General features: G+C 38.0%; 4 protein-coding genes and 1 non-coding gene across 11 annotated transcripts; 3 read left to right on the forward strand and 2 right to left on the reverse strand.

Annotated features, from left to right (window-relative positions):
• Positions 1-21,294: 21,294 nt before the first annotated feature.
• LOC132101897 (metallophosphoesterase MPPED2-like) lies at positions 21,295-82,999 on the forward strand. 2 transcript variants are annotated; one of them, XM_059507125.1, is made up of 7 exons: positions 21,295-21,436; positions 23,620-23,880; positions 36,191-36,372; positions 48,474-48,699; positions 73,262-73,377; positions 74,210-74,323; positions 81,759-82,999. In XM_059507125.1, the coding sequence occupies exons 2-7, from the start codon at positions 23,753-23,755 to the stop codon at positions 81,875-81,877; spliced, it is 885 nt and encodes a 294-aa protein (XP_059363108.1). In that variant the 5' UTR covers positions 21,295-21,436; positions 23,620-23,752; the 3' UTR covers positions 81,878-82,999. The 2 variants fall into 2 exon arrangements, with proteins under 2 accessions (XP_059363108.1, XP_059363115.1); XM_059507132.1 differs by lacking the exon at positions 21,295-21,436 and adding an exon at positions 21,783-21,902.
• A 24,715-nt stretch (positions 83,000-107,714) lies between these two features.
• LOC132101885 (putative palmitoyltransferase ZDHHC13) lies at positions 107,715-120,066 on the forward strand. The gene is made up of 17 exons (XM_059507115.1): positions 107,715-107,872; positions 108,845-109,056; positions 109,629-109,751; positions 110,359-110,436; positions 110,626-110,770; positions 110,871-110,935; positions 111,669-111,831; positions 112,656-112,781; positions 114,128-114,261; positions 115,119-115,224; positions 115,359-115,478; positions 116,989-117,051; positions 117,298-117,391; positions 117,462-117,545; positions 117,926-118,083; positions 118,638-118,735; positions 119,114-120,066. Exons 1-17 carry the CDS (start codon positions 107,849-107,851, stop codon positions 119,253-119,255), a joined length of 1,935 nt encoding a protein of 644 aa, XP_059363098.1. The 5' UTR covers positions 107,715-107,848; the 3' UTR covers positions 119,256-120,066.
• Positions 120,067-120,828: 762 nt separating this feature from the next.
• On the reverse strand, positions 120,829-129,242 carry LOC132101935 (cysteine and glycine-rich protein 3-like). 2 transcript variants are annotated; one of them, XM_059507151.1, is made up of 6 exons: positions 129,113-129,242; positions 127,723-127,907; positions 125,314-125,482; positions 124,453-124,585; positions 124,136-124,229; positions 120,829-121,074 (listed from the first exon to the last, which is right to left on the reverse strand). In XM_059507151.1, exons 2-6 carry the CDS (start codon positions 127,832-127,834, stop codon positions 121,001-121,003), a joined length of 582 nt encoding a protein of 193 aa, XP_059363134.1. In that variant the 5' UTR covers positions 127,835-127,907; positions 129,113-129,242; the 3' UTR covers positions 120,829-121,000. The 2 variants fall into 2 exon arrangements, with proteins under 2 accessions (XP_059363134.1, XP_059363140.1); XM_059507157.1 differs by having other exon boundaries at positions 127,723-127,854; positions 129,113-129,239.
• Positions 129,243-129,941: 699 nt separating this feature from the next.
• trnar-ucg (transfer RNA arginine (anticodon UCG)) lies at positions 129,942-130,014 on the forward strand. The gene has a single exon. It is a non-coding gene; the product is annotated as a tRNA-Arg (tRNA).
• A 539-nt stretch (positions 130,015-130,553) lies between these two features.
• On the reverse strand, positions 130,554-140,753 carry LOC132101856 (transcription factor E2F8-like). Of its 5 annotated transcripts, XM_059507100.1 has the most exons (15): positions 139,767-139,909; positions 139,593-139,683; positions 138,137-138,382; positions 137,891-138,047; positions 137,500-137,811; positions 136,950-137,111; positions 136,554-136,697; positions 136,240-136,443; positions 135,882-135,966; positions 135,099-135,244; positions 134,788-134,996; positions 134,279-134,596; positions 134,001-134,136; positions 132,115-132,437; positions 130,554-131,329 (listed from the first exon to the last, which is right to left on the reverse strand). In XM_059507100.1, exons 1-15 carry the CDS (start codon positions 139,802-139,804, stop codon positions 131,180-131,182), a joined length of 2,721 nt encoding a protein of 906 aa, XP_059363083.1. In that variant the 5' UTR covers positions 139,805-139,909; the 3' UTR covers positions 130,554-131,179. The 5 variants fall into 5 exon arrangements, with proteins under 5 accessions (XP_059363083.1, XP_059363075.1, XP_059363062.1 ...); XM_059507092.1 differs by lacking the exon at positions 139,767-139,909 and adding an exon at positions 140,477-140,753 and having other exon boundaries at positions 134,788-135,244; XM_059507079.1 differs by having other exon boundaries at positions 134,788-135,244.
• Positions 140,754-144,179: the final 3,426 nt, after the last annotated feature.

Genomic DNA, 144,179 nt, shown 5'->3' on the forward strand with positions numbered 1-144,179 from the left:
CATTAATCAGACCAAAGCATGAGCGAAAATGGGAAATCTGAATGAAACAGTTGTACAAACAACCGGTGTAAACAATTCACAACCTGTGTAAACAGCTTAATCAGTGTGTCGGCATATTCACAGTAAACACAGAATACGCAAACAGCGAGTTGTGAGTCAAAACGGAGACATTTATTAAAAAATAGTGCTGCTGATCCTGTGAAACATTTTTATAATAATACTAACAATAATAATAATTTGACTTGTCAAAATTTATATTAAGGCAATTTTCCAACAGACTAAAGGCTGTAGTTAAACCAAAAGGTGGTTCAACTAAATCTCAAGGTGCCATTGAGATGACTGGGAATGCTGACGGATAGCTCTCTCCAGGTTTAGCATTGTTTTTTAATTACACTTTTTGAGTATGTATCTATACATCACTATCACTATCTATACTTCTTTTGTAGCCTGTCCAGTTTCCAGATAGTCACTCTCTTTTTTATTTTGCTCTTCATTCAGTATGTTCTGTGTCCTGCTGTGATTTGTTTCAGAAGGTGTCCAGGAATGCTGTGAGTCTGTAAGAGGGGTCACCCTCACGCCCCCTGCCTGACACCCCTCCACAATACTCTACCAGACCGCACAATCAACCCATTGTTCACACTGTCAATATTGCAAAGGAAAAGGTAAGGTGTGTGTGTGTGAACTAAAAAAAAACAAGAATAAGTTTTTTTTAATGAAATTGAAAAGTTTATATCTTATAATTATGTTTTTTTCTTGCATAATTGATCAGTTTCCCTCATACCTGATGTTTTATTTGTCTGAATCTGTGTGTGTGTGTGTGTGTGTGTGTGTGTGTGTGTGTATTCATTCAGCAGCTCCATCCGAAGTTTAGCACAGCAGAAGTCGTGACTCGTAAGGCTCACACACACTCCTGTATATACATATGATGTAAATGCTGGTCTCAGTATAATGACCCCTTGTGTATACACATCTGGACGTAAATACACACACTTAGCTTCCTCTGTACATACTAATATTCAGACTCCCCTGCTTGTGCTGCAAAAACAAGCAGCTCCCGTCAGAGGCCTGGAATAATGGTTCCATTTTTCTCTCTTACTCTCCCTCCCTCTCTTTCTTTTTTTTCGGACACAGGCCATTCTTTACATCCTATGAATACTGCATAAAGCTAGCCACGTGCCTACTAGTCCTCCGGGGCCTTCCCCAGACACAGGTGGGCAGGCCAAGGCCCGCTCAAAGAGCTCACTCGCCTTTATTCTTGTGTAAAGCGTTCACACACAGCCTGGACTGCTCAGAGTCTAAACCGGCAGAGCTAAGTTCACAACATACAGTGACGCGCAGGACAGGTTTGGCCAATTCTGTGTAGGTTTGTCTGAAGGCCACACATACATATTTATGCCCCCACAGTGCACATGAATGAAAACGGACTTATTGAAGCTACTAAACTGCTTACAATATCATCTAAATCTTCTGCATGAAACACTGCATATGGTCAATTGAAATCCACAGAAAATTGTCATTGGGGCAGTACCCTGAGGTTAAAAAGCTAAAAGGTATATCTTTGTAGCATATTTGCACCTAAATAGTACATATCAGTATCATAAAGATACGTGTTAGTACTTTAAAGCAAATAACAGACATCCCACCTCTCCTGGAAGGTCAGAGATTCTCCTGAATATTGAAAGCGGCTGATGGTACCATCTCCTGGAAATGGGTGGGATGTCTGAAAATATTACTTAAAGTGTAGATATTAATACCCTTGGAAAATACAGTAAAAGGTAAATATGACTTTTTATCCCAGAGTTTGGGCTTTATTTCTTGGAATTCTGAGGGGGAGAAAATCATAAATGTGAGATATAAACATGCAAGAACCCCCCCCCCACACACACACACACACACACCTAACCAGATTTGTGATATATGAACACAAAATTCTGACTTTTTTTTCTTTCTGTCCTAGTTTATAATCTTGTATGTATCTTGCAATTCAGTTTTTTTTTTCTCAGATTTCTTAGTATGTATCTTGCAATTCAGATTTTTTTTCTCGGATTGGAAAGAATGTGAGAAACTCATCTGGGTTTACATCATAATTCTGATTTTTGTTTATAAAAAAAAAAGATAATCGTGACTATTTTTTTTTATCTCACTATTGTCACTTTGTTTCTCACATTTCTGAGAAGGAAAAAAGTCACAATTGCGAGGTATGAACTGAGAATTCTGCCCTGTTTCTTGGAATTCTGAGTTTACATTTTCTGGTTCTGTTTTTTGTTTCTGCCATGGAATAAAAAAAAAAAAAAATAAAAAAAAATTTTTTTTATATATATATATATATATATATATATATATATATATATATATATAAATTCACAATTCTGACTTCTTTTCTTGTAATTATGAACTTATATCTCATAATTCAGACTTGTCTTCTCAAAATGTTGAGATTTAAGCTTAGAAAAAGTCAGATAAAAGATGCAATTAACTTAATTATATATATATATATATCAAAAGTGAAATCTGAAAGTTTTTTTGTTGTTGTTTTTTTTTTGTTAGATGTGTGTAGTTTCAACCGGTGCAACACTCTTGTAAAATTAAGTTCTCACCAGATAAACTACATTTGTGTTAAGACAGTCGCAGTTTGCAGGCCATGGTTTGAATGAGCAGGTCTTTTTTGATTCAGAGAGGTCTGGTAGGACTTTGACATGAAACCGATTTTAATTTAGAATTCACAAAGTGTTAAATACTTTAGTCTGTATCACTATGCATCTTGCTTCAGTTTGCTTTTATTTCTGTTTCACTCTTAAATAAAAAAATATTGATTGAAGCGTTTCAATGGTTCTTTTCAGCAACTAACAAGAAAAGGGTTTTTCACTTGATTATTACTGAGACTTCAAAATGTATTTGGACACTTTTATAATGAATGTCTGAATTTCATGAACTAACTACACTTTTCTGAAACATTTTTCTGACTTTTCACTCATGGTGTAGAGGAAATACTGTAATGAAGTCACTTCTCCTGGACACAGGTGTATAAATACATTTTATCTGCATTTTGAACAGTCTATCTATTGTTTTAAAATTGCAAACCTAGTATTAATTCCCCAAATATTTTAGGAGCCACTGTATATAGTTCTTTGGAGAACAACATTGATAATAATAATAAATGTTTTACAATATTGCTGTTTTTACTGTATTTTTGAACAGTAGTATTTATGTATCAACACAATGTCATGGCAATTTCTAACATTTATATATATATATATATATATATATATATGAATTTTTTTTACTAATTCATATGAATTCAAACAATGTAATTCAGATCTTTGCGGACGATCTGCTTACACTCCATTGCTGGTTATTTTTAGGAGTGGACCATCATGCTTACTCTTTTGCTAAAAATTGGAAGTTTTTGTTCACACTGTGCAATTCATATAATATCGCCACCTCTTAAAATAGTTACATTTTCCTGTCAGGATATATATAATATATTCTCATATGTATACAGTGTGTGTGTGTGTGTGTGTGTGTGTGTGTGTGTGTGTGTGTGTGTGTATGTGTCTGTGTCTGTGTCTGTGTGTGTTTGTGTGTGTGTGTGTGTGTGTGTATAAAAATATACATTCATACTTATTCATATATACCTTCCCATTTGTTTTTTTCCCTTCTGAACTGAAACTCTTAAGTAGGGATGAAAAAAAAAAGAAAAAAGCTACAGCCTCCCACATCAAGGTAAACATTGAACTATTGTAAGAACTCCTGCTGAGTGAATGATTGGAAACATGAACTGCAGCTACATTACAAGGTAAATCATATTGTAAACTATATACACACATGCATATATTTCTTTGCTTGCCTTTGCGATTCTTTCATGTCACCTGTATTTATTTTGACTGTTTGAACAGACAGAGTAGAGAGAGGCAGAGAGCACCCAGATGTAGCACATCAGTGAGCGGAAGATTTGATTGTGTCTGATGGCCCTGAGGTTGTGAGACGCTTCAGTATAGAGACTCATGTGCCACAGATACATGAGGTCCTCAATTTAACAGACAGACTCTATTTTGTCTGTTCCTTTTTCTTCCCTCTCTCAGTTTTTGCCCAAGCACATAAACACACGACACAAACACCTCATCAGTGAACAGACTTTATATATATATATATATATATATATATATATATATATATATATATATATCAGTGATCTGCTTCTCAGGGTCCAAGATTTAATTGGACCTAACCGATGAGGAGGATCATTCCTTCTGGACATATTTTCATATCTTCAGTAAATTTGTCTTAATTTTTAAAGATGAAAATCATATTCATTTATTTTCATCGCTTCGGTTGTAGTGGGTGTAGCATTCCTGAAGCTCACATTCAATCATGGTGTTAGCAATGCCACTGTCATGGGTTCGTTATTTTAAATTGTAATAGTATTTCCAAATATAACTATTTTTGATGTATTATTGATTAAATAAATTCAGCCTTTATAAGAGATTTATTTTGAAAATATTTTGAAAATTTTACAAATCCTAAACTTCAGAACAGTATTTAATTTTTAGATTTAGCAATTTATATATATATATATATTTATATATATATATATATATATATATATATATATATATATAAACAAGTTGACATCTTTATGTAGGCTAATTTCAATCCCTAATTTATCATTGGCTAACTTTAGCACTTTATTTCAGTCCTCGTAGACATTTATTCATTTTCTTGCTATTGTGTAAGTAATCAATTTATAAAAAAACAAAACAAAAAAATGTCCCTCAAGTCTGAATACCCTTTATTAGAAACACATACTTAAAATACAAACATATCCAGTTTTTACACTTCAAAAGGTAGAGCATAGCAGGAATGACCCAGGAATGCTTCTATGAAAGTGCTACAAACACCCATCTAGCTGCAAAAGATGACAGACAGAGTGAGAAAGAGAAAGAGAGATGAATTTGAAGCAGGCAGAGAGGGGCGGGAAACAGCTCTTTCATTTTCTGCAGTGGGGACTTGACTAAAACAGGGTAAATCACGGCCACGGGACAGAATGCCATCGACAGGATATAAAACACTGCATATACTCGGTTGGCTCTCACTCATTCCTCACGCACACACACAATCACGCTGTCTGTGCTCCACATAATGAAGAGACCATCTACCATCTCCTCTCGAGATGGAATAGAGAGTTAAATGGAAGTGGGCAGAGAGGAAGGATGGGGGAAGGGAAGGAGAGATAGAGACAGATGTGTAGAGATGGAGCGATTGGTAAATGGACTCATACAAGATGCAGAGGTATGGGTGAGTATCCCACGGAGGAAGTAGTTCTGTTCTGCATTCTACAACCCAATAAACTCTGAAACATTCAGGTAATGGAAACAATGTTACAATTAAATCCACATTGAGCGTGAACAACCAAACTAAACTGTTTTGGATTTTGGAATGACAACTGTATTTAAATGCAGGAGTGAATTATATTATCATTCTGTGTGGAATGACCATACATTTTTGGCGTCTCACAACTATAGACAAGACACATGGATGTTAAAGGGATACTCCACCCCAAAATAAAAAGTTTGTCATTAATCACTTACCCCCATGTCGTTCCAAACCGTAAAAACTTTGTTCATCTTCAGAACACAATTTAAGATATTTTGGATGAAAACCAGGAGGCTTATGACTGTCCAATTGACTGCCTATTTGTAAATTACACTGTAAAAGCCCAGAAAAGTATGAAAACTATCGTCAGAATGTCCATCTGCCATCAGTGGTTCAACCATAATGTTATGAAGCGATAAGAATACTTTCTGTACACCAAGAAAACAAAACAAAAAAAACACTTTATTCAACAATTGGTCTCTCCACATCACCGTAGCGCCATTTTGTAGATTATCCACTGAACGCAAAGTGCGTAGGCTATTCTGTGTCAGCCACGACAAGGATACGGTTTCTATCAGTATTTACTCTTTAATCGAAAACAGCGCTGTAATGCATTAAGACTTCCTAATCATCGGGAAGAAGGAGGCGGGAACCGGCGGACAATCAAATGAAACTTTAATAATCACAAATAAACACAAAACAGCGCACCAGCCCCTCACGGACGACTGATGCGCACAAAATAAAACCAAAACCTAAAATAAAGTCCAGGCCTGGTCCTCTCTCGTCCTTCACTGTCGTCGCTCCAGTTTTATATCCTTCCATCTCCTACTTGGGACTCGAGACCGGCGGTGGGTCGCAGGTGTCACTGTTTTGCCCAATCATTGCCGGCCTCACTCCTTGTTCCCACGTCCCTCGGCCCCGCCCCTCTCGCCACATACCCCCATCGCCCCTCGCAGGCCGGGGAGTACCCTCGAGACTGCGCTCTACTCCCCCCCCCGCTCACGGGAACCTGCGGGAACCTGGGGGTAGGACAGACGAGGCGAGAGAAAAGGAGATGGAAGGAGGAGCGACAGAGACGAGAGAAAAAAAATAAATCAATAAATAAATTCCGGTTCCCAGACGCACAGCTGCTCGGCCCTCCACCGGCTGGGCGATCTCCTCCGCTGTGCCTGGCGGTGGCACTGGACGGCCCTCGGTGGACGGCGACGGCTCCTCCGGTTTTGGGCAGCCGGCAGGAGTCCCCCGTTCCCTGCTCCTCCGGATACCTTCACGGAGGCAGCAGGCTCCGGCCCCCTGGCGAACGGCGCCGACTCCTCCGCTCCCTCACGGACGGCAGCCGTCCCTCCACATCGCGGGCGGTCGGCAGCGAGTTCGCCCATCCCAGGCAGCTCACTCCAGTCCACCGCCTCGAGCGTCCATGGCGGCATCCTCCTCGCCAGCTCCATGGCACCGCGGATTTACCATAGCGGCGAGGGATCTTCAGCAGCGCGTCCCTCCTTCTCCCGGGTTTCGGCACCACTGTAATGAATTAAACCTTAATAATCATCGGGAAGAAGGAGGCGGGAACCGGCGGACAATCAAATGAAACTTTAATAATCACAAAATAAACAAAACAGCGCACCAGCCCCTCACGGACGACTGATGCGCTCAAAATAAAACCAAAACACAACTAAAAGCCCAGGCCTGGTCCTCTCTCGTCCTTCACTGTCGTCGCTCCAGTTTTATAACCTTCCATCTCCTACGTGGGACTCGAGACCGGCGGTGGGTCGCAGGTGTCACTGATTTGCCCAATCATTGCTGGCCTCACTCCTTGTTCCCACGTCCCTCGGCCCCGCCCCACTCGCCACAAGCGCATCCGTGCAGAACATGTTCCGAAGACAAACAAAGCTTTATGGGTTTGGAATGACATGGGGGTAAGTGATTAATGACAAAACTTTCATTTTGGGGTGGAGTATCCCTTCAACAGTTTAATCTATTGTGCGTTAGCTATTTTTGACCTAACAAATGTTAGAGACTGGCAAACGTTAGTATTATTTTGTCTTTTAAGTGCTGCTTCAAGGCAATGCAGACAAACTGTAATAAACTGAATTGGGTAAGGAACTATGCTACTGAAGTCACTGCCGAAATATAGAAATATTCATATGATCCTTCAGAAAGCAATATGCTGATTTGCTGCATAATATTTTTTGGAAACCTTGATATATTTTTTTCAGGAGTCTTTGATAAATATGTATATATATATATATATATACATATTTGCATTATAAATGTTTTTACTGTTATTTTTGATTAATTTAACGCTGCCATAAATAATAAATTAAATTAAATTGCTTTAAATGTAATTTAATTTTGAATGGTATTATTTTAAATATAAATTATTTTGCAATAAAGTAATAGTTTTTTTTATTATGCATTGTAATTTTCTACTAATAATTGTAAAGTCAATTTTATACTGTGCAGTTTCTGATTTGATTATGTCCTGCTTTATGAGACAAGTATACATCAGTGACTTATAATTTTAGATTTCTTTTCAAATCAGAGATCACAAATGTGGAGTTTTAGTTTATGGATTATGGTTGGGTCATGGTTTGGTATAGTGTGGAAAATAGTGTGGTAAAAGTTAAAATGACTTATTAGCAGAAATTATTCAATCATTTTAAATGTACACTGAAAAAAAAAGGTACAAAACTGTCACTGTGGTGATGCTCATAATTATATGTACACTTGTACTTTAGGTGGATTCCCATGCTAAACATATAGTTTAAAAAAATGAGTTGGATGTATGAAAAGTATTTACGTGCCAAATGTTTAGGCCACAAAATCAGCAGTCACCAAAGAAGTGTGTTCTCTTACGAGAGCTCTCTCGTACTGCGTCTTAGCTAAGATGCTACGGGAAAAGTCTCTTTTCACGAAATACTGAAGCAAAAAATTATCCTTAATTTTGTATTTTTGTAAAGCGCATTTGCAGCAGTACACAGCCATAGGCGAGACGGCTCGTTCGCTCATTGGCTTGTTCTGCGGCAACTGCACAGCCTATCGAGCGCGGGCTGATGCAACATCAGACCAATAAGGGCGCTTCGCGCCCTCCTTGCCACTTCCCGCCGAAACAGGTGTGGCCCAACCTATAAAAGGAGCTCGAAAAGGCTGACTCACCTGATTTTTCATCTCTTCAGCGAAGCTCACGCATCGCTGGATCACGGAGGAAGCAAGCGCCGTCTGAGAAAGCATATCAGCAGGACGAGCCATTCTGAAGCTGCTGGCATCGCCGCCTTCCACTGCCGTTCCTGCTGCGCTATCCGGCGCCTATATCCTTTCAATTCTGTTATATCCAGCTGTTCTTATGTGTGTGTGTGTTCGCCCTACGACACACACTCGTAAAAGAGCTCGCGTCTTTTTTAAGATGCCTTCCTGCGGTTGTCAGAGCCCCACTCAGCGAGGGAGACCGGTACGTCATCTGTGTCTCCTGCCTGGGTGAAGATCATGCAGCGCTCGCGCTCGCTGACGGCGGATGCCCCCACTGCGAGCTGTTGCCATGGTGACTCTGAGGACTCGCCTGACCTTTTTCTCTGAGCCTGCATTCTCCACTGCGCTGAGGTGCCGTAAAAGCATCGCTTCCAGCGGATTCCGGAACCGTCTTCAGCTCAACCGAGCTCGCCGGTTCGCCCTGCTTCACCGGCCCCCCCTGCATCGCTTCCCGGTGGGCAGTGCCCGCTGTTTGCCGGCGCGTCGTCCGAGGAAGTCGATCTCAGGGCCGCGTCGGGGGAAGAGGACACGCGCTCTCTGCTAGCTTCGGGCAGTGAGGGCTGGGCGAGTTCCGAGGATCTCGCACCTTCTGCTCAGAAGCCCAGCAGACAAGCTGACATCGAGGAAGGAGCCGGGGCGAATGCTCGCGTTGGCCACGACGAGTCTCGGCCGCGAGTGGTCTGCACCAGCGCCCCCCCTCTCGTTCCCGGCTGGATGGTATTTCCCTTTCGGATGAGCGTACTTCTCAAAGCCCGCCTCATTTCTTCCTGAGCTTCACGAAGAGGTGGCGAAGGCTTGGAACGCTCCATATTCAGCGCAAACTCGTTCGTCTGTCTCACTAGCATTCTCCACACTGATGATGCTAAAAACAGGAACTACCAGTCACTTCCGCCGGTGGAACAGGCGATAGCGATGCACCTTTGTCCGCCCTCTGCTGGACGGCGTCAAAAGCGGTATTGCCATCTAAAGCTTTGTGACGCTGCGGCTGCACTACTCACGATGGCTCTTCATCGAAGCGCAGGTGTACGAGCTCCGCTGTGGCCGAGCTCTCACTCAAGCGCGCTGCTGTTTCAGTTCCAGGAATTGTGACTGTCTCAGCGTTTTCTGCAACGCGCAAGCCTGCACAGTTGCCCGCTTGCCTGCACACAAAAGCCGTTATCACAACAGCTTCAGCAACGCAGATCGAGACCCCCGTTCTCGCTCTACCGGCCGTCGCCCCGCTCCGTGGGGACCGCGGCAGAGGATTACGGTGAGGCCGGGAGCCCCGAAGCCATCCTAGGAAAGCCATCTATGCTGCATGACGCTGCGTCGGCACTACAGACGATGGCTGCTTCATCGAAGCGCCGGTGTACGAGTTCCGCTGTGGCCGGGCTCTCACCTAAGCGCGCCGCTGTTTCAGCGTGGTCTACTGGGATCTCCTTGCAGGATATATGTATGGCGGCAGGTTGGGCCTCGCCGTCTACATTTATAAGGTTCTATAACCTGGAGGTTCCCGCCTTGCAAGCAAGGCTGCTGTCGGTATAGTCGAATCAGGGCCCTGAGGGGAATTCTGAGTTCATGAGCGCTATGCGCTGCCGACTGTTATATGGGCAGTATTGAGTAAAGACCCGCATTGCCACATTGGTCAGGCTTTGCCTCGGCTGTGTGATGTCATATTGCCGCATCTACGGATGCTGCTAGATATGGGACGGAGGGCTTTCCCCCTTTTCTGTCCTGGACTCTCTGTGAGTCCCTCAGGTGACTGTGCACTGTAAATCCTGGGCGTTGCTTCAGGTTTATTGGTGTGTGATCCCTGCGCGCACGGCGTTTTGCATTGGGTTCCCGTAGCGTCTTAGCTAAGACGCAGTATGAGAGAGCTCTCATAAGAGAACGTACTCAGTTATTAAACGTAACCTCGGTTCTCTCTAGAAGAGCGAATGAGTACTGCGTTCTCTGCCGTGCGCACGATTCGCGAAGCACCCTTATTGGTCTGATGTTGCATCAGCCCGCGCTCGATAGGCTGTGCAGTTGCCGCAGAACAAGCCAATGAGCGAACGAGCCGTCTCGCCTATGGCTGTGTACTGCTGCAAATGCGCTTTACAAAAATACAAAATTAAGGATAATTTTTTGCTTCAGTATTTCGTGAAAAGAGACTTTTCCCGTAGCGTCTTAGCTAAGACGCAGTACTCGTTCGCTCTTCTAGAGAGAACCGAGGTTATGTTTAGTAACCGAGTACGTTTTTGGTTGTGAGGGAAAGCTAACCTAAGTCAATAAAGTTTTTGTTGCTGTTTTATGTCGATGTCACATCTTGCAGACATTCCCTCTTTGCTCTTTAGCTCCACTCACGGCATGTCTCCAGGAGCTTGACTGTTTTCGGAGAGAAGCGGTACAGCTGTGTCTGTCTTTTATAAATCTGATAAAACTAAAGACTCTTCGGAGATATGAAGATCGCAATACTAGGTACTCAAGATTAACATGAGATCGGCAGAAACCGTGTGTGTTATGTCCCATTTAAGGTATAATGCATACCATTTCGGGGTATATAAATGTCAAATATATAAATACGGTACTAAGATGTTCCATTTAGTTTTTGTACCTTAGAGTAGTGTCCCAGTGACAGCTTTGTACCTTGTTTTCAGTGAGTATAGTCATTATTTATATTGAAATTAATAATAGAAATGGTCATGTAAAATGTTTTTTTCTTGCTTGAATAAATTCTGTTCATTTCAATGTTTTCACACGAAGCACATTGTTTTAGGTTACATGACAAAACATTCATAATTTAGGGGATTCTCTCCAGTTATCACTCCCAAACCTTGGCAACGCAGTGTGCATTTGAACAAATACTTATAACATGCATCCAAACAACCAAGAACTTTGGGCTTTCAAGAAATTAAACAGTGCGGTTTGTTTGCTTTCATTCCAAATGAGTCTGAAATTTCATTAGAACCGAGAGCCCGAGAATATCAAGCCTCTCAATAGGCTTAACGACACCCATGATTTCTCTTTTCCTGTTGAATATGGAGAGACTTAAAAAATGTAATCAATACATTCTTAATCAAATTGGTTTTCATATTTGTTCCTTTCAAAATATAATATGCAATAATGGAGTACATAGGCCTGCAGTCAGATTGGGACAAAGAAGACGTAAGCCTTGTGTTTCATTGCAGGTCTGTTGAGTGATCGAGCGGGATGAGAATAAATGTTTGACAAAGAGTGAAATAAAGACGCTACAGAGACAAACATCACCTGCCACACACATACAAACGCACACAATTCTCAAAGCAAACCACCATCAACGACCACTGCAGGGTGGAAAGCAATGAAATTGTGATATCGTTTGAGACGAGTGCAAGCGCTAATGCACAGACTTCATGGTCCAGATATATCACACACTTCTATCTAAAGCTAAACAATATATACATATATTCATGATTCACATGCATTATTCACATGATAGACTGGTTTATGTGGTATATCTGAGGCCATAAAGTATAAATGCATTATTGCAAGCGTATATATGACCATCATGTAGTAAAAGTGTAATTGGTTCACCGCTGACTAAAATGAATGTTTACACCCAGATGGCAGCATGATTACACTTAAGCTTTTATACACATTTGTCAAGGACACTTATATTTCATGCCAAAATAAAAAAAGTTATTTTGCATGAAGAAAATTCTATAAAATTAAAAGTCTATTTTAAGACTATTAAGATATTTAATATTCTTCTTCTTCATCTTCTTCTTTTTAATTTATTTTTACAATAAATATAATTATATAAATATATCTGACACACAGACATACATATACATATATATATATATATATATATATATATATATATATATATATATATATATATATATATATATACAGGTGCTTCTCAATAAATTAGAATCAATAATCAAAATAAATCAATAATATATTCAACTCAAATTGTGAAACTCATGTATTAAATTTATTTAAATTCAGTGCACACAGACTGAAGTAGTCCAAGTCTTTGGTTATTGTAATTGTGATGATTTTGGCTCACATTTAACGAAAACCCACCAATTCATGATCTCAACAAATTAGAACATGATGACATGCCAATCAGCTAATCAACTCAAAACACCTGCAAATGTTTCCTGAGCCTTCAAAATGGTCTCTGACAATCATTGACACCCTTCACAAGGAGTGTAAGTCAAAAAAATTAATTGCCAATAAGCTGGCTGTTCACAGAGTGCTATATCCAAGCATGTTAAAGGAACACTCCACCTTTTTGGGACTTTAGCTTATTCACAGTATCCCCCAGAGTTAGATAAGTCCATACATACCTTTTTCATTTCTGTGCGTTCTGTAAGTGTTATTTGACGCACCCACCGCTAGCCTAGCTTAGCACAAAGACTGGGTGTAAATGGATACTGGTAGCATAGTAATCCCAATAAGTGACAAAATAATGCAAACATTTTCCTATTTACATGTTGTGATCTGTATAGTCACAGCGTGTACAAATAACAAGGCTATATGAGACAGAGACCATTTTTAATCGTATAAATACTGGGAACTATATTCTCACTAGGCGTAGGAGCACAGCTAACGTTACTTGGGCGGAGTGATTAGCGCAGCACCCGAGATGCCCTGTTGATAGTTCCGTAAACAAAACAAATGTGACAAACTAGCTAGACGTGCCTAATGGTCTGCTATCCACCAAGTAAGTGATTTTGTTATAATGATCATTCATAGTTCAATGAAATTGTAGTATAGCCATTGCATACAGTGTGTCACAATAATAACAATAAAGGGGATACACGGATACACGGAGCCCCTATTCACGTAATAGTGTCACTACTAAGGTTATATTACATTAGCATGGCACTGTTACAGTATGGCTAATGTTAGTCATCTAAAAACATAACGGAACACTTACCGCAGTAACAGGTGATCCAATTTGTCCTGTCTTTATTATCGATGGGATGGCTGTATCCTTTAGCACACGTTTCATGGTCCGTGTGGCAACTTGCATTTTTTAAAAATAGTCGTCTACAGTAAAATGTTCAGAGCAAACGAAATACTTCGTGATGGTGTTTACAGGTGTGTTTGGATCTATGTCGTTTATGAGCGTTTTTGGTTGGAATTCTATGAAACATCATGGTATTACCTGGTCTCCCCTGTTTATTGTCGCAGTTCTTTACAATACAGCGAACACCCATGATTGTAAACTATAAATTTACTATCTAGTAATTGCTGACTCTATTACTCCAACTCTGAGCGAACTCTCTTCTCCTCACCACGGCGCGTCTCGGGTGCTGCGCTAATCACTCCGCCCAAGTAGCCACTCCGCCCAAGTAACGTTAGCTGTGCTCTTACGCCTAGTGAGAATATAGTTCCCAGTATTTATACGATTAAAAATGGTCTCTCTCTCATATAGCCTTGTTATTTGTACACGCTGTGACTATACAGATCACAAAATGTAAATAGGAAAATGTTTGCATTATTTTGTCACTTATTGGGATTACTATGCAACCAGTATCCATTTACATCCAGTCTTTGTGCTAAACTAGGCTAGCGGTGGGTGCGTCAAATAACACTTACAGAACGCACAGAAATGAAAAAGGTATGAATGGACTTATCTAACTCTGAGGGATACTGTGAATAAGCTAAAGTCCCAAAAAGTCGGAGTGTTCCTTTAACAGAAAGTTGAGTGGAACGAAAAAGTGTGGAAGAAAAAGATGCACAACCAACCGAGAGAACCACAGCCTTATGAGGATTGTCAAGCAGAATCGATTCAAGAATTTGATTGAACTTCACAAGGAATGGACTGAGGCTGGGGTCAAGGCATACAGAGGTGTCAAGGAATTTGGCTACAGTTGTCGTATTCCTCGTTAAGCCACTCCTGAACCACAGACAACATCATAGGAATCTTACCTGGGCTAAGGAGAGAAAGAACTGGACTGTTGCTCAGTGGTTCAAAGTCCTCATTTCAGATGAGAGCAAGTTTTGTATTTCATTTGGAAACCAAGGTCCTAGGGTCTGGTGGAAGGGTGGAGAAGATCATAGCCCAAGTGTGATGTTCGTGTACCCAGAGAGACCCAGGGAGATAGCAAGATCCAATTGCAGGTATTTATTCATCAAGGGTAATCCAAATCGTAATCAGAACAAGCAAAGGTCAATACCAAAAGACAGTCCAAAATAAACAAACAAAAGGGAAGGAACAGGAAAGGGAACTCGGGAAATGAGAGGACTCGGAGGACGAGCAGACTGGGATGAATCTCGGGGAACGAGAAGGCTGGATACATGAAGGGTAAGGACTCCATACAAACAACAGGAAAAGACTGGTATTTATAGGGAGGCTAGTGACAATAAAGTGAACCTGGTGCAATTAACAGGAGTGCAATTACTGTGATGACAGGACAAGACTAGAGGAATTCTAGTGCCTACGGTGAAGTGTCTAAGGGGAAGTGAGCCCACTAGTGGACACCCAGGGAAACAGAGACTAGACAGCGTGACACCAAGTTGCTTGAAGTCCAGTGTTATGTTTCCACAGTCTGTGATGATTTGGGGTGCAATGTCATCTGCTGGTATTGGTCCACTGTGTTTTTTGAAAACCAAAGTCACTGCACCAATTTACCAAGAAATATTGGAGCACTTCATGCTTCCTTCTGCTGACCAGCTTTTTGAAGATGCTGATTTCATTTTCCAGCAGGATTTGGCTCCTGCCCACACTGCCAAAAGCACCAAAGGTTGGTTAAATGACCATGGTGTTGGTGTGCTTGACTGGCCAGCAAACTGTGAGCTTTATAGAGAATCTATGGGCTATTGTCAAGAGGAAAATAAGAAAAAAGAGACCAAACAATGCAGATGAGCTGAAGGCCACTGTGAAAGAAACCTGGGCTTCCAGACCACCTCAGCAGTGCCACAAACTGATCACCTCCATGCCATGCTGAATTGAGGCAGTAATTAAAGCAAAGGGAGCCCCTACCCAGTATTGAGTACATGTACAGTAATTTAACATACTTTCCAGAAGGCCAACAATTCACTTAAAATGTTTTTTTTTTATTATTATTATTGGTTTTATGAAGTATTATAATTTGTTGAGAGAGTGAAATGTGAGCCAAAATCATCACAATTATAAGTACTAAAGACCTTAACTATTTCAGTCTATGTGCAATTAATTTAATACATGAGTTTCACAATTTGAGTTGAATTACTGAAATAAATGAACTTTTTCTTGACATTCTATTGAGAAGCACCTGTATATGCACCATGTTATTTTCATCACAAGTATTGTAATACAAAGATTTTAAAAAATATATATTATATTAGATTTGTAATTACATTTATAATTTTTTATGTTTTAAATATTATATATATAAAATCTATAACATTTTTATTACACTCACTCTCTCTCTCTCTCACACACACACACACATTATATATATATAATTTGAAGTCTTAAGCACCCTAAACTTCCTCTTGCTGCACTGCCATGTGACCGTCACAAACACATTGAGCAGTCGTTGTTTCACACTGCAGTTGCTGTCCCATCTCTACAATGAGTGGGGAAGTCGTGGCCTGGTGGTTAGAGAGTCAGGACTCCCAATCGAAAGGTTGTGAGTTTGAGTCCCGGGCCGGCAGGAATTGTGGGTGGGGGGGAGTGCATGTACAGTTCTCTCTCCACCCTCAATACCATGACTTAGGTGCCCTTGAGCAAGGCACCGAACCCCCAACTGCTCCCCGGGCGCCGCAGCATAAATGGCTGCCCACTGCTCCGGGTGTGTGCTCACAGTGTGTGTGTATGTTCACTGCTCTGTGTGTGTGCACTTCGGATGGGTTAAATGCAGAGCACAAATTCTGAGTATGGGTCACCATACTTGGCTGAATGTCACTTCACTTCACTTTTCACTTTAAAGTTCTTCTTCCTTCTTTTATTGTCACACTTTCAGAGCTTTCCTGTGGTTTATCTATCTATCTATCTATCTATCTATCTATCTATCCTTCTGTCATTTTATTGTGTGTATGGGATGAGGTGTTCTGGTCGAATGGCAGTTGCACCTTAGCTGTCTCTCAGCAGATGATTGAGCTGTCTCTATGAGATGTGCTGTTAAAGAACAACAGACCTTTCTAAACCCTGTCAAAACATGACAAGAGACCGTTCCACATTTTGTAGAAGCAGCATTGTGGCACAGCGAGTTCTCACCCGGATCAGTGCTCCAGTTCTCCATGACTTCCGAAAGGTAATACGTGTAGCGCACACCCTTGGACCCACAGGCGCTGAGCTGTCAAAGTGACAATAAACAAAACAATGGGTTAAACGTTACAAATGCAAGCTGATATGTTACAGATGCACTCTACTGCTCAAATGTTTTGAAAGAAGTCTTATGTTTACCAAGGCTGCATTTATTTGATCAAAATAAAAACAGTAAAAAATTAGTGAGACATTAAAAATGTCAAGGTGTGAATTTGGGCCCGTAAAATTGGACGGATATCAGACAGGTTCAGTATCTGGTTGCTTAGAATTGTCAGTCAGCCTCTGTTGCTTTGTTTCTCTATCGACAGCCATTCAAGATTAGATGTGTTTTCTGAAGAAGTCGTTTTTTGCAAGCCACATAAACATTGCAAATATTTTGCTATATTATAGTAGATGTTTGCACGGCTATTTTTGAAGGTTTTTAAAAACGTGAAATATATTTTTCGCTTTAGGCAGGCTTCGACGTCACATCTCATGATAGTCACTATTGACACTATTTGTGTGCATTCTGACATAAGTCAATCGGCATCATCATGATGTCATTTTTGAGGTGATTGGCTCAACAACAACAAAAAATTAGCATGACCAAAGATGCACGGTTGTGTATTTTAATGGCCATAGTGGTGAATAGGAATGTTCTCCGATCACTCTTTTCCCAGGAATTACAAACCTACTTGTTTAAAATTATTTATAAAATAAATCCTTTTAATATTAATTCAGTCTGTCATGCAATGCAATATTATATGAAATCCAATTATATTTTTCTCTTCTACTCTAAATCCATCTAGTCTTCATTTCCTAATCCAAAGGGTGACAATATATGCGATCAACATAAATCTGTGTGTGTTTCTATCTATCTGAGAGCCCTTTTTGCCCCTGCTGCCAGATTTGGGTTAAGTGAAAATCACCCACCACTCTTCACAGAATCTATCCCAACCTCCCGGTTAATATGGCTTTTATTCCAGTGCCATTTTCATAGAGTCATTTTGTCCCTCTTTTATAGAAGGTCATAAAATATATAGTGAATTTTTTAAGCATTCTGCATAACATTTACATTTTCTATTGTATAGATGTGATCAGGGGAAGAAGATTGAATAAAACATTCATGTCAGAGGCCATTCCTTCAGTGACATTTGAAGCTGTATCCATCATCGCTCTCTCTCTCTCGCAAGCACAGGCAGGGGGACAAATGATGGTGTGGTGTTTAACGGCGGTCTCTGTGAAGAAAATTCCTACTCTGCCTTCACATTATTGCCTGCTGGTTAGTCGATGAAAACACATTTTCCAGAGATAAGAGAAAAGTCATATAGAAATGTCGCTCCGTTGTGTGTGGTTTGTGTATTTGTGTGTGTGGGTTTCTGTAAATTGAAACATGTCAGTGAAAAATCCACTATTCAACGATTCACCGTCTTGCTTGCAACACGTAACTAATGCACAGCAGATAGAGTCCAATGCTGCCATTTCAAAAAGCAAAGATTTCAGTGGTAAAAATTTACACTTTTCAATTAGCCCATGCAGTCATGATTTTTACAGCTTAGTATAAGTCACAACATTTATGATCCATATATTTTATAAGGCATTCAGATCTGAATTTAACATCTGCCACAATACTTGACATGAATACTGATTTGATTGGTTTGAGTAAGCACAATTTCTTGTCATGCTAATTGCAACAAATGTTCAATTAGAAGGTTTATATATTTACAAAACACTACTAAAACACTGCTTTGATGCACTGACATTCTAATTGCATCAAAGCATAAATAATAATGCCATTAAATCAATTCCTTGTCATGCTAATTGCAAAAAATATATTTGTATATATATATATATATATATATATATATACAACCCGAATTCCGGAAAAGTTGGGACGTTTTTAAAATTTTTATAAAATGAAAACTAAAGGAATTTCAAATCACATGAGCCAATATTTTATTCACAATAGAACATAGATAACGTAGCAAATGTTTAAACTGAGATATTTTACACTTTTATCCACTTAATTAGCTCATTTAAAATTTAATGCCTGCTACAGGTCTCAAAAAAGTTGGCACGGGGGCAACAAATGGCTAAAAAAGCAAGCAGTTTTGAAAAGATTCAGCTGGGAGAACATCTAGTGATTAATTAAGTTAATTGATATCAGGTCTGTAACATGATTAGCTATAAAAGCTTTGTCTTAGAGAAGCAGAGTCTCTCAGAAGTAAAGATGGGCAGAGGCTCTCCAATCTGTGAAAGACTGCGTAAAAAAATTGTGGAAAACTTTAAAAACAATGTTCCTCAACGTCAAATTGCAAAGGCTTTGCAAATCTCATCATCTACAGTGCATAACATCATCAAAAGATTCAGAGAAACTGGAGAAATCTCTGTGCGTAAGGGACAAGGCCGGAGACTTTTATTGGATGCCCGTGGTCTTCGGGCTCTCAGACGACACTGCATCACTCATCGGCATGATTGTGTCAATGACATTACTAAATGGGCCCAGGAATACTTTCAGAAACCACTGTCGGTAAACACAATCCGCCGTGCCATCAGCAGATGCCAACTAAAGCTCTATCATGCAAAAAGGAAGCCATATGTGAACATGGTCCAGAAGCGCCGTCGTGTCCTGTGGGCCAAGGCTCATTTAAAATTGACTATTTCAAAGTGGAATAGTGTTTTATGGTCAGACGAGTCCAAATTTGACATTCTTGTTGGAAATCACGGACGCCGTGTCCTCCGGGCTAAAGAGGAGGGAGACCTTCCAGCATATTATCAGCGTTCAGCTCAAAAGCCAGCATCTCTGATGGTATGGGGGTGCATAAGTGCATACGGTATGGACAGCTTGCATGTTTTGGAAGGCTCTGTGAATGCTGAAAGGTATATAAAGGTTTTAGAGCAACATATGCTTCCCTCCAAACAACGTCTATTTCAGGGAAGGCCTTGTTTATTTCAACAGGACAATGCAAAACCACATACTGCAGCTATAACAACAGCATGGCTTCGTCGTAGAAGAGTCCGGGTGCTAACCTGGCCTGCCTGCAGTCCAGATCTTTCACCTATAGAGAACATTTGGCGCATCATTAAACGAGAAATACGTCAAAGACGACCACGAACTCTTCAGCAGCTGGAAATCTATATAAGGCAAGAATGGGACCAAATTCCAACAGCAAAACTCCAGCAACTCATAGCCTCAATGCCCAGACGTCTTCAAACTGTTTTGAAAAGAAAAGGAGATGCTACACCATGGTAAACATGCCCCGTCCCAACTATTTTGAGACCTGTAGCAGAAATCAAAATTGAAATGAGCTCATTTTGTGCATAAAATTGTAAACTTTCTCAGTTTAAACATTTGCTATGTTATCTATGTTCTATTGTGAATAAAATATTGGCTCATGTGATTTGAAAGTCTTTTAGTTTTCATTTTATTAAAATTTAAAAAACGTCCCAACTTTTCCGGAATTCGGGTTGTATATATATATATATATATATATATATATATATATAAATAACATTAAACTTGTGTTTATTTGGTTATCAAATTCTGAATCGGCACAACTGCATATAAAATTACAATAAACAGCTGTTTATGTTCTTTAGAGCTTTTACACTAATTTGTTTCTCTCTCTTACACACACATCTATACACACTATGTGGTTCAGATGAGTTTTAGTAGGAAGAGTTGCTTTTTATTGTTATATTTGTTGTATATTATTCTTATTTTGACACCCGCATGTGAAACGCAGTAAGTCTGAACTGAACCTATCGCACATAATTTTGAAACATTAAACTGGAATGTCAATGCATTTCTTATAACGGCATCATACAAGATTAAATCAGCAATAGTTAAATACAACAACAACAGCATTTGATTTTGTTGTAGATTTTGTCTCATTTTACCATGAAACACAGTAGCTGGGAGTCCTGATAGTGTAATAGCTCTTGTTTTTGGTAACATATTTTAACATAAAATGATAGAAGAGACCTGACTTAACACACAAAGACCAGTGTGGAAATTTCAGCTTTGAGAATCACCAAAAAGTGGCCCATTTTACCTGCTTTTACCATATGAAATGAATGCAGAACCTTTTCACTCAGTCCTACATGGAAAAACTTTGTACATCATAGTGTCTCCTTGAAAATGTAAGCTAAAAATGCACTTCCTCAAGGTACTTAAGGTCATCTCAGGTTTGATCAATGCTATAAAATGTAAACCCCAAAAACAAAGGACAATGCAGAAAGCCTCAGAAGAGAGTCTCTCCTCTCCACGTGTGAACGCATCTCATGGCAGACTCTTCTGAGAGAGGGGAGGAGTAACCACATACACACACACACTCTCTCGCTCCGCCATGCTAGTACGGAGGCTATGCTCTCGTCGCTGCTCTCGTCGCTGCTCTCTGACCCCAGTGGCAGTCCTTTCTTCCTCTGCCGCGGTCTAGACTCGCTCCACCTCTCCGCCAGTCAGAGCGAGGCTCGCCGCCTGCCTGCGCCGCTTCTCCCGCGTCTCGCCGCCAGCTCGCCGGAGGGTCTCCCAGGGTCGAGGGTCCTGCCCCTGCCCGGCTCCGAGTGCCACCTCCTCGGCTACCGACATCTGCATTCCCCGGCGTGTATGGAGCAACATCTTTAGAGGTGGGCGAGAGAGAAAGAGGGTCGTTCAGCCTCTTTTGCTGTGTTATGCAGCCTGAAAATGTACGCTTAGACAGGGAGCGAGAGAAAAAAAAAACACACAAAAGGGTTAGAGGTGGCTTGTCATTGAGCGGCGGTGTCAGCGCGGCCACTCACCCGGGGAACGATCACCCTTCGCGGCGGGCGCGTTGGACACACTTACGCGCGACTTTACGTGTTTTTAACCCGAAATGTCGGTGATATTTTAGTCGGGGGTGATGTAGGTTCAAGCTGATCTCTTTTGCACTCTCTGAAGAGTGGAGTCCGCACTTGAAACATTATTTGCAGCCTTTATTTTGATCGTTACCTCGCATTGTTCAGCCGGAAGCAGTCGAGTTGAGCGCAAATAAATATCACGCGGTTATATATTTAACGCAATGGCAGGTTTTGGTTTTTACGCAGCTAAGCTAGTGGTTGCTAGCTAGAAAAGGTGAGGAAAGCGATTTTTTTGCAGAATACGTGCAGTAATGAAGATTAATATTGTTTCATGCAAAAAAAAAAAAAGAAAAAAAGAAAAAAGTGCATTTTCAAAAAACTTTGATTTACGTTAAAAAAACTAGCACTTCACCTGTAAGTTAGCGTTATTTGTAATTTACTGAAAAAGTTTAAAATCAAAAGATAACTTAATGACAGATACGTGTATTTCGTTTTTAAAAACTCTAGTGAATTTACACCATATCAGCATGACACCTTTAGATTAAATTAAAATGAATTTAGTTATAATTATGGTTGTTATTTATGTCATTTGTAATACCATACTTTTGCAAAATTGCATGGTATGAAGTAGAGCTACATAAAAATTGAACAGGAGAGAGGGAAAACAAGATTCATAAATAATTCATCATTTAAAAAACAACAACAACAACATTTAATTGATTGACAGAATACTACTGACTAATGCTTGCATGTCTAACACTACAGAACAAAATGCAACAACTCAGAATTAATTTGCATCACATTTTAAATGCCTTCAGCCTCGTATATAGTAAACTTGTGTTGAAAAATTTGATTTTTACACACTACTGCAGTAGATAACATGGAGAGAGCAGTGCCACACTTCACTCATTTTTTTAGGATGTGCGATAATGAGTTTCCTCATTTAATGATATCTAAAATCTAGTGTGATTAACGTACTTTGTGGAGGATGTTATATGTGCAAAAATGAGTGATTATTGCTGCATTCATAAATAGTAAATAGTATTATTTATTTTATTTTATTTTAAAATAGTATTATTTTATTTACAGTAAATAGTGGTCAATGTGATTGTTTTCCCATATAAGTATTATTTTGTTTTGTTACTTGTATTATATTTATATATCTTTTAAAGAGTAAAGTGTAAACTGACGGCAACATGCTATACAATATTTATACTAAATATGTTATAACATCTTTTAAAGTAAGTGAGTGAAAGTTGTTTTGAGAGGGTTAGACGAAGTAGTTAAGTGTTCGGTCATTAGGCCTTTTTGAATCATGTTTTTTTTTCAACACTCTTGCTTAGATTTTGTTTTCAGCTTGATAAATCAGATTAAGGTTTAAATCATGGTACTGTTATATTGTTCAGTCATTGATCTGTCATTAGTTTTGGTTAAATGTGTAACTGGAGTTTGTGTTGTTGAGTTTGGAGTAGATTAGTGAGCAGCATGAAAGTTGTTTTTATCATACATTTAAAGTGGAAATGAAAATGATTATAATTATTAGATGTTTGCCAGAAAAACGTTAAATATTTAAGATGTATTCTAGAAAAAAAAATGTATATGCACTGTAAAAAATGTAACTTAAGTTTGAATCTAAATTAACAGTTTTTTTTTTTGCTCTACAATTCAAAAATATACTTCAATATGACTAAATACACCTTAAAAAAACATGCAAAAGTCATTTTAGGTATAAATGTAATGATTGCTCTTTTACTCTATTACTCTATATATTTATATAAAGAATATACAACATTTCAGTAAGGTAAAGACTTTCTACAAAGAACATATATTATACATAAGATATATTTTTTAGCAATACAACTTTAGTTATTTAGACATTTCCATATTTTACCATTTATTTTATTATTATTATTTTTCTGTATTACTCTTACGGTCATTTTATGCAATTGATTTCACATCATGATCTTTATTCTGTCACTCTTTCTTCACAGATAGTATCTCGTCCTCCTTCTCGGCACTGTCAAGGGTTCTTTTCTGTGTTTAAGTGGAGGTTCTGAAGGATGCTGACTTCGTGGGTCGCTCCAGGGTCCTGGTGAAGTGTCTCATGTGTCACGTGGACAAAGAATGGCTCACGGAATGCCGACACAAGGCAAAGTGACCATCTCGGTGGACGAGTACAGCTCCAACCCCACGCAGGCCTTCACCCACTACAACATTAACCAGAGCCGCTTTCAACCGCCACACGTGCACATGTGAGTAACAAGGGACAATGCACAGAAATACAGTTCAGGTTCGGTTTAGTTTTTAGCTGTTCTGTTTTGTGCTCACTTTGAAATTAAGTAATGCATCAATTCATACGTTTTTTTTTTCCTGGTCTGTCAGGCTCGCAGTATCTCAAAGCCTTATATGTCTAACATGGTGTTTGTTCCTAAATGAGCAAACTTTGTACTAGGTTTGGACTGCATCCTAAACAAGATACCTTTATTAGCATTAGGGATGGGACGGTATGAAAATTTAATATCACGATTATAGTGACTAAAATTATCACGATTATCAATATTATCACGGTTTTGTTGAAACGAGATGAAAGTGTTCAAAAATAGTTGATGCTCACACTGAAAACATTTCAGCAAGTTTTATATTTAATAATCAACAAACAACTAATAAAACAAGCAACTCTATGCACTTAATTTAAAGAAAGATTAAATTCTGTGGCATTTCCTTCCTTACAATGAAAAGTGTAGAAGCATAGAAAAGCATAGAAAAGTCACTGACTTTCGCCATTCCTTCTCGAAAAAAAACAAAAAAAACATTGTGCGCTGCGCTTGCGTCAGACTGTTGCTGGCTGGACATGATTTAATAGTGAGTTATTAAAACCGCGATAATCAAACACGGTTTTAATGATAATTCATTTTTAAACGATATTACTAACCTTCAGCACATTTTATCACGGTTATCAATAAAACCGGTTATCGTCCCATCCCTAATTAGCATAATGGTCTATGCAGGTCAGACAGAAATAGATAGTTACTATTACATTTTTCAAGCATTTGGTTTTTATATCAACCTCAGCTGTGGCACAATATTACATATTTCAGGTGAAACGTACACCAAGCTTTTTGTCAACTACATTTTCATGCACTGCATTATGTGCAATTTAAAACCGGATCGTTCACTCTACGTGTAGTGGTTTGTGGTTTGAAGGAAAAAGTCTTTGCAACAGACATGCTGTTTTTAAGCATTATTAATTTTTGGGTAGAGTTTTCCAGACTGTTCAATATGATGAAAAAATTACTATTGTAGCATGCCGGTGTTATTACGAAAGCTTTTACATCATTCCAATTCTTATAGTCCATTTTCTTTTGGCAGATAATTTTTTGCACAAAAGTATAAACTGATCCGTTTTTTGAACTGTAATATGAGGAAGATTAAAAAGGCTGCATCATTATTTAAAGTCATTGGTGTTTGCATCGTCGCGAGGCCTCTGATTCCTCTCTAGTTGCAGCCCTGCTTCATCCACTGCTTTCTCCTTAATCACCTCCTTGGTTATAGAGCAGTGTGTTCTGGGAAAGCAAAGGCTTGTTTAGATTGGGGAAATAATGATTGTGTTTACCAGAGGCTACCGTTGCTGGACATAAACACACATAACTCGACATTCGCGTGAAGAAAAGGGGGACCTTAATTTTTGTTTTTGGCTTTTTGTAAGCATGCACTGGGATTTGCTTTACTTCAAAGCTGCATCTGTCTGATCTGGTCCTACGTCAGCCTGAAAAAAATTAAATAAATAAAAATACAAATAAAAAGACAGCAGCTGTGGTTGCCTGAACTTTACTGTAAAAGTAAATATGGTAGCAGTATTCGCTGATTGAAATACAATTTGCAGTAAACAATGTATATTTCATTAACTGAAATAATGTAAATGTATACCAAATTTCTAAAATCTGTTTTTACCTTTATAATATACTGACAACCACCTTAAAAGATTTAACGTAAAACCCTTATGCACATGACTAATAAGGAAAAACAAAGAATCCATAATTTCATTGAAAACCCATCAAACGTGAGTGTATGTTTTTTTACTGTAAATTTTAAGATGACTTGTTCTTTTGCACTTTTAAAAATGGTACATTTAACAGTATTTTACTGTAAATTACATGAAATGCCATTAGAGCTATTACGATATTTCACTATACTGTAAGGGAACTTTTTATCATTAAAATTATGATCATTTTGTTAGTTAACCTAAAGGTTACATTTCTAGATTACCTGGAAAACGTTTTTTTTTTACACACTGAACTGACATGCGGACCCTTTTTATATCAGTTACATATTTCTTTGTGAACGGATACAACAAGAAAAATATTTAGGATAGGATTTGTTTTTATCCACTGGGAGTTGGTCTTTGTGGCAGTTCCATACTAGAGTTTACAGTAACTTTTATAAGACTAGCTACTGTAGTTGGTTGTTGTCAGCTAAAAAGGAAAGATGCTTTAGAGAAAGATTATAAATATTTATTTTACTTTGGAATCATGTATATAGGCTAGATTAATTGTGCACCACACTAGGAACAAATAGGCTCAGTTTGGATTCCAACTTGACTTCATGCGATCTTCATGTAGGTGGTTTAGCAGGGAATTTCGTTACACTACACAGTAGATGGTGTGTGTTCAGACGATCATGGTCATGACCCAGTTATGCACATGGCCCCTGTGCATCGACAGCAATTACCCTCGTTAAAGCTCACCAACATGACCTCAGGAGTCAGAGGAAGACTTAGGAAGAAAGGTTTTTCTCTTTAAGAACTAGCACATTTGTCAGTTCTGGTTCCCTCCACTTTTTTTAGGCACCTATTTTTTTTTTTTTTTTTTCTGCTCTTGTTTGCATGGAGCAAATTCATAGCAACAGAAAGCATATGCTCCTCTTGTATTAGTCATGTCATGTCAACTATTGAAGCTTGTGTGATATTTGAGAAGCTGATTTGTGGAAAGGAAATGCTGAGCACATTGTTTAACAATATCTGAAGCTGATGTGATTTCTGTGTAGTTTTTTCTTTTTCTTTACTTTTTACTGTGCTTAAAAGGCAGCACTTGGTTTAAACGCTTCTTCTCATTCACAAAGTTCTACTATTATTTTTTTTTTTTTTTATCAAACTAGTATTACATTTTTGTGTAGATAATTTCAGCCTCAGATTTGCATTATTGGAGAAATATAATATGTCAATTTTGAAAATGTTTCAGAATCTAATATACTGCATTGTGATTTAATCTGTCTTACATTTATTTGCATACTAAATTGGTTGTTGCCTTTTTTCTTCTCAACCTGATCTAACAGAAATAACTGAGCTCGGCCCGACAGCTCCTGTGCCTTTATTTCTTCAGCCCTCTTTAATAAGAGTGTAATTGATCTTTGGCTCCATTGCCTTGCTCTTTAATATTCATGTGTTCAGACCTGAACGAATGCCAGCATAAAAATAATCGGCTGTTCAATACAAAGTAGACTGGTTATGAAATCACAAAGAGAACACTGAGAAAAAACAAAACAAAACAATATTCCTATTTTTCATAGATTCATCAGTGGGATAATGCTTTAAGTTGTGAATGTGAATTTGCAATTAGGGATGGGACGGTATGAAAATTTAATATCACGATTATAGTGACTAAAATTATCACGATTATCAATATTATCACGGTTTTGTTGAAACGAGATGAAAGTGTTCAAAAATAGTTGATGCTCACACTGAAAACATTTCAGCAAGTTTTATATTTAATAATCAACAAACAACTAATAAAACAAGCAACTCTATGCACTTAATTTAAAGAAAGATTAAATTCTGTGGCATTTCCTTCCTTACAATGAAAAGTGTAGAAGCATAGAAAAGTCACTGACTTTCGCCATTCCTTCTCGAAAAAAAACAAAAAAAACATTGTGCGCTGCGCTTGCGTCAGACTGTTGCTGGCTGGACATGGTTGAATAGTGAGTTATTAAAACCGCGATAATCAAACACGGTTTTAATGATAATTCATTTTTAAACGATATTACTAACCTTCATCACATTTTATCACGGTTATCAATAAAACCGGTTATCGTCCCATCCCTATTTGCAATCATTCAAAAAGAGTTAGCTGTTTGGAATCAGTCTGTCAAATTGTTTACTTGCTTACTGAACTTCACATTATGATTAATTTTAATGTCTTTCTCAAACTGAAGCGGATTTAGTGTACTTTAGATCATTACGAACTTGATTATCTGTATGGCAATTAGGGGTGCACGATAAATATCGGCCGATAATTAATGCGCATCTCGTAAAGCTGGTTCTCTAATCAGCGGTAAATTCCATCAGGTGTGTGATTTCCCAGTGGTGATAATGAACATGGATTTGCGCAGCTTGTCAGTTAACAACGGCTCTCTGTAGTAACAGCTGCTCTATGGGAAATCATGCACCTGATGGAATTTACCGCTGATTAGAGAACCGGCTTTACTGACGAGATGCGCATTAATTATCGGCCGATATTTATCATGCACCCCTAATGGCAATGTGTAGTTAAGGATAATTATTTGCAACAGATAATAAATATATAATTCATTACAAAATAGAATTCTGTAGGAAACATTACAATGTTGTGCACTACTTTTAATTATCCCTCTCTTTTCCTCTCTTTCTTTTATTTTTCATATTTTCATATTTTTTATGCGGCTATGATTGGCTTTATTCAACCCTGTTAATTTCTCAACCTTTGAATAATTAAAACGTTCATGAAAGTGTGAAGCATTTAAGAATTTCAACCCAATGTTCAATTCATCTCAGCCGGGGGAGAAGAGGGTGTACGTATCGAGCTAAACGAATGCAGCACAGTTTCCTAGTGCACAAACAAACCACAGCACAGAAAGACTTTTGTGTTGTTTGAATTACGTCATGTATTTATCTTCTTGTTGGACAGAAGAAAGAAGAATACTGTTGCTTCATGAAGCCTGTTTCTCTTCTAATTTGAGAAAATCATTGTTTTTTGTGTTTTTTTTTATGAATGTCGTGCACAAAATTCTTCTTCTAAAAGAGGATATGGTGACTAGGCTATTTTTTTTTTTTTGCATTGACGTGCTGTGTACAAGCAGGTTTCGCCACACCTGTCTTAATAGATTTATGTTAGGAACATTTACATTGTCTTTCTGAAGCACATGAGTGACAAACGTCAGGAATTGAGTGCAGTACGTACGTTCGTGTGCGTATCCGTGTGCGATGCGTGTAATGGAAGTGCATGAGATTGAAAATATTGGAACTAGCGAGGCTTTACATGGACTGTAATTGCAGTAAGTAGCCCTCTAGCTGGCCTCCGTAATGCAGATGTCCTGCAGAATTAAATCAGAACTCTCTCTCGTCCCATCGGTTCCTCCGAAAGGCCTGAACTCCTTCTTTCAGGGGGATCTGTTTTAGCCTATATGTGTGTGTGTGTGTGTGTGTGTGTGCGAGAGGGTCACACAGAACTTCAAGAGGCCTTTGAAATGAGAGAACCCTTGATTAAACTCGCACAGCTTCTGTCCGCTGAGGCAGCCACTGCACAAGGTCATGGGGGTCAAGTGACAATTGACATTGGGCAGGTCTGGGAACTGTACGTTTGAAGTTTTTTTTTTTTACATTTCAGCACATGCAACCATGCACTTCCCTTCCAGACAAACAGCTCTGTGGCCGGTACAGATGTGAAGATCCTGCTAAATTGATTGGCCAAAATTTCCCACTTGTGTGGCAGATAAAGGACGTTTGATTTGCTAGTTCTGAATAGATTATTCGTTAAGATTAGATTGGCCTTGTACTCTGCTTTAGATGTCACGGTGGACTGCGTTGCATGCTCTGTAACTTTTCCTTCAATTGGTTTCCATACGATTGAAAGAATCTGTTTTATAACAGCCACTTCAGGATTACCTCTTTCAGGTAAAAATAAAAATTCTGAATCACAAAAAGTTTAGCTCACCAAGGCTGCATTTATTTGATCTGTAAAAACAGGAATATTGTGAAATAATAATATTGCAAGATAAAATAACTTTTTTTCACCATTTTCTATGTGGATATATTTTAAAATGAAATTTATTAATATGATGCAAAGCTGAATTTTCAAAAAGAAAGTTCAAAGTAACAGTTTTTATTTGAAATATAAATAAATATTAAATATTTTTACCCATTATAAATGTCATTTTTGTTCAATTGAATGCTTTTTATCTGAATAAAGGTATTAATTGGTTTATGGAAGTAATTAATGATTAATATAAATAAATATTTTTTTACTTTAATCAATATATACTATTTCAGTAAGTATAATTGATAAGTATAATCCAATGGAAGCTGTGCAATACAGTAATTTTACTTTACACACTTCACATCATGCCTAATAACATAATTTGGCTTACTGTTTTATTTTACACATTAATTTTGTATCCTTGTCAGTGTGAATTATATTTTTTGGCAGAGGGCTGAAAATGATATCAAAACAGGAATCCTACTTGATTAGGAGAGAGGTAATACAACAGATTTTTGAGTAAGAACACAATGTGTGGAGATACAGAGTGGTTTCTAAAAGGGCTGCAAATCGTCAGTTGTTCTAATTGAAATGTCTGTTCATGAAGTGCTTCCTCATTCATCCTCATCCTCCATTCTTTTTTTCCACCCTCTCTCTCTTCCTCTCTCTCTCGTTTTTTTGCTTTCTGTGTTGCTCTACAGTTTATTGAATTAGCGCCGACAGCTGAGAAGCACAAGATAAGATAGAAATGCTGTGTCTCTCTGTCTGAAATGGATTTCATTGCTATGTATGAAGGAAGGTGCTTTACTGCACGTACAGCTTGATGTTTCTTCACCAAAGTAGTATAAGCAGACCTGCACAAGTGGAAAAGCCAGTAAATATGTGACTCTTCTTGATGATTATCATTATCATTTTTATTCTTTGGCCCTGGTTCACGGAGCTTCCTGCCCCTGCTTGTCTTACACACACACACACACACACGTGGCCCTGAGTGAGGCAGATAAGCCTGAAAGTCCATTTCCTGCTACAGTTCAGTGCAGTGGCGGTGCTATCCGCATCAAAGGCTTGACTGCAGGGCACTCTTTTCACATCCCTGTGCCCCACATCTACAAAACCTGGCCCTCTGAAATATTCATCCTGTACACAGAGGGTTCACTCTCTCACACCGGCTCTTTCTCTCCGTCACTCTCTCACCAAATTCCTACATTAAAGAAGGAATCTTTTTCCATGGGGGGAGAGAAATGCAAAATATTTCCTAGTAGTCTGTGCAGAGCTCTGATTTATCCTTCTATGAAGAAATTGCATGTCATCTTTTAATGGCTGTAACTTAAAAAAAAAAAAAAAATCTGTTTGTCCGTCTCTCTGTTTATCTGTCTTTGATGTTTGTGATGTTGTCATATTTGTTGAATTAAATCAATAAACACTATTCCAGTGAGTATAATTAATAACATAGGGATAACTAGGGATGTCCAGGTCCGATCACGTGATCGGAAATCGGGCCCGATCGCGTGGTTTCAGACTTGATCGTAATCGGACGTTACCTCCCGATCAGGACTCGGATATATATATTCTCATTAATTTTTAACACATCTTTTGTTATGCGGTGGCACAGAGTTAGACCCATTTGACTCCACACAGAAACAGCAACGCGTGCGGCTTGACATCACTTTGTTTTTAAGAGCTGGTGTGAATAAATATAGATTCAATCTCAAAGAGACATGATAGTTTGCGCATGACCTGATATTTCATTCGGACTCAGGATACAGCGAGATGAACATCACAGAGCGCTAAACTCTCATGCAGTGTGTGTCTCATTCATACTCGAAGCCGGAGCGCGCTCTCGCGCTGATATCAGGAAATTCCTAATATGGACAAAAGCGTCCAGCTATGCTGTGGTGCGCACAGGAAAACAGAAACTTATGCAAACACGAAGACGTTAATATACGATCACGACAATAAATTGTTCTTCAAGTCATCTCCAGCAGGTGATAAATAAAGTATGAACAATGCAGTGCTCATTGACATAGTATTTATTACAGTATAGAAACTATTCTGAATTATTATGTGATAAACAGTGTTTGTAGTATATAAACAAATCATTATTATTTGTTATTGTCCAGCATTTATAGATTTCTAAGCCAATTAAAAGCTAGAAATTAGAAAAAAAAAATAAAGTTGCCTATACTACCAGTCAGAAGTTTTTGAACAGTAAGCTTGTTAAGGTTGTTTTTTTTTTTTTTTTTTTTTTTTTTTTTTAAGAAGTCCCTTCTATTCACCAAGCCTGCATTTATTTGATCCAAAGTACAGCAAAACAGTAAGATATTGAAATATTTTTACTAGCCTATTTAAAATAGCTGTTTTATATTTGAATATATTTCAAAATGTAATTTATTGAACATCCTGGATCTGTTTTTTCGCTCTTCTTTATTCTTTTTTTATGTATTATAGAAGTATCGGATCGGGACTCGGTATCGGCAGAAACTCAAAATCAAATGACTCGGACTCGGACTCGAGGACAAAAAAACCTGATCGGGACATCCCTACTTCAAACCTAAGAAAGCAGATAATGGGCGTCTGATATTAATTAGCAGTCGGAGCACTGCCTTTAAACCCGCAGACCAGAGGTCGGGCTCTAAATTAACCGCCTATTGACCGGACAATCATTATGTCATAATGAGTGCTGGTGGGGGGTGGGGGGGGGGGTGTGCTAAAGTAATCATTCCTTTCTTCTCATTGGACAGCAGGTGTCTCTGTGCTGTAAAGCTTAATTCTGAGAGAAGTGGATTTTGAACCCATTTTGCTCTGATAATGGATGCAATGTTCACTTATAGGCTGTTGAAAAAAATCTGGAAAGTTTAAAGTGTAACGTGTTTGATGCAACACTGCCAATCAGAACATAATCGATGTTTAATATACTGTTATGCGCAGCAGGATTTGCAACCAATGAGACTGTGCAGTGGGCGGAGCTACCCAGCACAGCATACAGAAATAGAAACCAAGCCACCAACAAAATGTCACTCATTTTAAGCTCTGATTGTGACTTGACTGACAGGAAAACTCAGATTTGCATGGCAGATATACCTTTTATTGGATATCTTTAATCACTTGTCACTTTATTTCTTCCCATGAGGACTGAGGGCATTATGTTAACAGTGCTATAAAGGGAAAAAAAGTCTAAATAGAAACCAGCTAATTGTTCCCTACCTCAGTTTTGACCTTACAATCAATTGTGGCTGCTATTTACAAATTTTAGGTTATTTCTTATAACAAAAGCCAAAGGAAGGAAGAGTGATCCACAAATAGCATGCGTGTTTTCGGTTCTCTGAAGTAGATGAACTGAGTCTGGTTTTGAAGCTTTGATACAGTTCAATCACTTGTTGTTCCTGAAGGCTAAAGAATCAAGTGAGCGCTGTCAAATAGAGTATCTTTGAACAAAAATCAAAACGCTTTCCTGTGCAATATGACACATGTATCCAGTAAAAGAGCCGCGGTGCATCCGGAGTCTAAGCGTTTTATAAAGGTCTTTTCTTGACATGAGGAAGTGTGTTCTTCTCATAGCTAAGTGTTGCTTTTACCATACCTTTACTGTGGATTTGAACAACGGTGTCTTCATCCACTCAGTTTCCCATTCTTTCCAGATATATCTTGCCTTTTTCAGTGTCACACACACTCACTCTTTCTCTCTCTCTCTCTCTCTCTCTCTCTCTCTCTCTCTCTCTCTCTCTCTCTCTCTCTCTCTCTCAGAGACACACACACACACATTCTAGTTTTGCTCTAATGCAGTTTCAGTGGCTCTATAAGCCCCTGGTCCAAATAATCCTTTCTTTTCTCCCCCCACCTAATGAATATTTAAAAGACTGTTTGAACATTTAAAACAATGAGCAAATATTCAAAAGGCTCGATCCGGTCATGGCTATATTTGTGGCTATGGTGAAATATATATATATAATTTTTTTTTTTAGAGAGCACCTTGAACAAATGTTTTGTCAGGTAACCTGAAGAAATGTGCTTAGTGTTTAAACATCCAAATAAATTGGTTTCATTCATGTAAAAATGTCATTAATAATCAATGAATCAATCAGTTTTTAAGGGTCAGAAATACAGTTCCTCCGGCATCACGCTTGCACCACCAAACCGTTTGATTTCCAGGTAAAAGAAAGTTTTAAAACAATTTTACATTAAGATAGTACATGGTTTCCATTTTTCAGTTGATTTTGGCGTTAAAATGTTGGTTTACTTGTGAAACAAATCCTGTGAGTTGCGTGTTCAGGTACCGACAGATACGCAGCTCTGCTTCTATGTAGAAAAACCTTGTTGACTCTAATAGATTCATGTGACTGTGTGTGTGTGTGTGTGTGTGTGTGTGTGTGTGTGTGTGTGTGTGTGTGTGTGTGTGTGTGTGTGTGTGTGTAGCCCACAGAGTTCAGCACGCCAGCCACTGCCATTACTCTGTCGAGTCTTTTATATCTCTGTGGTTGGCCTGACCACCACAGACCTCATTTAATCAATAAGTGCGTGTGTGTGTCTCTGTGTGTGTGTGTGCGGACATGCTTTTATTTACTGCATTGTGATCAATAACAAATATTATTTTCTGTCTGTCTGTTTCTCTATCTCCTGTTTAAAGTCTGAGGATTTTCTGTGCAGGTGGTTCATTTCAGATATGACTCAGTCATATTAATGTATTCACAGTTTAGACCAATACTGTTTTTCTTTTACTCATCCATTCATTTTCCTTTACTGTGTCTGTTCTTCCTTATGTGTATGTGTATATTTCCTCCTTTTCTATCGGTCTTCTCCTTTTTGTTGTCATTCTGCACTCATTTTCTTTTCTTTCATTTGAGTCTATTCTCTTTTATGTACAACTGCTTAACATACTTGTTTTCCTTAATGGAATTGTGTGTGTGTGTGTGTGTGTGTGTGTGTGTGTGTACTGTGCACAACCGCCCACCTCCCTTCTTAAGGTCCTTTATATTTTTAGTCGGACAGGAGAGGTAAGTGTTAATTAGAGAGCCAAGGGCTTTTTGTCGACTGACAACCCTTTTAGTAATGAAATAATAGTGTGGGGAAAAAGTGCGGCTTATTGCACGTTTCTGACTTCAATTACAGCCAAGATCCTTTTTTCATTCCTTTTGAGTTATAGAGGAGAATTTCTTCCACCCGCATCCTCCCCCCAAACTATCTTTGGGAAAATAAATAAAAGGATGTTCAGACAAGAAGAGAGTGATTCTCTTAAATGGACATCAAATGCGAGAATTTCTGAAGGCTGCCTCCATTTTCAGAGCTTCTGCAACAAAAGATTTTGCTGTAGTTTTCACTTTTCTACAAAAGCTGTGAATGCAAATGTGAAAATGTTTCTGCAACAACAGTTTTTTTTTTTTTTTGCATTCCATTTACAAAATATCTATCTGTCCATCTGTATGTCGGTCTATCCAACTATCCATCTATTCTTTGTTCTGTTTGTCTGTCTACAAAAAAACATTTGGAACAAATGTCTTTGAAACAAAAAATGATCTGCAATCTGGGTTAAGGCTAGATGGCATACAGCAAAAAACTACTGAGCATGCGTACATCAATATCGCGTAATTTTTCTCACACTGTACAACAATTTCTATTTTTTTGCATTATTGTAAGGGGTAGGTTTAGGGTTGGGCTGGGTGTAGACATGAATAAAACACAATCTAAATTAAATGTATTGTTAGCTTCCAGTTTTTGCTGTATCCCTTTGCTGTATCTGCTGTTAGTTGCTCACCTGCAGGTGGCGCAAGCGGCTGTTGATGAAGACCTAAGCAACAGGTAGAGCAAGTCATTAATTCACAAAAACTGATTTATAGAAATGGAGCAAGCGGTAGAAGTTATGATTATCAGGGTCAGCATGTATTTGTGGAAAAGCTGATTAAGACTCAAAAGCTGTGTTTACGTTTAATTCAGCATCTTAGCTGTTGCTTGTTTCCCCGTCAAGCCACATGTAAGCAGCTTTCTCTACCAAATGAGATTATAATGCTACTCTTTTTTTCTTCTTCTTGTTTTTGTGTGTGTATTGTATTGTATAATGTGTACTGATGTGAATTAATTTTAGACAGTAAACTCTATGGGATGCAAAACAATTTTTGGAAGAAATTTCAGCAATAAAGTGAAATAAATAATATAAATGCATAACATAAATGCAGCCTTGATGCACATAAGAAACTCCTTCAAAAGCATAAAAAAATCTTACCATCCCCAAACTTTAATGGTAGTGTATAATAAGAAATGTGATTCAATTTCAATGTCACATAATGGATCCTGTTTCTTAATGTTTCAGTCACACATGATTCTGTTATAGATAAAACTTCATTCACTTTTTTTGGGGGTTTGTTTTATCTTGTTCATTTGATTTGTTTTATCATGCATGGCATTGACAGACTGATTTAAACATGTCGCTAAGCTCATGTACTTAATGTAACTAGCCAGCTAACAGTTGCGTACAGTTATTTCTGCTGATTTTCATGCTTATAAAATAAGCTTCTTCTCTTTCTCTCCCTCCATCTGTTTCTCTGTCACTTATTCTCGCTCTCAGGGTGGACCCCATCTCATACGACGCTCCCAAGCCGAGTGGCCACACGCGTTTTGTGTGTGTGTCTGACACACACTCACGGACAGATGGCATCCAGATGCCTTACGGGGACGTTCTCCTGCACACGGGGGATTTCACCGAGCTGGGCCTGCCCTCGGAGGTCAAGAAGTTTAACGACTGGTTAGGTAAGGAGCTGCGATTAACCACAGTTTAACCTCTTGCATCACAGCTGACCCTCTCACACACGCAGCGTTTAGAGACGTGTGAAGTGGTGGTGACAGGTTTTAGTGACTGAAGCTAATGGTCAGGAGAGGCTGAGGTTCTCCATCCGTCACAATAACAGAAAGTGTTTAGTGAGCTGTGTGTGTCATTACTGAAAGGTTTTTTCTGTTCAGTGAGGAATTCTGGGTGCGATAAGTCATTTCGTTAGATCTTTTTGCTGTTTTGTGATTTGTCAAATTAGAATTTGATTTTCCTCAGACTTTTAACTTTGTATTTTGAAGTTGGAAGTATTTCTACGGTAAAAAAAGAAAAAAAGAAAAAGTTGGTTATCTAGTCATTGTACAGTACCTGTAAGTTTAGCTTTTTTTTTTTCAGTGATCGATTATTTTGTTCTTTTGTTCAGCAAGGAAACATTAAAAGTTAGAGTAAAGATTTCACTAAAAACAATTCAAATAGATGCAGTTTTTTTTTTCTAATGAATTTTCTGTTGATCCAAAAATTACATTTAAATGTATTCATTTGGCAGATGCTTTTATCCAAAGTGACTTACAGTTGAGTTGAGTCATCATTTAAAACATTAAAAGCTAGAACAGGAAGATATTATGGGAAAAGGTGAAAGAAATAGAACTATATAAGGTGCACAGCTGTTTTCAAAATTGATAATAATAAACACAATTATTGGTGTGTGTGTGTGTGTGTGTGTGTGTGTGTGTGTGTGCAGCAGATTAGCATAATTAGCATAAAAGTAAGGATTATGTGACAATGATAGACTTTTAGAAAATTCAGCTTTGCATTACAGGAATAAATTACATTAAAATATATATATTACCATAGAAAACTGTGATAATATTTTTTGTAAACAATATTACAGTTTTTACTGTATTTTTGAAATTGTATTTGTAAATTCAGCAGTGGTTAATGTAATTTACTTCTTTTAAAAACATTTTGTCAAACTTAAACCCAAACTTTTGAATGGTAGTGTATCTGTAGCTCATATTGATCGATTAATACGTTTTGATAGATCCAGAATCCTTTGATTTGATATTTGCATTTATGTAATTTTTATTCTGTGTCTATAGTAGAAGTTTCCAGTATTGCATCAGTTTTTCAGACTGTTTAGCCACACTTAAGCCATAGTAAAATGAAGAAAAAGTCCATTGACAAACATTCTATATTTAATTTTATCAACTAAAGTTCAGAAATATTAAAATTAACATTTACTACAGTAGGTTGTTATGGAATTAAATATTTTTCACAAAATGTAAAATTTACACACAACTGTATATAAATATGATCGGAAACCAAACATTTAAATTAAAAAGCAAGAAACCTGCAACATCTAAATGTGGCTTTGATTTAACAGTAAGAAGTTGTTTAAATGCACAAATAAAACAAAATATATTTGTATTTGTACATAAATTCAATTTATTTCATATGGACTAGGACAATAAAGTGGCAGGAGAATTTTTGTTCAGTAGACAGCTCTGCTTATTATAATCTGTGAGATCTGTTTTTATCTGGTGTAGACATGAGTATTTTCTACAAGACATTCTAATTACAGATTCATAGCAGAGAGCAATGGGTCCTTCATTAGCAACTAATTATGCCTATTTTTGTAAGGTTAAATTCATCATGGTTTAATGTGTAAGAACAATCCTCTGAGAAAAATATGTAGAATACAGAAAAGGCAAAAAAATGGTGAGATTGAAACATCAGTCCTGACTTCCATTACTCTTGTTAATATATCTGTTTGGAAGCCTTTGATGCATGGCGTTATCTCATTAGTTTGAGCTGTAGTACACTGTGTGTATAACACACACACACACACACACACACACACACACACACACACACACACACACACACACTCTGTCTGTAGTGTGTGTTCGCATGCATGGAGTTTATAATTTGCATAAGTTTCAGCTTTTGTAATGCACTCTGTTTAAACCCAATCTTATTGTATTCTTTGAAATTCTTCTTTTAACGTGTTTTCATTTTATTTCGAAAGTCATAAAGTTCTTGGTATTTGAACTGTGGGTTTTTGGGGGTTTATATTTAGCTTTGATGGAAGTTTCTTTCATATGGTATTTTGTTCATTGATCATGACTGAAAGAAATGAATAAAAAATATATAAAACTTTACCACTCACAAAATATTCTCTTCATGTCCAAACATTTTTGTTAGTGACGTTTCTTAAGTTGGTTTCTTTAAGAACTCTGTTCATAAAAATGTAGTTTAGGAAGTTTCTGTATTGTTTTTTTCACCTGTGTAGTAAATCCTGCACCTCAAGTCCTTTTGGATCCTGTGCTTTGGTTGAGGTGTAGATCAAAACACTTGCGATTAAATCAAATAGTTGCCGGCTCTGACATCCAGAGCTCTGTTGGTGCCAGGGAGTCCAGGCCTGAGGGTTTGGGATGTTTGCACCTGACTCAGCCTTAAAGAGATCACGTTGACCCATGAAGCCTCTCTCATCTCTGACCTTCAGATCAGTGAATCCGGTGTATTATCAAACTGGATGTGTATTCATGTGTCCTCTATACATGAGCATGCGTCACAAGCAACATTCAGAGTTAGGAAGCAAATAAATACAAGTAAAATGTACTACACTAAAATTGCAATGGTTTATCTAAGTTCTTCTTATTATAATTTTCATCATACTAAAGTATATCTTTAATGAAATGCTAATCAACAAAGCCTTGCTTAGAATATAATGAAATATTGTGTGCCTTAATTATTCTGTTTAAGAAGCCACATCATCTTACAGAAGGATTTATTTTAAACACTCGAATGACGTTATGAAGTGAATTTGGAGTTAAAACATGTTGTTTTCATGTACTCTCAGATGGAGCAGCATTTGTTACACAGTCATAGTTCACTGAGAAGATACACAAACAGCTGTCATAATTGAGAACGATTTTGTCAATTTCATAGTCCTACAATTATATCATCTGCGATTACGAACATGATTTTGCATAGCTTGTCAGAGAACTACAGCTCTGTGTAGTAAATGCTGTTTCACCTGAGATTTACTGCTAATCACAGAACCAACTTTACTGACTAAATGCGCCTGGCAATCACGATTAATCGTGCAGCCCTAATCACTCATATAGTGTTTGCAAAATTTAATGCCATTGTACAACCCGAATTCCGGAAAAGTTGGGACGTTTTTTAAATTTTAATAAAATGAAAACTAAAGGAATTCCAAATCACATGAGCCAATATTTTATTCACAATAGAACATAGATAACGTAGCAAATGTTTAAACTGAGAAATTTTACACGTTTATCCACTTAATTAGCTCATTTAAAATTTAATGCCTGCTACAGGTCTCAAAAAAGTTGGCACGGGGGCAACAAATGGCTAAAAAAGCAAGCAGTTTTGAAAAGATTCAGCTGGGAGAACATCTAGTGATTAATTAAGTTAATTGATATCAGGTCTGTAACATGATTAGCTATAAAAGCTTTGTCTTAGAGAAGCAGAGTCTCTCAGAAGTAAAGATGGGCAGAGGTTCTCCAATCTGTGAAAGACTGCATAAAAAAATTGTGGAAAACTTTAAAAACAATGTTCCTCAACGTCAAATTGCAAAGGCTTTGCAAATCTCATCATCTACAGTGCATAACATCATCAAAAGATTCAGAGAAACTGGAGAAATCTCTGTGCGTAAGGGACAAGGCCGGAGACCTTTATTGGATGCCCGTGGTCTTCGGGCTCTCAGACGACACTGCATCACTCATCGGCATGATTGTGTCAATGACATTACTAAATGGGCCCAGGAATACTTTCAGAAACCACTGTCGGTAAACACAATCCGCCGTGCCATCAGCAGATGCCAACTAAAGCTCTATCATGCAAAAAGGAAGCCATATGTGAACATGGTCCAGAAGCGCCGTCGTGTCCTGTGGGCCAAGGCTCATTTAAAATGGACTATTTCAAAGTGGAATAGTGTTTTATGGTCAGACGAGTCCAAATTTGACATTCTTGTTGGAAATCACGGACGCCGTGTCCTCCGGGCTAAAGAGGAGGGAGACCTTCCAGCATGTTATCAGCGTTCAGTTCAAAAGCCAGCATCTCTGATGGTATGGGGGTGCATAAGTGCATACGGTATGGACAGCTTGCATGTTTTGGAAGGCTCTGTGAATGCTGAAAGGTATATAAAGGTTTTAGAGCAACATATGCTTCCCTCCAAACAACGTCTATTTCAGGGAAGGCCTTGTTTATTTCAGCAGGACAATGCAAAACCACATACTGCAGCTATAACAACAGCATGGCTTCGTCGTAGAAGAGTCCGGGTGCTAACCTGGCCTGCCTGCAGTCCAGATCTTTCACCTATAGAGAACATTTGGCGCATCATTAAACGAAAAATACGTCAAAGACGACCACGAACTCTTCAGCAGCTGGAAATCTATATAAGGCAAGAATGGGACCAAATTCCAACAGCAAAACTTCAGCAACTCATAGCCTCAATGCCCAGACGTCTTCAAACTGTTTTGAAAAGAAAAGGAGATGCTACACCATGGTAAACATGCCCCGTCCCAACTATTTTGAGACCTGTAGCAGAAATCAAAATTGAAATGAGCTCATTTTGTGCATAAAATTGTAAACTTTCTCAGTTTAAACATTTGCTATGTTATCTATGTTCTATTGTGAATAAAATATTGGCTCATGTGATTTGAAAGTCTTTTAGTTTTCATTTTATAAAAATTTTAAAAACGTCCCAACTTTTCCGGAATTCGGGTTGTATTATTCCACCCAAATATTTCGTAAAATATTGTTTGTCATTGTTTTCACTGCAGTTTTTAGGTTTTTATGTATTCATATCCTCATTTTGAGCCCCCAAAACAATTACTGCTCTTATTGGTTTTGTTTTTACAATTGTATAAGAAGTTTCTACAAGATATTGTCTATATAGACATCTTCAGTATAGTAAGATACTTGTGTCTGTAGCTTGTAGAATAGATAACTACTTTTTACTATAGTTTGGTCACTAAGATAATAAAAGTTGCAATTTCAAAGTAAAGCTTCTGTGACACTCGTATTTGCAGGAGCCAGATTTTTTGACATCACAGGCTCTTGGTTTGTCCTTCGCGCCGTCATTCCATCCATGCATACTCCCGTGTCACACAAGGATGAAAAAGTGCATCAGAAGGGAGGAAACTGAGAGAGCTGTCAGCAATCTTTCCATCCCTCCATCTATCAACATACTCGACGCCACCTGGCATGTGACACCTGGCAGCTTTTGAAGTGAAGAATTCTCCGACTTTCTTATTATTCACGTCTCAAAGGAAACCTGACGATGAAATTATTTTTCACATCGTCGCTTTTTGTTGTAAACACTCAGCCGGGCGCTGATAGATAATCTCATGATGGCTGAAAGCTGTCTTCTGTCAAAAACCGTGTTTGGAGAGAAGAGTTTAGTCAGTTTGAAACAAATCGTGACATGATGATAGAGAAGTTTATATAAGCCTTTTGACAAACTCAAAGAAAGTTGTTCAGACGAGCCTGAAGTGGATCCTCAGGAAAAAGGATCTTTGTGTTTTCATTGTCCAAGCCAAAGCATTCCGGTTATACTTTCTGGAGAGTTCTGTAACATAAATGCTTGCGTTTCTTTCCAAGGTCGCTCCTTTGTTCTTTAGCAGTAGGGGCTAAATGATACAGGAGGGGGGAAAAAACATAAAAGGCCTTTATAAATTAAACTTGCAAGGGGTAATTGGTGTTTGTTATTTTAGACCTTTTAAATACTGCCACTTTTGCCATTCCTCTCTCTCTCTCTCTTTTGCATTTTCCTCATTCAACATGCATTTTTGTGAAGCGTAGCTCACTTTCGTTGGTTTTTCTGCCACAGAAAGCCCAGCTGCGAATCGTTGTCATTGATCATGGTGTTTGTTGATACATGGGATCGATTCTCAGGAATCTTTCGGGGGGAATGAGGTTTCTTTGCTAAAGTTCAGTTCTGCTCATTATCTTGCCCGTGCGATCTGACCTGTACTTCTCCGGATGCAAACATGGGTCTGTGCACCTTAAATAAGGAGCTAGGTCTTGACTTTGTTTTTCTAAGTTCACTGCTTATTTCTTTGATCAGTGCAGGACATCCGATAGATGCAATGTCAAATAGACCAGCTTTGTTTCTAAGTTTTACAATGTTGTAAGGATGGGAAAATAAAGTGTTCATGTTTGTTAACAGTCAATAATGAGATATAAGGATAGTTTGCCTTAAAATGACAGTTCTGTTATTGTTCACTCACTCTCATGTCATTGCAAACCTGTATGACTTTTGTTCTTGTATTAAACAGGAAAGGTATATTTTTGAAGAATATCCTGCCTGCTCTTTACAATAGGCTTCCCAAAGCACACAAACGAATTATAAACTTTTTTTAAATTAGTCCATATGATTCATGAAAATTGGTATAATTTGAGATCTTAATTGCTAAAAAATCATCCTCTCCAGTGACCTTATAACTGCAGTGACCTGAACCCTGAGTTGAACTCGAGAACCAAATCAGTCAGATTCATGAACGAATCAGTCAGACAGGTATTGTGAACTAAATAGACTGATTCATTGAGAATATTTGACTCAAAAGAAAGTTTCATTCAAACCAAGTGTCGATAATTCTTGCTAGAGCAAATGTCAAGACTTTTAATACAACCCGAATTCCGGAAAAGTGGGGCGTTTTTTAAATTTTAATAAAATGAAAACTAAAAGACTTTCAAATCACATGAGCCAATATTTTATTCACAATAGAACATAGATAACATAGCAAATGTTTAAACTGAGAAAGTTTACAATTTTATGCACAAAATGAGCTCATTTCAATTTTGATTTCTGCTACAGGTCTCAAAATAGTTGGGACGGGGCATGTTTACCATGGTGAAGCATCTCCTTTTCTTTTCAAAACAGTTTGAAGACGTCTGGGCATTGAGGCTATGAGTTGCTGGAGTTTTGCTGTTGGAATTTGGTCCCATTCTTGCCTTATATAGATTTCCAGCTGCTGAAGAGTTCGTGGTCGTCTTTGACGTATTTTTCGTTTAATGATGCGCCAAATGTTCTCTATAGGTGAAAGATCTGGACTGCAGGCAGGCCAGGTTAGCACCCGGACTCTTCTACGACGAAGCCATGCTGTTGTTATAGCTGCAGTATGTGGTTTTGCATTGTCCTGCTAAAATAAACAAGGCCTTCTCTGAAATAGACGTTGTTTGGAGGGAAGCATATGTTGCTCTAAAACCTTTATATACCTTTCAGCATTCACAGAGCCTTCCAAAACATGCAAGCTGCCCATACCGTATGCACTTATGCACCCCCATACCATCAGAGATGCTGGCTTTTGAACTGAACGCTGATAACATGCTGGAAGGTCTCCCTCCTCTTTAGCCCGGAGGACACGGCGTCCGTGATTTCCAACAAGAATGTCAAATTTGGACTCGTCTGACCATAAAACACTATTCCACTTTGAAATAGTCCATTTTAAATGAGCCTTGGCCCACAGGACACGACGGCGCTTCTGGACCATGTTCACATATGGCTTCCTTTTTGCATGATAGAGCTTTAGTTGGCATCTGCTGATGGCACGGCGGATTGTGTTTACCGACAGTGGTTTCTGAAAGTATTCCTGGGCCCATTTAGTAATGTCATTGACACAATCATGCCGATGAGTGATGCAGTGTCGTCTGAGAGCCCGAAGACCACGGGCATCCAATAAAGGTCTCCGGCCTTGTCCCTTACGCACAGAGATTTCTCCAGTTTCTCTCAATCTTTTGATGATGTTATGCACTGTAGATGATGAGATTTGCAAAGCCTTTGCAATTTGATGTTGAGGAACATTGTTTTTAAAGTTTTCCACAATTTTTTTTACGCAGTCTTTCACAGATTGGAGAGCCTCTGCCCATCTTTACTTCTGAGAGACTCTGCTTCTCTAAGACAAAGCTTTTATAGCTAATCATGTTACAGACCTGATATCAATTAACTTAATTAATCACTAGATGTTCTCCCAGCTGAATCTTTTCAAAACGGCTTGCTTTTTTAGCCATTTGTTGCCCCCGTGCCAACTTTTTTGAGACCTGTAGCAGGCATTAAATTTTAAATGAGCTAATTAAGTGGATTAAAGCGTAAAATTTCTCAGTTTAAACATTTGCTACGTTATCTATGTTCTATTGTGAATAAAATATTGGCTCATGTGATTTGGAATTCCTTTAGTTTTCATTTTATTAAAATTTAAAAAACGTCCCAACTTTTCCGGAATTTGGGTTGTAAATAACAACTTATATTTTGCTCTCTTCATCACAAAACTATTGTATGGTTCCAGAAGACATAGAAGATTGTCGTGTGGACTATTTTAATGATACTTTTATGATGCTATTTTACCTTTTTTGGAGCTTGACAGTTCATTTCCTTTCATTATACCAAAAGAGTGACCAGGATATTCTTTAAAAATGAATCTTTTGTGTTAAAATGAAAGAAGACGTCATACTAATTTGAAAAGCATGATGAAGAGTAAATAATGAGTTTTCATTTTAGGGTGAACTGTTGCTTTAATTTATTATTGAACGTTTGGTGATTTGTGCTGTTGGGTTTTCTGGTGCCATGTGCTCTTTGTTTTTAATTCAATTCATCAAATCCCATGTTTTCTTTTTTTTTTGCGCAGCTGTCCGAAAAACTTAACGAATATGATTGCGCCGCTCTGTTTTCAACAAAATACACATGTTCCCTACCAGCCATCCTTTAGTTTCAGACGTTTACGGTGTGTAGTTTATTTTCACTAATTTTATTTACATTCATCACGCACAGCGATTGCCTAACTGTACCCGCGCCGGTCCTCTGATGTAAATCAGACTGAGGCTAAACCCAAATCCCTTTGCCAAACGCCACATACCTTCCCATATGTTCCTCCGTAGCTTCTTCAAAGTAATAAACTGACTTAATATCTGCAGTCCTTTTCGAAAAATACATTTTGATGGCAATAAAATGTTGTAAAAATCCCTGCGGGGACACAGAAGATGCAGTCTGTGGGGGGGTAATTGCATTCAAGGCCTTTTTCCGCCATGGAGCGGCTGGCATGAAGCTCGTCCGCCGGGGGTTCCTGATTTGGTTTTGTGCGATGGGAAAGCTCCATGTAAATGGATCCGTGATGACGTTTGGCTGACTGTGGACCGCTGAGCTGAGAGATGGGCTCCTGGTATTAGATTAGACTGGGATTTATGATGTATCCCAGTCTATATAGTGCCGAGCTCATGGAAGGAGCAAGAAAGTAAATTAAACTGCTGGGAAAGTGTTTACTTATAAATCAGGTTATCTTTTGATTTTCTTTATGATTTCGGTCAAGCGTTTTGCTCCTTTCTGATGCCTTTACAGTTCAAGATTTAATTGGTTTGTATTGTTTTCCAAATGAGAGACACTTCCCATTCACATCGTGAAAAGCCATTATTAAACTGGCTATTTCATACTGTTCTCTTTTATAAAAGAGAACAAATAATGGGCTGCGAAGAACCCCTTCAGGCATATTTTATGAAGCTTCTGATTTTGACTTATTATGTCTTTGCGTTTGCATTTTCAGTCCCATTTTGCTTTTGAAAATTGCATTGTTTCATCTGTGTTTTGGTAGGTGAAATTTTGCGATTTGTTCTCAAACTCGCTCCTCATTTGAAGCGTTCCATACGTGTTACGCAATCCACTGACAGACGGTCTGTGTGTTTTCCTGACTGAGGATTTAGCATTTTAGAGATAGAGACATTCGTTTTTGTTTGAGTTCTGTGAAGCACAACTTCCCCTGTTGCATTATCCTGATGTGCCAGCACAAAAGAGCTTTGCTTTGACGATGGAGGCTGAAGTGAGGACAAGAAAAGGAAAATGAGGCAGCTGTGACTTTAATAAATAGGGATGCAGTATCGAAATTGGACCCAATACTGCACTCCTGTACTTGTACTTGTTAAAATGCACCAATACAAAACAGCATGTGAACAGTGCTGTGTTCAGACAAAGATGTAGTGTGCGAATTGTCCGACCACACATGGCCTCACGCCTGCCCATCATTGTATGTGGCTTACGTCTAATTTTTTATTAATGTTTTTCCACCCAGCATCGATAGAATACAGTTCTTCCTCTATCTCAACTATATAATCAAGACCACATGGAAAAGAAAATCTGAAAATTACTATTTTTCGAATTTCAATATTACGTTCTGAAATTTTTTTTATAAAAACTAGCGGCTGTGAAAATGCAATTATTGTGACTACAATCATCAAAACCTACACTATCACTGAAGCAAAGAAGAAGGTAAAGGTGAGGAATACAGTAAGTTTAAGTCACCGGGGTGATGTTTGTGACATTTTAGTTAAATTGAACCACACAATCAGTTGATTTACTTTTACAAACCAGATCGCATGGTTTATTTGTGTATTATTTGGGGCCACCTCTTGCGACGGCCCTACTATAAAGTTTGTAGTTTGGTTGGATATGTCAAAAGAAATTATGCAAAATAATGCACAAGTTACTAAAGTTATTTGACGATCAATGTGTGCAAATGTGTGCGTGCATTGGGCATGTTTTGCTTGTTGATATTAATTGCATTATATGAATCGCTTTGGAATACAAGTTGCAGCATGTTTCATATGATTAAAAAAACATGACTTGTTTGAAGAAGATATGTTCATCACTGTTACAAGATTTATGTATATAGGCTAACGAGTGATTCCTTATGTTATTAGAGGAAAACGCCATGTGATTACAGTACTGTGCAACCACAATGGAGCAGCTCTAATGCTGTTAAATTAAAGATCAAGTACCACAGAGAAAAAAAAAATGAACAGAGAAAGCTTGTAGAATACCTTTTAATTGGCATAATTAAGTGTGAAAATAATTGAATAAACTATATATTTTCTAAATGAACTAAACCAACTAGCATTATACATATTCTTTTGGTTTCTGTACCCAGTACCCAGTATTAAAAATACAAATGCAATGAAAATACAGGTATTGGTACTCTGTATTGGCAAGTACCAAAAATAAAATTATCCGTATTTGCTAAGTTCTGTAAAAAGTGGCATTGTTGCAATGTTTGGTGCTTGTTGTATTTTAATGCACTTTCTGTAGATAGAAAAAAACCCATAGTTGCCTGGAAGACACAGACAGTACCTTTTATGTTATGTTTCAGCTTTTGTTTTGTTTTTTCCCTAAAGGAAATTATCCAACCATAGTTGTTACAGAGAAAGCAAACTTAACAATACATTTGATGTTGTATGAGAATAGACAGTAGCCTTAATAGAGAGGTTAAGAAAGATGCTTTGGTGTATGTTTTGTTGTAATAGCCTGTTTCTACTTGCAGGGTCCTGTTTTTCATTATCTGACTTTTCCTCTGGATCATAGTAACCTCACATGAACTTCAACGGAGCATTTTTTTTTTTTTTTGATAAATTCAGATGTGACCAAATGCGAGTTCCATTGACAAGAAATCTGTCTATCAATGGTGAATGCAAAACAGTGTCCAGTCAGAAGATGATGTTAAAGGGATATGAGGAGTTGATGTTTATCTTCTTACCACCAGGGCATCCAAGATGTAGGCAACTTTGTTTCTTCAGTCTTCAGTTACTCAAACTATTGCAGTCTATCAGTCATATAATGTAAGTGAATGGGAATCAAGGCTTTGAGAGTCCAAAAAACATACACAAACAAAACCAAATTAAACCCTGTGGCTCGTGACGATACATTGATTTGTAAAGAAACTGAACAGTATTTATATAATTTTTTACCTGTGATTTTCATAGCAATGTCCAAACTGTCATGAGCACAAACTGAGCGCATTCACAACAGCCGGTGCCTGATGCATCTTCCTCTTCTTCTTGCTTTACGGCGGATCGCAGACATTTAATTGCATTACTGCCACCTATCCCTCAAATGGACCTTTGACATTCTATCTACAGTCTCAGTTAGGAGTGTCAATGGTCTTTTATCATGGGGTGAAATATCTCTTCTGAATAATTTAGTTGCCAAAATTAGTTATGTGTTAAATATGAAAATTAATTATGGGGAAAGGGTTAATGTTCTGTTTTAACATGTTTGTTTTTTATGGTGTTGCAGGTGGACTGCCGTATGAGTTTAAAGTGGTGATCGCGGGGAATCATGAGCTGACCTTTGATAAGGATTTCATGGCGGAGCTGGTCAAGCAGGATTACTATCGCTTTCCCTCCGTGTCAAAGTTGAAACCCGAGGACTTTGACAGTGTTCAGTCTCTCCTGACAAACTGTGTTTACCTGCAGGACTCGGACATCACCGTCAAGGGCTTTCGAATATATGGCGCGCCATGGTAAGTTCCTCATGCATTTCTTGTGTTTTTACTTTTACAGTAAATACATTTTAAGAACAATTACTTTAATCAAAATTGCTAATTGTTGACAGTCATTCGATGGTCAGAATTCTCTTTCCTTTGGTTTCTTCTGTATTAGTGTTGGGCGATATGGTCATTATTCAATGAAATGCGGTGCTGAAGTGAAATAGTTGGACAGTTTGATAGCCGAATTATAATAGGTCGGCCAATAAAAATAAAAATTATTATTATTATTATTATTATTACAATTTAATTAATTTAATACATTAATAGGATCATGAGCCTAATATCGTCTTGACTATCGACCGAGACATCTGCCATCGTCGATATCTCTGACTATTGGCGATACACGATACTATCGTCTATCGGCACAACCCTATTCTGTATATATCATCATCATCTTGTACGTTTTTAAAGATTTATGTTTCCTCAACACCTTTAACTTCTGTAACATGACCTATTTCTCAGTGGGCAGCAATAATTATAATTAAAGCTGCAAGCAGCGAAGAACGGGCCCTCGCACCCGGGCTCACCGCCATCGTGTGGCTTTAGTAAAAAGGTGAACGGTGAGAAATATGCATTAAAAGTCGTAAATATAAGTGGAATATGTCTAAGTCATTTATATGTGCCAATCTTCCTGTTGCCAGCAGGTGGCGCTATTATTATAATGGAATATTGGCCTTCATATGTGTTCAGGCCAAGACTCTTATCACACATGTGAAGTTTGGGGAAGATCGGACAATTTATGCCTCAGTTATAACATCTTTTATTCCCATGGCAAGACATCGAAATTCGTTACGGCGCCATGGACACGCCTTTTAACTAAAACTCAAGATCTTCACAACTGAACTTCACACAGGCCTTTAGATTAGACTGACCACAAAAAAGACATTGATGTCATAAACATTCTAGGAGTAGTTTGTCGCAGTGTAAAATATGTTACTTCCTGTTGCCAATAGGTGGCGCTATGACTATAACTGAATATGGGCATGACAATCTGTTCAGGTTCAGAGTCTTATCAAACATGTGAAGTTTGGGGCAGATTGGACATTGTATGTCTGAGTTATAACAACTTCATTTTTCATGGCGAATCATCGAAATTCGCCAGGACACGCACGGACACGCCCTTCGACGAAAACTCAAGATCTTCGCAATTTAACATCTTATCAATTTAACAACAATTTAACACCTTTAGATTAGGCCTACCAAATTTCGTGTTGATCTGAATAAATTTCTAGGAGGAGTTCGTTAAAATACAACGCATGGAAAAGACAAAAATTACACAAAATTTGCTCCTAATATTAAAAATAACCGACTTCCTGTTGGGTTTAGAATTTTGCTCCAAGAGTCTTTTTTGTAGGTATTGGTGTGTTACATATGTGTGCCAATTTTTGTGCATATACGTGAAACCTAGCTGGAAGGCTGTTGATTTTCTTAGTATAGGTGGCGCTGTCAAGCCATTTTGCCACACCCTCTTCTGAATCCTATATCAGACGAAAATTTTCACCAGGTTTGACGCGTGTGCAAAGTTTCATGACTTTTTGAGCATGTTTAAGCCCTCAAAAATGTGATTCATTTTGGAGAAGCGGAAGAATAATAATAAGAAACAGAGCAGATACAATAGGGTCCTCACACCATCTGTGCTCAGGCCCTAATAATTTTGTAACATTACAAATGTCTTTACTGTTAAAGTTTCAGGAATTCTTTAGAAATTCTATTGACGTACTAAGAAAGTTAATTGTTAAAGTACTGTAAATATGACATTTTGAATTCATTTGAACTTCAAAAGCTCTTGTGAGGTCATTTCTGTGATGGTGCCACTCTGGTAAACAAGCAGCCTGAGAAAGAAGCTCCGTGTCATTCCCATACATGTGTTTGAATGTCCTCGGATGCTCTGATCCTCGGAACCTGTTTGTTTTTCTAGCGCTTTGGGAATCGCTCATCTCTATTGGCCAGCCCATTTAGCTGTACCTCTGCTCTACTTCCTGTTTTCTTAGCATCCATCTAAAACGATAAAATGGCCCTGAACTATAATTATCTTTAATGCTTCCTGGCATTTTCTATTTTTACGTCTTGCCCCTCAGACTTTGTTTTCCTGTGTGTTTTTTCTCTCTTAAGAGCCATTGTGAGATTCACCTCTTGCGCTGTCTTGTTTTTCTCTATAATTAGCTGTGAAATGAAGTTAAAAAGGGTGTTGTACAGGGCATCCTGCAAAATGTAGTGAAACAGACAGTGGGGAAGCGGAAAACAGAGGGAGGAAGTGGAGAAGGAAGGAAGGAAAAAAGCCCCCCGTGGCCCTTTAGCGTGAAAGCTGCTAAATGTCTGTTGTGACAGTGTGGGGTCTTGTGGGAAATGGGGAGGAGGGGGCCAGGGGGTGGATACTGATAACTCTCTCTCTCACACACACACACACACAGATGGCCGTGAGGTGGTCAGTCGGACCGGCAGCGTTAGGTCTCTCTATGAAAGTGTTTGGGTGGCCCTTGTGCAGCATGTGCCTCATCTGGTCGAGAAATTTGAGAAGCCGTCTAATTTGTATTAGCATATTGTCACACCATTGAATGTGTAATATAAGTCAGATGGTCACTGAATATCATGACGGAAGACCAGCCGTTCACCTCGATCACTGCTGACTCATTCCCAAGAGTGAAAACCGAGAGAAACCGGTCTAAAAGAAAAGAGAGATATCCATAAAGCTATCTTGATGGACAGATGGAGACCATAATGGCATAGTTTGAGACACAGAGACAAACTGTGACAGAGGAAGGACTGGAAAGAGGACAGGTGTCAGAAAAAAGTGAGAAATGCATAAAGAAATCAGAAAGTACTGATGCAGAGACATTGCGGTGGCTGTACTGATGGAAACACATCATGCACTCTGGGAATCTAATATATCTGTACACCAGGATCTTTTTCTTGAAATTGTCCCAGAGAAGAAGAAAAAAGATGATTTTATATTGTAGTTTTGCATGAACCGAGTCTGTTGATCATAACGTGAAAATCAGATGTTAAATATCTTTTCCTCTTGTTTATTTAATAGAAGTGCATTGTTTATTTTTATTAAAGTAATACCATTTAGTAATTTCGCATTAAGTTTAAATGAATATTTCACCTGGAACAAATAATGTAATCAACTTTTTCCTGGAATTTTTTTATTTTTATTTTGACCATGGTGTTTTTAGTGAATCAGTTTTGTTTTAGTATTAGTTTAATGTATATTTAAATATGGTATTTAATGATATACTGACATAGCTTTCCTTTTTACATTTTAAGATTTTATTTTAATTTTATTAAGTATTAGTAATTTTTTTTATTTTTGTTATTTGTTAATATATCTCTATATAGATTCAATAAATTTTTATTCAAATTTTAGTCATTTTTACTGTAACTGAATCCTATAGTATAAAATAGAATACTTTGAATCTACTGTTTCCAGACATCTTTCAGGAAGTGATCTTTTGTTCAGGAACATCCTGGTGCTTTTGTCTGCTCTGTGAGATCAGACCCTGGCCGGACCTCAGAGAGCAACTTCCACAAATAAACCCTTTAAATTTAAAGGACAAGACAATATGAACTGAGATAAAAGCAATAGTCAAATTATACATGCACTTTGATAGACTTAAGATCCTCATGTTGAACCTAGGAATGCAGCACACTGAGTGAAAGCTGTATGAGGTGTCGTGGTACACAGGTTTGTGTATTAAGGAGAAGGGTGGGGGTGTCTGTCTGACTTTTTAAAGCTGCATGCTCGCAGTAATCTCCCTGAAGGCCTGACCCGTCTGCCAGTGTGGTTTCTGTAATGGTCACGTGATGCAGTTCATATGGGGTGAGTCCTTCTGCTAGTCAATCTGGGCATATGACCAGCGCCACTCCCCAGGGGTTAAGACTACTCTTATATTCTCTGATGAGATTCAATCCCTTTGAACTTCAGAAGAATATTTCAAGCATGCTTTCATGGGCACAATAAATATTTGCCTGAAAGATGCCAAGCTATGACTCGTTTTGCAATTGAAAAAGAAACAAAAACAGTATTTAAAACAATGTTAATGACTTTTTCTATATATATCATTACCTATGAAAATTTGAAGAAAATTTTCAGTACTTTCCTTGGTTAATTCAAAATCATAATGGTAATAATGCTATAATTTATTATTATAGAAATACTATATTTGATACATACACACACTCCCATGTATATTTATACTTTATTATTTATATAATAATAACACTTCTCTATAATATATATTTTTTTTTTCATTTATATACAGCAAGAGAGTGAAATTGCAAGTTGACAGATCTTAAATTTAGGGTATTTCAAAATAATTTTTAATGCCTGTTCATATTTCAGAAAGTTATCTTTTTTTATTTTAAAGTTTAGATATTAATTTATTTACTTACAATAATGACTTAAAATTAAAATTTTCCCTAGTTAATTGACATATCCTGTTTTTGTTTTATTGTTGTGAATAAAATTAGATAAACTTTTATAAAAAAATAAATCTTATAGATTTTACACACACACACACACACACACATATATATATATTTATATATAATTGACATGGCAAGTTATATCCAAATAAAATATTTTTAATGTGTGATCACATTTTGAAAGTTTTCTGTTTTTTAGTATCTAGTTTATTCACTTATTTATAATTTTATAAACGAATATTATGACTTAAAAATATTTGAAAAATACTGAAACTTTATTAGTGAAGCCAACATAATTAGAAGTACAGCAATACCAAGTTTCCAAAATAGACAAAAAAGATCCCGATCTTGAATGGTTTTGCTCGAGTGTGTTCAGCGCTCGTCTGGATGCTGTGAGAGTTTGGCTGTGTCGGGTAAATGTTTCTCTGTGGCTCAAACAGGCTGGTGGTGCAGGCGCCAGGCTCTTCTCTCGTTTGTGTTGGCCCAGCGCCCTCAGCCCACGTCCAGTTCTGTACGATAATGTGAAAATCCCCCTCCGTCCACAGGCACTTGCTCCGGCGCTCTCTGGTACACGCACACAAGGACGCTTATCCTCTTCCACTGTTCTTATATGCTGTGAGAGTAATCCTGAGCTGTATAATATCTGTCTCCCTCAGTCCTTATCTGAGCACAGAGTGATTGATAGTGTGTGGAAAAAGACCTCACAGAACCAGAGAGAGAAACGATCGCTTCTCACTACCACCTCCAGATTATTGCATACATATGATAACTGCTGGGAAATACTGAATTCGAGACATCCAGTCCCATTATTTTAAGCACTGACATTCCATGCATTTTGTAGCTTCATCGTAATTTCACAAACTGACAGTTGAGCAGGCCCTTAACCCTTCTAAAAATTTATCATGATAACTTTCCACCAGAATCATCCTACACTCTTAAAAATGAAGGTTCTTTTTTGGCTTCTATGGTTCCATGTTCTTTGTGTTAAGTAATTAAGAAAGGCTTTTATTATTATTGTCATTTAAAAGGTACTATAAAATAAAATAATAATAATAATAATATTTCTAACTTATTTTTTACTTTTATGAATATAAAAAAAAATTCTGAGAGCACTTAATTCCAATATACACATATACACAGAATTACAGTATTTCAGAGTATCTTTCTTGGCGAGTATTCACGCAAACATAATCTGTTATGTCTTAAGTGAACTGTTGGGGAAAAATATCTGATGTGTAATATTATATTAGATCCGTGGATTACAGTAGGTCTTAATATATAGGCTGTCTGTCTCACTAATATTAATCTAACAATAGAATAAAACAGTGAATAACTCAGTGCTCTCGATTGAACTGCATTCGTGTGAATACAGTGATTTTTACATTTGATTTAGCCTATTTGTTTTTCTTACTAGAATGCTTCTGTTTAGATTTAAGATGAAAATATTTGGTCTACTGTTTATTTGCATCTTTGTTCTAATATTTAAAAGCAAGATAAAGTAAAAAATGGCTATATTGTGATTTATTAATATAGTAATTATTATTAAGAAAAGAATTGGAGGGAAAGCTGCAACATTGCTAGGTAAGTTTACTTCAGAACCTTCAGAAAACTTTAACTCGGTTTTTCTCTAAATTGGATATTGAATGGAGATTGTGAAAATAAAAATAACTCATTTTGTTTTCATTTTAACTCAAAATTTGCTCATTGCCACTCTTTTTGCCAGCACAGGTCCCAGTTGTTATTTTTATCTGAAAAGGCACAATTCGATTGCCCCCTAGAGCAGGTTGACTGGCTTTGTGTTCAGATTTTGACTCCTACTGAGAGACCTGTTCAAATGAGAAGGTGTGAGTGTTATGTGTCCCTAGTGATTTGGTCATTTTAGTTTGGGGAACTTTGAAATGGTGGCACCAGGTGTTGGACTTACAGTCCCAGCGCTCTGCAGTTCCCCGACTGAGGCGCAGGCTTGAAGCGGGGCTCATAATGTAGTCAGGTTACTGATACTGGGGGATTTAAGCAGTCAGACTTCATACAGACTTTATGGAGCCTACAGGCTGAGGGGGAGGGTTTCTATATCTGTGCGTGTGTGTGTGTGTGTGCGTGTGAATGGCTTTCCCAGGCCGAGTCACTCAGTTGACTGAGTGCGTTTTAAATGGCGCATTTGTCATCACCTTTGCCCCACGGAGTGTGACGGGACGCAGAGCTCCTCCTCAAAAACCTCCCGTAGCCCTTCTCACGTATACACTTACATACTCCGTCCTTCCATCATTGGCTCATCATCCAACCCCCACTACCCCACTGCGGTTACTCCTCCGCCACATTCTCTCCATCAGGCGAAGGGTCAGTGACAGCAGCTACTGTTTGAGATCCTCCCGACACATGCAAAACACACATACACACATTTAGACTATAGTTTAAGAGAAAAAAAAAAAATATATATATATATATTGTTGAACCACCTTTCGCTTTATTTACAGCCTTTAGTCTGTTGGGATGTGTCTGTACTAACTTTGCACATCTAGACTTTGCAATGTTTGCCCACTGTTCTTTGCAGAACGGCTCAAGTTAAGTTCAGTCTGATGGTGAGTGTTTGTGGACTGCAGTCTTCAAGTCACTCACGCCACAGATTTTCAGTGGGGTTTTAGGTCTGGGCTTTTTTGACTATAACATGCAAAGACATTCACCTTTTTCTCCTTCAACTACTCTGTGCTCAGTTTTGCTGTTGGAACGTAAACCTTCTTCCCATTGACAACTTTCTGCCAGAGGGCAGCAGATTTTGCTCAAGAATTTGACTATTTTGTCCTATCCATTTTTTCTTCTATCCTGACAAGTGCTTCAGTCCCTGCTGCAGAGAAACTCCCTCATAACAGGATCTTACCTCATCCATGCTTTACTAGAGGAATGCTGTTATTTGTATTGTGTGCAGTATTGGATTTCCACCAGACATATGATTTGGTGTTGAGACCGAATAATTATAAAGCTAAAAACTAAAGTTTTAGTCTGATATGCCTCAGAATCTTCAATGTGTGTTATTGTAAAGCTCAGTCTGGCTGCATGAGGCCTTTATCGAGGAGTGACTTTTTTTCTTACAACCCTCTCATGCCCTATTGGTCGCTTCTATGACCAGTTTCCTGATCAAGGGAGGGTCTGTGTTGAGCCAGATCCTTTATCGTCATTCTGGTTTTTAATTTAATTGAATTAAATTTTACATTTTTTTCAGACATGTTGGTGTTAAATCTTTCATTTGGATGTTATAAGTTGCACTGAGTAAATACAGCTTGATGAAACATTCTTTTCTGTACCCGCTGATAAACCACAAACAACAGGGAAAGTTTGAGGAAACGGCCTTTCAGCATCGAACTTAGCATTTGTTTGTTTGTTTTTCCTCATGCATTAATTATTTAGCCTTCAGTAAATGGATCTCAGTTTGGTTTTCTTTAGGGTTAATTAGGATTTGCTAGAAATGTGCTTGAGTTTTTTTTTTTTTTTTTGTGACAAATTATAATCTTTATTAATTCTGTGTTGGGTTGGTTGTTTTCCATTGGGTCTCCCGCTCTCTCACTCCCTTTAAACGCTTGCAAAACCAATGTGCATGCTATTGAATAATACTATTTCCGAATTGTTTTATTCATCATCATATTTCATACTTTTTTTTTTCTTTTCGTAAATTAATTTTCACATGTATCACAACAACCCTGTTTTATATTTATTTCATAGATAGATAGATAGATAGATAGATAGATAGATAGATAGATAGATAGATCGTTAATATGTAGAAATATTTCAAATTAATACATTCATATAGATGTATAGAAAGAGATTTAATGGTCAGTTGTGTAATGAAAAAAAATCTTATCTAAATGATATATAAACGGTGCATCATATAAAAGTAATATATTTCATGTAGTATATAAATGTAATATAATTCTATGTTTACACAATTAAGTGTGTGTGTGTGTGTGTGTGTGTGTGTGTGTATATATATACATGTAGCGTATAGTGCATGAATGGGATTGAGTCTGCTTTGCTTGTTAAAGATGCAGAGTGAAAGAACAAAAACACTTTGCCCTCTTTTGAATGAGGAGGTGGGGGGCGGTTATGGGGGTCGAAATCACTGCTAGTGCTGGAGGAGGGGGGAGGAGCGGCACAACAGGAGAGGGAGGGTCGGAGGAGGTCGTCTGGGAACCATTGTGTCGTCTTTCCAGGGGCAGACACTACCTGCACTTGTCAGTGATTGCAAGGTGACCCTTGACCGGGAGGAGTGGCAGCTTGTCAACATTAATTAGCAGCCCATGTCTGGGTATGTTGCACAGACCCTCGGCCATGACCGTCAGACAGACAGACCCACAGCGCCAGGCGGTGTGACAGAGGGGTAGCGGCCCCCTCTCGGCTTTGAATGACTCTTTTCTCCTTTCGTGTCAAAGGTCATTGTGTAGCCGTGCTTTGCTAATTGTGCTTAAAAACCTGTTTCTTCATCTCCTGCATTCTTTTTTCAAGTTTAAACCGCATAGATGTAGCAAAAAACTGCTTAGGATCATTCTGAAAAGGTGAAGGGAAACATATGGCAGACATCGATGATCTGATTAGAAAGACAGAGGTCTGTGCTGACAGGACGTCAAATGGAGCTGGTGTTTGTTTACGTGTACGCACATATGTTAAGCGCTAAGCTTCCCCGCACCGGGCCACGAGTTACATACCGCACCGCGGCCCACTCAATCCATCTTGGAACCAAGCAGCCAGAGAAAGAGAGAGAGAGAAAGAGAGCTATAATGAGAACTAGGACAGTTGCATGAATCTAATTACCCATGAAATGAGCAACATAGAGGTTCTGCTATTGGCCAGGCCTGTGTTTGTCATACATGCCAGGGATTTTACAAGCACAATGCAAACACAAGGCGCCATGCACTGTCATGACCTCATGTGACTCCACCATTCATTACATTTATTAGATTTCAGTGGCATTTATTTTAATGACAAAGGTCCTGAGTTTAGTTCATGGATTTAGGTTTAGGTAGTTCATGTTATAACCTTAAAGGGTTAGTTCACCCAAAAATGAAAATTATGTAATTTATGACTCACCCTCATGTTGTTCCAAACCCGTAAGACCTCTGTTCATCTTCGGAACACAGTTTAAGATATTTTAGATTTAGTCCGAGAGCTCTCAGTCCCTCCATTGAAACTGTGTGTACGGTATACTGTCCATGTCCAGAAAGGTAAGTAGTCCATGTGACATCAGAGGGTCAGTTAGAATTTTTTGAAGCATCGAAAATACATTTTGGTTCAAAAATAGCAAAAACTACGACTTTGTTCAGCATTGTATTCTCTTCTGGGTCTGTTGTGAGAGAGTTCAGGTGTAGTAATATCCGGTTTGTGAACGAATCATTCAATGTAACCGGATCTTCTTGAACCAGTTCACCAAATCGAACTGAATCGTTTTAAACTGTTCGCGTCTCCAATACGCATTAATCCACAAATGACTTAAGCTGTTAACTTTTTTAATGTGGCTGACACTCCACAAACCAATATCCCGGAGTAATGCATGTACTCAAACAGTACACTGACTGAACTGATGTGAAGAGAGAACTGAAGATGAACATCGAGCCGAGCCAGATAATGAACGAAAGATTGACTCGTTCTTCTCGTTTGATGATGTTTTTCTCGGACTAAATCTGAAACTATCTTAAACTGTGTTCCAAGATGAACGGAGGTCTCACTGGTTTGGAACGACATGAGGGTGAGTCATTAATGACATAATTTTAATATTTGGCTGAACTAACCCTTTAAGGTAGGTACATCATAATAATATACTGTATACTAAGTAAAATGTCAAATGATATGTTTTTTTGTTTTGTTTTTTTTTTTTTTTACTTTTGGTATAATTTATCTTACTTACATTCTCTCATGATATTACATTCTCCTGTGTGGAACAAAACCACATTTGCATGAATAAAAACATACTGACAAATTTCCCAGGAATGAGACAATAAAGTATATTGTGTTTGATTCTATATATATAAATTGGAATAGATAGATAGATAGATAGATAGATAGATAGATAGATAGATAGATAGATAGATAGATAGATAGAAAGAAAATATTGTATTAATGTATTATATTAAAAAAAATGTGTATAAAAGGAAATGGAAGTAACTGTTTAATTTTTTTTTCTTTCTTTTTTTTCTTTTATTGATAGCAAAAGCATTTCAGACATTTTGATAGCAAAAGTCTTTTGAGACCTGGAGCAAAAGTAATTAATTGTGAACTTAAAACTGTAAATCAAATTATGTTTTCCAGCCTTTCAAATATTTGAAAACAACACAATATGGCTTCATTTACTCACAAAGTGAAAAAACAATTTTTTTATACATATATATTTACTAACAACTGGCCATTTATATGACATCCTGTCCATTGTAAGTGCCTATTCTCTCTGACCCTAGCAACACTCAATACAGAAAGGTTAAGACAATAGCCTTTATCACATAGGCATTTATTCACTTACCCCCTTTTTCTGTTGACTACTAAAACCTTTGCCCTAGACTCCTTACAAGCAATAATAAGGTGCACGGCTCAGTGGATCGTAGTGTCGCCCGCCCTCCTCCCAGACTGCACATTCTAATCTCTTCCCTCCCACCAGCCACTTCTTCTGGCAGACTGAATGGAGACCTGTGTGAATAATGCTGCCTTCCTTCAAGTTCCTACTTACCAGTTCAGGAGTAATTTTTGTCAGGAAAAAAAAAAGCAATTTTGTATTTCTTTCTTTCTTTCTCTTTTTCACTTCCTGACAGGAAGCTTTTAGCGCTAGCTTTTAGTGGTAGCGCTAATACAACAGAATGAAGAGCAAAAGATGCTCATTAGGCTTTTAATTGACACTTTTTTGTTGGTGTGTTCAAGCCATGTAGGAATAATCATTGAGTGCACATCAACATCGCTGTGAAGAAACTTTAATAGGAAACTTTCTTTAAGCCAGACTTTCCAAAGAGCATGCGTATCAATTAAAGAATCACAGAGGAAGCAGATTTATTGATCATAATAAGTAGTTGTGAATGTTGACCATTTAGTTTATATGCATTTTGTGTACTTTTGATAAATAAATGATAAAGAATAAATTACTCATTTAGCTGGTCTATTACAAGACAGACTTGTACAATGAAACTACATTTGCCATCATTCCCTGTGAAAGCATAATAATGAAAAAGCACATAGATATGGCATCAGTTACACAGCTAATGCACATCTTTCATCCAGTGAGTCTGTTTTACTCCAAACAAAATTATATTATGATAAATATAGTTATGTCTCCGCCATGAATTTCCCTTTTGCCACAAAAGTCTACAGTTTTCTTTTTGTTTTAAAGACACTCATGCATATATTACTTTAGACAAGGCACGCACACATATACACACACACACACACATACTATAAATAGATAATAATTGGAGGATTTCAAATCATCACGTATTGAAAATTGTACATCCCTTGCATGCAACAGAATTTTTTAATTTTTTAAACACATAATTTAATATGAATATTTACAATACCATACAAATGTTGTGGTCTGTAAGGCTTTTGTTTTTTAAAAAGCTTTCTTATGCTTACCAAGCTGCATTTATTTGATCAGAAATACAATAAAAACAGTAGTGACTGACCGATAATTGGTTTTACCGATATTTTGCCCATATTTAAGCATTTTTCCATAATCTATTATAATATATAGTTAGAATACTAACTTTCAACACCTTTTTGTTTTTAAAATGACTGAGAGATGACTGAAAATTTTATAAATCTGTTAAAAAATTTGTTGGTATCGGTTATTAAAAACGCAATATCGGTCAATCTCTCTGTAATATATTCATGTGATGGCATGTTGTGAAAACCATGATGCGGTTTTATTTTATTTTTTCAGGATTTGTTGGCATACATTTTGAACTTTTGTAACATTATAAGTGTCTTTACTGTCGTCCTTGATGTGTTCTTTCTGAATCAAAGTATTAATTACTTAAAAAAATGCACTGAAGCTATTGAGTGGAAGTGAATGTGCGTCCTTTTAGCAACTAATACATGTAAGCAAATTTAGATTCAGTAGCTCTGTTTGTCTCTTTCTCTCTTTGAGTTGTAATGCTCTTTGTAAGCATTATAAATAGCGCTACATTTCCATTATAACAGCAGTTGCATTTAAGCTACTTGAACAAATATGGCCTCTGTTGTCTTTTCTCTCTTGTTCTCTCAGTCTTTGATTTGACACTCTGAACTTTCTTAGAAAAATATATTACTTTCTATGCTGTTTTTCAGCGGTGTAGGTTTGTTCGCTTCTCATTTGTGTGTTTCTGAATCTGCTCTGAATAGTAACTCGCGCTGGTATGGTGAAGGAGGTAGAGTACACAAGCTCAGGTCGATAAAGGGAAGCAGATGCCAAAACGCTAATTGGTACAGCCTGTGAGCTGCTCTCTTTCTCATCTTCCTCTGTAATCTTTTTACTTCCGCCTCTTTTTGATCTTTGGCTTACAGTAGGAGAATGAAAATAGGGATTTTTATTGGTCTCTTTCCAAAGTCTTCCTGAAACATTTCCACGATTGGAACAATGCATTCAGAGACCTTGTCTGCTTCTGAAGATTTATGTTAACATCAGATTTAAGTTATTCGATAAAACATCAATATTTTATAACCGAGCCTGATCCTTTTGGGTGGGTTCCAGTGTTGCACATCTTTATTACATATCTCTTTTCTCTTTGAAGGACAAGTGAATGTTTTTCTTTTGAATATTTGAAATAGGTACATAGAAAAAAAATCACTGTGAAAAGCATCACGCTTAAGCTTCACTCTGGAAAGAATCAGACAGTAGTTATGGTTTCTTTCATGCTGTTGATTTAACATCTACAGTCTATAAAATGTTATGGCCTGGGGTTGCAAGTTTCAACCCTGCAACCAATGAAACACCAATGTGCTACTGACCCGTACAACATTTAGCAAAGTAACCGCAGTTTTCGTACCGTAGCTCTGTTAGTACACATACACAGAACAGGCGTCTGTTCAATGTGCGTGTAACGGAAAAAATGTTGGAAAATATTTGCAATATGCCTCTTAAAACATTCCCTGTTGAATGTTAGAACAACATTCAGCAAATGTTTTTGTGACATTTATAAATGTAAGTTAATTAGGGTTGCATTGTGTACTACTCTATTAAAAGGTACTGAAAGTACATTACACTTATTCAGTTTCTTTATTTCAGGATTTATGTACAGGTTAGAGAACATGATTATTATATTTTGTATAAAATTATTTGTATTAAATTATGCACTTCAAAAGTTTGTTTAGATTTTAATTGTTCTTTAGAAATGTGTCTTATGCTCACAAAGGCTGCATTAAAAAATGTACATTAAAAACAGTAATATATTGAAATAGTTTTTTCAATTTTAAATGTTAAATTTTCTATTTAAATGTATTTTAAAATTTAATTCATACCTGTGATTTAAAGCTGAATATTCAGTATCATTACTCCAGTCTTCAGTGTCACAGGATCCTTCAGAAATCAATGTATTATGCTGATTTGGTGCTCAAGAAACATTTCTTATTATCATCGATGTAGAAAACAGTTGTGTTACTTAGTATTTTTTGTGGAAACTGTTACCTTTTTTTCATCAGAATTTTTTGATGAATAGAAAGTTTAAAAGAACACATTATTTTAGTGAAAAAAAAAAATAATTATAATTTGAAACAGGAATCATTTTTAACGTTGTAAATTTCTTTATTTGTCAATTTAATGTGTCCTTTTCGAATAAAAATATGTTTGTTTGTTTTTGTTTTCAAAAAAAATACACAGTGTGTGTGTGTGTGTGTATATATATATATATATATATATATATATATATATATATATATATATATATTTATATATATATATAAATATATATATAATTTGTTGCATTATTTATTTATTTGACAGTCCGATTTAGAAAGCAGAGCTTTTCAGATCATGTGTTATTTAAAAGACATCATGGGATGTGATAAATTTTTTGTAAAAGGAGCATGACACTTGACCCCAGAGTGCTCCAGGGTGTTTGTCCTTGTATTGTAAGTATACTGTAAGTTACTCAGATAAAAGGTTCACATTGTAAACTAACCATGATCAGCATCAAGTTTGTAAAAACCTCCAGATCTCCACCTTTTTCTGTGGATCATGTGTGGTGGGTCAGGTAACCTTACCGCACCTCTGGCCCTCCTTTAGTTAAACAGAGCGTAGTCCGGGCTCTCTGTGGCTCTTTTGTGTGTGTGAAAGGGCTTTAGTGTGTGAATAGGGTTGAGGTGGGTGAATGGGGCTAGCTGTGTCTCTCCATCTGTCTATCAGAGAGGGCTCTCATTACTCTTTAGCTTCCTGAAATGATCCATATTTCAAAGTCACGTCATCCTGTGTTGAAGTGTGAATGCACAGGTCTTCATTTTCTTTTCCTTGAGGCTTTTTATACCTGCCAAGAGGGAAGAAAAAGGAGCGAGAGGGAAGCGTACAAGCTTGGAAAGAGCACACTTGCTCTTTGTTATGTGCAGAGGTGGGTAGTTACGAGTTACATTTACTTCATTACATTTACTTGAGTAAATGTTTTGGGTAACTAATACTTTAAAGATGGGTACTTTTACTCTTACTTGAGTAATTATTTTGGGAAAAATCTGTACTTTTACTTCGTTACTGTGGGCCATGCTCCTCTCGTTACTTTATCTTAATGCAATAAATGTTATAAATGCTTCAGTTTGATCCAAACGCCCTGTCTACTTTTCTCTGGGAAATGAGCGATGCCCATTCGCGAATGATTCATTCTTTTGAGTCAATTCTGTTCAAAGGTTTGATCAAACCATTTGACTAACCATTGAATTGGTTCGTGAATCAGTTTGAATGAATCGTTCAGTATCCTGCCGCGCGTGCTGAGCATTTGAAACTGTTCACTCAGAGTTGTAACGTTTAAGAACAGAAAGAGCGTTGAAGACGTGGCTTGATCTGCACTGAATTGAAAGCAAATCTGCAAAGGCTATTATTTGCTTGTGATGAAGATCTGTATTGGATGAACACCACGTGCGCTGTCGACGGTTCAACAGGTATAACTTGGGCTACACTCGATTACAGTACACAATACCACTGTGACATTAGTTGTTGTACGTGTGACTTATAACAGAAGGGAGTCAATTTGAATGCAGCTTCCAAAAGACAAAAAATAGCCGATTAATATTTTCTATATTTGATACAATCACACCGGCGTGAGAACTCATATCATCAGCTGCTAAATTCAGATCTGTGTTTGCTGGCTGGCGGTGAGCCAGAGACAGACGCGTTTTTACAGCAGTGCGCATTATAACCAATCACACAAGATTCTGTTGAGCTTATTAAAGCATTGGCAAATCAGAGGTGTTCCGATGAGTCATCGCTGAAATGCCGGTGCTTCCTGCACTCGCTCACTGACAGAATACCTCTTTCTGGCGAATTCTCTCAATTCGTATTAAAAATATGTTATGGCATGACACCTATATTACTTACGTAAACAGACAGGTTTTTATAATAAATTACATAATTAGGCTACTTTGACCATCGCATATTATAATTATTAACAATTTATGAAAAGTGAGAATCCAGATATTTCATTATATAGTTCATGCTTCTGGGAATGTTTCTAAAAATAATAATAATAATAATAATAATAATGCTTAATAATAATTTGCCAATATGCTGTGGCTGCTGTGTGCCACATGACGACCCCCTATGCCTAGACACAATTAATAATGATATTTCCACAATATTTACGCTTGCAGAAATATACATTTGTTTACATTTTGCAGAACAGATGAAAGAAGATCCGTCAATGTGCATTTGGTTCGTTATGTTCAGATGTTCAGTAACTTAGCGGTTATGTTTGGAGTTTTCACTCTTCATTGTGTCAGAGGTTATTTATACATATATAATACATACTTGTATAATTTATTTTGTGATGCAAATCAGAATTTTCATCAGCTGTTACTCCAGTTTTCAGAGTTATGATCCTTCAAAATATAAATATAATATATTGATTTATTACCAGTGCTGGAAACCGTTTTGCTGCTTAATATTTTTTTGGAACCTGTGAGATTTTGTTTAGGATTATCTGATGAATAGAAAGATAAAAAGAGCATCATTGATAGTAAATCAACATATTGGAGTGATTTCTGAAGGATTATGTGACATTGAAGACTGGAGTAAAGGCTGATGAAATATATATATATATATATAATTATACACACACACACATACATTACATACATTTTAGCTATATATCTAAATAAAAATAGACTCAGTATATATGACCCAAAGTAACTAGTAACTAACTACTTGAGTAGATTTTTTATCCGATACTTTTTTACTCTTACTCAAGTAACTATTTAGACTAGTACTTTTACTTGAGTAAATATTTCTATAAGTACTTTTACTTTTACAGTCTGTGTATTCACACGCACACACACATGTTCTCTCTGGCGCTTTTAGACATTTATCTACCCGTGTGCTCTTGAACTGTTCTTTATATTGCACTGAACAATATGTTTCCCTCCTTGTATAAAAATTGGTTACTCAAATAACTCTGTAGATGTGGTAAATATTTTGTGTCCTGGTGAATTTTGATATTAGCAGTGTTTCTTACTCACTAAACCTGTATTTCAACCCAAAAGCAAAAGTGCCACTGCAAATTTTTTGCGTTTTGACATTGTTTTTCATGAAGTTAAATCACATTCTCCTTTCAAATTGTCATTACCTTAATAAAAAAAAATATGGTGGTATTTCATGAACTGCCTCTAAATGATGCTGATTCAAAAATAAATTAAAGAAAGTTAATAGTAATAATTGAGATTTGTATGGCTTTAATGTAAAAACATATACATTTTAAATGATTATTTTATATTTTAAATAAAATGTCCTTATGGTTATGGGAATTTAGGTGGAAAATATTGTCATGATATTTGTCAGTCCAAATAATATACATGGCCTATATTGGAGCATCGTTTCTATATATAATTCCTTGTTTTCTCTCATATTAAATCAAATAGGGAAATATATATCTCTGTTGATTGCAAAACTTTATTGCAAAAACTTTACATATAAAATAAAAAATGGCATTTCTTTGATATTGGAAAAACAAGTACATTTGGCAAAATATTGCAGCCTACTGGAGTGTGCTGGACTTTTTTGGCTATTGTTTTGTTTTAAAAAAATTTGAAATGTGACATTTGATGAGGTTCACTTAGAAATTATTCACTGCATGTTTTTGAGCTGTTTTTATTTATTTATCTTTTATTTTATGCTCAGCACAGACTGTTTTCCCTCCTGAATGATTATTAATTACTCCAATAACTCCAATAACTGTAGATCGTAGACCTTTTTATCTCGTGAGCTTTTTCTTCATTTTTTTTTTTTTTTTTTTTTTGCGTCTCTCACTTCAGCTGTGGAGTTCATATGCGTAGTGTGAAGTCTTTCCAGCGCTGTTGAGCTAGTTAAATATTTAATATGTGCCTGACACTTTCTCTGTACAGGGTTCGGGTACTGAATCCCTCAGCTTTGACGTTTGTGTGCGTGTTCAAGACACACATGCACCAGAGCTCCCACTTCCCACAGAGACTGCTGAATATTTCACTGGTGCACTGTGCCCTTTGATGCCTGCTTTAATCCTTCAAGGGGCTCTGCAGGAGGAGCTCTCGGGTGTGTGTGTGTGTGTGTGTCGTATGTATGTGTCGGATGTGTTTTAATGAGCCATATTTTTTTTTTAATGAAAACTACAGTTGGGTCATGTCTGATGCTGTTTTTACTTTCACCTCTCCTGAAAACCCACAACCGGTATTTTTGGAGTAAAAATGCATGTTTTTTTCTTGTTCAGTTCTTGTATTGTTCACTATCATCTTTAGACATTGTTTTTTATAGACCCTCTATAAATTGCTGTTTTAATTTTATTGTAAACAAAATAGCAATTTAATTTTGTTAGGATTTATGTTTAGGGTTTATTATTTAGTGTCCCGCTCTCTCCCTGAGGACTGCGCCGTCTTAGTGCCCCACGGTTAAACATCTATCCCTCTTCTCTGTCGTTCCCTCGCCCTCTGCCCGCATCCATCTATTACAGTCCTACACAGGTCATTATCAGCATCCCAAACAGAGAAAGACCCCACTATTAGCGCCCCACGTCTCCTCCCCTAGGTTAACCTGCGAGTGGCCTTGGGCCGAGGAGTCATTTATCAGGGGGCAGCGCATTGGGTATCATTACAGCGGGACTCTGGGTGCTTGATAAAATGAAGATGAGTGCTTTGAAACTGGGCATTACACGTGTGTGGGGATAGATACATATACTGTCCTGTGGCAGTCGGGTCGCCACATCCCCCCCCCCCCCCTCGGGACCAATAAAACCCCTTTTAACATCCAACCCTTCATTGGATTTGACAGGAGAATCAATTAGTTGAGCTGTATGCTGCAGTGACAGTGAGGTGGGGGAGCAGATGAATGGAGCTCTCTCTGGGGACTGCTGCACACTGCTCTGTGCTGGATCACTGTCACATGACCCGTCTTTCACTTCCTCACACTTCCTGCAGCTGCTCTCATGCTTTCCCACCTTTTTCTTTTCCTTCCTTCCCTGCTTCCTTCCTTTCTTCCCATTTCCTCTCCCCCATTTCACTCTGCTTCCTTCTATGATTTCTGTTCCTTCCTTCCTTCCTCTTTCTTTTCTTTCTCTTTTCTGTTATTTTTTCCTTCCTTAGTTTTGGTTTTCTATCCTATGTTCATCCTTTCTTCCTCTCCTTACTCTTCTTTTCTTCAGTTTTTTTCTTTCTAGATTACTCCAGTATCTCTGCTCTTTCTTTCTTTCTTTCTTTCTTTCTTTCTTTCTTTCTTTCTTCTGTCCTTCCTCTCCTTCTATCTTCTTTCTTTTTGTTTTTTATTCCTGTTCCTGACACTTTTTCCACCTTCTCTTCGTTTTTCTTCCTTCCCACCTATCGTTAATTTTATACTTCCTTGACTTTGTCTTGTTCTTAATCTCTTATTCATTTCTCTCTTCCTTCCTTGTTTTTCCTCCCTCTCTTTTCCTCCTTTGATCCTTTCTTTCTTTCATCTTCCTTTTGTTTTCTTTCTTTCGCACCTTTCCTATCACCTTTTTTCAACCCCACTACCTTCCTTCTTTCCTTATTTCCTTCCTTCCTTTGTCCCTTCCTTTTTCATTCTTTTCTTCTTTCTCTTGGTCCTTCCATCCCTCCTTACTACTTCTTCTTCTGTATACTTTCTGCTTTCCTTTCTCTCTTCCGTCTTTCTTGTTTTTGTTTTCCTCCTTGTTCATTCTTCCTCCTCCCTTCTTCTGTTCTTTCTCTTCCTCTTTTTTTCCTTTGCTCCTTTTCGACATTCTCTTCCATTTTTTGTCATTTTTCCTCTTTCCTTTCTTTCTCCAACCTTTTCCATGCTCTCACCCTTTTTTCTTTTATCTTTCTTCCTACTTTCATTCCATTATTAATCTACCTCTTCTTCCTTGCTTCCTTCTTGCTTTAGTTGCCTCTTCCCTTTTGCCGACCTCCATTACTCCAGCTCATTCTATCTTCTGCACACATTCCCCTTCTTTCTTTCTCTTCTTTCTTCTTTCCCTTCCCGAAGCTCTTCCATTGTTTGTCATATAAAGCAGATTAATGGTGTGTCAGATGTATATCACACTTAGGTTTCTGATCTTAATGCAGTGCTCCACACAGCCGAACAAAAGCCACATGAACCTGTGTGCATCGTGTGAATACAAGCTCCCACATTCACCTCCGAGTCTATTAAACACAGATTCTCTGAATAACATCAGATTCTTTTACCAGAGAATAACATCAGATTCTTTCTCCCCTGACCTGAACTCTACCCTTTCATAACACGCTGTAATCCATAACACGAGCGACCCAACCTGCACGCTCTCAAGCGCGGGAATCAAAAAGCATTGTACCTTCAATTCACTGATGCACTGAGGAGAAAGACTCTTTTCCCATTCTGCCGGCAGTTTCTTAGGCCATGGCTGGGTCAGACCACAAAGTCTGGTGCACTTTTTAATAGTGTAAACGGTTCAAGCAGGAGCTCGTGCTGAGTGTGGGTGGAAGGTTTGTGTTCATAAGCTCTATGGACTTTCCTCTGTAATGGTGGAGGAGGTAAACCTTCAGGAAGACGTGGTGCTGTGGCGTGGGTCAGAGGAGCGCTGTGTATTGAGAGTTTAATTTTATCTCTCACTCTGTTTGTTTTGTCTGTTTTATTCGCAGGCCTCTGACCTTTGCATTGCTCGGTGTGTAATGTCCTGCTGCCTGACAGCTGGAGCTAGTAATACTCCATCCGTTCTTCACACATGAACAGAGAGCAGTATATGAGGAGACAGAGAGGCTGTGTGTGATGATCATACTCACTGGGGTTGACATAGAAGGCCATCTGAGGACAAACAATGATCAATATATATATAATATTTAATGACAATAATATTTAATTTTTGAAGAACATTGAAGAACATACTGACGGTATTCACTTCTGTAAGCTATTGTGTAAACAGGGTAGTTTGAGAGTCACACCTGTTCCAAAAATGCTGTGTATTTGTTGTCAGTTGTCAGTCTCTGTGTAAATGTAGCCTAAATGGCATAAATAATATTACATACTATAAGACCGTTAGCGTAAATGTAATTATCCATTCAAGTTGGCATATAAATATTTTTTTGCACTACAAAATCATTTTATAGTATGCTAATGAATTCTTCATTGAACGCTGTACTGAACCTTGAAACTTTTAAAAGTTTTGAATTATTATTAATGTGTCATAGTACTAATAATTATTCTGTAGAAACTAGGAAATAGGACTGTGCAGGAACAGTTTATCCAGTATTTGCTTTTCTTTTCCTAATCATATTATATGGACCCTTATTATTAATTATTTGTATCAATTAAAAAGTAATATTTTTTATCAGTATTCAACATTTTGTAGCGAGACCTGCTTGATCTTAATGCTATCATTTTAATATTATATTTATACATTTTTTTATAGATAATAAAAGCTCTTAAAAGAACAACTACAACTATTATTATTATTATTATTATTGGGAGCTTTAAGATAATAATAATTTTGTATTTATTTTTTATTATTTTAATCAATTAAATATTTTTATCAATGTTCAAAATGTTGTAGTAAGACCTATATTATATCATCGAGTATAGTATATTGTATTAATTTGTATTTTTTTAATACTTTAAATATAAAGCTCTTAAAACCACACACACACACACATATTTATATATATCGGGTTTTTTATATGGTTTTATAACAAAATGATTTATCCCGAGTACATAATCTTACTTCATAGTGATATGAGACTTTTCATAGTTGAAACTTCTCTCAATCTTAATTTCTTTTTTCTTTTTTTTTCTTTTCTTTTCTTTTTGATGTACAGGCATTATTAGATGTGGACTTTAATTTTCAAGTTCAAAAATTAATGATATTTTGAGCACAGTGATGAAAAAACAATCATTGCCATTATTCATCTGTATGCATCAAAACTGTACACATGGTTCTTTCTGACATTGTGCAGATGGTGGACCAGTGAGAGTACTATCTAATCTGGTGCACCGGTGTAGCCGGATCACATCCCGTCCTCAGATCTCCCCCTCAAAACACACACACATACTCGCACCTCTGTACAGTATAATAAGACCTATGTGCTTGGGTCCAGTGAGGAACAAGCATTCCTTTATATGACCGGGATGTCATTAATCTTTATGGAGGTTAACAAATGCACTCGCATGGAAGGTGTATTTGATTCACAGACACTAACAATAGGGCCATTGTGCAGTCTGGTCTTCCAGCGTCCACACCATGTACTACACAGTATGAATGAATGTTGTGTTTTATATTTATTTGAGAAGATTATTTGAAATGTGTTCAGGTCATGAGATATAGGTTAGATTTACGCTAAACTATCTTTGTTCCTCGCTGTGCCCTCATCTTTTTTTTTTTTTAAGTCAATTTTGCAGGATTTTTCCATGTAAGCTCCATTTTGTGCAGTGTCTGTGACAAATTGCTGCCGCAGCGCAGAATGGTCTTGTTCACTATGAGTTATGTCAGATTGTACTCCCCCCAAGACACATTTCTGCTTGTTCTCACCACAGGGATGTAACGCAATACAGCCTTGTCAGCTTAACATACTCATTTTCCTACACATTTGTTTGACAATTTTGTATAAATCTGTTCACTTTCTTGCAGAGTTTGGTTCCTTGTTAAAGAAACAACACCTTAAGACCTCTGTAAAATCCCTTTTTACTCGTCGAGATCGAGATTGAACGACTGCAGGAAGCGTTTTATATGTGTCAGGTCTCCCCTCCGCCCAACCGCTGTACAATAATCATTCGTGTCTGTCGCTGTGGCGGCCTCTGACTGTAACAAACCTTATCGATGTTTCAGAGCCCGGTTAAATTCAATACAAAAAAAAATGCTAGAGGTAAATAAGTCAAAAATAGCACCTACTACAACCTTCCTGCTTCTCTCTCTTTCTGTTTAACTCTATTATAAAATGTACAACTGTTTGGTAACAACTTGCTTAATTTTATCATGCTACTTATGGAAATTGTTTAATTAATATAAATTTACAGCATGCATCATGGGATAATATAATATCTATTAATAAAAAAAACTAATATATTAAATATATTGACATAGATAGATACTGTTATTGTGACATAAACTTGTACTTATTTTACTAGTTGACTAGTTTCCCAAACTGTAATGCCAGATTAAAATATGTGAAATCGAGTGCAACATTTTGAAACATGAAATGTAACTTCTATTAGCACCCCTCCAACCATTAGTTTGCTATGAGCGAGAGACAAGAGCTCAAACATAAAACCATGCCCTATAATCAATATTCCCTTTCAGATGGAAATATGTCACTACACTGAAATAAAGTCGGAAACAACTTCCGGTTCACATGGACTTTGATTTAAAATATGACTTTGTAATTTTTCCCATAATCACGAAGTTCTTTTTTTATTGCAGAACAACTACACAAAACTACAATTGCAATGTAAACATTAACAACATTTTTCCCACATTTTCCCGAGAAGTCTCTGGTGTAAAGGCATAACAGCAGTATACTTTGCGGAAAAGCGGAAGTTAGCTGACGTCATAGTGAAAAGGGTGTATTTTATTAACATTAGTAACTGTAATAAAATTTATTCATTTAAAATGTAACGCATTACTGCGTTATCAGGAAAAGTAATTAGAATACAGTAATGTGTTACTGTATAATGCGTTATACCCAACTCTGATTATAATGTTTTCATTGAATATATAAATATTTTACATTTGTTTATATAAATACGATTTATTTTCAGTAAAATATTTCTCACATTGCTCCATGTTTTTTTTTTCTATCACGTGTAAATAACATGAAACTGCCTACTATTACAGCACCTACACAAATAGATCTATTATGATAAAAAAACAACAACAACAAAAAACACTGCACAATCTCTATCCGTTTACTTATATCCATCATCATACTGCAAGCCCAAATATGCAGCGCTGTTGGGCTTTGCTAAAAGCTTTTCATCTGTAATTTTCTATAAAGAGTGCTAGACTTCCTTTTCTGATGATTTCCACAGACGGTGATTAGTGTTTTTCACCAGACCTGGGACAAATGGACGCTCAATTTATCATCGCTATCAGACCCTCAGCTTGACACAAACATATAGATGTATAAATACGCACACATACAAGCACGGGCTCATTTTTCACATTATTTCATTTGGGCGCCGTACCTACATTAACCCCGTGGCTTTATTTGAGCTATCAATCCATAGCAGTCATGGGAGAGGGGGCTGCTTGCTCTCTGCGGCTGCGTCTCCCGTAGAATTTGCATTTATTATGGCAGCCTGCAGTGAAGCCCTTCTTATTTCACACTTTGAAGCCTCCTCCAGGGATGGATGGAGGAAAGAAGATCACTTTGACAGGTTGAGATTGTTTCTCCACATCTGCCGTCAGCTGTCATTTTAAACGGCGCGTGTACGTCTCTGTCCCGCTGCATGGACGGATGCATGTGCAGTGCTTTTATAAATGTGTTTTTCTGTGTCTCCCCGCAGGACGCCGTGGTTTAATGGCTGGGGTTTTAACCTGCCCAGGGGACAGTCCCTGCTCGATAAGTGGAACCTCATCCCAGAGGGCATCGATATTCTCATGACCCATGGGCCGCCCCTCGGTGAGTTCAATTAACCAATCCTAATGGAGTTCCATCCAATTATTCAAATGCTTGAGAAAACATTAAATGGCTTTCGCATGAAGCCTGATGTCATGCTTGTCAAGAAACCCGTCAAATGAAGTTATAGGATAAGGAAAGAGTGACAATTTTTACATAAAGTAATATCTATCGTCAGCATTTTATTAAAACTTTAACCATTAAAACACATTTTTAATTACTTAAAATAAGCATTACCTGAAATAAAATAAAACATTAAAAGGCATATTTTATTTCAGGTATTTTTCAAAGCAATATTTCTTTTTTTCTGTAGTATTAGTTGCTCAAATTTAAACTTAAAAAAAAAAAAGACAAAACAATACAACAAAATTACCAAAACTTTAACTTAAGTCTGTCCTCAGAGCAGGTTTATTATTGGTCATTAAAACAAAAACAAAAAAACATAACCATAAAAAACTAAACATTTAATTACTTGAAATTTTAATAATTATTATTATTATTATTATTCACTTAAAGTACAAACTTTAAAACTTAATAAAAACACATTTAAAAAAAAAAAAAAAAAAAGAGAACCACCAACAAAATGACTACAGTTTTAACTCAAAACGATAACAGAAGATATATAAAAATATAATTTCATTCAAAATATCAACTAAAACAATAATGGTATATCAATGATAGTAAAATAACACCTTAGAGTTGTTTTCTTACTGATTGACTTATTTTTGAAGCTTTAGGTTAAAAGCGCAAATGACTGTACATGAGTCACAATGTGAGCTGTTTTTCCTCTGAGATTAGAAACTGATTTAGTGTGTGTGTGTGTGTGTGTGTGTAGGTTTTAGGGACTGGGTACCGAAGGAGCTGCAAAGAGTTGGGTGTGTTGAGCTGTTAAACACAGTCCAGAGGAGAGTCCGGCCCAAACTCCACGTCTTCGGAGGAATTCATGAAGGTCAGTAACCACAAAAACAAACTGCCACTGCTATATATATAAAAAAAAACATGAGTCATCATGCACTCCTGAGATTTCCATGGTTGAAGGATGTCACAATAAAGACTACAGAAAGGAGGCTAGAAATATTGCAGTGGGACTTTAATGTAACAGTTACACAGGTCACTTTTGGTTACCAATATCCCTATATTTTATATTTTTGAGCCTACCAGTATCCCTGTATGATAAACTAGAGCACAGCTGATGAATCTTTGAAAAAGATATCTAAAGCAGGCTTAAAATATACTCTACTATTCAAAAGTTGTGATTTATGAAAATGTAATTTATTTCTGTGATGTAAAGCTGTATTTTCAGCATCATTCCTCCAGTCTTCAGTGTCACATGATCCTTCAGAAATCATGAAAATATGCTGATTTGCTGCTCAAGAAACATTTCTTATTAATAATAATGTTGAAAACAGTTGTGCTGCTTAATATTTTATTGTGGAAACTGTGATACATTTTTTCAGGATTCTTTAAATAGAAAGTTAAAAAGAATTATCTGAAACCAAACTCGTTTGAGAAATAGTACTGTAGTACAGTATATTATGTTGTATATTTGTAACAAATAATTTGATCTTTCCTTTAGAGATTCAGAGTCTCAGAACAGCATTATCTGCATCGGCACAAACATAAACCCCATAAGCAGTCTAGAATATAAATATATATGGATATGAGTTGCATTTTAACACCAGATTTGGCTAAAAGTTCAACCCAGTATTGAGGAAAAAGGAGATCTGCCTTTGGGTTCATCTTCAGACTGTTCACCAGATGTGCTGCATCCCCTCACTTCCTCCCTCCAGCTTTTGAGGCTTTTTATTATGATACTGACATGTTGAAGACCGAGAAGGGTTTCTAGTGCTCCACTTGAAGAAAGACCTTGTACTGTTTATTGTGTTTCCTTAATGTGTTTGTAGGTGCAGGCAAACTCATAATTCCCTTTTCTGAAGACGTTATTTAAAATGCTCATACTGACACGTCTGAAGAATATTTTGATTTATATTGTTTCAATTTGTTTCTTTTTGATATTTTTAAATACAAAATATAAAACTCATTTAAGTCTTGAATCGCTCCAGTTTCATTTCATATAAGTTTGAGCAGCAAGTTTTTTTTTTGTCACTCAGACCTATGAAACTACTTAAATAAATTGCATTACATATATCATATAATAATAGTTTATCAGTATTGTTACCAAAAGTGTGTCATTAAATGTTCAGTAATGGAAAATACACTGCCGTTCAAAGGTGTTGTTGTCAGTAAGATATGTTTTGGAAGAAATTAATACTTTTATTCAGCAAGGACACTTTAGATTGACCCAAAGACACTAATTATTTTACACAAGATTTTGTTTCGCAAATTAATGCTGCTCTTTTGACCTTTCTATTCATCAGAGAATCCTGTCATGGTTTCCACAAACGTATTAAACAGCACAACTGTTTTCAACATGGATATTAATAAGAAATGTTTCTTGAGCAGCAATTCAGCATATTAGAATGATTTCTGAAGGATCATGTGTAGGGCTGGGTATTGTTCAAAATCTTTTGATCCGGTACCAATTTCGATACCTCAGTTTCGAAACCGGTTCCTAACGATACTTTTTCCGATATCATATGTTTTAAAATCCATTTCAACATCAACACAAATACATTAAACACAAAACTTTTATTTTTCACCTTAATTAAAACAAATTCTGGTAACACTTCACATTCAGGATAACATTATTAATACAACTGGTTGTGCTTTTTGGATAGGGGTGTGCCAGCAGACACTTAGGATTGGTATCAATCCTAACTTGGCCAAAATTAACAAAAACCACAACATGAACATATTATAAATAAATAAATAAACAAATTATATTGTGTACAGGCTAATATTGAACCAACTAAAATGCAAAGGAATGTAAAAAAAAAAAAACATTTTTAGTGCAAAATCAAACTGCATTTGTGGGTTAAAGAACATTTCATGACTTCTCAGACAAATGTACATTTGTGGCTACTGTGGGTTAATTATAAACGCTATCGTTAACTCATATTTACCATAGTAAAAACATGGTACATTTTCTTTAGTTTATAATTAACCCACAGTAGCCACAAATGTACAGTTGTCTGAGAAGTCATGAAATGTTCTTTAACATCATGAACCATAAAATGTAGTCATCGTTCTGCTATGGTTTATTTTCATAATAGGTAAACACAGTTCACAAGTTAACACCGTCACATTTCCTTGATTCAGCCGCTGTACGATGCAATGCTGAGAGTCCTGTCTTGAATCCAGAGACCTGGAGCTGATTCGGTGTAGATCGGTAGCTCGGTGGTTCGTGACTGTTGTCTCGCGGCGCGCTGTCTTTTAGCGCGTGTTCGAAACCCGCGCGAACACAGACGTACTTTATTTTATTTTTTTTTGTTTATCCTACTTCAGCCGCGAAACGGGCGATCATACTAATAACTTGTAATCTTTACAAGAATATTAGAGTCATGCAATGAGCATGTCTGCGTTTATTAGACACTTAATATCACGTCAGTTGGTGCTTTCAGAATCGCCGAATCTGCTGCCGTCGTTCTAGCACATCTGCAGCGGAGACCTAAACCAGGAAGTTGGTCACCAGATAACACGGTAACCAGTTAAACCGTAACACCGGCTTTGGTTGCAATACTCTTCAGACCTCTTTGGCATTGTAAAACGGAAACGTTTTGAGAAAAAACAACTACACTTGTGTAGTGTGACTGCGAGTATCTTCAGAAATCGTCCCCGTCACGTGGTGGTGGACAGCCAATCACGGCGAAGTTAGGTCCTTACATGCACGTAGGCTATGCTACAAGCTCACACAGACACAGCCGCTTGGCAAAAAAAGAAAACTGCCGCTTGGCTTTTGGAACCGAAATTTGGCACCGAAAGATAAATAATTTTTCGATACTCATAGTATCGAAGTTTTTCGTTCGATACCATAAAGGCATCGAAGTTCGGTACCCAGCCCTAATCATGTGACACTGAAGACTGGAGCAATAATGCTGAAAATACTGTTTTACATCTCACAAATTACATATTAAATTATATATTAACAGAGGAAGCAGCTACTTTTAAACCGTAATAAAGTTTCACAATAGTGGTGCTTTTACTGTAATTTAGTGTAGTTCTGGTCAGTTTAAGAGCCTTAAAAATCTTTAAAAAGAGAAGTCATGAGTTTGAAACATTTACATTACATTTAAAATTTACATTTACATTTAATCATTTAGCAGACGCTTTTATCCAAAGCGACTTACAAATGAGAACAATAGAAGCAGTCAGGTCAACAAGAGAACAACAACAGTATACAAGTGCCATGACAAGTCTCAATTAGTCTAGTATAGAACGCATAGGTAGGTTTTTTTTTTTTTTTTTTTTTTTATTAAAAGACAAGAAAAGGAAAAGTGCTAGTGTTAGTTGGTTAAGTGCAGGCGAAAAAGATGAGTCTTTAGCTGTTTCTTGAAAATGAGTAAAGACTCAGCTGTACGAATTGAGATTGGGAGGTCATTCCACCAGCTGGGCACAGTCCAGGAAAAGGTCCGTGAGAGTGATTTTGAACTTCTTTGGGATGGTACCACAAGGCGTCGATCACTTGCAGAGCGCAAACTTCTGGAGGGCACATAAGATTTAACCAATGAGTTTAGGTAATTTGGTGCCGTGCCAGTGGTCGTCTTGTAGGCTAGCATCAGTACCTTGAATTTGATGCGAGCAGCTAATGGTAGCCAGTGTAACCTGATGAGGAGAGGAGTAACGTGAGCTTTTTTTGGCTCATTGAAGACAACCCTCGCTGCTGCATTCTGGATCAATTGCAGAGGCTTGACAGTACATGCAGGAAGGCCCGCCAGGAGAGCATTACAATAGTCTAGTCTGGAGAGAACAAGAGCTTTGACAAGAAGTTGGGTTGCTTGCTCTGAGAGGAAGGGTCTAATCTTCCTAATGTTGTATAAGGCAAACCTGCAGGACCGGGTAGTTGTAGCAATGTGGTCTGTGAAGCTTAACTGATGATCCATCACAACTCCTAGGTTTCTAGCTGTCCTCGAAGGAGTAATGGTTGATGAACCCAGCTGTATAGAGAAGTTGTGATGAAGCAATGGGTTAGCTGGAATCACCAGGAGTTCTGTCTTCGTAAGGTTAAGCTGAAGGTGATGGTCATTCATCCAGCTAGAGATGTCACTCAGACAGGCTGAAATGCGAGCAGCTACCGTCGGGTCATCTGGTTGGAATGAGAGGTAGAGTTGGGTGTCATCAGCGTAGCAGTGATAAGAAAAGCCATGCTTCTGAATGACAGATCCTAATGATGTCATGTAGATTGAGAAGAGAAGTGGTCCAAGTACTGAGCCTTGAGAAACCCCAGTAGCAAGGTGGTGTGACTTTGAAACATCACCCCTCCAAGACACACTGAAGGATCTGTCAGAGAGGTAGGACTTAACCCACAGGAGTGCTGTTCCAGAGATGCCCATCTTTCTGAGGGTGGACAGGAGAATCTGGTGATTAACAGTGTCAAAAGCAGCAGACAGGTCCAGTAAGATGAGTACTGAGGATTTTGAAGCTGCTCTTGCTAGTCGCAGGGCTTCAGTAACCGAGAGCAGAGCAGTCTCAGTTGAGTGGCCACTTTTGAAGCCAGATTGGTTGCTGTCCAGGAGGTTGTTCTGTACAAGGAACATAGAAAGCTGGTTGAACACAGCTCACTCAAGTGTCTTTGCAATGAATGGAAGAAGGGATACCGGTCTGTAGTTTTCAAGAAGCGCTGGATTTAGAGATGGTTTCTTGAGCAGTGGGCTTACCCGAGCCTGCTTGAATGCTGAGGGAAATGTTCCAGAGTGAAGAGAGGAGTTGATAACGTGAGTAAGCGAAGGTATGACTGAAGAAGAGATCGCTTGAAGGAGGTGAGTGGGGATCGGATCAAGTGGACAAGTAGTAGGATGATTGGACAGGAGAAGTTTGGAGACGTCCATCTCTGAGAGTGGGGAGAAGGAGGAGAAAGAGTGTGCGTCGGTCATTGTGAAGTTGTCCTCAGTCTGCGGTGTGGAGAATTGGTCGCTGATGGATCTTGTCTTATTTGTGAAGAAAACTGCAAAGTCGTCCGCTGTAAGGAGTCGATGGAGGAGGTGGTGGCGGCGGATTAAGAAGAGAAGAGAAAGTCTTGAAGAGTGTCCGAGCGTCACAACAGCTGTCAATTTTGTTGTGGTAGTAGGATGTTTTAGCCGTGAAGACATTTGCAGAGAAGGAAGATAGGAGAGACTGATACACACTGAGGTCTGTAGAGTTTCTTGATTTCTGCCATTTCCTCTTTGCAGCCCTGAGTTTAGAGCGATGTTCACGGAGAACCTCAGACAGCCAGGGGGCAGATGGGGCAGTGCGTGTTGGTCTAGACAACAGTGGGCAAAAGTTGTCCAAGCAAGATGTTAAAGTGGAGCAAAGAGTGTCCGTAGCGCAGTTCATGTCCAGAGCAGAGAACTGAGAGAGTGCAGGAAGCGAGGATGAAACCACAGAAGATAGGTGCGATGGAGAGAGTGAGCGTAGGTTCCGTCGAAAGGTGACCTGCGTTGGAGTGTGAGGCACTTCAGGAGTAAGTGCTAGGTTAGCAGTAATGAGGAAGTGGTCTGAGGTGTGCAGTGGAGCAACTGAAGAATTGTCCACAGAGCAACAGCGTGTGTAGATGAGGTCCAGTTGGTTGCCTGATTTGTGAGTCGCTGTAGTAGACACTAGCTTGAGATCAAATGAGGAGAGCAGAGTTTTGAAGTCACCAGCCTGGGGTTTATCTAGGTGGATGTTGAAGTCACCAAGCAGTACCAGAGGAGTACCATCTTCAGGAAAGTTTGATAGCAGCACATCCAACTCCTCCAAGAAGTTTCCCAATTGACCTGAGGGACGATAAATGACCACAAAGTGGATTTTAACAGGGTGGGTTACAGTAATGGCATGTGATTCAAATGCACCAGTACCTGTAGGTGATGGCTGAAGATCAAATTTCCATTCTTTTGATATAAGGAGACCTGTCCCTCCACCCCTCCCAGTGGTACGAGGAGTGTGGGAACAAGTGAAATTAGTGGAGAGGGCTGCAGGGGTGGCAGTGTCTTCAGGTTTGATCCAAGTCTCTGTCAGTGCCATGAGGTTGAGACCGGAATGAGTAGCAAGAGAAGAAATGAAGTCTGCTTTGTTAACTGCAGACTGGCAGTTCCAGAGACCAACTGAAATAGAGAGCGTAGTAGTAGAGGTCAGAGGGACAGGCCGTAGGTTTGTCAGACAGGCCTTCCTGCGACGTATATAGTGTGCTCTCCGAGTGTTAGTAGTGATAGTAGAGATCTGAAAGCACATAGTGACTTCAAGTGTAAGATATTTGAGAACAAGGTATACAAAAATTGAAGAAAGAGGGAAAAAAAGCAATACTCAAGTGCCCTGTCGGTGTCCTTGCTCGGTGGAGTCGCACAGGTTGAGTCGATTGTCTTTACACTCGTCCGTCTTCACACGAGGGCTGCCACGACCGCTGCCGCGGTGAAACTTAGCGCTTTTGTTTTAGCCTGATTATCTGTGATTGAAGTCAGCTGGCCACGCCTCACTACAGTATTTAGCAGATCGAAACCAGGCAGTCCCGCGATAGGCAAACGCAAAACCAAGCGCCACTTTCAGCACATATTAACCAGGGTAAGACACACACAATTTAAACCAAAAACTTTCCTAGCAATGACGATCACACACTAGTCTGATGAGAAAACAAGGCAAAACACTCACAAGCTGCTGTCCTTCTCTGTAGCTCGACTGTTTCTTCTGACAAGTGCTTTCTAAACAGCTAATTAAGTACTTTCACTGGCTTTGGCCACGCCTCACTATTTAGCAGATCGAAACCAGGCAGTCCCGCGATAGGCAAACGCAAAACCAAGCGCCACTTTCAGCACGTATTAACCAGGGTAAGACACACACAATTTAAACCAAAAACTTTCCTAGCAATGACGATCACACACTAGTCTGATGAGAAAACAAGGCAAAACACTCACAAACGGTTTCATTTTTGGATAGATTTTCCCTGTAAAGGGATAGTTCACCCAAAAATGAAAATGACCGCATGATTTACTCACCCTCAAGCTATCCTAGGTGTATATGACTTTCTTCTTTCAGACGAATGCAATAGGAGTAATATTAAAAAATGTCTTGGCGCTTTCAAGCTTTATAATGACAGTGAATGGGTGTTGAGATTTTTAAGCAAAATAAAGTGCCTCCATCCATCATAAAAAGTGCCAGGACGTTTTTTAATATAACTCTGATTGCATCAGTCATTCATCTACACGTAGGATGCCTTAAAGTAGAGTAAATCAAGGGGTAATTTTCCTTTTTGGATGAACTATCTCTAAGTTTGGCATATGAATGTTGACTCCTCCGTCTCTCATTTCCTGTAGGTTACGGCATTATGACAGACGGGTACACGACATTCATCAACGCCTCGACCTGTACCGTCAGCTTTCAACCCACCAACCCTCCCATCGTGTTCGACCTCCCGGACCCCCCCAGCTCTTGAGACGCCCGCAAGCATCACCATATTTTCCTTTTCTCCTTACGTTTTCTAACAATACTTTTGGAAAAAAAAAATAGTTGAATGTTTCTTTTAAAATCGCCAGTCTTTTGCTAAAAGATTCAGTGGAAGATTTCTGATGACGGACGGGATCATGCAGGTGTCGCGTACAGAAGTGCTGAACAATCTTATGAATAGATCTGATTACATCTGTATGATAATAAGCTTTGTGAATTTGTAAAATTGTCTGTTTTTTTGGTCAATATTCAAAGTTGGTACGGGATGCCATTGTTCATTTTGTATATTCTTTTTCAGGATAATTAAGCTTTCTTTTAGCTGACAGGGATAATGCCTTAAACTAGCTTTAAGTTCCCCCAGCTGGAGCCCCTTCTTTCTGCTAGCGAAGAGAAAGCGTCATATTTATTGTTTTTATCCAAAACTAACGGGATTTTATCTTTTTTTTTGCATTCAAAGAACACTTTCTTACAAGTGCAGAGAAGACATGGATGCATTTTAACTCATTTATATTCTGGAACGCCTCATTCTGCATAGAAATTGGAAAATGTCTTAAAATATAAGTATATCTATATGTATGTGTGTAAGCTGTAAAATCTCTAAGTATATTGTCTTTGTTCTAAGCCTCTTGAAGAATATCATTTTGCCTGTAAGTGATTACTTAAAGTGCGTAAAGCGCACACATGCTCTTTTCTGTTTTCATGAAATGTTCCTCTGAAGCTCATTCAGTGTTGCCTACTTTACAGCGTATTGTTCCATACAGTGAACGAGTACTCGAGTTGAAATTATTTTCATGTACAATCTCAAAGGTTGTTTTTTTATTTATATATTTTTTTTCTTTCATTGAACCTTCCAAAATCAGATTTAGTTCTCCTTTGATATCTGCATATGATAGTTTTTGCACTGTGTAAATGCAGTCTTGCTAGCACAAAAAAAAATGTTGCCAATAGTTGTTTCAACTCTTGCCATTGTAAATGCTTCTCAGCTTTTCTTTCAGCTACAGTCTCATTCCTGAGAAAGGTTTTTTTTCTTCTTTTTTTTTCTCCAGATTTCATTGTGATATATTTAGCTGCCTTTATATGCAAATAAAATTGCAAGATTTTTACTTCTAAAGGTTTTGTTTGGTTCATTGTGTTCCCAAATCAAACATTGCACAGTCAAAACCTGCAGGTTCTCTTACGAGAGCTCTCTCGTACTGCGTCTTAGCTAAGACGCTACGGGAAAAGTCTCTTTTCACGAAATACTGATGCAAAAAATTATCCTTAATTTTGTATTTTTGTAAAGCGCATTTGCAGCAGTACACAGCCATAGGCGAGATGGCTCGTTCGCGCATTGGCTTGTTCTGCGACAACTGCACAGCCTATCGAGCGCAGGCTGATGCAACATCAGACCTTCGCGCCCTTCTTGCCACTTCCCGCCGAAACGGGTGTGGCCCAACCTATAAAAGGAGCTCGAAAAGGCTGACTCACCTGATTTTTCATCTCTTCAGCGAAGCTCACGCATCGCTGGATCACGGAGGAAGCAAGCGCCGTCTGAGAGGCATATCAGCGGGACGAGCCATTCTGAAGCTGCTGGCCTTCGCCGCCTTCCACTGCCGTTCCTGCTGCGCTGTCCGGCGCCTATATCCTTTCAATTCTGTTATATCCAACTGTTCTTTATGTGTGTGTGTGTTCGCCCTGCGACACACACTCGTAAAAGAGCTCGCGTCTTTTTTAAGATGCCTTCCTGTGGCTCGTCAGAGCCCCACTCAGCGAGGGAGACCGGTACGTCATCTGTGTCTCCTGCCTGGGTGAAGATCATGCAGCGCTCGCGCTCGCTGACGGCGGATGCCCTCACTGCGAGCTGTTGCCATGGTGACTCTGAGGACTCGCCTGGCCTTTTTCTCTGAGCCTGCATTCTCCGCTGCGCTGAGGCGCCGTAAAAGCGTCGCTTCCAGCGGATCCCGGAACCGTCTTCAGCTCAACCGGCCCCCCCTGCATCGCTTCCCGGTGGGCAGCGCCCGCTGTTTGCCGGCGCGTCGTCCGAGGAAGTCGATCTCAGGGCCGCATCAGGGGAAGAGGACACGCGCTCTCTGCTAGCTTCGGGCAGTGAGGGCTGGGCGAGCTCCGAGGATCTCGCGCCTTCTGCTCAGAAGCCCAGCAGACGAGCTGACATCGAGAAGGAGCCGGGGCGAGTGCTCGCGTTGGCTGCGACGAGTCTCGGCCGCGAGTGGTCTGCACCAGCGCCCCCCCTCTCGTTCCCGGCTGGATGGTTTTTTCCTTTCGGATGAGCGTACTTCTCAAAGCCCGCCTCATTTCTTCCTGAGCTTCACGAAGAGGTGGCGAAGGCTTGGTACGCTCCATATTCAGCGCAAACTCGTTCGTCTGTCTCACTAGCATTCTCCACACCGGATGATGCTAAAAACAGGAACTACCAGTCACTTCCGCCGGTGGAACAGACGATAGCGACGCACCTTTGTCCACCCTCTGCTGGACGGCGGCAAAAGCGGTGTTGCCATCTAAAGCCTGCTGTGTGACGCTGCGGCTGCACTACTCGCGATGGCTGCTTCATCGAAGCGCAGGTGTACGAGTTCCGCTGTGGCCGAGCTCTCACCCAAGCGCGCCGCTGTTTCAGTTCCAGGAATTGTGACTGTCTCAGTGTTTTCTGCAACGCGCAAGCCTGCACAGTTGCCCGCTTGCCTGCACACAAAAGCCGTTATCACAACAGCTTCAGCAACGCAGATCGAGACCCCCGTTCTCGCTCTACGGGCCGTCGCCCCGCGCCGCGGGGACCGCGGCAGAGGATTACGGTGAGGCCGGGAGCCCCGAAGCCATCCTAGGAAAGCCATCTATGCATGCTGCATGACGCTGCGTCTGCACTACACACGATGGCTGCTTCATCGAAGCGCCGGTGTACGAGTTCCGCTGTGGCCGGGCTCTCACCTAAGCGCGCCGCTGTTTCAGTTCCAGAGATTGTGACTGTTTCAGCGTCTTTTGCAATGCGCAAGCCTGTACAGTTGCCCGCTTGCCTGCACACAAAACCGTTATCACGGCTACCCAGATATTTCCCGAAAAAGGTGTAATTTCTGGTGTCCCGGCCACGGGCAATGGTGCTATAAATGTAGTGATGATGCCCACTGCTCAGTGCCCATCTCCACATATAAGCACAGCCCTTCACACAGGGCTCGCGCCCATAAAAGCGACTCAAGTCGATCACGCGCACTACATAGTAAACGTGCCCACTCCTCAGTGCCCACAATCACTATGTCACACGCGTCATGTGGTTTCTGTAAAAACGAATCCCGTGCACGTTCGTCCGGCCACGGCCGATGGTGCTATAAATGTAGTGATGATGCCCACTCCTCAGTGCCCATCTCCACATGTAAGCACAGCCCTGCACGCAGGGCCCGCGCCCATAAAAGCGACTCAAGTCGATCACGCGCACTACATAGTAAACGTGCCCACTCCTCAGTGCCCACAATCACTATGTCACACGTGTCATGTGGTTTCTGTAAAAACGAAACCCGTGCACGTTCGTCCGGCCACGGCCGATGGTGCTATAAATGCAGTGACGATGCCCACTCCTCAGTGCCCATCTCCACATGTAAGCACAGCCCTGCACACAGGGCCTGCGCCCATAAAAGCGACTCAAGTCGATCGCGCACACTGCATAGTAAGCGTGCCCACCCCTCAGTGCCAACAATTACTATGTCACACGCGTCATGTGGTTTCTGTAAAAACGAAACCTGTGCACGCTCGTCTGGCCACGGCCGATGGTGCTATAAATGCGGGACGATGCCCACTCCTCATAGCCCATCTCCACATGTAAGCACAGCCCTGCACACAGGGCTCGCGCACATAAGATCGACACAGATCGGTCGAGCGCGCCGCATAGTAAACGTGCCCACTCCCCAGTGCCCACATACACTATGTCACATACGGCGCGTGGCTTCTGTAAAAACGAGGCCCGTGCACGTACGCTCTGCACAGGCAGAAAGCGAGTTGAAAGTGGTAAATGTGCACATATGCAGCCCACAGTTACTCGCAGACATATCGAGTCCCACGGGACCTGCTCAGCCTTCCCCCAGTCGGTTAAGCGCCGGGACGGGGTCAAGGAGGAGCGATCTGCCCGCTGTGATCAGCGCGCTCCCCGCCTCAAATGCGCAGCACACCCGAGCGCCGCCGTTGCCCAGTCAACAGAGCGCGCTTCGCATCCAGCCCTTAGCCATTCATGCAGATGCATGGTCAGTGCTTCCAGGGGTTTCGGATTGGGTGCTAGGCATTATAAAGAGAGGCTACTTGCTACAGTTTTTTCGACGCCCTCCGAGCTTTTCAGCGCGCGTCGAAACTATGGTCAAAACGGAAGTAGCGCACATACTTCGGGCCAAAATATATAAACTGTTGAGCAAAGGGGCTGTAGAGCCTGTGTCTCAAGCTCAAAGCGAGGGGGGGCTGTACAGCAGATACTTTCTGGTGCCCAAGAGAGACGGGGGTCTCAGGCCCATACTGGATCTAAGACAGCTGAACAAGGCATTGATGAAACGCAGTTTCAAAATGCTTACGACCAGGAAGCTCCTCGCGCAGATTCGCAGAGGGGACTGGTTCATGTCAATAGATCTGAAGGATGCGTATTTTCAAATACAGATAGCACAGGCGATATTTGAGATTCGCCTTCGAGGGCCAGGCATACCAGTTTACAGTCCTGCCGTTCGGCTTGTCCGTGGCTCCTCGTACGTTTACGAGGTGCATGGATGCAGCGCTCGCTCCTCTCAGACTCAGAGGCATGCGAGTGCTGAATTATTTGGACGACTGGCTGGTTCTGGCCCGATCACGAGCGGAGCTCGTGGACCACAGGGCCGTTTTACTCGATCACCTCGAGAAGCTCGGCCTCAGTGTCAATTGGGTGGAGAGTTCGCTGAACCCCAGTCAGACGATTCTGTTTCTAGGTATAGTTCTGAACTCGTGTTCCATGACGGCGCGGCTGTCACCACAGCGCGTGATGGGCATTCAGCGCGCAGCGTGTTCTTTCCGCTGTGGCGCGACCGTGTCGCTCAAACACTGTCAGAAGATGCTGGGACTCATGGCCTCAGCATCTCCGGCTCTGCAGCTGGGCCTGCTCCGCGTGGGCCCCCGCAGTTCTGGCTGAAGACGCGGGTGCCGCGCAGAGCGTGGGCGTCTGGCCGGCTGCATCTCAAGGTCAATCAGAGCTGTGTCACAGCTCTGGCACCTTGGACAGCGAACGGCTGGTACCGATCAGGTGTAAGCCTGGGGACTTCCCCGAATGTGAAGATGTTGTCGACGGACGCCTCCACCTCGGGATGGGGAGCACTGCTCGAGGGCAGACTTTCCTTTGGCCTATGGTCAGAACGGGAAAAGCTCCATCATATCAACTGTCTGGAAATGCTGGCAGTGGAGAACGCGCTGATGCGCTTTTGTCCCCAAATCAAGGATCACCGCGTCTTAGTCCGTTCGGACAACATGTCTGTGGTGTCCTACATAAATCGCCAGGGCGGTCTCGGGTCCCGAAACCTGTACAGGCTAGCGGAACGCCTCCTGGTTTGGGCTCAGCGCAACGTGCGTTCGCTGAGGGCAGTGCATGTGCCTGGGCTACAGAATCTGGGTCCAGACAGGCTGTCCAGAGGCAATGTTCCTACGGGCGAATGGTCTCTACACCCGCAAACAGTCCGGCTGTTGTGGGAGAGATTTGACAGGGCAGAGGTGGACCTCTTCGCGTCCCACGAAAACGCTCACTGCCCTGCGTTCTTTTCCAAGAACGAAAGCGCGCTGTCACGGGAATGGCCGTGCTGCCCGCTTTATGCTTTCCCTCCCGTCTCCCTCCTTCCGCAGGTGATAGAACGGGTGAGAGAAACGAGATGTTCAATACTGCTTGTAGCACCTCTTTGGAAGAACCAACCATGGTTCCCAGATTTGATGCAGTTAGCAGATGTCGCCCAGTGGCCAGTACCGTTGAGGAGGGACCTCCTCTCGCAGGCCAGGGGCTCGATTTGGCACCCTCAACCGGAGTTGTGGTCCCTCCATGTGTGGGCGCTCAACGGTTACCCGCTGATCTCGCAGTGGGAGTGCTGAATACCATCACTCAGGCTAGAGCTCTGTCGACACGACGTCTGTATGCCTCGAAGTGGTCGGTGTTCTCCAGCTGGTGCACAGCTCGAGGATATTCACCCCCTAGTTGTGAGGTGACGGAGGTTCTCTCCTTCCTACAGGAGCTGTTGGATAAGGGCAGAGCCCCATCCGCACTCAAAGTTTATGTGGCGGCCATCGCAGCGTTTTCTGAAACAGCGCTCGGTCAGTCAATAGGAAGGAATGATTTGGTCATCTGGTTCCTCAGAGGAGCTAGGAGGCTGAATCCTCCCAGACCTCCGTCAGTCCCTATGTGGGACCTCGCGGTGGTTTTGGAGGCCATGAAGGGTCCCCCTTTTGAGCCTATCCAATCGGTTAGCCTTCAGCATCTGTCGTTCAAGACAGTATTCTTGTAGGCTCTCGCTTCGGTGAAGCGTGTGGGTTATTTGCACGCGCTCTCGGTGAGCCAGTCGTGCTTGGAGTTTGGGCCTAATGACTCAAGGGTCATACTCAAACCTAGGCACGGTTATGTGCCGAAATCCCTCAACACGCCGTTTCTTGTCTTGTGTCTTGTAAACTATACATATCATCTAGATCAGAATTTATATTTTTAAATCTAAATGGATGCAACTGAAAGAATTTTAATGTCCTTTTAATGCATTTTGTATTTTCATCTCTTTATCTCTACGAACTGCCATTTGCATCTTTTTTTCAATTGAGGTCAGAAGTTAATGTCATCTGATGTCTCCAAGATATCATTCAACCACATTCCTCAATACGAAACCTCAAAAAATCTTTTACTTCCTCCAAGCAGTCAAGTGATCGAAAGTTTTCACACCCACAGAAACCTCATTCACATTTATCTCTTTGTAATCCAATTTGAGATACACATGAGCCAGCGGTATGCTGTGAGAGAAAGAAAGCCAGCATTACTCTGGCCTTGGAGTCAAAGTGGGATCTCTTTTCATCAATCTGAATCCCTCCAAGGCCACAAAACAGAAACACACTTTTCCGCAGTCTCACATTCACCCTCCCCCATCCGGCTTAACAGCAGTCACATCAAACGCTCCAAACCAATTAACACTTCCCCCAAACGAGAGCATGAAATATAGCCCTGGACCAGCTCGTTGGCATAATCCACATAATCATATTAGTGTAACCCTGTGAGCTGGCAATGACTCTTTTGTTTTCTCAAATCCCATTTAAAGAAGCATCTACACTTTCTGTTCTTTAAATGAACAATTCTAATATACTACTTTTTACATTATTGTCATGACACATGCCAGAGGGTTGCTATCAGATTGCAAAGGTCTTCTGAATGATTTTTTAGCAAGTCTTCTGAGAGGATTTTGGCATATATTGTTACTAAAACACCTAGAGTTATTGGTATATGAGATTAAATAATCAAATAAATACCCTCAAACATAGCCCGAGGGTAAATTAACTAAAACTAGTGATTTTTTTGGAGTGTGATAGTACATTAGCTATATTTAAAAAAAAGTGTAGCCTTTCCAGTATTACTATTTTTTCCTAGCCATGATGGTGACAAGCAAAAACTACAGGTGCATCCCAAATTGTGTACTTATGTACTATTCTATGACATTTTGTAGTATAATACTTTAATACTCATATGATGCACTTAACCAAAAACAGTGTGGAAGGATGGACACTTCATGCACTCAGCTTTTGTAGCTTTAATTACGCAGTGAATGACACATGACATTGGCATTTTGCATCCGCCGCTAAGAAGTGACGAACGCGGAAGTGCAGGGGAAAGATCAAATTAAAAAAAACGGTCACAAATTAGAAGTACAAAACGAGGATTTGTAAAGAATAATGTCAGAGGATTTCAATATAAGCCAAGAAGTGACTGGTTTTCCTTTGCTAAAGTAAGGAAACTTGGCTTCCTTTGAGCCATGTGAGGCACTTTTTATTATGGATGGAATGCTTTTTATTTCACTTTTTTTCCGACTGATGAACTGAAACACCCGCTGACTGCCATTAAAAAGCTTGGAAGATCATAGTCAATTTTCAATATAACTCTGATTTGATTCATCTGAAATAAGGAAGTCATATATGCCTAGGATGGCTAGAGAGTGAGTACATAATGGGTAATTTTCATTTTTGAGTGAACTATCCCTTTATATCCACACAGCTTGAGTGGCCGTTGGCTGCTACGAATTCAAAGTAACTTCCTAGACACACTGAAGCATGACGTTTCTCTCTCTCCCTGTTCCTGCTTTAAATGAAGGGGAAAGTGTGTATGTCAATCTAAATTGTGTTGGGAGCATGTGTGAGTGTATTAATTACCTCGTCCTGCAGCAGGGGCCAGGCATCAATAGGTGCCTGTGACAGGGACTGCTATTACCCTACGACGCCCCCACAGCTTCTATTAATATTGGAAATTTGTCAACTTAGCCTTCGTGCTGCTGTGATGGATGACACGCAACTCTGAAGGCTAATACCCACAGTCTCTATTTGAGAGATTGTGTGTCAGTGTGTGTGTGTGTGTACACACACTGCTACACAGAATATAATGTAAGGTTTAGAAAGTGGTTATTTTTTCATAATTGTGTTTAAAATATAGACTACATGTTTACAGGAAGTACCTTTGGTGAAGAAAGCAGTCCCATGATCAAGGTGTTTGTGTCCATTATGTGTTTGAGGTAACTTTTAGGCCCAAATAGAATCTGAGTGATATTTTAGCATTGTAGCTGTGGCTTGTGGAGGGAAATCTGTGTGTGTGTGTGTGTGTGTGTGTGTGTGTGTGTGTGTGTGTGTGTGTGCGTGCGTGCGTGCGTGCGTGCGTGTGTGTGTGTGTGTGTGTGTGTGTGTGTGTGTGTGTGTGTGTGTGTGTGTGTGTGTGTGTGTGTGTGTGTGTGTGTGTGTAAACGTGTATAAAACAGCCTTCAGAAGTCTGACTGTGCTGCCAGGAGCTCAGTATGGAGTGTTTACGCTCTCCTAATTGAACCCAGCCCTACCGTTATTGTAATCTGGATTTCATTTGGGCCCGGCTCGACCCAAGGAATAATGAAGTAAAAAATCTGGGGTAAAAAGAGAAGTGCTGGGTCCCTTTGTTACCCATTTCCTCTTTGCCCATGTGTTGTGAATTATCAAAGAAATCACTGCAGTATTATTTTATTGTTTCAATTACGATTAAAAGATTAGCCATATCTGGGCTAGAAAAATGAAAACACCACCAGCTCATGACTGTCCTGTTCACTTACAAACGCACATCCTCTCTAAGGCTAAGAGACATTGCATGGCCTCATTCCATTATAAAAATGACTCTCCAAGGATTTCCATGATAAATGTTTCACTATTTTGAGCGACAGTATATTTTTCTCTTGGTGTGTCAAGATGAACTATTCACCCTTTTTTCCTCATACACTCATCCACACACAACAAAGAGCTGAATGGCATTTACTCTTACATTAGAAACCCAAGCAGTGACTATGACATCAATGTTCTTTGTTTTCCTTATTGTTTAACTAACTTCTTTTTTTCTTCTTGTTTTATATATATATATATATATATATATATATATTTGGTTTGTATAAATGTTTTTTTATTTCAGATATATTTTTATTTCAAATATATATATATACATTATATATGTGCATGTAAATGTGTGTGTGTGTGTGTGTGTGTCTTACATTTCAGCTATTATATCACACATATATTAGGTTTATTGCAGTTCAGATGATCGCCGTGATTTTGCCAAGTTAGACATGTTCATGGATGTTTTGATGATCTTGGATCAACATTATTGTCCAAAAATATAGACTTAACCCAACCCCTATCCCGAAACCTAAACTTACCCATACTTTATTCCTAAAATCAGTGGGAAATGACAGCTAATTAACAAGGGTGTTGAAGCACCTAAACCTGATTGCAAGCCTAAAACAGATATTTCCTAAAAAGTTATATCTGTATTCTGATTGGTTGATTGGATTCAAGGAACAAGGATGTTGATCCAGGAACATGTTCTACTCGGTGAAATCACGCTTGCCCAGTTGATATATGTAGAAAGAAAACCTTTTTACATATTTTACATATGCAACGTTTTTTCATAGTTCACATGTAATTCCATTTAACACAGAAATGCTGCATGATTGGTGATTTGATGAGTCTTATATTTGTTTTCATTGAAGCTGTAATTACAAACATCACATGAAAACCTGTGATGCAGCAACAATAGCACAATCTGACATTACAGGTTGATTATGAGACGACAGGCTGAAATCCAGGACTGTGTGGAGATTAAGATGAGGGATAATCACAACTTCTTTGGAATTCTGGAACATGTGTGAATCTAATTTGAATTCATCATGTTGGTTTGTACAGATTGGATGATAACTGGCACTTATTCAACTGACATTAATTTCCAACCCACTAAAAAAATCTGAAACAAATGGTCTTGATTATGAACATCTTACATCACACCGCCTTGTTGTTAGATTGAATAAACCCTTAATTGATCAATTAATATGAAAAAAGCTCAGTTTGAACTGGTGTGTCAACAAGTACAGATAACAGCTAAATAAATATTAGCTTTTCAAGTGATCTTATGTGCAAAAATATTCACTCAACATAAAACATCTGTAATTTGAAAAACTAAAATTATTTTGTTGTCTCAAGACCCTGCCTTGATTATATATTATATAAATGTATATATATATATATGTATTTTATATATATATTTTGTATAAAATATATACAAGTAATTGTATGACGTTTATTTTAACGTACATAACCAATGCTGAGCATGTTAATAGTTACTTGATAGGAAAAGTTACATTATATGAGGATTGAAAGATAGAAGGATTGAGAAAAAAAACAAACATGTTTTCTTTCCAGAGATGTTAATGTCTCAGATTGTGTTGGGTAAAATCAATAGACACTTTGGCCTCGTTTACACCTGGTATTATCATCCATCTCAAACGCGTCTCCTGTGACCTCCTGTGATTAGATTTTGTCAAGAGGATGGTCTCTGATTTCGTGACTACACTGTGTCAGTGAGTTAATCCATGTTTTCATGCACAAAGAATTAAATAAAAAGTCTTTGTTGAACCCAAATGCACCTTTTCTGCACGATCGGTTTTATACTGTCCACCTGTGATCTGATTGAGAGATACATAAATAGGTAAAAATAGGCCATTAGCATCAGTATAAAACATTTTTTACCTTTTTTAGCAGAAGTTCAAACCATATCAGTGTTACTGACGCATTTTAAACTATTGTACGCTTCCAGAATGCAAAATCCTGTATTATCTGCAACACTTGTGTGGTATAAATCACGGCACTTGCATCTCACAGCAGAACACAAGTGCAAATCAGTTGATTTAATAGCTGCTGTTGATTTGCGAATGAGTGCCTAGCATATGACGATTAAGTGGCGCCACGACAACATCGCATCCTCTGGTTTCCCATCCCCACAGCTGCTGTAGTTGGCACCATCCACGGAGATAATCGAGATGTCCAAATGAAATACATTCACTGTGGAGAATGCGTTGTGTGCATCAGGAGAATATACAGAAGTGTTGCAAAACTTTTCTATTGAGCTATTGCTGCTGCTGGTATTGCACCATTGTGTACATAGTAGATCACACAAATTTGCATTCTCACAAAATCAACTTTCAGAGATCATGCAAAATATTTTAAACTTTGTGAGCATAATAAGAGTTGAAATGCATTTATTCCTGAACCCAAAATTAAGTTACTAAAAATGTTATTTTAATTAATAAATCTATTTAAAATGTTAGGTCATAGTGAATTAGAAAGGTACATGAATTGCATTTTGATGCTTTTACACTGTCTGCTCTCATCTGCCTTTGTCTTTCCTTTTCTGTTAATGGATGAAGGTCCATTTGCTTAATTAGTATTCATTTATTATCAGCATAAATGGGGCCTTATTTTATTGACTGAAACTTACTGTAATTGTAGTTATCATGAACGTAAAGTGACAGCACAGCGTCTTTTCTTTCTTGCTCCTCATCTTTGTCCTCTAAAAGGGGTATGTGGGTAATTGTCAGTGGTGTTTGCAAAATCCTCACTATTACTAATGATCATATGTAGGGTTAGCAATTTGAACAAACCCAATCCACCTTTTCGTACTACCAAAATTGTGCGTATCATGGGAGAAACTTCCGTTATACTGTAAACAATCAGCAAAAGGTTCTCTCTATGAATGCAATAAGAAGCATTTTTAAAAAATGGATACAATGATGTGAAATTATTCTACTCACTCTTCAACCATCGATAATTTAAAGGAAATTTAAAGGTGTAAGCATTAACAGGTTACATTCAAAATACCACGAATAACCCCAAAAGCTTGATTAATTATGCAACAATATCATGAAATATCACCATTCTTTCTGAATGCAATGATACTATGGGGTGTACTACCTGCCTGTCAACCCATGCATTTTTTGTGTGCACTCCGAGCAGCCAATAGTGAGAGTTTGGGGCGTGGCCACTGTAGCAGGCTCAGCCAGAGGGTGTTTTGCCCACGTGGACAAAGAAATTCAGATTCCATTACAGAAGTGCAAGCCAAAATTTGAAGGCTTGCCAAAATACACAGAGACAGACAACAGGAATGGGGTAAAACAAGAGTAAACAATGGCAGCCTTTAACACGATGGAGGAATTTGATGGAATGTTTGGGTTTTGATCAACATGACAAACTTGGTGAGTTTCTTCTCGACAGGTTGCTGAATTTTAAAGTACCGCTAAATGTTGGGCACTTTATTGAAAGTCGTCTACTTTTACTTTTTGAGACATGCCTCCACTTATATAGACCCATGAGTATGGAAGGCAAATGAGGCCAAAATCCTTTAAATGGAACGTGTTAGTGTGATAACACCAATAGAATTGCTGTATTTGAAACTATATTTGCATATGTGATGCGATGGTATGTTGGCATACATGCATATATACATCAGACATCCTTTTGATTCATGAGGGATGTTGTAATTGAACAATTGTATGCAAACATCAGGCATTATATCTGTTCATGAGGGAGGGATATGGCATCATTACATTGTTATGTCATGATTTGTCATGTCCTTTTTACTGTGACATTCCCCACATTTCCATTGGGATTCTGACTGTTCGAAGAAGACAGCCAGGAATCTTCACAAGCACTACATTTGCATGGTTTGCACAGCTCAAGTACACCTTTGAATTTATTCAAATAGTCGTTCTTTTCCTTGGACACAAATCTCTTTTAGTCTTTTAGAAGATTTTAGTCAAGGATTTTTGAGATGTAGACAGGGATAGTTCACCCGAAAAGGTTCATTCTGTCATCAATTTGCTCACCCTCCTGTCATTCCAAACCCATTAGATGTAGGTTTGGTTTGAGTTGACTTTCTGGTCGTTGAAGCACAAATCAGGTCATTTTTTATTAAATCTGACAGGTTTCTGTCCCTCTGTAAACAGTCCATCTAACCAAAACTTTAAAAATCTGCTTAATGCACCTTTATGTGATGGTGGGGTGAAGAAAGGACTGGAAACAATAGCGAGTTAGACAATTTAATAAAAGTAAATAAACAAGAGTACAAAGATGAGGCTGGGAAGACAACACTCCAAGATGGTGGTGAGGTGGAGAGGAATCCGGATGGTGACGGTGAGAAGGCAGCAGGAGAGGATGGCACAGGAACTGCGGGGAATAGAGCCAAAGGTAAGTCTTTGTGGCTGAGTGAAAGTGCGGAGAGTGGATGAGGTTCCGGGGAAAACACGCAAACAACACTAAAGCCAACAAACAGGGGACGCGACATTAAACAACGTTCACACAAACACAAGACATGAGGCAAACCAATATATAGGGAATGAGTAATGAGTGACAGCTGCTGCTGATGACAATTAACGGAGACGCCCACAAACTAATCAGTGCAGACGCAAAACACACAGACTTCCCCACAAAGTGCAAAACCCAGAGATCATGGTTTACCAACCGTGACAGTACCCCCCCCCCCCCCCTAAGAACTCCTCTTGGAGTTCCCAGAAGGGCCTACCTGCTGATTGTAGTCATCAATAAGGGAGTGATCCAGTATGTCCCTAGCAGGTACCCAACTCCTCTCCTCCGGACCGTAACCTTCCCAGTCCACCAGGTACTGGAATCCTCGCCCCCTCCGTCTCGAGTCCAGAATACGATTTACCGAATAAGTCGGTTCCCCATCTACGAGACGCGGCGGCAGGGGAACCGGAGTAGGCAGATTAATATGTGCATAAAACACGGGTTTAATCTTGGACACATGAAAGGCGGGGTGTAGCCTCCTGTACGCTGGAGGTAGATAAATGCCACTTTGGTTTCTTCGGTGGCGAAGGTGCAGGGCTGCAAAGCGAAGTGCATAGAACATTTATTCAAAAAAGTTCTGCAAAAAGCTGGCTCACCGGAGTAGCTTTCTGGCGCCGGAAGTCGCGGCTCTGGCCGGAAGTGATCCTGGGGGGTCTCCCGGGGGACGGGCGGCGCAGGCGGTGCGATGGGCGCAGTGGGAGGGGTGAGCTGATGGATCTGCTGGGTGAGCTCGGACACCTGTGCCACCAGCGCTTGGACAGCGCGTCCGGTGTTCGAGATACTCTCCTGCTGCTGATCCATACGTTTCACACTGTGGTGCATGAAGTCCGTGAGGGTGTTGGTGCTCGCTGCTTCCATGGTGGGTGAGAACGTTCTGTGACGGTGGGGTGAAGGAAGGACTGGAAACAATAGTGAGTTAGACAATTTAATAAAAGTAAATAAACAAACAACAGTACAAAGACGAGGCTGGGAAGACAACACTCCAAGATGGTGGTGAGGTGGTGAGTAATCCGGATGGTGACGGTGAGAAGGCAGCAGGAGAGGATGGAACATGGAACTGCGGGGAATAGAGCCGAAGGTAAGTCTTTGTGGCTGAGTGAAAGTGCGGAGAGTGGATGAGGTTCCGGGGAAAACACGGACATCCAAACGCAAACAACACTAAAGCCAATCAAATTTGATTTGTCAATCAAAGTTTTTTTTTCTTTTCATCTTTACTTAATGTTTTTAGAACAGCTTAGTTGATAATTTTAAGGAAATCTGTTTCCTAATATTTTCCAAGTAATATGAACACTAATAAGTACGGAGCAAAGCAAATCAAGGGAACGCAATAGTAATCGTGCACATTTTAGTACATTGGGGGAACGAATAAGTAAATTGTGCACACAATTTTTTCTTGCATGTCATGTGCGGGGCTCTATAAGAAGTAAACATAACTATTTATTTTGAATCAACAGTGGCCTACTCAAGTATACCTTATTAACAAGTTTTCTGTACAAACTTAAAATCATTAAGGCAAAAATTGAAACCTTAACATGGCCATAATGTTCTTGTCTACACATACAAATGAAATGCATTAAAAATTGTGTTAACATGGATAGTCAGTGCGTGTTGGTGGTCAAATTTCACATGCTCTGTTAAAAAGATAGTGGCCCTGTCTGCCTTCCATACATAAGAGCTGTGTTTGTTTAAATGGTGACATGCGTAAAGGGCTTTTGCAAAGGTTGTTTGAAAACATGCTTAATTTTTCTAGTTCAGCTAGACTTTAACTTCCTTTAGCTGTTCACATTTGAAGAAAAAAAAATATATTTTCATGCTATAGATGAACCTGTTATAAATACAGTAAGACATGCTTTGAGATCCTCAAACCCTCTCTGGTGTATTGTGTATTGAGCAAGTTTGATGATTAACATGTTGGTGTTTCAGTGTTGTTGTGTAGGGTTTATGTTAACACTGATTTCTGCGGTTCGTTGGATGTCAAGGTTTCTGCTGGTATGGAGAAGGGGGTGATGGGGGATCACTCCACAGATGGGTATCCCGTTCCTTTTGTTCTCAGTCTAATTAAAGCACTGCTAATCAAGGCTGTTGATGAGGGGAGAGAGAGGGGGCAAAACAGCAGGAGATGCTTTCCTTCATTTGTAAGAGTTGCTCATCATGCACATGCGATTAAAGTTATACCAAGAGTTCTCTCCCTCATTCTCACTCCCTTCCCCTCTCTCTTTCATCTCTGTGGTAGTAAAGTGACATTTGTATTGAACTACATTTCCTCTGTATTAATCTTTTACACTAGAATCATTGCAGGGGATCCAGGAAGCATTGAGATGAGACTCTTTGATTTGCCAGCTGCTCACCTCAGCCCAACTTCAAAACAAGTTTGTAGAAATACTAAAATCTCTTTAACAATTTAACCCTCTGGAATGCTACCTCTAACTGCATTAATGTGAATTTTTATCATGGTAATGCATTTTACAGTTCTAAATCTCATGAAAATAAGTACAAATAACTTCACTGCAATATATAAAAGATCTGTTGCATTAGTCATTTATAATATTCATAAATATTTATAATATTTTCATTGATTGATCTGCATTATCGCAATTTTCCATGACAATTAAACACAATTTCTCCCCAAATTCACATTATTTTGATGCATCTGACATTTTACTTTTTTTTTTTTGCTTTTCTTCTTCTTTTTTTCTTTTTTTTTTTTTTGTAATTCCCAACCTATGGTTCTCATTAAATTCTTCTTATTCCGTCTTGTACTGTAATTTTTGTAAAAAAAATAAATAAATAAATAAAGATTTTAAAGGAGCATTTCACCCGTGGGAACATTGATCTTCATTGAAAGTGGGTCATATATGTAGTCGAAGTCTATTAAAACTTTCGAATTTGGTGCCTTTTTGACCGAGTTATTACAGAAAGTAACTTTAGGGCTCATTTGTATGTAAAACCACAACTCCCACAATGCAACACATTTGCACAGCTCCACAAGCCACTCCCACTAATCCAGAACACTGCTGTTAGGCTGTTAGGCGATATTGTCTACAAGACATTGAGGACACAGTTAGCGATGTATGGTATTTACGTGCCACAGTAGTAAACAATGCCACAGTAAGCTTTTTGTGCATTAAAAAAGGTACTGCACAAACAGTTTACAGTTGACGTTAAGTATCTTATTAAACGGGAATCATTTCGTGATAATAATGCTTGAAGAAATTGTGTACATTTAACGAAATGAATAATAAATAAAATTGAAACACTTATTTTACAGTTAGACGTCCATTTGTCCCTGCAGGCTTCGGCTGGCGTTTCCTATGTCTCCAGGACGCCTCTGTCCATATGCGGGGCGAAACTAGGATGGTTCACAACGCAAACATCCGTGTCCTTGTCTGCCTCAGACATTTCTTCGAGGAGAAATTGGCATCTTTCAAATTCTTGCAGCAGACGGACTCGAGCTCTGCGCACAACGAGAGCACAGGCACCACCAGTCCGCACCAGCTAGAGCACGCCCGGGCTCCTCGGACGCGACAGGCAGGTCTCCGGCCTCGGCTGCAGCCGCCGCCTCCTGTTCCTCCATCAGCCTCAGCTGCTCTGCGCTATATTGTGGCTCGTATAGATAGCCACGAACATCTGTTTCGAGCAACAGACTTTGAAAATCCTCTTCTTCTGTATCATGAGTTGTTCCTCCAGCCATTCTCGTAAATCTGACTCCATAAGCGCTTGTTAGCTTAGCTACATAGCTTCCAAACAAGATGGCAGATTTTCATTTTCGTTTCTGATAGTTTAGTCCCACCCACTGATCTGTAATAGGCCTGTAGGGTGAGTGGGTCCCACCCCCTGGAATAATAATAAGCTAGTGTGTGTAGTCTCTACACTTTTCAATGAATTTTGACTTCCTGCTTATGACGCAAAATGACGATTTTTACGTCATAATAAGCAGGAAGTAAAACACTTAAATCCTTATTTCTCCCATCTCAGGGAAAAACAAAGGAAAAATCCATGATCATTATAATATATGACTGGGTTTCTAACAATACAAAGCTAAATGCAAATGGGTGAAGTGATCCTTTAAAATCAGATATTCAGAAAATATATATTATCTGGGCATCTTTTTGCTGTAATGAGCTAAAATTGTGTTTTTATTATTTATTCGAGAAAACATGCATTGGAACATTTTTGTATATATGATTTCTTTATTTAGATTTTTGAGTGAAACAAGTTTTCCATACCCATTTTAATATGCAGAGACAATTATAATCAAGGGTTAATCTCTTCAACGGTTAACAATGTGGCTCTCTGACACATTCAGTGTGTTCAATCTGCCCTAAACTGCTACATTGCCTCAAAAAAAAAAAAAAAAAACACTATCTGAGACTATCTAGTTGCTTAACCGATGTTGTAGACAACAGGAAACCAGTTTGAAAACAGTAATTTTTGCAATTGCATTCTATACCATACACACTTGAGCTTTAATGACTGCATGTTCTGGCTTTGACATGTGAATCAGAGATTCTGCTTCTAGAATCTAAGCCCCCACAGTCCTTTTGCCCACAGTTCCTCAGCAGACCTCTTTACTTTTGAACACTGAGTGCATATGAAGACACTCAGGGTCGGATGTTTTTCTCACACTGACACATCTCTCCCCTCCTCCCTCTCTCTTCATCCCTGCAGCTATCTCTCCGTTCCACTGGATCACTATAATCAGAGGAAGACAGCCGCATATATCGTCTGATTCCAGAGACTGGGAGGGAGCAAATACATGTATACATTTTGGAAGGTGGCAGAAAATCAGAAATGCTTGAGCCACAGAAAGGCAGTAAAAAAGGGTTGGCACATCTCAAAGCTGTAATCCAGTGTCCACAGACCTGTATGACTGATAAAAGATACGGGGTGAAACACACTCACACTCCAGACTGAGAGAAAGAGCTAGGCACACTTGAATATCTTACATTGTACGCACATCTGCACTTCATTGTGTCTGATGAGAGAATTCGCCAGAGAGCAGAATTCAGTCAGTTGCATTTGTAGTAAATGAGAGCGCTTTAGGTAAAACAATCAGTTAGATAGAAAATAAACAATTGTCATAATTTTGTATACTGATGTAGTTATCTGGGTTATTGTTCAACAATATATTTCTTGTTCTTCGTTAAGGCTACTTCCGGGTTACCAGATGTGTGTAAAGTTACCCAGATAAGCGTAATGATAAATAGTGATGCCATGACACTGAATATAAAGAAATATCAAACCACTAAATGGCACAATTCGGCACAATCAGAATCAAGTATTCTAGCTAGACAAAGGTGGCATCCAAATATACTTCTCTAGTAGTATGAGTAGTATGTCCAAATCCAAAGTTTTCATAAAACAGTAGGCAAAGACTCTCTGGATGACTACTACTACTACTTCTGGCAAGACTGTGAAGTGTGCATCCAATGGATACTTTACTGTCCCATGAGGTCACTGGAGAGGATTAGTTAATAGCGGTGAAACGACGCAGCTGACACTGGTGGGTCACATGGCAATGACATTCATTCTACACGCATCCTTACTATAGGATATAATATAGGAGCAATAAAATGGCATATATAAGGTAGGTTTTTTAAAAAGCAAGAAAATATAGAAAATAAATAGATTCATGAAAGCCTGAGAGGAGAGTTCACTTGCTCAGAAGAGGAGAGGTGAGTTTTGAATAGATGAATCTCTGAGAGTGCAAGGTTCTTTGGCGGCACTGTTGTCAGGAGGCAGGTTCTTTTAATGCATCCAGGGTATTGATTCTTTCCCACTCTAAATGTAGGGGACCTGCCTTTTTATTAAAGTAAGCAGCTGGTCAATGTGCCTAACCAGTAATGGGAATTGACTTTCTGCTAATTACCCAAACGCAGAGCATTAATGCAGCTTCATAATGGAAAAGAAGCACTTTAAACCTCGAGATGCTGTGTAAAACTCGAAAGATCATTACTCTTTCTTTCTTCCCCAGTCTTTGTGGCTCTGGCTTCTGCCAATGGTAAAATCTAGCTATCTATAACCTGCCATTCAAAAGTTTGGAATCAGTAAGATTTCTTTAATATACAGTATTCATCAAAGATGCATTAACTTGATCAAAAGTGACAGTAATGACATTTATAGTGTTACAAAAGATTTCTGTTTTACATAAATGCTGTTTTTTGGATTTTTATAAAAAAAAATATGAATCACTTTCCACAAAAATATGAAGCAGGACAGCTGTTTTTAACATTGATATATAATCGGAAGTCACTGAAAGTTCAGCTTTGCATCACAGAAATAAACTACATTTTAAGAAATATTATGTTATTTTAAACTGTAATGATTTTTTTGTATAAAACATGCTAAAACACTCTTTAAGAAGTTGCCTCTCTCAGTTATTTAAGAATTGTGGCTTATTTAAAACATTAAACCTGAAAACAGAAAGATTAAGGTTAATTATAAATCTGGTCAGTTTAACATTCCACTTGTGCATTCAGTTGAAAGATATACAGGCAAGTATTTTAAGTCTTTAGCTTGAAGAAAATGGCAGTTTGTAGCCTCGTGTGTGCATGATTTGCTCAGTTATTATAACTGTTCAAAAACAATGTTCTAATAAAAGGCCTGTATCTCAAGCTAAATCAAGCGTTTTGCAAAATTCATAAATTAGTCAAATTGAACTTTTTTTGTCTAGTATACTGAATGCATAAGATGAGTTTCTTAATATTCTGTGCTGAAATAACAGGAGAAGAGCATCAGTAAAGATGTGTGAACGTTTTACTTGCATTGGCTTCTGTGCACACATAGCCCTACACTTAAAAAAGATTGCATGTGATATCCACTTTAAAAAAATTATGTTAACAATACGTAATGTTTTGAGTAGTTTTTAAGGCTTGATTTATTTAATGGAACATACCAGAATGAATCATGTAAAATCTATAGATCGAAATTCAACATAACAGAAACTCTTTCAAATGTCAAACATAACTGAACATTAAATATTAACAGATATTTGAGTTAATTCCCTGAAAATAAATAGGTATAGGCACCTTTCCTACATTTTATCAGCTTAATCAGTTTCTCAATTCAAGCCTCAAAACTGCTTAAGTTTCCTTTAAAAAAAATTGCATAACATATCTCTTGGTTTTATTAGTGAAATGTTCTCAATATTTTCTATACAACACTGAACCACAACTTTTTTAAATTATCACCTTAATTTTATTAATGAAAATTACAAGACTCATGATTCATTTTTACAGTGGACAGTACGTACCCTTGGCCAGAGAAGAATGAGAAGAAGAAATTCAGTGTGTAAACCTTAAACTTTCTGTCTGCAGTCCTCAAGGAGATTACATACGCATTAGCCATTATTTATTATTCAAACAGGTGTCTGAATCCAGCGAGTGTGTCCTGTGGTTTAGCAGGCTAACTTCTCATAGCCATTCCTTATTAGCATGCATGAAAGCCTGTTAGCTTTGGCAAAGATACTTGCTTTAACCTCATGCAAGTGTACTTTACTGTAGGCATGTTTTCATTTGGTTAAAGGGTTTAGATCTATTGGGAATCAAAGTGCCACTGAATAAGTAAATACATTCGCCACTTCTATCATAAATATTTTCCTGAATATTCACAATTGTAAAAGTTACAAAAGAACAAGGACTCAAAATCAAGTCAAATCACAAAATAGCATTCATCCAAAAGTCTTTCTTAATTTATTCCAAACCCATATGATGTTCTTTCTTATATTGAGTTCATGTGATGTCTCTCATCTGCTAAATGACTAAATGTAATTTCTGTTTCCACCAAATCAAAGCCTGTATATCCATTCAAACTTTATCTTATATGCTTTGCCCTGAAATTTCAAAAACTGTTAAAGTGACATTTCACCCAAATATCAACGTTGCTTTTTTTTCCATCTTAGCTAACATCTCTCCCACCGAGAGGTCTCATAGCAGACTATTTGCATGTCTGGCTAAGGTTTTCTTTCTCCAAAAAAAGCTCAGAAAACACTCTCACTTGTACTTCAAATCAATATGGAGATAAGGTTTCTTTTCTTTCTTTTAGCTTCAATAATCTGATCCTTTTGACAAATTTTTATAATGTTGACTTGATCATAAATGGTGCTTAACTGCTTTTACAGTGCTTTTGCTGATTTTTGGAATATATACAGTTATATGACAAATAGAAGGGAAGGAATAGATATATTATATAGCGATGTTTAGGCATCGGTATTCCTTGACACTGACAGTCAGAGATTGCAGCAAATGAATGGACGGCCTAAAGTGCCACACACGCAAATGTCTTTCCATGTTTTGTCTGGCTTATTCACATGTAAATTTCCTTCCTTTCTCTGGGGGTGCGGAGGAGTGTGGGAGGTTTTGGGGGCCGGACTGAAAAATCTAGCCCAAATTGAAATGTCAATAGTAATTTTTGGCATACTGGAACCTTTAAGAGTCAAGGGCTCCTTCCCTAGTGAAGAGAGAAAGAGAGCGGTCGTCCTCTGGGAGTTGATGTCTTCTTGACAGACATGCTGAAATACCAGGGAATACTACCTTCTTTAATGGATTGATGAATGTGCTTCATTGGCCTTCTCCACACAAGCATGTCTGGATAGCGGTGAATGCTGATGGTATACATTCATTCATTCATTTAACATTCTGCTGGATGTGTGTTTGGGGTTAGGGTTAGAACAAAGCCCTATCCTGAAGTATCACAGTTTAGCATATAACTCATCCTACACCAAATGTGCTGCAGACATGAATAATGCTTTAAATTGTGCAGAAGATGTTTACTCTTATACTTTTCAACTCAGTGTGACTTATAATAATAAATGGAAGAAATATCATATATTTGCACTGAAGGAGTCTTATATAAAAGAGAATATCTTTTCAACATTTAACTGGGGCCAGTTTTTTATTTGAAATTCATAATTTTGCCTGTATATTTTTCAATGATCCCCTATATATTTAGAAATTAGAATTAGAATTAGAAATTAGAAAAAATAGTCAATTATTAAAAAAAAAAACCTGAATTAAAAAAAAATACATTATGTCCAAGTAGCTTTTATTATGCACTATAGTAAGCAAGTATTTTTGTGTTTTGTACAGGACATATATTTTTGTGTGTAGTGTACTTGTATAACTAATAGTTGATGGAGACCTGACAAATGCATTGTAAAACAAAAACAAAAAAACAAACTGGTGTATAAAAGAAAGAATCCAATCTCATTTTTAAATTTCTTATGAATCTTTGTTAGAAATCTTGTTACATTTTTTTATTTTATTTTTATACAATATCTCAGGAAGAAGCATCTTTCTATATGATTTCCCCCCCTATAAATTCAATTTGGACTTTTTTGGTCTTGAGGTGACCTTGACTCCCCGTGTGTATGATAATCAGTTTATCTTATGATGTGTTAATTAGTGGGGGAATCATTAGAAACAACTTCACTTTTTTAATCAAAAAAAAAATTAAAAAGGCATTTGAACTTGAGAAGATTTGGTGGAAGAAAAATCTCTTGAGCCGTTATTGCAGCTTTGGGAGGCCTTGACATTCTTTATTCTCAAGTCCATGGCAAATGGCCTTCAAATATTGATTTTGATGTCTGGGCAAATTGCCCAGAGTTATGTGTGTCCCCTTTTATCAAACCAGCACAGCCCACACAAAACTCCATTCCACATAAAATGGATCACCGGGCTGATTATGGTGAGGTATGAATGAAGAGGGATGATATATCAGCCATCGTGGATACAGATGAACACAAACACTAAACTGAGACGGATTGTTTCGTGTGCATCACGTATATTTGTTCGTTCATTGGTTTGTTTGTTTACATGAGCCGTGTGTATTTATTTATATATATATATATATATATATATATATATATATATATATATATATATATATATATATATATATATATATATATATATATATATATATATATATATATATATATATATATATATATATATATATATATATATATATATATATATATATATATAAGCTCTTGAATTTCTCTTGCATTCAGTTTGAAATCTATCAGTGTTTATTTTAGCATGTTTACACCTTCACAAATCAATATCAAGCATATTAATAAGCACAGCATATTTTGTAAGCTTAAAGTGATGAAATACAGGAAGTTCAAAGTTTGGTGGCCCACCATTTTTTTAGCTCATTAGTTCATGATGTCCGCCGTGCGCCATGCTCATGTAAGAGCCCTAAACACACACGAGACAGATGGAGAAAAAGCTCAGCATCATGCCTGCAGACATCTTTAACCCATCTGTACTGCCATTACATACTAATGAGACTGGATGAACTCTGCTGGTTTTGTGAGGATTGGAGGAGTATGTCTGCTGTAGGAAACTAATATGATTTTGTTATAGTATGCACAAGTTGTGAGTAGCTACATTGATGTCATTCATACTTGTGTGTTTTGTCATTTAAGTACGGCTGCTCTTCTAAGGCTCTCATAAATCCATAATACATATATCCTTTATGACAAAAGGGCCTTGACTTCAGAGATATTTCACAATGGTTTGAGCGCTGTGTTGCATGCATCACTCTTAATGAGGCTAGAGAACAATGCAAATACATCAATCTCATCAATGTAATTATGTTCTCTCAACCCTTGAATAAAAAAGAGAGAGATTACACGGAGCCCCTGCTGATTAAATTAATTATGCTAATAAACTGTTGGTCTCCCATAGGTACGTATTAATGAGCTGTAGAGTGACTATTATTCTTACTCCAGCTCCGAAATCAAACACATAAATAGGTTTCTGAAGATGCTGGTTTAGTCAGTGTTCAAATTAGATATTTCAATTTTAATATCAATACTTTTTTATGTTTCCATAAGAGCACATCAAGATAGACGAACAGATAGATAGATAGATAGATAGATAGATAGATAGATAGATAGATAGATAGATAGATAGATAGATAGATAGATAGAATGGTGACAGACAGAAAGATAGACAGATAGACGGATAGTTCTGTAATGGTAACAAAATCATGTGAGGGTTTTTTCCTGGCTGAGGATCTTAGCTTACATTAGTAATTTACAGGATATGCCGCCATCTGGTGATCAATATACACGGTACACAGTTAAACTAACTCTCATTACAGTACACCCATTCAAAAATAGCAAGGACTTCAAAATTGTACTTCAAACTCTTACTGTGGGTTATATGATCTCAAAAAAGGTCAGTTATTTAATGAAAGATCAGTGTTTCTCATGATTGTTCTTTTAAAAATGGTGCTGTGGTTTAATATGGGTTTGATTGGGCTAAAGAAGCCAATAAAGACATTCTGTCACAGCACATTGCTGACATCACTGCAGTAGCCCTGTTAAACTGGATTCATTCTGCATAATAATATTATATAATACTAAAAATCTTACATTTACATTTTCTCCCTTTAACAACAACAATGCAAATGCAAGAGTGACTAGTGTGTAAAATGTAAGCAAATAAAAGTGTCTCTGTAGGTACGTTTATACATACATATAGAGGACACATTTAGAAAAATGATTCATGAAACAGTAAAATAAATAAATAAATAAATAAATAAAAAGTAGCCTAAAGTGTTAGGGTTTATGTAGATAGACAATGCAAATTAGCGTTGCATTGCCACATGTCCAAAAACAGTATTGTTTTAATATCATGTTCAAAAATAATATTACCATGGAAGTTTTTTTATTTTTATTCAATTATTTATTTATTTATTTATTTGTGTTAGCTCTGCAGACCCCTGGAATAGTGCGATAATATTTATTATTATAATAGTTTTACACAATGCTTGAAAATAACTTAAAGACAATCTCATTCACGTAATTTGGTTTTCACAATGTTTCACAAACTGAACCGGAACACCATGTTTAACTGGTTTAACTGGTATTCGTAAAACTTGATGTAATGATAATCTGCATTTCCGACGTTCGCTCTCGGAAATGCAAAGAAGGTAACCCAAAGCAACGTCACCGAGACAAAACGGCCAATCAGAGCACAGAGTTTCTCACTCGTATCCAGGAAGTGGAAGTTGCGTCGGACGCACGCCCGTCTTCAGTTTCTGTCAGTGTAAATTCTTCAAGATCAATCTGGGATAACCTCGCACAGAAGTGATGGACTGGTCAGAAGGAGACGGAGTAAGAAATTGTTTTATATTGTCTTTGGTTTCGTCGTTAAACGGATTCATAAGACCGGTTGAGCTAATTTAGCATCTGTTGCTAACTGTGTGTAACGTTACGTGCTGATCGATAAATTATTCAAGTCTCACTGTAAATTTTATACATGCACTTATTACATTAATCTCGTTAAACTAGCCCTGCCATGATTATTGCCTTTAATTAGTTATTACTGACCATAAATATGAGCAGAATTTTGAATATGGTTCCCCTTCAGTTTACAGATAACGTTAATTGGAAGATTAAATTGCCATATCTAAAGTTCAGACCATCACTAGACGGAAGCAAACCAACTGTTTACTAACAACATGTACCGAGCTGAACCGAATTTCTGTCTTTTATTTAAACGTGCACTCATTTCAGTTAAAAACTGACGTCACATAGTCAGCCTTGCCGTGCACTTGTTCCTAGTTACTATTACTATTATTAATATTAATATGAATAATAATAGTAATAAGTTTGTGCTTTCCGTCAATGGATGTGGAGTTTGAGATGAATTCAGTTGTTAATTATAAAAACCAGTCGCATTTGGTGTTAACTTTTTTAAATCAGTCAGAAAATAACTCGTGTTGTAATATTGTAGATAGATATATCTATGGGAACCACAACTGTGTCTGTTTTTATTTTATTTTAGAAACATACATTGTAGGGTTTTATTCTTATGTTTGATACTCTTTTACCTTTTATTCTTTAATATTTTGAATTGTTGTAGCTTTATTTTTATTTTTTAATTTTGTTGTATGCAGTTGTCATTTTTTATACATTTTTTGGAATTTTGAAAATGTGTATAGTATTTATACCGTTTTAGCTTTTAGGTTTGGATCTGACAGTAGTTGTTTTAATACTACAAGTGATTGCTTCTGTTGTCCACATTTGCAAGTCGCTTTGGATAAAAGCGTCTGATAAATGACTAAATATAAATATATTTTACAGGGCCACTCCCACGGTCACATGGGTGACAGTTGTCATGGACACGGAGGTGGCCACTCCCACAGCCACGGTCACGGAGGACCTGGATCTGGCGGTTTCATGCCCGGTGGCTTCCACGGCCAGCTGGTCCCGGGACCTCTTGATCCAACGCAGCAGCCGAGGAAGGCCTTGCACCCGGAGGACAGCAGTTCCTGGGATATCATCAAAGCCACACAGTGAGACTCATTCCCTTGACATGCAATAAACACACTGGGATTACACTTTACTTAATAATCAGAGAGGAATGTTTAGTCGATGGTGATAGATATACCAGGTCACCGCTGTATACTTAAAATATCTGTGATTTTAGGAATCAGTTTAAGCGTGCATCTCACAAAAATGATGCTCAGGCCACTTTTCACCCCTAAATAAATTAAAAGTGTTATTGAGAGTCTTTGTGCAATTTCCCCCATCATCCAGTAAATATTTCACATAGGGTCTCACTTGATCTTACTCTGAGATCTAGCTGTTGCAGACAAACCATAAGTGATGTGGAATACAACTACAGGATACTGTCGTGCTGTTATTTATCTGGGTTTCTATTAACTCAAGCTGCGTTCGTATCTGTTGTGTCACCTGCATGCTTCACACTGCTCAAATAGTTCATTTCCATTCGACGATGCAGATCTTTTTATCGCTTGTTCATGCAGAAAACCCGCAGTTTATGTGGGTATTCATGTTCATTCAAGTCAATTCTGATGCAAAAAAATTAACTGCCTCTTCCTCTTGATTGTTTAAAAAATTGTAGGTTTGGTGCTCTTGAGAGGTGTAAAGAGCTTATCGAGGCTGGTTATGACGTCAGGCAGCCGGACAAAGAGAACGTTACACTGCTCCATTGGGCCGCCATCAATAATCGAGCAGATATGGTCAAGTAAGATTTGTCTCTTTGTGTGTTTCATGGCTTTTTTTTCATGGAGCTATACGTTTGAAATATTTCAAATGTTTTTGAAATAATCGCTCTATTATCACCAATTTGAATTTGCACTCAACTATTATTAGTGCTCAGTTAATAATTGTTCTTATTATTAACAATATGAAAAAGTTTTTGCTGCATAATATTTTTGTAGTACACCTTAAAACATTTTTTTCTGAATTTGTGGATTAAAAAAAAAGTTAATTGAACAGCATTTATTTGAAATATTTTTTTTGTAACAATATAAATGTCTTTACTGTCAATTAATTTGTCATCACATGAATAAATTACATTTTAAAATATATAAATAGATAACCGTTATTATAAACTGTAACAATATTTCACAGTATTACTACTTTTACTGTGTTTTTGATCAAATAAATACAGCCTTGGTGAGCAAAAGAGGTTATTATTATTATTATTATTATTATTATTATAAAAAATAATAATTCCTAAGTTTTGTCTGCACGTGTACATTAGTTTTAAACCGTTACAACATTTAAATAATTTCACTCATTCAACCTATTTTTCTTTGTATTTGTGTATGTTCTGCTGTGTTTCATAGATACTACATTTCTAAAGGTGCTGTCATTGACCAACTAGGCGGCGACCTGAATTCAACACCACTCCACTGGGCCATACGGTACATTTCAGATGCATGCAGCACTACATATGCAATGATGAAGAACTGACATCGGCATCCACTAAAATCACCAAAGCGCCGTTAATTAAAAGTCAATGCAAAAATATTGGTTCTAGCAGCATATGCTTGCAAGTGCATCTTGACCGTGTTTTATATCTGCTGATGTTGTTCCTGGTCACCTCTGAACAGACAGGGTCATTTGTCTATGGTCATTCAGCTGATGCGATATGGAGCCGACCCGTCATTAGCGGATAGTGAAGGGTATCGGGGTCTTCATCTGGCTGTGCTCTTCCAGCATATGCCCATCGCTGCATACCTTATGGCCAAAGGACAGGTGTGACACAAACACACAGAGTGACATTTTAAATAACGGTGGAGGGTTTGAATACTGAGTAAAGCAGCTGAATACTCTTCTTGTTCCTGTGTTGTTGTAGGAAGTGGATTCCCCGGACGTAAATGGGCAGACTCCGCTGATGTTGGCAGCACAAAAAATCATCGGGTAAGATGACCAATCAGCTCAATCAGGGCTCAATCAGGAAATTAAGTTTTTACTAGAAATGCCAGTTGTGATTCAACCAACCATAACACTGTACTTTATATTAAACATCTGTATAGATCATATTAAATATATATTAACATTATATTAAGAAAAGTAGGAAGTGCTTGAGTGACAGTAAAGGCATTTATAATAATGTTTCTTATTTCGCATATTTCTGTTTGAAGTAAAAATGAACTGAAAATATTTCGCTTTGGGTTTATGCATCTGACATTAACAGTGGGTAGAAAAAAGATACAGTTGATAGAGTAGTCACTTCAAATAGTCAATATAATATCTGAAAAAAAATACTTCATACTTCAGTATTTCAATACTTCATATTTGCTTTTAAAATATATTACAATAGAAAAGTTGTTTTAAACTGTAGTAATATTTCACAATATTACTGTTTTCCTGTATTTCTGATCAAATAAATGCAGCCTTGGTGAGCATTAATAAGAGATTTCTTTCAACTCCAAACTTTTCAACAGTATGTGTAAAATTTAATATCTATAATTTATATTTTGTAGCCATCTTTTACTGCCAGTTGTGCCTAAAGTGAGTAATTTTAAAGTAAGCCTCCCCAAAACGTCTGGCTCAGATATCATAAAGTATAGCAGAGGCTGTGGTTAGAGGCTTTTCTGTCCTGCTATCTCTCTCTTTTCACACCTTGTTGTTTTGGTTTTCTGAAACACAGACCTGAGCCTACAAACTTCCTGATAAAGTGTAACGCTTCAGTGAATGCGGTTGATAAATTGAACAGAAACTCACCTCTGCACTGCGCTGTGCTGGCCGGGAACGTCGATTCGGTCCACATCCTGCTGGAGGCTGGAGCCAGCATTGACCTGGAGAATGCCAATGTAAGTGACCACAGATGCCCTTAAAGACACAGTCCATCCAAAAATGAAAAATCTGTTATTTACTCGCGCCTCATGTTGTTCCAAACCTGCATGACTTTCACTCTTCTGTGAACCACAAAAGAAGATCTTTGGAAGAATGCTGGCAACCAAACAGTTTCGGTTAGTATTAACTTCACAAGTCAATCAGTAAATAGACTCATACTAGTATGAAAACAAAATACAATGGAAGTCAAAGGGACCCGAAACTGTTTGGATACCAACATTCTTCCAAATATCTTCTTTTGTGGTTCACAGAAGAGAGTCACGCAGGTTTGGAACAAAATGATGGCAGAATTTACATTTTTGGGTGAACTATCACTTTAACCTTGTTTGCGTCAGCAGAAAACAAAAAGAATGTTATTACATTTTGATGATTTATAAATTTAGTTTTTTTTTTTTGGTGAGCTGTTCATAATAAGACCAGAAATATTTATTAATGTAGTAAATAGGATGAACTTTGATTTTATGTTTTATTTATGTATTGTTATTTGTGCAATAACAATGCCTGCAGTCATAGGCTGGCCTTAAAAACGGTGTACTTTCTGAAAGGGCTACCCTTCATTCGACATAAATTTTCAACATCTTGTAGTTTATTACATGTCCAGTGAGTCACTAATTCTAAAGCTGTAATGATGCAGTTTACACCAGCAGAACAAAAGAGTAGTGTTTCCCCATAGCTGTAAGACTGGCTCCAAAGCAGTGCCCTTCACTAACCTGGCCGTTCAGTTTGAAAGTTGAGCTTCAGCTTGTATTCTTTTTGACTGGTGTTTTTGTGTTATTTCCAGGGTCACACTGCCATTGACCTGGCGCACCAGGTGCACAGCCCTCTGCTCGTTCACACACTCAGTGTGGTGAAGACAGAACGAATGAAAGCCAACTCCTCGTGTCTCAAACTGTTCAACAGATACAAGGTACTCTCATGCTTAGACACACTCAGGCCAACAAATTCAGCTCAGAAAAAAAGTTTGTGATCTAGATTTAATTCACTTGAATTCAATTTGAATTCAATTAATTCACCTCTAATTTAAAGGTACTGGTTGTAGGACCTGCCACTAGAGGGCGCACTACCAAAACAATAACAATCGCGTGGTTTGATGACGCTAAGAAGGAGCGTGGAATGATGGGATTTGTTGTCTTCTACCCAACCACTGACGGCCATCAATCAGACGGAAAGATAAATCATGGATTTAACGCGAGTTCAACGATTTGCGCGAGTAGATTACATACAAAGCCAATGCAAATACACGATCAGACTATGGATCAGACGCGTCCTCGCGCGGGTCTAGAGACGCGGTGCCCTGCGCTTGGCGTATATGCGCCATAATACTAATCTTGTTATAACAGCATACGTTTTCTGTAAAGATATGAATCAAAACAACTCACCTTTCGAGTAAAACACAAGCGAGATCAGCATCTCTTTCTAGTTGAAGTTTGTCGCGAAGCTACTTCCGCATTTGTCTACGACACTTGTCACGTGGTTTCTATGTCAGTAGAAGGCGGTAACAAAGGGGAACTAACGTCACTAACGTCATTGACAGGCGACTGCACTGCCCCATGTCTCTGTTTAGAATGGGAATTTTCTCATGATTTACAAGTAGTTGAAAACATTAGAGATATTTTTAGTAATCAGCTGGACAAAATATATAACACTAGCCTAGTGGTTTTTGGATATTATACTGCAAATATCTTACAAATTGTACCTTTAGATATTATGTTAATGTTATCATTATTATTATTGAATTATGTGGATGTTATATGAATATGATCTCTAATAATCAAATAAAAATAGTTTTAGTTATAAAATTAATAATCTATATTTTATGAACTTAATATTATTTAATAAAAGAGTTATTATTTTAAAAGTCTGTGATTTTAAGATATTGTGTCAAAAGCAAATAAGTAAAGTTTAGTAGTAAAAATGGTTTCATTGCATGTGAATCCCAGTTTTAATGGTTGGATTTGCATCACAAACACACACACACACACACACACACACCGCTCTCACTAACCTTATTAAAGAAGACGTGAGGCAAGTACTTGAAATCCCAGGGCTGTATTTAACCTTGAATTAAGCCTTCAGAAACAAAAGCAGCCAATTTCTCACATAATGTGCGTTTGGCCCTGGAGAATACACCATTTTTAGGCTTTTATTAAACAAGAAAATAACATTCCACTTATTCTGACACACATTCCTCTACTGTAACCCTGATTTTTCAGCACAGTTGAAAAGACTTCATTATGATGGTGTGTGTTCCAGGTCTTTCTGCTGTGTGTCTTCAGTGTTGTTGTGGTGGGAGCCATCGGTTCTATATTAGACATGAAGACAGAGTCCTGGTTATTGAAGGGTGTGCTGCTGGTCTGCGCCACAGCTGTGATCAACCTCACTTCAAGGTGCTGTTTGAGCATCGACAAACACTCTGACTTTACTAAACAAATGGATTTAAAATTTCTACAACAAATTATTGCATTGTATATTATGTGACAGTTTGTCTGTCTAAAGTGAAAAAAGAAAACATTTCATTTTTAATATAACATTTTATATATATATATATATATATGTGTGTGTGTGTGTATTTGTATATATATATATATATATATATATATATATGTGTGTGTATATATATGTATGTATGTATGTATATGTGTGTGTGTGTGTATATATATATAGTACTGATTTTAAGTTGCCCTGATGAAATTAAATTAAGATTGCTCTAATATAAATATGTTTGCATTTAAAAATACAATTATGTATGTCAATATAAATTTTTTAGTTTTTTATCATTTCAGATTTTTAAGTAAATAATTCTGAATACTGCACATTCGCAGAAACAAATGCTTTATGAATTGTTTGGTATTTAAATATTTTAAAGAAAAACAAAGAAAGAGATTCTAGAGACTGTATGTCTGTGTATAAAGGGCTTGATATCATTTGCAATGCAATATGCAAATATGTGAACAGAATTACTGTGTGTGCAAAAATACTGACTTCCTCACGAAGGCACTGTAAGATCAGTAAAACATTAACATGCTTAACCCAATGGTTTTCAATCCTGGTCCCGGGGACCCACTAGTATGGTACCAGGTTTGAGAACAACTGGTTCAGCCAGAGAGTGCCACTTAAATATCTCTGATGAATAGGCACAGGAAGAGATTAGAACAGAAAGATAGAATTTAGTGGAAGAGTTGTTGTTCCTACTATTGAAAGTTTTTTAACAATGCTGTCCCATTGATGTGGTTTGTTTCTGTAGGCAGCTGGCGACTGTGGCGGTGCGGTCTTTGATTCCCTCCACAGGTCTCATGGCTTCTGTCTTCTGGATGGTGGTCACCTGGGTCCTGTGGTTTCTGCCTGATATCCTTGACATATAACTTTCATGCAGATGTGTTTATACCAGCCGTGATGGGTTTTATGAATCCACCTGATGCTCTAGTTATCATAGCTGTATGTGTCGAGTGTTTGTAGAGACCTTAACATGCGTCGTTCACATGACCCGAGCGCTACGGTTCAGATGCTCTTCACAGTCAACATCACAGCCTTACTGTATTACTACCTCCGCTCCTGCAGGACAGACCCTGGCATCATCAAAGCAACTGAGGAGGAGAAGAAGAAGGTAAGAACTGACACTGGCTGGGATTGGCTGGCTTGGTGCCGCTATCTGATTGGGTAATACACGTGTCATTTACTTGTGGTGAGCTTCTGATTGGATGGTCTGGATACTGCCAACTTGTAACTCAAACTACATGTGTCAGTGATTATATAAGATATATATGGAGAGAATGTCATGAGAAAATTCTGATATATACATACATTAATTCAGCCCATTCTTTTTTCAAAGCAACTAATATATATATATACACACACACAGTACAGACCAAAAGTTTGGAAACATTACAATTTTTAATGTTTTTTAAAGAAGTTTCTTCTGCTCATCAAGCCTGCATTTATTTGATCAAAAATACAGAAAAAACAGTAATATTGTGAAATATTATTGCAACTTAAAATAATAGTTTGATATTTGAATATACTTTAAAAAAAATAATTTATTCCTGTGATGCAAAGCTGAATTTTCAGCATCATTACTCCAGCCTTCAGTGTCACATGTAACATCAGTCTATCACATGATCATTTAGAAATCATTCTAATATTCTGATTTATTATGAGTGTTGGAAACAGTTCTGCTGTCTAATATATTTGATGAATAAAAGGTTAAAAAGAACTGCATTTATTAAAAAAAAAAAAAAATTCTAATAATATATATTCTAATAATATATTTTCTTTACTATCACTTTTTGTCCATTTAACACATCCTTGCTGAATAAAAGTATTGATTTTATTTTTTTTTAAAAAGAAAGAAAAAAAAATTACTGACCCCAAATTACTGACCAGTAGTGTATATTGTTATTACAAAATATTTATATTTTAAAAACATAGCTTCTTTTTTTTTTTTTTTTTTTTTTTTTTACTTTTTCTTCATCAAAGTATCCTAAAAAAGTATCACGTGTTCTGAAAAAATATTAAGCAGCAGAACAGTTTCCAACTTTGATAATGAATCATCATATTAGAATGATTTCTAAAGGATCATGTGATAATGATCCTAAAAATTCAGCTTTGCATCACAGAAATAAATGATAATTTAAAGTATAATAAATTTAAAAACAATTATTTTAAAATTGTAATAATATATCACAATATTACATTTTTTTCTGTATTTTTGATCAAATAACTGCAGGCTTGATGAGCAGAAGAAACTTTCAAAAACATTAAAAATTGTAATGTTTCCAAACTTTTGGTCTGTACTGTATATATAATAGAAAATTAAAATGATATGTAGCAAGAATGTTATTTATACATATAGTTTTTTTTATTGTTGTTGTACTAATTGTATTTTAAATAACTTAAAAATTTTATAATATTCTTAAATATATTTTTTATATTTTCTAACAAAAATGTAAAAATATATATTTTGACATTGCATCTCTTCATATGCGCTCATTGAGCATGTTCTAATCGATTTTTTCTGACCTTTTCAATCGGATGAGTCTTGACCTAATGATTCTTTTAGGTTCTGTGACACACTTTCTAGTCTGACGACCTTAACGGGTTCATCTGTCTCTTTGTAGAATATCGTGGTCCTGGCAGAGGCGGGCTGTCTGGATCCCAGGATATTTTGCACCTCTTGTATGGTAAGTTATTATCTCTTTTCAGTGATGGGTGACAAGACACAGAAAAGAGATGAGAACCAGGTTGGGAAATTGTACAAGATAAATTCAGACTTGTTTGAGACTTATGACTGATTGAGTCCACAAGGCCAGAGTTTGGAAACATACAGTCATACTGTAGTCTGGTATAATATTGCCCTGACAGGACCACATATTGTAAACATTCTACAACGTTTCCTAATTACATTATTTCAAAACCTTGTTTTGCAGATGAGAAAGCCAATGAGAGCTAATCACTGCTTTTCCTGTAATGCCTGTGTCGCTAAACAGGACCACCACTCCATTTGGATCAACGGCTGCATTGGTAACGTGCACAAACTAAGATGTTTTATAGCATAGACTCTCATGCTAACCTGAATTTTTTTTTTTAACAGGGGCGAGAAATCACCCATACTTTGTGCTTTTCCTGGTTGCTCTGAGCTTTTTGTGCATGTGGATGTTCTATGGCAGTATCACGTGTAAGTCACAACTTTAACTCTTATGTATGTCTTTTAAGCTCACCAATGCTGCATTGATTTGATTGAAAATGTAACATAATATTGTGAAATTTTATTATCATTTTAAATAAACTTTTTTTTTATTTGCATTAATGCTAAAATGTAATTTATTCCTGTGATGCAAAGCTGAATTTTCAGCATCATTACTCCAGTCTTCAATGTCACATGCTGAAAACAGTTATGCTGCTTATTATAGTGAAAACCATGATTCTCTGATGAATACATGGTAGTGTACAGTATATATTAAGAGTTGATGCCTTTAAAATACAACATCTTGCATTTTTAGTCTCTCTACAAGAAAATGTTCATTAAAAAAAATGTGTGTGTTTCTGTATGTGTAGACTGGTCCAAACACTGTCCGCTGCACTACACAGAGGAGGGCGTCTGGGGGGCGATGACCGCTCTGATGGGCTGCTCGCCCTGGGTGCTCTACATCTTCTGCTTTGCTTTCTTAAACGCTTCCTGGGCCTTCATCCTGCTTTTGGTGCAGCTCTACCAGGTGGGTGACGATTATAAACACTTATTAGGACATAAGAACCAGAGTAAATTTTGCATAACACAAATATTAGTATAATATATAATGGAAAATGTTGAATTTTGCAGTGAAAACTAGTATGCTTTTTGAATTATGCCCTGATATTATATTTGCCTAATATCAACTTAATCAGACCTGTCATATAGAGAAAAAGCGAACACTAATAAGCGGTCTTAATAACACATTTATATTAAAAAGATTAATAATTATGAATAAAATGTTGTTAACCACAGTATTGTGAACTAAAACTAAAAAAATTAAATAATGCTGAAATAAAATAAAACTAAAAGCTATTTATTTCAGTTATTCGGCAAGGTTTCTGATTTATAAAAATGAAAGTTAGAACTAAAGCTGAATTAAAAATAAAGTTAAATATAATACAAATCACAGAACAAAATGACTAAAACTTAAGCTAAAAATAAAATTAAAACATTAATAAATGCATATAGTTATAAAAGCTATATTAGTAAAAAAAACTAATGTGTGCAGTCTTCATAGTTTGCTTTGTTTCCTCACAGATCACGTTCCTCGGGCTGACGACGGCCGAGAGAGCGAACCTGATGCACAGACAGAGAAAACTCCCTCAAGCCTCCTCTCTCAGACAAAACCCGTTCAAGTAAGAATGCTTTCACTAGTTTAGGGTTACTACCTTATTTTCCGGACTATAAGTCGCACTTTTTTTCATAGTTTGGCTGGTCCTGCGACTTATAGTCAGGTGCGACTTATTTATCTAAATTAATTTGACATGAACCAAGAGAAATGAACCAAGAGAAAACATTACCGTCTACAGCCGCGAGAGGGCGCTCTATACTGCTCTGTGCTCCTGTAGCCTGCACTGAAAACATAGAGCGCCCTCTCGCGGCTGGAGATGGTAATGTTTCTATTGGTGCTTGGTTCTAAATAAATGCAACTTATAGTCCAGTGCGACTTATAGTCCAAAAAATATGGTAACACTCATAAAGTTCTTATTTTTGAATCTCGTTTCTTCTCTCAGTCTTGGAGTGGTGAGGAACCTGGTGAACTTCTTCCAGTGGCGCTGCTGTGGTCTCTGTAAGCCAGTGGTGCTGGACTGGACTCAACAGTATCCCATGGGTCTCAGAGACCATCCCATGTTCAGCGGTGCTGATGCTGTTTGACCCCCAGCGATCAGTCACCCTCTCAGGGAGAGCAACGTCCCCAGTTATGAAGCCATTGGTTTGATTTGAATGCCTTTTTAGTGAAGGAAATGAGGAACTGACTGAATGCTCGTTTAGATAATCTTTTGTTCTGTTTGCAAGAACATCCACCTTTTCTATTTGAGCGAATATATATATATATATATATATAAGTGCTGTGCGTTCAAGGTTCGATTTTGCCTTGCAGCTTAAGTTGTACATAAGGATGAATACATGTTTATAAGCATACTGCTATATTTTGAACAGAAATATTTTGTAAGGTACGGTAAGATGACGTTTTGGTTTTTAAGTCCTTTTACAGGAAGTGACCACTATATGTATACTCTTCGTGAAAAGATTTGTAAATCAGAGCAATTTTATTTCTAGAAAAATAGCAAATTTAGTAGCTGATCTTGAACACAGAATCAGATTTCTTGCCATTTTGAGAACCGTAAATCCCTTGATGTGTCAAAATGCATTTGAAATGACTTTATGCGACTTTCAGATGTAGTACAGCCACAGCATTATACATGCAGAACGATTCATGATTAATAGATTTCATGAGCTATTAGTATTGTTACCTTTCATCATTAATGTTTTCAAAGGCAGTTGTTCTTTTATGTATGCCTTAAATAAAAACTGTAGTACAGGGCCTTTGTCTGATAGCATCAGCTTGCTCCTTATCTCAATTCTCAATTCTATTCTTTCTAGTTTATTGCGCAGTATGTCATTGTAAAGGAAAAGTGCTGTTTTTGATCCTGTTTTTTGCTTTGGAATAAATCAGAAGAATTTTGTAATTTGCTGGTCAGAGTATTTTTCCTGGTCATTTGTTGCAGATCTAACAAAATACAAAACCTAGGTAACAAAAAATAAAAATAGTAACTTCTATTACAGTGCTGCATTTACTTGATCAAAAATGCAGTAAAAACTGAATAATTGTGAAATATTATTTCAGTTTACAATAGCAGTTTTCTGTTCTATTAATTTTTTATAAAATGATGTACTCCTGTGATGCAAAGCTGAATTTCCAGCTTCATTATTCCAGTCTTGTGTCACATGATCCTTCAGAAACCATTCTAATAATAAGAATTTATAAGGCTGAATTTTTAAAACAATTTGACTAGTTACAGATCGTCTGTTGAATAACACATATTTTATCCTTTATTTATGTTTTTATGCAATGGCATAAGATATACAGTAACAGTAGTTAGGATTCATTTAATTGTAATACATTTCTTTTATGCAGCATAGAATTAACATAAGATCACGTTTAAAGCTGAAGTGTGTACATTACTTTTTTCCTAAAATACTTTCCCCCTTCCCAACTTATCATGAAGAGATAAGTCAGCAGTTGGTTGAGGTTCTCAAAAAGTGTAAATATTTTACACCATTATACTGCTCAACCGCACCCGAGTTTGGGGTGTTTTCTTTTATTCTGTTTGGAACTTACACACTTCAGCTTTTCAGATCCAAATTGAGATTTGGATGCATTGTCAAAATGCATAGTTATTGCTAAACAAGAAATACATTGTTAATTAAGTTAATTGAGGAAACATTTAATATTTGCACACTTTTATTTATTCCACTTTGGGGAATGTTTAGAGGTTAAATGCTCTTGCTATTGCGCTCCTTTACTGAGCCTGCAAGAAATTAATCATGACTGCCACTAGGGGGCAAATTCTGATATTCATACTCCGTTGTTGCTGCAATGGGTTGGTCTAAGCTTGTCATTCATTGTCCTCAACCACACCCAGGTTCCCCAGGCCACGCCCCTTTGGACCAAAGTTTTTGGCATAGCAAACTGAAAAAAAATAAATAAATAAAATTGGAGGAATCTGTTGACAAATTTGAATTCTGGATAATAAAATATGTCACTGCTAATGTTAAATTGTGCACTCAGGATAAAAGGTACAAAACTGTCACTGGGGCGAGACCATCAAGAGGTAAAGAAGGTACAAATATTTATGGAAGCACATGGGTAGCGATATTCAATTTGCAATGTAATATGCAAAATGACAATGCATTTCTGTATTTACATTTTCATTTTCCAATACATTTGTGCAACATTTGGTGCAAAATGAAAATTAAATTACATAATTTTCATTTGCCATTTCATACACCAGTTTTAATATGTAAAATGAAAACTAATTTTAACGCTTTATAAGTTGCAAAATGAAAATGAAAATGTATTACAGAAATGATTAGATATGTATAACATGTTCAAGCAAAAACTGTGGCAAAATTATCATTTAAATGCTATTTTTCTTAAATGCATTAACACTCACAGTCAAGACACTTACAATTGCATTTTCATTCAGTGTCCCGCAATGAATGTAGCAAAATTCAATGTGCACATTGAAAATGCATTCCGAACCGATCACGTGTCCGCCCCCTCCCGCCATGTCAATCACTGCGTGAACAAGGCGGGGCTTGCAGAAGGTCAGAGACTCAAATCTCAAGAAGAGGATTCAAGTGAGAGAACATGGACAAGACCGTTGGTCCGTGTACGTTTTGATCATTTCAGTTTATGGCTTTAATATTACATTCGCACTGGTAGGCGGGGCTGAAACGCTGATTTCATCTGATTGGTCGAATCGCTCCACCTTCAACTCGGTCTTTCCATTCTTTCAGGCAGAATAAGAGTCAGTGCGAGTGAACCACCGCTCACTGTTAAATAGCATAATATTTGAATCAGATGTAGCTGGGCACATAATTCGTGCTGCTGAGACCTGCAAATTATTTCTAGGTTGTAGTATTGTATGAATATTGTCCCACTGATAAATACAGTGCAAATAGTTCTGTCTCTTTGGAAAAAAGTGAAGTGGAAATAAAAATCGATAATAGACTGAACAGTTCCATGTCTGTAACATTTACCACTCTCATCTTTCAAGTCATAAGGCACTAGGTATGTGTGTGTGACATTAATAAATAATTGTAAAAATTAATATAGTTACATTTCTAAAAAAAAAATATTAAAATTAGCTCTATGCTGCTGAGTGCTCCTGCAGCCTACCCCAGAGCGCCCTCTCGCGACTGTAGACGGTAATGTTTTCTCTTGGTTCTGAATAAATGCGACTTATATATGTTTTTTTCCTCGTCATGACGTGTTTTTGGACTGATGCAACTTATACCGAAAAATACGGGTAACATTATTATTATTATTTATTATGAGAGTAACTGACACAGACTAGAACTTTAATGTTTCACCAAATTCAGCTCAGATCTTCAGACTCGTCTGACTCGTGTTGCTGTATAACTGGCCAGACTTACCTTCCCAAAAAAATCCTATTTAATTTTATTTCATAAATTTAACTATATTTATTTCCACTTCACTGTTATCCAAGGAGACAGAACTATTTGCACTGTTTTTATCAGTGGGACAATATTTATACAATATTATAACCTAGAAATAATTTAACGGAGTCTCTTGCAAGTCGCAGCAGCACGAATTATGTGGCCAGCTACATCTGATTCAAATATTATGCTAATTAACAGTGAGTGTAGTTTCAGACATTACAGTGCTTCACTCCGCACTGACTCTTATTCTGCCTGAAAGAATGAAAAGAGCTGAAGCTGGAGCGATTCGACCAATCAGATGAAAGCAGCGTTTCAGCTCCGCCCACAAGTGCGAATGTAATATTGAAGCCATAAACCTTAATGATCAAAACGTACACGGACCGACACGGACCAACGGTCTTGTCCATGTTCTCTCACTTGAATCCTCTTCTTGAGATTTGAGTCTCTGACCTTCTGCAAGCCCCGCCTTGTTCACGCAGTGATTGACGTGTCGGGAGGGGGCGGACACGTGATCGGCTCGGAATGCATTTTCAATGTGCACATTGAATTTTGCTACATTCATTGCGGGACACTGAATGAAAATGCAATCGTAAGTGTCTTGACTGTGAGTGTTATTGCATTTAAGAAAAATAGCATTTAAATGATAATTTATTAATGATAATCATTTCTGTAATACATTTTCATTTTTTTAATTTTGCAACTTATAAAGCGTTAAAATTAGTATTCATTTTACATATTAAAACTGGTGTATGAAATGCCAAATGAAAATTATGTAATTTAATTTTCATTTTCATTTTGCACCAAACGTTGCACAAATGTATTGGAAAATGTAAATGTAAATACAGAAATGCATTGCCATTTTACATATTGCATTGTCATTTTGCATATTAAATTGCAAATTGAATATCGCTACCCATGTGCTTCCATAAATATGCACCTTTTAACCCCTGAGAGTGTAGTATTCAGCGATATTTTGGAAAGTTAGTGTTATTTATTTATTTATTTATTTTTTAACAATTAATGCAAATTTCTATGGAAGCCCATTTCTTCCATGGGACTAAAAAGTGTACTTGCAACGTTTTATCTCACAAATTCTGACTTTTTTTTACGTATCACATTTTTTACTTCTTTTTTACTCTTCTTCTTCTTGGATCTCTGAGTATACATTTAACAACTCTCTAAGTTCATTTTTTCCAATTCTTTTTTTCCTCCGAATTCTAAGTTTACATCTTGTTTTTTCTTGTTTTTTTCACCACTAAATAAAAAAAAGTGAATTACGGCTTTTTATCTTAGAATTCTGAGTTTACATCACGCAATTTTGAGAAAAAAAAATAAATCTCAGAATTGCAAGATTCGAGTCATAATCTCCTTTTTCCTTTTTATCTCCTGGTGGAAACAAGCTTCCATACATTCCTGTTAACATGATCAAAAACACTCAGCATAATAGATTAAATACACATCAATTATGCTTTAATCACTTCAATATTTGTCCTACTGATTGCATCAGTTGGGCTTTAATGGCTGTTGAACAAATAACAATTGCAGCCTCGTTTGATTGTTTCTACCTTTACAGTAGAGCTCTCCATCTTTATCCGTCACTGTGGTGGACTCCAGGCTCTTCCCACACAGTAAACAGCGGAAGCAGGTTTTGTGCCAGGGCTGTTGGAACAGAACCAATCGCATCTGATAAATTACTACAGTGAAATGTGCTCTACACAGCGCTGAACTGTGACAGCAGCATGCTGCAGAAATGCTGAGAAGGGAAGACTTTCTCAAAATATGCTTATATTTGTGTTTGAATGGTTTAATATCAATATAATTCATGTCGTAACACAGTATAATGTGCCAAAACTTTTGAGTCAGCTTCTTGCTTTAATTTTACCTTCCCAGCACCCATGACTTTCTCCGCTGCGTAAACGGCTTTGGAGCAGCGAGGACAGCGATCCGTACTCCCAAACTTCTGTGCAAACTTGCTTGGGTTTGAGTTAGCAGATGCAGGATGGGGAGTTTTGGGCCTTAACATGTAAAAAAAAACATACACACAAGAATCACAAAACAACAACAATAATAATAAAGTTCTTCTAAATGCTATTAAAGGATATCTTTAAAGGAATAGTTCACCCAAAAATGAAAACCTGCTGGAAATTTACCACCCTCTGGCCTTTCATGATGTAGATGAGCTTGCTTCTTCAACAGAACTGATTTGGGGAAATTTTGCATTACATTACATGCTCGCTGTTTAATCCTCTGCAGTGAATGGGTGCCGTCAGAATAAAAAAAAAAAAAAGTCAAAAGAGCTGATAAATACAAATACATTTACATGTAAATCTGTGTGTTTGTAAGAAACAAATCCATCACTAAGGGTTTTTAACTTTAAACAATTGCTTCTGGCTAATTTAAGAGTCCTCTTAATATTGCTTTTTCCAATTAAAATGTCATCTCCTCTATATTAGGAGAGAAATAAGCACAGATCAAGCACAGTTTGCAACCAAAAACAGTTCTAAACATGTTATTATATATATATAAGCAAACACACTGAAGCCTTTCACTGCATAAAGATGTTAATTGATGAACCGGAGTTGTGTGAATTACTTTGGCTAAATTTCTCCAAATCTGTTCTGATGAAAAAACAAACTCATCTGCAACTTGAATGGCCTGAGGGTGAGTACTTTTTCAGCAAATGTTCATTTGTGGGTGAACTGTTCCTTTAAGAATATATTTGAAATATATTTTCAGGACATACTCCTGAGGCTGACATTCTTCATTATTAACGGGGTCAGAACTCAACGCTCCAGCTCCCTGGCCATACCCATAACCTTTTGGGCCATATTTCTTGCCATAGCAGGATTTGCAGTAAATCTCAGACTCATGTGCTGCGACTGTTGTGCTGTCTAAACCTTTTCGGCAAGCCACTAGAGAACAGAAAGTTCACAGTAAAACATGACAGAATAAAGACATCGAAAAAGTATGAAACACTAAATAGATACAATTCAAACATTTGTTTTTGAAATAATGCTCTTTGGCTCATAAAGGCTGCATTTATTAGATTTTTAAAAAAAAATTCTGTAAAAACTATAAATATTATTACCATTTAAAATATATATATATACTGTATATATATATATATTTTTTTCAAATGAAATATATTTTAAAATGTAATTTATATTTTCAGCATTATTACTCTTCAGTCTTCAGTGTCACATGATCCTTCAGAAATCATTCTTATATGCTGAATTGATGCTCAAGAAACATTTCTTATTATCAGTAATGAAACCAGTTGGACTCCTTATTGAAACTGTGATCAATGTGGTTATTTAAGATTCTTTGATGAAAAGAAAGTTCAAAAGAACCGCATTTATTTGAAATGGAATTTGTTTTGCAATATAAAATCTCGTACTGCTGAGTTTGTTGTTAGAGACAGAGGGAGTCTAGAGTTGGAGCGTGATCTCACTGCTCCTCCAGAGGGCTGTCATCTCCTGTCTGCGCTCGTCAGCTGCTGCACTTTTGGCCAGGGCGGCTCAAGAGACTCACGGGGGCTTGTCTTTGTGTCTAATTTTGGGCTGGATGAACAAGAGGCTCTGGGAGACCGAAGCATCCCGGCCAATGTCATCCACAGCAGATGGAAACAGTCCCTTGAATGGTGTCGAACCGCAGGGGTGTCTCAGCCTGACTATCACTGCACTTCCTGGCATGACTCAAGCGTTTAAGAGTTATTGCTGTGCCACTGAATGCGGCCTGCTCCCTGGGAAACATTTCAAATAGTACTTTTGCATTTGATGGCATTTTAGTTTAGCCCTTGCCCCCTCCCCATTTGCATGTATTAACTATATATTAAATATTCTGACATTATTAAAGGAGTCATATTATGCTCTTTTACAAAGTCTTGGTTTTGTTTTGGGGGTGTACCAGAACAGCTGTCATATTTGGTTGTTCTCTCCCAAGTCTGGCATGAATGGATAGAATAGTTATCAAATGAAGCCCGCCTTCTGAAATATGAAGTGTGCTGTGATTGGTTAGCTGGGCCAGTGTGTGTTGTGATTGGCTCCACTCAGCGCCTGGTCGGGAAATGTCATGCTCCTTAACATAGCCATCTGCTGCAAGCTTCAGTGTAAATATTGCGTCAAAATCAAATCAATTTGAGCGTGATTTAAGCCTGGATGATTGTAACCTGTTTAAACTTGTCTGTCTTGGGAAAGCTAGCGTGTCTCAGACATAGTATTAACTCTCGTTGTCTTCTCTAGTGCAGCTCAACCAGGTCTTGTCTTATTTTTTGACATTTGTGATGTCACAAATCCCAGAAAATATAAATTGTAGTCCAAACGAGTCGTTCTGTGTAGTTCTTGAAAAGTGATTTCTGTTAAATAAAATATCTCCTTTTGAAGTGGACTTTGAGCTTTGTAACTTTGCAGATCTTTTTATGCTCAAACAGCAACATTACAGAAAAACTAAAGTTGAAAAAGTGAAAAAGCATAACAGGACCCCTTTAAATATTCTGATATAACCAGACACATGAAGAAAAAGAAATAGGTGAGGATTATCCTTAACTAAAACTAAACCCATAAAAAAACACATTACTTTTAAAAATAAAAAAATAAAAAGAATTTTAATAAAAAATTTACAACATAAGACAACATTTCTAATTTTCATTAATTTAAGTTGAAGTACTCAAATATCTAACACTAACAAAATTCAAATCTAATGTAAAATGTATAATAGTTGTGATAATAAAACAACACTCCTTGGAGCTTATTGCTCCGTCCTAATATATACTGATGCTATTGAACAGAACATATACAACTAAAGAGTAAATATGATTGACAAATATACTAATGGAACCAAGGACCACAGATTATAAATTATATTTTTTCATCATTTATTTTTATGTATTCTTTTGTTTAGTTAAGTATGGTTTTTCATTTGCTCTTTTTTCTTTTTTTGTTTATATGTATTTTTTACATTGTTATGCATTGTTTGTTTAACATACCTTAAAAAAGCTAAAACAGCTTTATTCATAATGCTCTTATTTTTATTATTTGGTAAGAAATGGAAAACCTTAACCCTTTCTGAACTCGGTCTTATTGATTCTGATATTTAATATACCCCCTTTTCTTCTTTCAGGTGCGAGTAACATTCAGTTGTTTTGTGGACTTACTGCAGATGAAGCAGGTTTTGTGGAAGCTCCGGCTGTTGCACTGGATCTCCTCAGCATGGTAAACCGTCTTCTCACAGGCCGCACATTTGACTCCTCCACCCCAGTTTGGCATCTTCAGCTCTGGCAGAGACTCTGACGTTCACAGGGAAGAGAGACAATCTAACCAGGACTGTCAAAAGCACTGACTATAGAAAGAATGAGTGTTCAAATCAGTTAAGTAACACAGTTATCTTTACCATTTGTTGAACACTGAGAGAGAAGCTGACTTCCTTTTTTAATATGGTATGTGACAGGTCAGATATAAAAATAGATCTCAAAGTAATATGTCTCTTTCTATCTAATCTCTTTGAGCAGCAGAATATCACCTCACTAGTGTGGAATGCAATGATAAGGGTCCAGAAATAGGTTTTAATCATGCCACTGCCAGCTTACAAGAAGTGACTGCTTTGTAGTGTGACTAAAAGATACCAATTCTGTCAAATCTATTTGAATATTTACATTACCATTAATTTGGGTGTAAAATGTTTCTTATGTTCACCAAGGCTGCATTTATGTAATTGAAAATGCAGTATATTGTGAATATCACTACAATTTATTTATTTTAAACTGTAATTTATTCCTGTGATGCAAAGCTGAATTTTCAGCATCATTGCTCCAGTCTTCAGTGTCACATGATCCTTCAGAAATCTTTAATATGCTGATTTGCTGCTCAAGAAACATTAAGTGTTATTATTTTTATCAGCAATGTTGAAAACAGTTGTGCTGCTTAATATTTTTGTGGAAACCATGATATGGTTTTTCATGATTCTTTGATGAATGGAATGTGTTTTTTTCTCTTGATAATAGTAATTTTTTTCAAATAATAAAAGCCCACACTTTTGACTGGACATGTAACTTTATTAATCTTACGTTGATAATCTATTATACTCATATTCTACGTTATAATAAGGACAGGTTTAGTAATTTCATGACTATTCCAGAAATATTAATTAATAACTCTTTCAATTTCATATACACTCCTATTAAAAAGTCATTAACAGAGATTATGTGTATCAGAAAACCACTGTACAATCAGACTATTTCATGATCTTTCTAGAACGTTAGAACTAGAATTTTTTAGTATGTTTTCGTATTAGAAATTAGTATATGGTATAATTTCATTTTTGTTGTTTTGTTTTCTTGATGAAAGCCGTAAGAATTACCCATCACCATTACTCAATAAATAAAATAAAACGTATACCTATTTAAAAAAAAAAAATTAATTCCTCTAAAATCACAATGCAAAGGAGGCTTATTTCCAACGAATGCTGTATGTAAAATATTTACATTACAACACAAATTATCAAGCCATGGATAGACATAAAAATGCAAATGTTTGAATTGTACTTACACAGGTTAAATAAGAATTTATAATTTTTTTTCTGGAAATGTTGCTTTAACATCTGTCCAGCTCACGGTCCTGATGATGTCCATTTCTGACCCTCTTTGGCGGGTCTTTATATTGTGGGCATCACTCCCCCACCTCCACACACACTCACTCATAATTTCAAGAGGACCAAGAGGCCCGGCTGACATTTAAATGAGTGCATCCTCCTAAATTAACTGACAATACACAAATGCAATGTAGTTGCAGCGGCCTCCGATCCCGAGCACAGATATTCTACAAGCACCACAACATTTGTTCAGCACTTTAAAGGCTTGAGTGCCCAGCTCAGTTTAACAACTGTGCACAATGTGAGTTCACTCGCTGTACAGCCGAAATATTGTGAAATTTCATGGCTGCTGCATAATGTGCATATACACTAAATGTTCTGGGTTACTGAATTTAAAAAACTGATGATGAAAAAAAAAAAGTAAATTTGTTTACAAACAGCCGGAAGTGCAGCGCACTTGATACTAAATAAGGAGAAGAAGGGGGAGGAGAAACGGCGCAAAATGCTGAAGATAGAGATGATTAGGTGCTTTATGTTCTTGCACTTCTTTATTTTGTTTACTTTATTTGGTAAATGCTTGGATGCTTTGTGGGATTTTTGTTTTTGTGACATTTTGTAATTCAATAAAAAAAGTTTTGATATATTATTTTCAAAAATTATTTTTCAAAACTTTTTTTTTTCCAAGTACAAGACCGTCTAGTCCAAAATATAAACATAAAAAAAAAAGTTTATTCAATTGCAAGACTGAAATCCATTGGATTCTGTTACGTTGTGTTGTTATCAACCGGCCTCGTGGCCTAATGGATAAGGCGTCTGACTTCGAATCAGAAGATTGCAGGTTCGAGTCCTGCCGGGGTCGCATCTTTATGGACATTACAAAATGCCAATATAAACAGCCAACCCAGCTGCTGGAGAATGACGTTACTGCAGTTTATCCCCAACACACATCTAACGCACATGAGCTTGTTGGCTTGGGTGTTCAGGACATAGCACAGCTCTCTATATAAATTTAAAATAAAGTATTTACCGGCAGGCATGCAGTACACATAAAAAGATACTATATAGCAAATTTTTACTGCCTTTTTTTTTTTTAAGTTGCAAAATGTAATAACATTTAATAATATATAATAGATGTTACTATATTATTGACAAACACTTCATTTAAAGCTGGATAAAAAATTTACTTGAAATTTATTTAAATTTACTTGATTATATTTAAAGGTAGTTAAAGTGATGATGGCGAGTTTAATCTTAATTATTCCACTGACTTTGATATGACAATATGATATGTATTTACTGTTAAACACGTGAAAAAATGCATTTCTGTATCTTAATAGATTAAGATTATAAAGTACCAGTCTAAAGAACTTCTAAAAGCACATTTGAAGTAAAGAAAGGTTTCGCCTTCATTTATCTTTATTACATAGAAATCAGATTGTAAAGGCAGTTTAAATTAATGATGTGCAGATAGTAATATTATCTACAATATTTAATAACACCATTAATCTAACATTCTCCCATATTAATACACCATGACACAATGCCAAGTTATGGTAATATCATATACTGTGGTACTTTAACACTCAAAGGCAATGCCACAAGCAACAATAATAATAATTTTAAAAAAATCTTACAAATTTGGCAATTCCTAGAATCCCTGAAATCAGATTTCCTGTTAACATTTCATAGTCTTTGACCATTTTTTGTTTGTTTATTCTTCACCCTAGATTTACAGCATATTTAAAACAAACAAACAAACAAAAAAACCTGCATTGTGCTTTTATTTTGTAAATAAACCCTCAACTGTCTTGTCAAACAGCACCATGTCCGCTGTCCTGCCTTCTTTGAGAGCCTCGGCAGTAAAAAGAATGAAGCACCACAGATTCATATGAAGTGAATGCAGACCGTACAGTAAAGTAACAATATAAAAAGAGAAAAAACATAAAACTGCTCAAAGACAAATAACAAGCACACACCATGGCTCAAACAGAACAGTGGTTTTTAGCAGCGTCAGTGTGAAGGTCTTAGCTGTCCTCTGGACTCACATCAAGCTTTCTCTGAGGGATGTAGATGTTTCTGGGAGCTGCGGTGCTGGTTACAGTAGGGAAGGAGACCGGGGTGTGAAAGAAACTCTGCTGGAGGTGTTGACCGCCTTTAGGTGTGTCTACTAAAGGCTGCAGGAGAGAGAGAGAGAGAGAGAGAGAGAGAGGGTAAACAACAAAGTACTACTCACACAAACCCTGAGAGGCTCCTTATTACAGTTTCAAAGACCAGTTTAAAGAAATGTTATTTGAATATATTTTCAAATGTAATTTATTCCTGTGAAGCTAAGCTGTATTTTCAGCATCATTACTCTTCAGTCTTCAGTGTCACATGATCCTTTAGGAATCATTCTATTATGCTGATTTGCTGATTAAGAAACATTTTAGTTATTATCAGTGTTGCTGCTTAATATTTTAGTGAAAACCACAATACATCAGGATACTTTGATTAAAAGAGAAATGCATGAAAAGAACAGTCTTTATGTGAAACAGCAATATTTTGTAAGATTATAAAAATCACTTTTAATTCAGTTTTACTGAATAAAAGTATTAATGTCTTTAAAAATTCATGAAATAAAAAATCCCACACCAAGCTTTTGTACGGTAATGTAGGTCAAACTAAATTTTATTTTTCAGCTATAGGAAAACTAACTTTAATGTGACTTGAATGGGCATATACTACAAACATAATAAAATGTTTTTTGTTTTTAAGAAATCCTTTTTATTTTATCATCGGCCAATACTGGTGTTTTTCGAAGCCAAAAAAAAATCTCTTTTTCTATTCCAATTTTCCTAAAAACAGTTAAAAACAACCGTGTTTTTTTGTTTTGTTTTTACAACAGTGGATTGCTGGCTGTGCATTATCTCATAATGCAATACTTCTTTCCATATTGTTGAATAGTTGGCAGGGGCTGTACCTGTGGTATGCTGATGAGGGTGACGTGCTGCCCATGTATGGAGGCCGACTGCAGAGTTCGGGCAGGTGAGATGGGCTTCACAAAGATCATGCCCTGTGGAGGGAGCCCTGAGTGGGGAGACGGGAGCGTGCTGGCCTGCTCAGGACTGGAGTTTGGTGTGGTGCTGCCGGGGATAAGGCCCAGGTTCTGCAGGGTGAAGTTGAGAATGGCAGGACTGGGGCAGTGGATGTGACGCCCTTGAGAAGGGAAGGGAGAGATGGACGGTATCCGGTTTAGAGGGAGCCGGGTGGGGGTGATTTCTTGAGGAAGAGGAGGCCTGGAACCTGGAAAGAACGGATGCATCTGTGATTGTTCAATTCATCACATGCAAGTTTACCTGCAATTCACTGACACATGAATAGTGCTCTGCACAGGAACCTCACGACTCGGCTAATGCTCACTAGCTGGGTTTCCATCCAAATGTGAAAAACAAACTTTTTCCATTCACATTGATCGAGTGGCTGATGGTGGTATTGGTAGCCATGTAACTAACAGTAAATAAATCTAAACGAAACAGAAATACAACATCCGATCAGACTAATTGGAAACAGACAACTAATCATGTGGGTTTAATGTTCGCTACTTCAGAATTTATTCGGCAAATGCGTTTCAATCTCCCATTATTCGCAAGCAAACAAACACAAAAAAAACAAAAAAATTTTTTTGTGAATTAAGGGACTTTTCTCTTTCTCGAAATTCGGCATTTCCAGAACTCGTTTCTGATGTGATACTTCAAAATGTGGATGAAAACAGGGTCATAGAAGCATAACTACTGAATGTTGCTAAGCTAACAAACCTAACAAGCATGTGCAGCACTCACTTTGGATGAAATCTCACACTCTGTACAACTTACTATTAATAGTAAGCAACGAATAGTAATGAATGAACCAAAGTGATGCACCATAATTTTTTCTTTAAACTCTGAAAGCTGTTCAAGTTGTTATTATCTTAGGTGATCGATTAAACAAGTCGTGTTAAAAGTTATTTCAGCTGAACAAGTTTTACATATTGCTAAATAAAAAAATTAAAATAAAAAAGCGCACCATCAGAGCAGCACTTCATTAAATGTTACTTTCGGTCAATTTTGGGCTTATTGTGGTCAGCTGCATAAATGTTTTTATGCATTTTTGTAAAACATTTTGGTGACTCCTCACAGGTCTCACTTGAGTTCCAAAACTTTTGAGAATATCCTTGATATTTCCAGATGTTTGGTTATTAGAGTTATTTTATTTTATTAGTATTTTTCAAAGTAATTTTTATTCAGACTGATTCACGAAATTAATCATGGAGATAAACTGCTTTGACAATACATTTTTTTAACATTTTTGAAAAGTTTCATGTACAGATGACAACACTGTCAAAAGATCCGTGTTCACACAGATCATAGAAAACTAGTAAAAACCAAACAAAAAAAAAAAACAAAAAAAACAAACAAACTGTATTTTGCATGCCGAGCCAGTAATCGTCACTTCACATTTTAGAAATACACATTTTAGTAGTTTACACGGAGACAATAACAGTACCGTTTTCAAAAAGTGAAAAAGTGAAGGTGACGTGACATTCAGCCAAGTATGGTGACCCATACTCAGAATTCGTGCTCTGCATTTAACCCATCCAAAGTGCACACACAGAGCAGTGAACACACACACATACACACACTGTGAACACACACCCGGTAATACACTGCTGAAACACATAAAAAAATGTTTTTAACTGAAAATGGCGTCAAGCAAACACCCCCTAAAACTCACAAATCAAATCTCAAAAAATAGGGTTTACTCTACCCAAACTCAATATTTAGCCAAGGAAATATAACTACAAAGAATAGCTAGAAAAATGCACCATACCTGCTGTTGGGGTGTGATAGATGTTGTACGTTTGTGTGGAGGCTTTAGAGCTTTCTCCAGTGGAGTATTGTGGATCTTTGAAGTTCACAAAGGACTGCTGGGAGATCGGAATCAAATAACCTGCGGGGATCAAAGTCTGATGCAAATGAGAGAAATTAGGGTCAAGACCAAACTTGTGCGAAAAAAAAATTAAAAATTAAGCATGATGGAATTTTGAAGATCAGACACACACGTGTAGTGTTCCTGTGCACACAGAGTGTAGTATGTAGCACTCTTACCTCTGTATGTATGGGTCCAGATGGCCGAACCACATCCTGAAAGGGAACGCTGGGCTTCTGGGCCTGTGATTGTGGTGGTCTGACAGGTGTCAGTCTGGCCTCATTGTCGGAGGTCTGAACCTTCTCCTCCTTCTCCAGGAAGGTCTCCAAGCTGTGCTCCAGAGGCGCTGTGCCGGTGATTAGTGAGGGAGGCTGATTCTCAGAGGGTTTGGAGAACTCCAGGTGCAGGGCTCTCGGGGAAGGCCGGGTGGAGGCAAAATCCCCTCTACGGGCCTTCAGGCGGGCTTGTAGGATCTCACACAGTTTTGGAGAAACACTCTTAAAAGCAAATGCACACCAGAAGGTTAAAACTGTTTCTCCGTGTAACATCAGCACATTAAATGCAGGTATTGGGCAGTTCCTTTAAGACAATTCAGACTTAAAATGCCAGTTTGAATAATTAATTCATTATGTGATCATGCTTATTTTTATCATTAAATATGACTATAAATAAAAACAAGTAATCTTACCTTTGGCTCTGTCCGCTGTAATTTAGATGGACTTCCTGTTAAGCTCTTTTCTCCACATCCCCGTTTAAGGGTTGAGGGACTCGTCGGCTCTTTACTGTCTGATGATGGTTGGTTGGTTTGGTTACTGCTAGATGTCTTTGTGTTTGCACTTCCTGGGCTTTCAAATGTCATCGAACGAACCGCTAGGCTAGTGGGCTGCGGTCTGAGAGCTGTGGGGTGCATGTAAACAGCATATGACCCGCCTGCCTGGTGTTGAGGTATCAGAACCGGGATGATCGGGGAGCACTTGGTAGAAAGATATGGAATTGCACCTGCGGGAAGAACTGGGATCTGCATTCCCGAAGGCCCGTGAGACTGATGATTGCTAGCAGACGTGGATTCAGGTAGTTCAGATACTTGTGGAGTGCTTCCACTCAAAGCGAGTGTAACCTCATTCTTAGGCTGAATATGATGGACCCTGGAAGACCAATACAAACGTGTTATGTCTGAAATGGATATTTAATTGTCTTTTTTTTTTACCGTTCTAAGGGTCGGGACACACCAAGCCGACTTCAAATAACTTATGGCGACTAGACCAAAAAAATAAATAAAAATGCTCAGACTTCAGCCGACTGCAAACTAACTCAGTAGTTCTCTGCCTGCATGAGAGGAATTAACTGTCTATATCAGCAGCTATCAATAGCATATATTCATCATAAACCAAAACAAGAATATACGAGACATATGCAGATATATAAAATGTAAACAAAGCAGCGTTTGCTTACCATTTTGAATATCAGTCATATTGATAACTTTCTTCATTCGGCTCATGTTGTAAAGAAAAAATGTGGATTGAATGCTTGGGTAAGATCACGTAACATTAGTTAACATTACCGCCTTCATTTACTTTCTTGTTTTCTTCACTTTCACATTAATTCCGGGCACTGATACGTTCGCTAAACCTAGCATCCAATCAGAGATCTCACTTTCACTGACTGCCGCCAAAATAAGCTGATGATGTGAAAAAACTAGCATTACAGATGCTCGCCGAGGCCTGACGCTGGCCAACCATCGGCCTGATGTGTCCCTGCCTTAAGCAACACAAGTTTTCTTACGTTGATTGTTCATCTAGTTGCTTTTTGCAGATAGCAGCCAGATGAGCCATTTTGTGTGTGTAGAAGTTACCATTTGCAGAATCACCTATAACACGGGATAAGACATTAGTTTTTAGATGTAGTAAAAGTCTAGGGATGTTACTAAAATCGATAAAAGTTTGAGGTTATTGGAGTCTCTTATGCTCACAAAGGCTGCATTTGTCCATGTAAATTAATTCTAAAGCATTTATTTAATCTAAAATACAAAAAAATATATATTTTGGCAAACTTCAGACTTGAGATTCCAAGCAGATGAAATCTGAAAGTAGAAAAGACTATTAGTTTGCTGCTTGCTCCTGATGAAACATTTATGGCTCACCTGTCATTTTAACTGGACTAGAAGGTGCAGAGTTGATTTTTCTGCGGTCATCTTGTATGCTCTTTACCAGCTTGACTAAGGAATTATGTCGAGTAAAACCTCGCTTTGTTCCGGGTGAGGAAAAGAGATTTTTAGCACAGTTGTCAACAGAGGAACGAGACTCCAGAGGTTGTGATGCTGATGATAAAGTTGAGGTCCCCAGGTCTGTAAAACAAACATAACCAATAACAATAAATTACATAAGAACATATGCAGACTGCTTAAAATAACCACTACAAGTAGGATCATGAAAGATTTCATGGAAAACATGGTACCCTCACTCTTTGGAGATGGTAAGTCTTCTGGCCCAGTCCACTTGAAAGCAGGTTTTCTTCCTCTATCCTCAGTCACATGCACTTTCTTTATCAGCTCTAGGCTGCTTAGAACATTTGCAATGTCATAAAGTCTGCGGATCTTAGCTGCCATCAGAAAAGAGAGAATCAGATAATCAATTACATCTTCAATGTACAGACAGTTCAAGTACTGATGAGTTTTAGACTCGAGCGTCAATGAATAGGTTTCTTCAAAGCGTTTTTTATTTACTTGATAATGCACTTTTTGCAAGATCTGTATCTGTTTTCAACCACCAAATGAAATGGTTAACATATGTGCCATACACTTTGAATAATGATTCAAAGTGTTTTTATATGTATGATGAGAGCAGCACTCACTTTTGAACTTGTTTTTGTCCTGATCCACCACGTGATCTTCACCGATGAGGATCTTGGCGGCTATTTCGAGACTGACCACAGGAGGGCTGGACACCAGGAACAACATGACGAACTTCTGACTCATCACTCTCAGAGATTTGTCTTTACGACTGTTCGCAGAAGCTGCAGACAAAAAGCAAGGTCAATGGGAATCAGTGGGTCTCTTTCATAATAAAATGTATTGTAAATAAAAAAAGAAAGGAATTACATTGCAAAGTGACTTATATAATGCAATTAGCGTCAAGCTTGCAAAACACGCAATTTTACATTATTTCTGAACAATCTAATAAAATGTGACTTGTGTGCAACTGTTTTTTTAGTTTCAAGAATAAAACATTACGATGCAATTAAGAACATATGCATAAATTAAGAATTTTTCTAATTTGTACAAATGCAAAATAATCCACACAATTATATTTGTAAATGAGACCTAATGGTTTTCTATCATGCATAGATAGATAGATGAAATAACACAGTATTTGCTAAAGCACATGGTTGGACATTATGTTACCAGCTTTAGCATCTGCTCCTGAAAGCTCTGCTTGACCAGAGTCTCCGTCCGTTTCAAAACTAGACATTTCTTCATTCTCCTTCTCCTCTCCGTCCAAATCGAACTCTCGGTCTCCTCGCTCTAGGCTCCTTTGACGGATCTGCTGCATCAGTTGGCCGTAGCAGTTCTCTTTGCCAGCTCGCTTCAGCATTGCAAGTGTTTGCGCAAGTTTCACCCGTCCATGCCACGTGTAGCGGTTCTTAGCCAGCCGGCTGACCATGTTTAGGCTCTCGAGAACGTTCATGATGTCGTAGATGCGACGTCTTTCCACTTCTGAGAAGCAATTAAGATTGATGAAACACGGCTTGATGAATGAAATCGGTAGATCTGAACTACTCACTGAACGACTTACTCAGTTCTCCCGCCACATCGTCGAGGCTGATGTCGTTGTTTACAGCGGGATTGGGGTAGTTTGGGTACCTTGCAAGAAATTTGTAACACAGCAAACCCAGACTTTTGTCTTTACGACTTATCTGGAGCTTTTCTACTTCTTCTCCTTGTTCAGGCTCCTGTGTGGCACGACAATGAGAAACACACATATTAAAACATTTTAGCTTTACAGTGGGTGATGCATGTCATGCACAGATTTTACTGATACCTGCGAGTTTTCTGATTCACTGCTGTTTATGGCTCGTTCTTTCTCGCGGTTGCGAATCTCAGGACTGGCTGCACTGATGAGCATCTTCAGGTTGGAGGTGGGTGTCCAGGGTTCGCTTGACGGAGCCTCAAGACCCTTAGTAGGTGTTGTTAGGGGCCCCATGTTCTTATGACTCTCCAGTAACGCAGCTTCTGAAGCCTTACTTGCGTTTTTTTGTGGTGTTTGTGGTTCCACAAAAACATGCCCCTATTTCATAGAAAACACATGAGGTCTTAATGATCATAATCCCTTTTTTTTTTTATAAGAAATAGTTCTGGAGTAGAGTTAAACCCAAACCTTTTACTACAAAGGGCCAGAAACCAAACTAGAATGAGCGTTGTGGGGCAAAAATAACTGTTGCAATCTATTCAGCTATATTACATTAAAGGGTTAGTTTGCCCAAAAATGAAAATTATGTCATTAATAACTCACCCTCATGTCGTTCCAAACCCGTAAGACCTCCGTTCATCTTCGGGGGTCAGTTAGAATTTGTTGAATCATCGAAAATACATTGTGGTCCAAAAATAACGACTTTATTCAGCATCGTCTTCTCTTCTGGGTCTGTTGTGAACGAGTTCACGATGCTACTGACGTATGACGCTGCTGACTTCTGGTGCGCCCAATAACAAAGATAACACGTCAGCAGCGTCATATGTCAACTGTCACAGCAGTCGCACTCACAACAGCCCTGAAAGAGAAGACAATGCTGAATAAAGTTGTCATTTTTGGACCAAAATGTATTTTCGATGCTTCAACAAATTCTAACTGACCCTCTGATGTCACATGGACTACATTGATGATGTTTTTATTACTTTTCTGGACATGGACAGTATACCATACATACATTTTCAGTGGAGGGACAGAAAGCTCTCGGACAAAATCTAAAATATCTATCTTATACGGGTTTGGAACAATACGAGGGTGAACTAACCATTTAAAATATTTTTATTCACTACATTTCAGTGCAAAAATTATATAAAAAATATTAACAGAGAAAGTTGAAGATGTGCATTGTTGGCTTTTTTTTCTTCTTCCTATTTTCCCCTCCTCTTATGATATGATATGGCAGGACAAACCAAAGGTCAACACAGACCAACTTTGTCCTGCAGGCCCTTGTTTGGGCATGTTTGCACTAGAGCAAGGGTCTCCAAACTTGATCCTGGTGGGCCTGTGTCCTGCAGAGTTTATCTCAACACATCTGCCTATTACTTTCAAGTATAACTTACCTAGAAAGACCTTGATTAACTAGTTCAGGTGTGTTTGATTAGAGTTGGAGCTAAGCTCTGCAGGACAGTGGCCCTCCAGGACCAAGTTTGGAGAGCCCTAATCTAGAGTAAGACATGTTAATTGCACAGGGTTTTCAAATCATTCTTTTGCTGACAATAAAATCTGCCAGGCCAAAATATTTATAACTGACCTTGTCGTTTGCTGATCTTTCCTTGAGTGGACTTCTTAAAGGTTTCCTGATTAATTTTTGACCTTCTGATAATGTACTGGACATTTTCCACCTAAAGAAAAGAACACACGAGGCAACGTTACAATAATAATAACGTTCACTTATTATTATTTACATTTAATAAAGCAGTCCTACCGTTTCTTTACAGCATTATACATTCTTGGAGACAACATTGTGAAGATCAGACCGGGTATAACGTTCAACGGCTAAAACTTATTTTTAAAAACTTAACTGATGTGAATAATGTGCATAAATTAAAAAAGTATTATTATTTCAAATTACAGTGTTGTTTTTTTTGCGCTTAACAATAACTGACAAACGTTCCATCGAATGGCTACGCAGCACTCGTGCGAAAACACGCCCCCCGCTGACAACAGCCAATAAGTGCGGCGCAGGGAGGCGGGACTTCAGTGCGTCCCGCGCGCCTCCACACTTTGAAATCTTGGCGCGGAATCTGGTCACCTGCAAAAGAGTTAATCCGGAAGCTACTAACTTTAATACAACTTTAAAGAAATCGTTTAGCTGCGCGATGGTCGTGCGCTTTGAACATTTCCAACAGTCTATACAAACTATTAAGCAGTTTTTAAAGTGACCAGAGTACCCGCAGATGTAGCTAATAACTCATTTGCTAACGTTACGTGCTGTATAATACGTTTCTTGAGCATAAAGTACATTATTATCGTTCCGGAGCTAATTATATAAATGTACGTAAGTACTTAGATCAAAAGTGTAGTCACGTTGGTTCATAAAACTACAAAACTAGGGCTTTCACAGCCAGTTAGCGCGGGTTTGAAACTGTTACCAAGAGCCTGATGAACATGATGAAATTTAAAAGCTATACTCACCCAAAAAGAGAAATAAACCACTTTCACATACTACTCGATATCAGTCGTGCCCCTAAATCCGTAGAAACACTGCAAAGGTAAGTTTTACACGTATACACTTCCAGTCTGAGGTCTCCAATAATATCGGATCCAGCACTTCTGTACATTAACTCTTAATAATTAAAAGTCACTCTAATAAAACCAAAAAACAAATACCGATAGAACACAAACAGATTTTGATGCATAGCGGAGGAAAAGTTGAACGTGGTCGTTTCCTAGAGAGTAAAAAAGTTTATTTGATCAGTTTGACCATTTGTCCCGCCTCGACACAGCGCGCTGCAGCCGTCCCGCCTCCCGTCCCCTCTCTGCCAATCACAGCTGGAGGAGCCAGACAGGGGGCGGAGTCAGACTCACGGGAGTCAGAAGGTCACGGGAGGTAAAAACCATCAACATAAGAAATAATAGACTACTTATTTAACTTAAATTATCAGCTTCCTCTTTGTTGAAAACTCAGTGAACCGAGCTGTTGCGTGGGCTAGGATACCTCTCGACTTCCTTCTCATTTCTTAAGACAAATGCACTCAAATGAGAGAAAAGTATTATGTAATGTAAATATAACCATATTTTGGATCCAAAAGTTAGCAAAACCTGAAAAATTAAAATTTTAAATAAATAAAACAATTTTAAGGATGTGTAATCCTGGTATAAAAAATAAACAGTTTTATTATTTATTTATTTTTCAAATATTTTATTTCACAAGCTCCCCAAAAGTGCAAAAAGTTTTCTTTGAAGGGTAGGGTTAGGGTTAGGGGTGGGTTTAGGTTAAAAGTTTATAACTATCTATATATAAAAACAATAGAAGTCTTTGTAATGTCTAAGTAAATATGCATATACTGCATATATATATATATATGTACAGTATTTATATATATATATATATATATATATATATATATATATATATGTACAGTATTTATATATATATATATATATATATAGAGAGAGAGAGAGAGAGAGAGAGAGAGAGACCTATATATAATACAGTAAAAATATATTGTGAAATATTAAAATCTAAAATAGCCTCATCACAGAGATAAAATGCATTTTAAAATATATCACTTTTTATATTTTTCTCTACACATTGTTTCGATGCATTGACTTTTTAGCAAGGGTCTTTATTTTTTTAGCGTTAAACTATATGGGATCTGTTAAAGTGTATGAGCTGTTACTGTTGATCATGTCATTTTTGCAGCACGGTATTGATGCATCATATATCTCTAGCGACTCCTCCCTTGTCTGCCGCCAGGTGGCGCTGTGCGCGTGCGCGTTCGCTGAGGACGTTTCCATGGAGGCTTTCAGAGGCACGAGGCACCGAGAAAAGACTGGTGTGCGCGGAATGACGTAATGTGATGGACTGAAGCCGCTGTAGCGCCGGTTCTTCGGGCACTGCCTGTCTCTTCTGCTCCGCATCCCTCAGCGGACACTCTGCGCTCTTGTTTAGGGTGAGTTGTCTCTTTTATTCTCTGGTCTGTCGTCATTAAATAGTTGCTTCTGATCTATAATTGCCACGGTCTGAATTGTTGTGCAATGTTAAATTGTTATATTGAATCACTTAAGAACCTAAGGATCTCGACTACAATGCGAGTATTAGGATGAAGGAGGGCTGCATAGCAGATATATGACTACTTACATTAAGAGTATTTATCCATATCCATGCATAAAAATGGCAAACGTCAGAATAATGTTTTCAGGTATTTTAAAACAAATGTTCAGATTATTTGTTTGTGTGGCGCTTATGTAGGAGCAAATATTTATGGAAATCAAACTTGCACAAGATCTCAACTGTAGAATTTGTATTTTAGAGTGAAAACTATATTTAGACGACTTCCCTTTTGTTTATTAGTTGTTTATTGTATGTTTTATGATAAATTCTGATATAATGTATAATTAATAAATATCAATGCATGCAATTACGCTTGTTTAGCACCATCTCAGTCTTTCTCATTCAAGTTGTAGTTATAAAAAAAATATAATGCATTTGCATATGTGTATCTGACAATATGACAAGTTGCTTGTACTACATTTAGTTACTTTGGAAGTGTAAGTTATTTTGCCTTCACATAATGAAATGAAATTTACTTTGTTTCATTTCCTTCTGACCCACGTGCACCTGTTTACGTAAAAAAAAAGACCCATTCTGGAGCAAAAAAACCTTCTTTGGATTTGTGATTTTTGAGGATTTTACAAGACCGCAATGTAAAGCTGCAAGAACATGCCACTGTGTCATCTGGAAGTTTTCAAATCATCAGGAAGATGAATACAGAAATGTGTAATTATGAAGTTGGGGTAACCTTCCCCCCTTCTCGATGCCTGTCTCAGAACAGCCATGCTGGGCTTCATCTGAAGGGATGCACCATGGTGTGAGCACACGTCTGTCCTACCCCAGACTCAATGAATCGCACCAATGAATGGACATTACTGTGGCAAAGGGAATTAGCTTGCTTGCATAGGGACTTTGGATTTGGGAATACTGGAACCGGTCAGAGAGCGCTGGATTTTCTTTTGAAGAAGTGCAGCAGATACTTCAAGGAGTGTTTTTGGAAGATGTCTGAGAAGGGAGCTGAGGCGTCTACAACTCAGCCCCCAAAGTGGAAGCAGGTGATTCACGGTCTGGAAGATCAGAAACAGGTTGGTGCTTTGATTTGAGGTGACAGATAACATACTACAGTGTTTCCGAAATGTAAAGGTACTTGATCTTCTCCTAAATACCCCTTATTTGCTTTCAAATATTTCAGTTTTCAAACATGATTGTGTCTGATTGATTCTTCACTCGCTGTTTGCAGCTCTTTAATCTTTTTAAAGGTTTATTTTCATGCTAAAGATGAAACTTGGACCACTTTCACCTTGGCCATGCTGCACATTATTCTGTGATTTATGGTCAGCTGAGGCCATGCACGTCCCATGGCATATGGCACAATAACATAGCACCAGGTGCAATGGCTGCTTAATTGACTTGTGCTGAGATTTGTGTCTACTTTATGACTGCTTGCAAATGCATGTGCTGACCACAAAGCTTGAGGATAATTTTAGTCTTTATAGCAATGAAGCATTTGAAAAATGCCAGAGTTTTGTAAGAATGTGATTTGCTTTGTTTAGTTTTATTTGAAAGCAAATCCTTGGTTGCTAAGCCTCTCAGTGCAGATTACCTCTCATGCAAGTTTTATGCTAGAATAAACAGCACAATAAATAACAATAAGGCACCACAAACCTAAGCCTTCTTTGCATCCGATCCAGTTTCAGACGCGTTCTGCTCTCAAGAGCTGAACTAATTGGCTTAGAGATTCCTTAAGGCCCATGTTTCACTTCCGTCTTTGGGAATCTGATTTTACATGTAAACAGATATCCGTTTGCTTGCCTGTCCAAGTATGACAATTTTTGCTAGGTGTAAATCCTAGCGTGATGCGAATAGATGAGGCTTGGGCTTCATGGTTGCCCAGCTGGATCCTTCAGGGGCATTTTGGTTTCTCGCCCAGACTTTAAAGGAGAGTTTTGGAGGACTATTAAAATATACAGACTCATTTTGCTGAAATTCTTGGTGGATGGGCTTTTTTTTTCATCGTCCTCTTGGTTTGACTCGATTAGATATGCAAAACGGATCACCTGGGATTCTAGTAGAACATGAATTAATTAAAGTAGCAAAAAGCACAGCTGCTGTTTTCCAATT

This window comes from Carassius carassius, chromosome 2 (genome assembly GCF_963082965.1).
Source record: "Carassius carassius chromosome 2, fCarCar2.1, whole genome shotgun sequence".
Taxonomy (NCBI): domain Eukaryota; kingdom Metazoa; phylum Chordata; class Actinopteri; order Cypriniformes; family Cyprinidae; genus Carassius; species Carassius carassius.

What these genes read in the sequence shown, in the direction of transcription:
- LOC132101897 (XM_059507125.1), top strand. Translation starts at nt 23,753, where the DNA reads ATGGCTCACGGAATGCCGACACAAGGCAAAGTGACCATCTCGGTGGAC. An exon ending in GACCCATGGGCCGCCCCTCG is followed by an intron (nt 73,378 to 74,209) that starts GTGAGTTCAATT and finishes GTGTGTGTGTAG; the next exon opens with GTTTTAGGGACTGGGTACCG. An exon ending in CTTCGGAGGAATTCATGAAG is followed by an intron (nt 74,324 to 81,758) that starts GTCAGTAACCAC and finishes CATTTCCTGTAG; the next exon opens with GTTACGGCATTATGACAGAC.
- LOC132101885 (XM_059507115.1), top strand. Translation starts at nt 107,849, where the DNA reads ATGGACTGGTCAGAAGGAGACGGA. An exon ending in TTTTGGTGCAGCTCTACCAG is followed by an intron (nt 118,084 to 118,637) that starts GTGGGTGACGAT and finishes GTTTCCTCACAG; the next exon opens with ATCACGTTCCTCGGGCTGAC. An exon ending in CTCAGACAAAACCCGTTCAA is followed by an intron (nt 118,736 to 119,113) that starts GTAAGAATGCTT and finishes TTCTTCTCTCAG; the next exon opens with TCTTGGAGTGGTGAGGAACC.
- LOC132101856 (XM_059507079.1), bottom strand. Translation starts at nt 139,804, where the DNA reads ATGTTGTCTCCAAGAATGTATAATGCTGTAAAGAAACG. An exon ending in GTGAATCAGAAAACTCGCAG is followed by an intron (nt 138,048 to 138,136) that starts GTATCAGTAAAA and finishes CGTGCCACACAG; the next exon opens with GAGCCTGAACAAGGAGAAGA. An exon ending in CCCTCATCAGCATACCACAG is followed by an intron (nt 131,330 to 132,114) that starts GTACAGCCCCTG and finishes TCTCTCCTGCAG; the next exon opens with CCTTTAGTAGACACACCTAA.
- LOC132101935 (XM_059507151.1), bottom strand. Translation starts at nt 127,834, where the DNA reads ATGCCAAACTGGGGTGGAGGAGTCAAATGTGCGGCCTGTGAGAAGACG. An exon ending in CAAAACCTGCTTCATCTGCA is followed by an intron (nt 125,483 to 127,722) that starts GTAAGTCCACAA and finishes TCTGTTCTCTAG; the next exon opens with TGGCTTGCCGAAAAGGTTTA. An exon ending in GAAGAATGTCAGCCTCAGGA is followed by an intron (nt 124,586 to 125,313) that starts GTATGTCCTGAA and finishes TTACATGTTAAG; the next exon opens with GCCCAAAACTCCCCATCCTG.